Source organism: Mauremys mutica, chromosome 17 (assembly GCF_020497125.1).
Source record: "Mauremys mutica isolate MM-2020 ecotype Southern chromosome 17, ASM2049712v1, whole genome shotgun sequence".
Lineage (NCBI taxonomy): Eukaryota > Metazoa > Chordata > Testudines > Geoemydidae > Mauremys > Mauremys mutica.
Genome location: NC_059088.1, coordinates 13,502,838 through 13,609,535, shown reverse-complemented (window position 1 = coordinate 13,609,535; position 106,698 = coordinate 13,502,838). Strand labels below are relative to the sequence as shown.

General features: G+C 55.8%; 5 protein-coding genes and 1 long non-coding RNA gene across 12 annotated transcripts; 4 read left to right on the top strand and 2 right to left on the bottom strand.

Annotated features, from left to right (window-relative positions):
• Positions 1–9,579: 9,579 nt before the first annotated feature.
• LOC123351761 lies at positions 9,580–11,401 on the top strand. The gene is made up of 3 exons (XR_006574061.1): positions 9,580–9,680; positions 10,061–10,100; positions 11,368–11,401. It is a non-coding gene; the product is annotated as an uncharacterized LOC123351761 (long non-coding RNA).
• A 10,152-nt stretch (positions 11,402–21,553) lies between these two features.
• On the top strand, positions 21,554–25,806 carry LOC123351759 (sialoadhesin-like). Its single transcript, XM_044991362.1, has 3 exons — positions 21,554–21,650; positions 23,146–23,214; positions 24,424–25,806. Exons 2-3 carry the CDS (start codon positions 23,175–23,177, stop codon positions 24,954–24,956), a joined length of 573 nt encoding a protein of 190 aa, XP_044847297.1. The 5' UTR covers positions 21,554–21,650; positions 23,146–23,174; the 3' UTR covers positions 24,957–25,806.
• On the top strand, positions 25,367–38,276 carry LOC123352001. The gene is made up of 8 exons (XM_044991685.1): positions 25,367–25,385; positions 25,963–26,226; positions 26,649–26,930; positions 34,508–34,595; positions 34,973–35,012; positions 35,301–35,407; positions 36,169–36,259; positions 37,115–38,276. The coding sequence occupies exons 1-8, from the start codon at positions 25,367–25,369 to the stop codon at positions 37,232–37,234; spliced, it is 1,011 nt and encodes a 336-aa protein (XP_044847620.1). The 3' UTR covers positions 37,235–38,276.
• MAG (myelin associated glycoprotein) lies at positions 38,102–58,390 on the bottom strand. 2 transcript variants are annotated; one of them, XM_044991359.1, is made up of 12 exons: positions 58,264–58,390; positions 57,898–57,965; positions 52,583–52,656; positions 49,678–50,046; positions 48,473–48,769; positions 47,871–48,128; positions 47,379–47,639; positions 46,581–46,868; positions 45,760–45,856; positions 44,088–44,187; positions 42,330–42,369; positions 41,118–41,247 (listed from the first exon to the last, which is right to left on the bottom strand). In XM_044991359.1, exons 3-11 carry the CDS (start codon positions 52,626–52,628, stop codon positions 42,337–42,339), a joined length of 1,749 nt encoding a protein of 582 aa, XP_044847294.1. In that variant the 5' UTR covers positions 52,629–52,656; positions 57,898–57,965; positions 58,264–58,390; the 3' UTR covers positions 41,118–41,247; positions 42,330–42,336. The 2 variants fall into 2 exon arrangements, with proteins under 2 accessions (XP_044847293.1, XP_044847294.1); XM_044991358.1 differs by lacking the exon at positions 42,330–42,369 and having other exon boundaries at positions 38,102–41,247.
• Positions 58,391–68,651: 10,261 nt separating this feature from the next.
• Positions 68,652–72,373, bottom strand: FAM187B (family with sequence similarity 187 member B). Its single transcript, XM_044990792.1, has 2 exons — positions 71,343–72,373; positions 68,652–69,041 (listed from the first exon to the last, which is right to left on the bottom strand). The coding sequence occupies exons 1-2, from the start codon at positions 72,218–72,220 to the stop codon at positions 68,702–68,704; spliced, it is 1,218 nt and encodes a 405-aa protein (XP_044846727.1). The 5' UTR covers positions 72,221–72,373; the 3' UTR covers positions 68,652–68,701.
• Positions 72,374–74,833: 2,460 nt separating this feature from the next.
• LSR (lipolysis stimulated lipoprotein receptor) lies at positions 74,834–92,353 on the top strand. 6 transcript variants are annotated; one of them, XM_044991365.1, is made up of 10 exons: positions 74,834–75,169; positions 77,382–77,723; positions 81,684–81,803; positions 84,952–85,008; positions 87,564–87,710; positions 87,974–88,159; positions 88,605–88,664; positions 89,395–89,523; positions 90,174–90,763; positions 91,658–92,353. In XM_044991365.1, the coding sequence occupies exons 1-10, from the start codon at positions 75,100–75,102 to the stop codon at positions 91,691–91,693; spliced, it is 1,737 nt and encodes a 578-aa protein (XP_044847300.1). In that variant the 5' UTR covers positions 74,834–75,099; the 3' UTR covers positions 91,694–92,353. The 6 variants fall into 6 exon arrangements, with proteins under 6 accessions (XP_044847300.1, XP_044847299.1, XP_044847302.1 ...); XM_044991364.1 differs by having other exon boundaries at positions 74,835–75,169; positions 89,392–89,523; XM_044991368.1 differs by lacking the exon at positions 74,834–75,169 and adding an exon at positions 75,829–76,182 and having other exon boundaries at positions 89,392–89,523.
• Positions 92,354–106,698: the final 14,345 nt, after the last annotated feature.

The following is a 106,698-nucleotide window of genomic DNA, read 5'->3' as shown; positions in this document are numbered from 1 at the left end:
TTTGAGTCAGAAGATTGAGGTCCCAGTTGTGCTGGTACGGCCTGAATGTGAGATTTGGACATTAGTTCATAGTTTATAGTCCATTTCTGAAAGAACTCAGTTTCCCCAGCCGTGCCTTGAGCTCAGCTGACGTAAAGCTCCCTGTCGTAGCTGGGCATTGTCATTATTCTTCTTCACCCTAGGGGGACCCGGATGAGGTCCAGTACTCGGCCATCCAGCTGCAGCCTCCCACCCGGAGAGCGGAGCCTGCTGACGACCTCACCTGCGAATACGCTGCTATTAAGCGCTAGCATCCAGCTGCGGCTCCCCTGGTGCCTCCCCCCATGGCCGCCAGCCAGCTGCTCACGCTTGCTGCTAGCGCCGGCTTCTCGGCCAGGGATCCCGCGAGGTAGCAGAGGGGCAAGGAGGAGACACGAGACAAACAGATTTCCACAGCCAGAAGGGGCCAGTTTGATCGGCTGGTCTGACCTGGGCCAGAGCCAGGGGCGGCTCTAGGCAGCAGCAAAGCAAGCACCTGCTTGGGGCAGCCCATTTGCAGGGGCGGCAAGGATCCAGCATGGGAGCTGAGAACCAACAGGGGGCCCTGGGAGCTGTAGATCCTTGGTTAGCTCCCTGCCTATAGAGCCAGCCCTGGAGCAGGGAAAGAACTACATTTCCCAGCATTCCCTTGGCCACTACCAACTGGAAAGGAAGGAGGGGGACATCATAACATTCAGAAAACAGGACACTCCACGGGGAGGGAGGGTAGCCCCTCCCTGCCACCATCCACTCTCTCCGACTGCCCCCCACAGAAACCCCAACCCATCCAATGCCCCCTCCGCTCCCTGTCCCCTGATCACCCTCTCCCAGGAACCCAGCCCTATCTAAGCACCACTGGTCCTTGTCCCCTGATTTCCCCCTCCCAGGACCCCTGCCCCTAACTGTCCGTTTTTTTATCTGGGGGGGGAGAAGAGGAAGAGCAGGGGTGGGGCCTTGGGGGAAGACGTGGGGCATAGGCGGGGCCTTGGGGGGGAAGAGACAGGACAGGGGTGGGGGGACCTTAGGCAGAAGAGGCAGAGCAGGGATGAGGCCTGGGGGCAGAGGCTGAGAAGGGGGCAGGGCTCTGAGGGAAGAGGCGGAGCAGGGGGTGGGGCTTTGGGGGTCAGTTACCAGCCATTACAAAGGTGGAAACCCTGTTCTCCACTGGTGGCAATTCTGCCATCGAGATGGGAGGTTTTGCTTAAGGGGCGACTCCAGTTCAGCCCGTGATGAATTCATCGCAGCCCCACGGCCTGGGCGACACACGAGGCCAGGCTGGGTGATCTCCCCGCCCCCGGCTGAGCTGAGAATCTGGGAATTAGGCTCCAAATTTAGGCTATTTTCATTGGGGGTGTTGACAATGGGTGTTTTAAGAGTTATAAAGTGTTCACTCTTGACACATGCAGTCATGAAATAAATATTGGCTGACACCCCCCCCCACAAGTTCCTGCAATTAGCACAATTTAAATTGATAAAATTAGATTAAGGCCATAATTTTGCACAATTGTGAAAATGTAAAATCAATCAAAATCTGAAACACGCTTAAGAATAAATATTGATATTATTGAAATTAGGGCTGTCGATTAATCACAGTTAACTCACACCATTAACGCAAAAAAGTTAATCACAGTTTTAATTGCACTGTTAAACAATAGAATACCAAGTGAAATGTGTTAAATATTTTGGATGTTTTTCTACATTTTCATATATATTGTATTCTGTGTTGTAATTGCAATCAAAGTGTGTGTTACTTTTATTTCAAATATCTGCACTGTAAAAATGATAAACAAAAGAAATAGTATTTTTCAATTCACCTCACACAAGTACTGTAGTGCAATCTCTGTCCTGAAAGTGCAATTTACAAATGTAGATTTTTTTTGTTACATAACTGCACTCAAAAACCCAACAATGTAAAACTTTAGAGCCTACAAGTCCACTCAATCCTACTTCTTGTTCAGCCAGTTGCTAAGAGAAACAAGTTTCTTTACATTGATGGTGTTAAGTCCTTGGGGCAGCCGGTGTAGGAAACAATCACTTGAGGCCAGAGAGCAGACAGCTAACCAAAACCTCCATTTTATTTACAGAGACAGAGAGCTCACTCAGCCGGTTGAAACCGGCTGAGCTATCCCTTAATAGTCTAACTCAGTTGCCATAGTAACAAAACCCATGACAACCAAATACACAACATATTCCTCCCCCCCCAATAAGAACATCCCCCAAATAAAACACACACCAAACTAGAGAAGGAGGGTAGACTGCCTCCATTCCCGGCTAAACCCTGGGGATTATTTTGCCCCATAACCGTGGGTTTGCCATAACTAAAGATCCAGCCGATGAGGAGGCCTTCTGTCTCTAGGTGGATTACGGCGAACTTCTGGTGTTGTTGCACCCGAAAGTACTAGGGGCTCAGGGTCCGCAGCACGAATAGGTGAGGAGGTGGTATCAGCTCGTGCTGGGCAAAGGGGTATCTCAGCTGCCGGCAGTAATGGAGGAGAACAGTCAGGAACAGGTGACTCATGATTCGGTGTCTCACCAGGAGGGGTGAAGTCAGACCCCTCAACTGCAGATGGGTCCTGAAGACTGGCATGACCTGGCAACAGCTGATCTACATGTCGCCGCCAGGTAAGATTCTCTGCAGTCCGGACTGTATAGGAAACAGGTCCTGTTTGAGTGATGACTGTGGCCGGGACCCATTTAGGTCTGGAAGTATAATTCCGAGCCAAAACTGGCTGTCCTGGGCTAAAGGTTCGGTCTTTTGCTCTGGGTGCCCGTCTGATTACTTGATATTGCTGCTGATGTTGCACAGTTTGTCTGGGTTCAGAAGGTTTCAGCAGATCAAAGCAAGTGCACAGCTGTCGTCCCATCATTAGAAAGGCTGGGGAAGCCTGGGTCGTAGCATGAGGTGTGTTTCTATAGGAAAGTAAGAAGGTATCCAGACGCTTTTGAATGGAGTGTTGTCCCTTTGCTGATTTCAAAGCGTTTTTCATTGTCTGCACAAATCTTTCAGCTAATCCGTTGGTGGACGGATGATATGGTGCTGACGTGATGTGGTGTATCCCATTTGCCTTCATAAAATTTTGAAACTCCTGAGAGACGAACTGCGGTCCGTTGTCGCTCACAAGTTGTTCTGGCAGACCAAAACGACTAAAGAGTCCTCGTAGTTTTTGGATAGTACTCTCTGCAGTAGTGGACTGCATTATAGAGACTTCTGGCCATTTAGAATGGGCATCTACTGCCACCAAGAACATGCTTCCTTCAAGGGGGCCAGCAAAGTCAATGTGAATACGTTGCCACGGGTTTTCAGGCCAGTCCCATGGGTGTAGGGGTGCCTACTGGGGTGCATTTCTTACACTCTGACATGACATACAAGCTTTTGCCTTCTCTTCAATAGCACTGTCCAATCTAGGCCACCAAAAATAGCTTCGTGCAATTTCCTTCATGCGCACTATTCCACAGTGACCGGAATGTAGCTGTTCTAACATCTGTGATCTCAGGGGTGGTGGAATAATGACACGCCTCCCCCACAACAAACAACCAGATTGGACCGATAACTCCGTCCGCCTGGACATGTAGGGAACAAGGTCGGGTGAGACCGGAGAGGTTTGTTGAAATTTTCCATGCATCACCAGGTCCATAACTTGGGATAATACTGGGTCAACGCGGGTTGCCTTCTTTATCTGAGTAGCAGTGATGGGTGTATTCTCTACCTGTTCAAAGTAGAAGATTTCCTTTTGGGCACTATCTTGATGTTTGACCGGTAAAGGCAACCTTGAGAGGCCATCTGCATTGCCGTGCAGAGTGGATTTCCGATATTTGATTTCATATGTGTGTGCAGAAAGTATCAATGCCCAACGTTGCATACGACTAGCAGCTAATGGGGGAATGCCTGTGTAGGGTCCAAAAATTGATGTCAGAGGTCGATGGTCTGTAAGAAGAGTAAACTTTCGCCCAAACAGGTACTGATGAAACTTCCTAATTCCAAAAACAATTCCTAATGCCTCACGTTCGATTTGGGCGTAGTTAGTTTCTGCTTTGCTTAGAGTGCGTGAAGCAAAAGCAATAGGTCTTTCTTCTCCCGAAGGCATAATGTGTGACACGACCGCTCCCACTCCATAAGGGGAAGCATCGCAGGCCAATTGCAGGGGTAAGGATGGATCAAAGTGCGTTAGAACTTCAGAATTTAACAATGCATCCTTAGCTTTGTTAAATGCAACATCACAGGCTTCAGTCCACTTCCAGGCCTTGTTCTGCCCAAGGAGCTCATGAAGTGGTTTTAGCAGTGTGGCTAACTGTGAGATGAACTTTCCATAATAGTTCAGTAGTCCTAGAAATGAGCGCAGCTGGCTTACATTTCGAGGTGGGGGAGCCTCCACAATAGCTTTAACTTTTGCAGGGGCCTTATGAAGACCTGCAGAATCGATGATGTGTCCCAAATATTCAACAGAGGGCTTGAAGAATTCACACTTGTCTTTGCGAACTCGTAGGCCATACTCTTCCAGTCTTTGTAGGGTAGCCTCTAAATTCCTTAAGTGATCCTCTTCATTTCTTCCAGTGACCAGGATATCATCCAGATAGCACTGAACTCCTGACAAGCCACACAAGATCTGGTCCATAGCCCTCTGGAACAGGGCAGGAGCCGATGTGATTCCGAAGGGTAGGCGACAGTATCGATAAAGCCCCTTATGAGTCACAATAGTCAACAGCTCTTGGGACTTTTCATCGACGTGCATCTGTAAATATGCTTGACTCAGATCAATCTTACTGAACTTTTGTCCCCCAGCCAGGCCTGCGAAGAAGTCATCGATGCGGGGAAGCGGGTATTGCTCTGCACACAACACTGGGTTGACAGTGACTTTAAAATCACCGCAAATCCGGAGAGAGCCATCTTTCTTCACTATTGGAACGATAGGAGTGGCCCATGAGCTATGGGTAACTGGTATTAGGACTCCATTGGTGACCAGGCGCTCCAGGTCTGCTTCAACTTTTGGCCTGATGGCATATGGCACAGTTCGGGCTTTCAGATATTTTGGTGGACTGCCAGGTTTAATGTTCAATGTCACAGTGATTCCCTTCATACTTCCCAAATCATCTCCAAAAACAGCAGCATGTTTCCTTAGTATAGGGGTTAGACTGGTTTCTTCTTTACTCATCCGGTGCACTTCTGCCCAGTTCAGCTGAATCTTCCCAAGCCAAGACCTACCCATTAAGGCTGGGTAGTTACCTCTCACCACAAACAGTGGCAATTTAGCCACCTTTCCATTGAGCTCCACCTTAACATCAATAGTGCCCAACATGGGCACAGCTTCACCTGTATACGTCTTTAGAACAGTTTTTGTTGCCTTAAGCGGAAGATGCTGTAGCTTTTCCTTATACACAGTCTCAGGAACCAGCGAGACAGCTGCACCGGTGTCTAGTTCCATGCGTATAGGTTTGCCCTCCAATAAGGGGGTTACCCAGTATTCATGTGAGCCCGCTGCCAAAGACAAAACATGCAGTGGCACTTCCTCTTGTGAGGAGGTGTCACCTTGATCATCCTGGGTCTGCTCTAGGGTATGCAAGGTTCCTCTTTTTGTCGGCCAGACCACAGGCCTCTTTTTCTTTTGTTTACAGGCACACTCAATGTGTCCCTTTTTGCCACAGTGTCGACACACCAGGTCCTTACACCAGCATTCTGATGCCTGGTGACCCAGCTTACCACAGCGGTAACATTCTTGACTCTGCACCGTTTTGTGGGTCAGTTCTTGTGACACTTTTTGCACCCTAGGGGATGCACCGATGTATTGTGCCTCCCTTGTAGCCAGTTCCATGGAGACAGCAATATCAACAGCCTTCTGTAATGTAAGCTGAGTCCTCTGTCAGTAGGCGCTTCCGTATAGCTTCACTGCAGAGGCCACACACTAACCTGTCACGCAGGGCATCATTTAACATCTCTTTAAATTCACAGTGTTCTGCTAGCTTTTTTAAAATGGCTACAAATTGTACAACTGTTTCATCTTCCTTTTGGTCTCTTTTGTGGAACCTATATCTTTCAGCAATTACCAGTGGTTTTGGGGAGAAATGAGACCCCAGGATTTCCACAATGTCACTGTAAGATTTAGTCTCAGGCTTAACAGGGTGTAGTAAGCTGCGTAGCAGAGAGTAGGTTTTAGCCCCTACAACAGTTAAGAATATTCGCTTCTGTAATGTCATTTGCAATACCAAAAAGCTCAAAACGCTCAGTATACACATGCCACTGCTCTGTATTCTCATCAAAAGGCTCCAGGGGCCTGGTCAGAGTAGCCATGATTTTTAGTTTCACTTTCACAGTCAGTGCAAACAAGCAGCTTTTTTTGTTTGTTTGTTCTTTACCTTAACTTCTACTTCCTTCTGTTACTGGAGCAGCACCGAGTCTCACCCTCGTCGCCAGTGTTATATCCTTGGGGCAGCCGGTGTAGGAAGCAATCACTTGAGGCCAGAGAGCAGGCAGCTAACCAAAACCTCCATTTTATTTACAGATATACAGAGAGCTCACTCAGCTGGTTGAAACCGGCTGAGCTAACCCATAATAATCTAACTCAGTTGCCATAGCAACAAAAACCATGACAACCAAATACACAACATTTACGTGTTCGCAAGGCAGCCGTCTCTGACGGAGGGAGCTACGCGTGCGGGGTCTGGGTCTCCGGCCCCGGCTGAGGGTATCTGAGCCTCTCTGCGAGGGAATCGGTCAAAGTTCAGCGTAAGCAGCGAGGGCTGGCGAGAGCCTCCTCCCTCGCAGCCCCGATACGCCCCACACGGCCTCCTGGAGCAGCCCCGCGTGCCCCCACCTCATCCCCCCTGCTTCGCTCCATCTAGTTCATTAGCCCCAGTGTCAAATTCCGCCCCAGCCTCCTAATCACCACGTTTGGTCAATCCAGAGCTGCTGGCTCCGGGCCGGGTCCCCCTGCTCCTCTGCATCTCTCCTGTGGCTGGGCCCAGCAGCGACAAATTCAGTTTGTGTCCCCACCACACCTGGCCCCAGCCTCCAACCCCCACCAGGCCAGGCCCTGCCCATCCCCCCACCTGACCCAGGGTCTCAATCCCCACTGGGCCAGGCCCTGCCCCTCCATCTACCTTGTGCCCCCAGACCATTGTGGGAGAGTCTCTGCCTCCTCCTCTGCCCCAGATCCCCAGTCCCGTAGGGTCCAGGACCTGTCACATCCTCACATGCCCCAGGCCCCCAGCTCTCTCTGGGCCAGGCCCTGTCTCGCACCACCCTGACCTGTCTTGAGCCCCCAGACCCTTCTGGGAGACCCCTGCCCCTTATCCCTATTCCACCTGCCTGTTCTCAGCCACTGGAGCCACATGGGCCGTTCCTGCCCCTCACCCCCTGCCGGGGATCCCTTCCCCGCCCTGAGTCAGGTCCCCCCCGACTTCTTCTCTCTCCGTTCACACCCCGTGTCTCCGTCTCGCCCCCCAGACGCCCCCACAGGTGTCCGTGTTACGGCAGCGCCGGGCACCAGCCCGCGGGTAGGGGAATCGGTGACACTAACGTGCAGCTACAACAGCAGCCTCCCTGCCCCGACCTCCTACGCCTGGTACCGGGGCGGCCGGCAGCTGGGGGGATCCCGGCAGGAAATGGTGATGAAGAACGTCACGGCGGAGCAGGCTGGGGAATATCACTGCCAGGCCGACAATGGGATCGGCCAGTCCCCGTCCCCCCCCCATCAACATCACTGTGGGGTGTAAGTGCCGGGGATGTGTGAAAAGAGACCTCCGGGGTGGGGGACGGGCTGGGGTTGTGCCTTTGTGCCGCAGGCCCAGCGCGGGAGGGTCGTCGTGACGATCACGGTGGATCACAAGCTCACCAGGAGCTCCCAGCGCCGCGGTGGCCAGGAGGGCTAGCGCGATCCCGGGATGCGTGAACAGGGCAATCTGGAATCGAGCAGAGGGGGGATTTCCCCCCTGGATCTGGCCCTGGTGCAACCACAGCCGGGGTCCTGTGCCCAGTTCTGGGGCCCGCCCTCCCAGGAGGTGCTGATCAGCTGGGGAGGGGTCAGAGACGAGCCAGGAGACGGAGTCGGGGGCCCTGGGGTGAGAGACTCCAGGACTCCGTCTGTTTAGCTGAACAAGGGGAAGGGGGGACGTGAGCCCTGTCTGGCAGATCCTACGCGGAGAAGAGAACGTTGATCATGGGCCCGGCGGCCGAACAGACAGAGACCCAGGGGCTGGAAGCTGAAGCTAGATAAATTCAGCCTGGCAATAAGGTACAAATGTTGAACAGGGAGGAGAATTTGACATTGAAACAACGATCTCGGGATGTGGTGGATTCTCCGCCCCGGGGGATGTTTAAATCACGCTGGGGTGTTTTGCTCTCGTTCAAGTGGGAATGAATTCCGGGGAGTCCTGTCACCCAGCTGGTCCTTCTGCCCTTAGATTCTATGGCTCATCCTTCCCTGTGCCCATCACTGCCTTTGCCAGAGGTCTCGGGGAGCCTGGCTGTGATTCCTCCAGCCCTTTAGTCAAACAGGCAGGGGCTGGACTACATCTCCCATGATGCACCACAGCCAGGGATTCCAATAGGGAGCAGGCGGTGGATTATAAGAGATGTAGTTCAGCCAGACAGCCCGGCCAACAGGGGAGACCGAGAACGAGAGTCACAGGAATTACAAGTCCCATGATGCACCACCCCGAAGGACTCCTGATGCACCTGGAATGATGGGATTTTGGGAGAGCTTGGTTTTCATTAAAAAAAACCCAAAGTTTCGCATAGAGCTGGCCAGGAAATGGGGTTTTTTTTCCAATGGGAAAGCTCCACTTTTCATAGAAATGTCAAAAACCAAAATATTTCAATTGAAAATGGCCTGATGGGAGTTGTAGTTTTGGTACTTTGTGCTCCCATTCTCTTCTGTGGGCCAGGCTCTCTAGCCTGACTATATCTCCTATGATGCACTGTGGTTTAGCATTCCCATGATGCACCCCCTTCCCTCACCCAGAGGGGAGCTCGTAGTGCATCATGGGAGATGTAGTCCAGACAGACACCTTGGCCTATAGTGGAGAATGAGGATACAAGGTTCTGGGACTACATCTCCCATGATGCACCCTGGCTATGGATTCCTATGAGGCACCCTCTCCATCACCAAGAGGGGAGATAGTGGTGCATCATGGGAGATGTAATCCAGCTGGGCAGCACAGCCTATAGAGGAGGTTGGGGGTTCTGAGAGGGGAGGGTTTTGCATTTGAGCATCAGGTCTGGTGTCTATAAAGCCACAGGCAGATCATTGGAACCAGCTGAGGTTGGTGCGGTGTGGGGAGGATACAATCCCATGCTACAGCTCCCAAGACTCAGCCTTTGCCCCAGTGATTTGCTCTCTGTTCCTTTCTGCCCACTGTTATTTTAGGTCCTAAATCCTTTCTCCACCCTAGAGGTGTCCGCACCTTACCACTGGGGGAGCTGCCCCACCCCAGAGGTGGCTGCATCTTAGCACCATGGGTCATGATCCATCCCCAGGCAGCCTCACTGTGTGGTTGTTACCCAGCTGCCACCCATCAGCAAAAGGGCTTCAAAACTCTTCTGCAGGGTTGATCCAATAACCCTCCTTTCCAGTCACTCGCCCTGATTGGGCTCCCAAGTACATCATAGGACCTACAGTTGCGCTTGTCCTATTGCTGCTGGTGGGGCTGGTCGGCGTCATAGCTTGGAGGTATTTGCGCTTTGGCAAACGGGTAATATCCACGTCTCTGATCTCTGGCAATCCCCATCCCCTCCCCCTGGCCTTTGCCGGAGAACCCCGCGCAATCCAGGACTGAGAATTGCTGAGCCAATTCAGATGCATCGAAACCCAGCTGGGGGGAGGTGATTGAATGGTGGTGGTCGGGTCCCACGCAGATACCTGACACCCGCAAGGGGCCTGGGAAGGGCTGGGTGGCCTCCTGGTGAAACGGCTGGGCTGGTCGTCAGGAGAGCAGGGGTCGAGCCCAGGCAGGAGGTTCTGTTTTGTGGGAGCCTTTGTCCTGTTCCTTCCCCCCTGAACCGAAGGAGATGATGTTTTGCCTCTGAGCTGTTGGTCTCCTTTCTTTGCAGTAAGATGCGGCGCAAACGCCAGGGAATGAGCAGCAATGCGGTAAGTGCGTCTATGGGGCCAGGAGCCAGGATTCCTGGGTTCAATGCCTGGCCCAGGAAGGGGAGTGGGGTTTAGTGGGTAAGAAAAGTGGGGATTGGGAGCCTGGACTCCTGGGTTCTATGCCCAGCTCTTCTGCTGACTTGCTACATGATTTTAGATGAGCTCTGTCCCTAAATTTACTCTTCCATAAAACAGGATTATGAAATCCCTCCCCCTCCCATTGGCAGGACAGAAGGTCTTTCCAATCCCCTGGGTAGTTTATCTGGGGGGCGGGAAGGAGGTTGGGGGGGCTCTGTGCATTTTCCTTTGTTATTAAATATCACGGAGCAGTCCCAGAGATGTGGCTTGCGGCCTCACTTCTGCCTGCCTTGAAGTACCAGCCCCCCAGATAAGAGTAGGGCCTGGCCCTGGGACAGGTAGCTCAGTGCTTTTAGCATTGGCCTACTAAATGCAGGGTTGTGAGTTCAATCCTTAAGGGGGCCATTTAGGGATTTGGGCTAAAAATCTGTCTGGGGATTGGTCCTGCTTTGAGCAGGGGGTTGGACTAGATACCCCCTGAGATCCCTTCCAAGCTGGATATTCTATGATATCCTACAGGGCTGGGCCTGGGTCAGTGCCTGCACATTAGGAGAATGTCACACAGGGTGACCTTGATACATGTGTGTGTGTGTCCCTGGTGCCCCCTGCTGGAGGGCATGAACCGTACTGTGTGTGTCCCCATTGGGGTGGGAAGCCCTGCTCAGGACAGGGCCTGGATGACACCAATACCCCTACAGGAGGGGGTCCCCAAACTTCTCCTGTCACACCCTCCCTTACCTATAATGGAATCTGTCCACCTCCCCGACCCCCCAGGAGCAAGGCCAGAGTTGCTGTTGGGGGCTGGGACTGGGGCCAGAGCTGGGGCTGGGGCAGAGGGAGACTGGGTGGCGCTCCTGCCCCACCCCCATGGGGGCTGGCTCTAGCCCTGTCATGCCACCCCGAAAGTCCCTCCATGCCCCCTGGGGTGCTGCGCCCCAGAACACTGCCCTAGAGGGGAAAGGCCCCATTCCCCAAATCCATGGTTCATGTCAGGTCTGGGGAGCTTTAGCCCAGGGGTCCCCCCCAGCCACTGACCCACAGGGGTTCTGCGCTGTCGACCGACGCAGCCTGTCCAATCCCCAGCCACGGCGCTGCAGCCGACCCAGCGCTAGCAACCAAATGCCTCACGCCATCCCCAGCCCCCTAACGTTCTCTCTTTCCGTGGCACCGGGCAATCCCACATCTACAGCCAGCCGATGAACATGGGAAAAGTACCGCAGGTGAGTGACTCATTCCTCCATTATACAAGGCCCAGGACTCCTGGGTTCTCTCCCCAGCTCTGGGAGTGGAGAGGGGTCTAGTGGTTAGAGCTGGGCTGGGCTGGGCTGTGAGTCTTCAGTCTGTTCCTACAAGGAAGCCCAGGATTTTCCCTCTTACCCATCACGTTCACACTGATCCTCATCATCCACTTCTCCTCCCACTTCTTCCTGGGGTTCGAGGTGATTTGTCTCAGACCGTAGGAGCAGTTCTCACGGGCCCGCAGGTCAGACAGCTGCAGGCTGGAATCTCTCTCCAGGTCCCCCAGGACCCTCACGTGCCCTGCGAAGGCCGGGCTGATGGCGGCGTTGTGTTTATACAGGACGGTGCCACTGAAATCTTTCTTCTCAGGGTCGTACCCAGGGTTCAGGTACCAGGCCAGGGAGCTGATGGTCGGGTTATTTGGCCTTCTGGGGTTCAGGACACAGGGTTGATACCGGCACGGGATGGACAGACAGGCCCCCGTCCAAGCGATCAGGGACTCGGGCACCTCAACGGGTTGGTTGCATTGACACAGGAAGCCTGGAAGCAGCAGAGTGACAGAGCTGGCAGCGAGGGGCAGGCTGGCCGGGCGCTTCGGTGCCGAACTGGGACTCAGGAGATCGGGGTTTGATTCCCAGCACTAAACTCCCTGTTCAGTTCGTGGTGTGGCTCTGGGCCTCGGTTTCCCCATCTGTACAATGAGGAGAACCTAGGAGTCCTGGCTGCCAGCCCCCTGCTCTAACTCACTAGCTGCCGGATGGGTTTGGCGCGATGCAAAGGGCGTCACATTTACACAGGGGAGGCAGCTAAATGCAGTGGTTAGTGCAGGCACCCCGCTGGGCAGGGGCGTTATTACAGGGCTTAGTGCCCAGAGCGGGGTAATTGAGCTCCCTATGGGAAAACTCCAGCGGGAACCATCCCTCTGCTGTCGATCGATCCACAGGAGACACAGCAGCCCCTGGCACTGCCTTTGAGGCTGCGAGTCCGTGTGTAGCTCTCGCTGGTGCATGGATCGCTCTAGGAGTTGGACACGCGGTGACAGTCATCACTCAGCTGGCGACTTTATACAATTGAGCAGAGACGGGACCTTGTTCCTGCCACTGTCTGTGTTACTGGCCTGGGTCTCCCTGTGTCCCGGTGACGCTGGATTTAAACCAGGCCGAGGTGACTCTGCTGAGCGGAGACGGCAGCCGCCAGCACCGGCCCCTCACCGCTGCAATGTCACCTCACTGGCATTCACTTTAGATAAAGGCTACAGAGGGTGGGTGGCCAGTGGTGTGGGGGGCTGGTGGAAAACAGCTGGAGGATAGAGGGGGCTGGTGATTTGGGGGGACCCAGATCTAATAGAAACCATTTTCCCTTTCCCACGAGGTGCTGAGTTTTCCCTAGGGCCAGAGATGGAGTCACCCTATGAGGTGAGTGCAGGGTCTGTTACCCTCCCCCCGGGCCCTGCTGCCCCCTGCTGGCAGGGGGGGTGTGTGCGGCTGCAGCCTCCCCATCCCCCGCAGTGCAAATCCCTGCCCCCTTCTGGGTGGAACCAGCGCTGCCCGAGTGTGTGTGTGAGACCCCGTCCTGCTGCCGGCTCAGGGGAGATTCCCCCAGCCACAGAGTGTCCGGTCCTGGCAGCACCCACCCCGCTGGCCCTGGGCCCGTCGAGCAGGGATCTCACTGGCTCTCTGTTTGGGCTACAGGAACTCCAAGGACGGACCCAGGATATTTACAACGAGTTGGTCTTACCCCAAGCCGTTTCCCACTGAGCTCTGCTGAAATCCCGACCAGCCGGGGACCCCTCTGCACGTCCGGGACCTTAAAGCCATCGCTCAAGGGGGCCAGATCCCAGCAGGGGTCCACAAGTGCCGACTTTCCATTGTGCCGGGGGGGGGCTTGACCCCTGGCTCATCCCCAGGCTCCACCCCTTCCCTCAAGGCCACACCCATTTTCCCCAGTGGGTGCTCCAGCCCCAGCACACCCATGGAGTCGGCATCTATGCTGGGGTCAAGCAGCCATAGCTCCATTGGAATGAATGAGGCCAGACCCGTAGTTGGGGGTGACATGGCCGTCACTTCACTGGAGAACTCAACTGGGAATAAATAGCTCCGAAATGCAGGGATTGGGTCATTTATTTTTCTGTATCATCTTTATAAAAAACAGTGGAAATACCTGTGACGTTCTGTAGCTCGTGGGAACACCCTGCACCCCCACGTTCTGTGCAATCAGGCAGGGCCGGCGCTTCCATTAGGCGACCCTAGGCGGTCACCTAGGGTGCCAGGATTCGGGGGGTGGCATTTTGTACGCTCCCCACGGGGCGCACGGGAGCTTCCGGTTCCGCTCCCGTCGCGCCGCCGAAGAAGGACCTTCTGCCGACATGCCACGGAAAACAGCAGCAGGCAATTGAGCAGCTCAATAACTGCCACTGTCGCCTGCGGCATTTCGGCGGAGGATTCTTCTTCAGCGGCATGATGGGAGTGGAACCGGAAGCTCCCGTGCGCCCTGTGGGGAGCGCACAAAATGCCGCCCCCCGAATTCTGCCTAGGGCGCCAGAAACCCTGGCGCCGCTCCTGCAATCATGCAAGCAGGTGTCTTCGGAAGGTTCATGATTAACTGTTGTCATAGTGATGTTATAGTAATTGTTGTTGTTGTTACAGTAATGTTATAGGCGTGTTATAGGTTATAATTTCATGTATATAGTTATGATGCTGAAAATGTGTCTTCATGGCTTAAGATAAGCCCAAGCAAAAACTCTCCAAGAGCAGAGGGGCAGTTCACACCTCATCAGGGCATGGATGGGACAAGCCCAGCCCAGCCTCACAGGAACAAAGGACGCTGGCCTAGGCAGCAACAAAAGAATCTGTTAGACTCTCGAAGGAGTCACCCCCCTTCCTTTGGGCAGTTTGGGACGGCGATGAGGTGATGCTCACCTGACTCTGAAGGGGGGAGGGGCAAAGCCAAGAGGGAAGAAAGGACATGATAAAAGGGGGAGACGTTTGCCAGGCTCTTCCTCTCTCTTCCGCCTACAGCTACAGACACCAGCACCAAGTGACTGAAGCGCTGATCAAAGGGGAGAGCCTGGCTGCAGAGCACCCAGCCAGCCTGTGGGCAGAAGCGTCTCAGTTTGTAAGGTCACTGGAAGTGTTAAGTATCAGAGGGGTGGTCGTGTTAGTCTGGATCTGTAAAAGCAGCAGAGAGTCCTGTGGCACCTTATAGACTAACAGACGTATTGGAGCATGAGCTTTCGTGGGTGAATCCCCACTCCGTCGGATGAAAGTGTTAAGATCAGCTTAGAATGGGGTTTTCCTTCTTTTCTATTTGACCGCCAAATCTGACTTGTTCTGCTTTGACTTATACTCACTTAAAATCTATTTTTATCGTTAATAAATCTGTTTGTTTGTTCTGCCTGAAGCCGTGTGTTTGGTTTGAAGCGTGTCAGAGACTCCCCTTGAGATAACAAGCCTGGTACATATCAATTTCTCAGAAATCTCACCCCCAGCCCGCCCGGTGCCACTTCCCCTTTTGCCCTTCAAAGCCGCCGGATTGATTGCTCAGCTCCCCCTGGCCAGATCGGCTGCCGGAGCCGCGGCTGCAGGACGCGCTATAAGGTAATTGCACCTTCTCGTGCCCATGGGAGTGGGGGCTAGTGGTTAGAGCAGGGGCTGGGAGCCAGGACTCCTGGGTTCTTTTCCTAGCTCTGTGCAGACCCATTGTGCTATGTGCTACCTAGACACACGGAGCCAAGGTCCCCACCCTCTTCTGCTCCCAGGCTAACCCAGCCCCATGGGGTGCACCGGGGCGGAGAACTGTAGGGCAACCTGAAACCTCTTTCCCCTTAGCAAGGGCTCTCTGTGCCCCCCCCCCATTTCTCCTCTGCACCAGGGTCCCCCAATCTACCCCCTAGGCCAGGGAGTCTATGGAGCCCCCACTTCCTCCTCCCCCCTACCAGCTCCCCCCATACCAGGGGCTCAGTCTGTGGTACACTGAGCAGAGATGAGCTGCGGGGGTGGGGCTGGAAGGCATCAGTGGTGTCCCCAGCCAGTCCTCAGATGTACCGTCAATTTCACTTTGGGGCGCTGTGCTGCAGGGGGTGGGGTGGGGGCACTAGGGGGCGCTGTGCTGCAGGGGGCGGGGTGGGGTGGGGGCTCTCCCCTGGCAGTCAGGGCTGGCCCCGCTGCCCCAGTGTGAATCAAACAGAGCAAGGGCTTGAATCTGGGTCTCCCACAGCGCCAGGGAGGGGGAAGGGCCTGACCCACCGGCTGCTTTGGCTCTGCCTCTCTCTGTGGCTTTTCCATTAAAAAAAAAAATCAGTCCCAGTTTCACCGCATCACAGAACAAAACCAAACACCGAACCCCCCACCCCCTCCTCCCCCAGCCCTGCACAGGGGATCCACACGAGGCCGCCCCATGGATCTGTAGATCTCAGCACAACCCCCATTCCAAGGCTTCCTCCCCATCCCGCACCCTGAGATCCTTCGCTCCTCGGACCCCCCAGCAGAGGGTGCGGTTGAGCTGCTGCCAGCCCCGGATTCTCACCTCCCCCCAGGGATCTGGGAACTGATTATTTTTGTGCTGCCCTGCGAGGCGCCACCTCCAGGCCTGATTTGGAGCAAACCCCCCAACCGCTGAAAACCGAGCCCCTGGGCAGCAGCTGAATTCAGCACCCGACAAATTAAACCACCCCCAGGATTGTGGACAATCCTGGGGCAATTTCTCCTGTCCAGACACCCCACGGCTCGCTTGGCGGGCAGGGAGTGGCCTGCCAGCAATGCCGAAAAATCGGAAACAAAATTCCTGTCCCGTCTGACTGATTTTCAATGGTTTTGATTTAAAAACAACACATTAAAAGGAATTTTTGAAACACAAAAAAAATCATTTTGGACTGAAGCCATATGAGGGTCTGGGGGTTTTAGCTTCTACTGAAACAGTTTGGCAAAACCCACCTGAAATCACGCGATGTTTTGGTGGCGCCAAACATGTGTTTTCTATCACAAAAAGTTGTGTGTGAACATGTTCACTTGTTTCTAGTCCCCATCTCCTGCTCCTAGAGCCGGGTCATTTCTGGTCCCTATCTTCTCGAACACCAATGCAGAGCGACATATATGTGGCTATATGGATATATAGGTGCAGCCTATACAGATTTGATAGATATACAGAGCACTCCAGTTTTAAGAATCACTGTTATAAGAATCAATTGCATATCAAAAGAAGTGAGCAAAACAACTGGGACAAAATCATACCTGTACTCTGCTTGCAAGAAGCGACCGCTTATAAGAATCAAATAATCCGGGGCAGATGTGATTGTTACAAAAGCAGGGCACAGTATGTAGAGAGACCTCGTTATAGAGAGTGTGAGATTTTTACTGGTTTATAATCTCAACTAGGGCTGGCAAGTGACTACAAAAATTAATCATGCAACTAATTGTAATCTTAAACAATAACAGAATACCATTTATTTAAACATTTTTGGATGTTTTTCCATTTCCAAATATATTGATTTCAATTACAACACAGAATACAACATGTACAGTGCTCAATTTATATTTATTTTTATTACAAGTATTTGCACTTTAAAAAAATACAAAAATAGTATTTTTCAATTCACCTCATACAAGTAGAGTAGTGTAATCTCTTTATCATGAAAGTTGAATTTACAAATGTAGATTTGTGTACATAAAAAACTGCATTCAAAAAGAAAACAGTGTCAAATTATAGAGCCTGCAAGTCCACTCAGTCCTACTTGTTGTTCAGCCAGTTGCTCAGACAAACAAGTTTGTTTACATTTGCAGGAGATAATGCTGCCCGCTTCTTGTTTACAATGTCACCTGAAAATGAGAACAGGTGTTTGCATGGCACTGTTGTAGCCGGCATCACAAGATATTTACGTGCCAGATGCGCTAAAGGCTCATATCTCCCTTCATGTTTCAACCACCATTCCAGGGGCCATGCGTCCATGCTGATGATGGGCTCTGCTCGATAACAATCCAAAGCACTGCAGACCGACGCATGTTCATTTTCATTATCTGAGTCAGATGCCACCAGCAGAACGTTGATTTTCTTTTCTGGTGGTTCGGGCTCTGTAGTTTCTGCATCCAAGTGTTGCTCTTTTAAGACTTCTGAAAGCGTGTTCCACACCTCGTTCCTCTCAGATTTTGGAAGGCACTTCAGATTCTTAAACCTTGGGTCGAGTGCTGTTGCTATCTTTAGAAATCTCACATTGGTACCTTCTTTGCGTTTTGTCAAATCTGCAGTGAAAGTGGTGGGTCATCATCCGAGACTGCTATAACATGAAATATATGGCAGAATGCAGGTAACACAGAGCAGGGGACATGCAATTCTCTCCCAAAGAGTTCAGCCACAAATTTAATTAATGCATTATTTTTTTAATGAGTGTCACGAGCATGGAAGCATGTCCTCTGGAATAGTGGCCGAAGCATGAAGGGGCATATGAATGTTTAGCGCATCTGCCACTTAAACACATTGCAATGCCGGCTACAAAAGTGCCTTGTGATCACCTCTTCTCACTTTCTGGTGATGTTGTAAAGAATCTGGCAGAGGTATCTCTCATCAATGTAAAGAAACTTGTTTCTCTTAGCAATCGGCTGAAGAAGTAGGATTGAGTGGACTTGTAGGCTCTAACGTTTTACATCGTTTGGTTTTTAAGTGCAGTTATGTAACAAAAAAAATCTACATTTGTAAGTTGCACTTTCAGGACAGAGATTGCACTACAGTACTTGTGTGTGGTGAACTGAAAAATACTATTTCTTTTGTTTATCATTTTTACAGTGCAGATATTTGTAATAAAAAGTAACACACACTTTGATTGCAATTACAACACAGAATACAATATATATGAAAATGTAGAAAAACATCCAAAATATTTAACACGTTTCACTTGGTATTCTACTGTTTAACAGTGCAATTAAAACTGTGATTAACTTTTTTGCGTTAATGGCGTGAGTTAACTGTGATTAATCGACAGCCCTAATTTCAATAATATCAATATTTATTCTTAAGCGTGTTTCAGATTTTGATTGATTTTACATTTTCACAATTGTGCAAAATTATGGCCTTAATCTAATTTTATCAATTTAAATTGTGCTAATTGCAGGAACTTGTGTGTGTGGGGCGGGTGTCAGCCAATATTTATTTCATGACTGCATGTGTCAAGAGTGAACACTTTATAACTCTTAAAACACGCATTGTCAGCATCCCCAATGAAAATAGCCTGAATTTGGAGCCTAATTCCCAGATTCTCAGCTCAGCCGGGGGCGGGGAGATCACCCAGCCCGGCCTCGTGTGTCGCCCAGGCCGTGGGGCTGCCCTGAATTCATCACGGGCTGAACTGGAGTCGCCTCTTAAGCAAAACATCCCATCTCGACGGCAGAATTGCCACCAGTGGAGAACAGGGTTTCCACTTTTGTAATGGCTGGTAACTGACCCCCAAAGCCCCACACCCTGCTCCGCCTCTTCCCTCAGAGCCCCGCCCCCTTCTCAGCCTCTGCCCCCAGGCCTCATCCCTGCTCTGCCTCTTCCCCCCCAGATTAAAAAAAATGGACCCCAGGGTTGTCACGTGGCCCCCGGACACACAAGCCGAAACCCAGCCTGTCCGGGTGAAAACCAGATGAGCGGCCTCCCTGACGGAGAACCTGCCCCAGCCCTGGGTAAATTGTTCCCAGGGTTAATTCCCCTCCCTGGTATAAATTCCCACCTTGTTTCCAGTCTGAATTTGTCGAGCTTCACCTTCCCGCCTGCTGGATCTTGGCCTGCTAGACGGAGCGGCCGCTCTCACCAGATCTCTGTCCCTGGGGGTATTTCTAGAGGGGACTGAGTCACCCCTCAGCCTTCTCCGTGTGACGCTGGATAGACTGAGCGCCTGGCGTCTGACTCAGGCCTGGCTTCCCATCCTGGAGTCGTTCTCCTGGCTCTTCTCTGGCCCCTCCCCAAGTGCAGGGGCGGCTCTAGGCAGCAGCAAAGCAAGCACCTGCTTGGGGCAGCCCATTTGCAGGGGCGGCAGGGATCCAGCCTGGGAGCTGAGAACCAACAGGGGGCTCTGGGAGCTGTAGTTCCTTGGTTAGCTCCCTGACTATAGAGCCAGCCCTGGAGCAGGGAACGAACTACATTTCCCAGCATTCCCTTGGCCACTATCAACTGGAAAGGAAGGAGGGGGACCTCATAACATTAAAAAAACAGGACTCTCCATGGGGAGGGAGGGCAGCATGTATGCAGCAGCGTGTCTGGCGCTGCACGGAGCCAGACACGCTGGTCTGAGTTGCATGGTAAGGGGGCTGCGGGGTTGGAGAAGGGGTAGAGGGTTCCGGGGGTGGGGAGAGGGCACTGGTGGGGGGGAAGGAGGAAGCCCAGCGCTGGGGTGGCAGGGGAGGTGTGAGGGGGAGCCCAGGGCTGGGACAGGGGGCAGCCAACATTTTTTTTGCTTGGGGCGGCAAAAAACCTAGAGCCAGCCCTGGCCAGAGCCGACCCCCCACATTCAGGGGCGACCTCCGGTGGAATCCTGCGTCCGGCTGCGCGGCCCCCCAGTTCCAGACACACAGAGATCACTTGGGCAGGGCTGGCTCTAGGTTTTTTGTCCCAGGAGAGGGTGATCCGGGAACAGGGAGCGGGGGCGGGGGTTGGATGGGTTCGGGTTTCTGTGGGGGGCAGTCGGAGGGAGTGGATGGTGCCGAGGGGGGGCTACCCTCCCTCCCCGTGGAGTGTCCTGTTTTTTTTAAGTTATGAGGTCCCCCTCCTTTGTTTACAGTTCGTAGTGGCCAAGGGAATGCTGGGAAATGTAGTTCGTTCCCTGCTCCAGGGCTGCCTCTATAGGCAGGGAGCTACCCAAGGAACTACAGCTCCCAGAGCCCCCTGTTGGTTCTCAGCTCCCCTGCCGCCCCTGCAAATGAGCTGCCCCAAGCAGGTGCTTGCTTTGCTGCTGCCTAGAGCCACCCCTGGCTCTGGCCCAGGTCAGACCAGCTGACCAAACTGGCCCCTTCTGGCCATGGAAATCTGTTTGTCTCGTGTCTCCTCCTTGCCCCTCTGCTGCCTCGCGGGATCCCTGGCCGAGAAGCCGGCGCTAGCAGCAAGCGTGTGCAGTTGGCTGGCGGCCATGGGGGGAGGCACCAGGTGAGCCGCAGCTGGACGCTAGCGCTTAATAGCAGCGTATTCGCAGGTGAGGTCAGCAGCAGGCTCTGCTCTCTGGGTGGGAGGCTGCAGCTGGATGGCCGAGTACTGGACCTCGTCCGGGTCCCCCTAGGGTGAAGAATAATAATGACAATGCCCAGCTCCGACGGGGAGCTTTACGTCAGCTGAGCTCAAGGCACAGCTGGGGAAACTGAGTTCTTTCAGAGCACTGTCCAGTGAGTACAAGCCTCACATGTTTTTTTACATGTGTTTTTTTTTTTAGACATCCCTGCTGAGAGTCCATCAAAACTGTTCGAATTGGGCCCCAAACTTCCTAAAGCCGGCCCTGGGGAGTGGGGTCCTGTGGGTTGGAGCAGTGGGGCTGGGAGTCAGGACTCCTGGATTCCAGTCTTGGTTCTGCCCCTTAACCCCTGCGGGATGGGGGCCCTCCTCTCGCTCCGAGGGCTGAGCGGCTCCTCAGATGCTTTGAGATCCCAGGTGGCCAGTGCTAGAACAGGACCAAGCCTCATCCCTTCCCCAGGGTCTCTCAGAGCACGGGGGTCGTGGTCCTTCGAACTCTGACCCAGCAGCCCCTTTGGCCTGTGGCTGGGGAGTCTCTGGGGCTGGATGGGGTTAAAAGGAACAGGCACCATCACACACACACCCCATGGAACCAGCGCTGGGGCTGAGCTTTTGCAATTTCCAGAGAAAGGGGAAGTTTCTCTGCCACAGCAAGACAACAAAGTGAAAGGCTCTCACGGGAAAAATGGTGCGTGGAGCCAGAACCCCCAAGTCCTCACACTCAGCCCCCCTGCTCTAACCACTAGACCCCACGCCCCTCCCCCAGCTAGGGATAAAAACCAGAAGTCCTGATTCTCAGTCACTGTAACCCCTAGACCTTATTGCTACCAAACCAGCAAGTATGTTGCTTTTAAAGGCCAGGAACACACTATCACGGTTCCCTTCCCTCCTCTGAGCCACCAGCCACTCACAGCGCCTGGGGCTATTGCCACAGATGTAGACAAATATGATTCTTCGATACCTGCCCCCAACCTCCCTGCTCTCCCGTTAGTGTTAGTGGTGGGATCAGACCGGAGTCCCAGCCGCTAACTCAGGCCCAGGGCCCAGGTAAAAGCTGCTGTTCCTTGTTTTGGGGCAAAAAGCCAGATTTGGGGAGAATGATTCTTCACATCTCTAAATCACTGAAAGGAGATTAAACGGTGAGAGATTCTTATGGGAGGGGCCCCGGCTGAGATCAAAGCCCCATTGTGCAAGTTGCTGCCCAGACACAGCCAGAGACAGTCCCTGCCCCATAGAAATGGCAATTGAAATAGACAATAGGTGGGAGAGGAAACTGAGGCACAGGGTGGAGCAGTGACTGACCCGCTATTGTATGCTGGGTCCATGACAGATCTAGGAGTAGAACCCAGGGCTCTTTGTCCCACTGCTCTGCTCTAGCCACTGGGCCACACTCTCACAGCGTCATTGGGGGTAGCATTGAAAATACACTGGGGGCTTCTAAACACGGCGTGAGAGCCAGACTCCGCCCGATGAGCTCACGGTGTAAGATATGGGGACTGAACACGGCAGGGCAACATTACCATGCACTGTTAAACAGCTGCCGTGCCCTACCCCAGAGCAGGCTGCACTTCGCTGCTGGTGAACAGATCAACAACTGGGCAGGCTGTGAAGGTGTCTGAGATCATATGGGGGAGACGACACTAGACTGATCAACTGTTCAGAGAGGGAGCCTGGTGTTTAGGGTAGAACTGGGGGCTGGGAGCCAGGACTCCTGGGTTCCGTCCCAGCTCTGCAAAGGGAAATTTATTTTCAGACACACCCAGGCCCTCAGACCCTCACTGGCCAGTTGCCCCATTACCCAGAGAGACGTTCTCAGACCGGTTGGATAACATCAGACACTGGCTCTGCCCAGGCTGTGGTCACAGATTCACACAGAGACGGGACCTGATAAACAATCCAGCTATCGGAGAGGAAGCAGCAGAGGAAGCACTAGGGGGTGCGGAGCTGCAGGATGGGCCGGGGGGCTCTGTAGGGGGCTCTCCCCTCGTAGTCAGGGCTGATCTCTGCTTCTGGGGCTTTGCTGTTCCCAGCTGAGACACTGAACCCCGACCCTGCCCCTTGGGCCTGTGATACCCTTCCCCACATGGCTCTATCCCAAGGGGTCAGAACGTCTTCCTGGGGTCCCTGCCACACCTCAAAGTGGTTTATTCTGTTCCACCTCCCTGACTCTCCCTGCACATGTCAGCTCCACATAGGAACCGTACTTCGGTCCTGCCCTGAACCTGCCCTCTGCTTTGCTGTGAGTTGACAAACGGCCACGCGCCCCGCCCCAGAGGTGGCTGCATTTCACACCTGGGGCTATGAGTCCTGCACACATGGCCTGCTAGGCACACAGGGATAGAAATGCAACCAGTCATTGCTCCATCTGGCCAATCTCTGGGCTTTACTCCCTTCTGGTTAGGAAATTCTTTTACGAAGGGCTCTAGGTGTAAAATACCTGATCACGCAGCCGATCCCACGGCCGGACGCCATCGCCCGGCGCAGACGAGCTGTCACCCAGAAATGCTGCAGGTGACTCATTCCCGGCCCCTGTCCCCCCCAGGCCGGCTGAGCGCTCTGTGCTGGACGGAGATGGCCTTGGTGCTGGTCGCTGCCTTTTGCCTTCTGAGCGGTGAGTAATTCACACAGACGCGCCGCGCTGCCACCCAGGGGGCCGGTGGGGACCGTTTCCCAGCCCTGGGAGTGCGTCTGCACTGCCAGGAGGGGGCTTAGAACCGGGTTCCAGCGCAGGGACGTCCCAGCCACTCGCGCCAGCGGCTCCAGTTCAAGCCCAGGGGGCGTCTGGCCTTGACCCTGACCCCGAGCGGCCGGGTCCTCGCTGCTGGTTTCACCCGGTGGAGAACACGCCTGGTTCTCAGGTCAGAGTCAGCCTGGTCTAGCCCCGGCCACCCTGGGCTGAGCAGCGAGGGCCTCAGCCGCTCTCGGCCCCCGGGCTGCCGTTTGCCCTGCGCCACGTCCTGCCTCCGGGCTTCTCGCTGCCCCCGCGAGTCGGGGCGTCTCCTGGGCTGGCCTGGAGAGCTCTGCTCCCTGCCCTGCCCGTCCGCCCAGCTCCGGCCTGGCTGGGCCCTGCCCGCGTCCGCACCCGGCACCTTGTGCATGGGAAGCACCTGACCTAGGGCTGCCAACCCTCCAGGATTTTCCTGAGTATCCAGGACTTAAAGATTAATCTTTAATTAAAGATTGTCATGTGATGAAACCTCCAGGAATTTGTCCAACCAAAGTTGGCAACTCTAACCTGACCCCTCGCCGGTGCAGCTCCTCCTGCCGTCAGGGCCTCTGGCCCAAGGGCCAAACACCCAGCTATGCGGGGGCTGAACTGAGAGGGGATGAGGGGTGCACTGAGGGGCGATACTGGGAGGTGAACTGAGGAGGGATTTAGGGGGACTGAGCTGGGGGGGTGAACTAATGGGATGCAGAGGACAGATTAGATTAGATGGGGGGGCTGCGCAGATGTGGGGGAGGAGGTCAGCCTGGGCTAATGGGAGAACTCGGGGGGACAGGAGTGATTTGGGGGCTGGGGTGATTAATTGCCGGGCACGGGATGGGCTGATGTGGGGGGAGGCATCTGAAATTCCCCTTCCCCAATTCACAGGGGGGCGCTGGCTGGGCTCACTGTCACCCCCACGCCAGGAGAGGGCGGGGGGCTCAGACAGCCCCACAACACAACATCCCCCATTGTGTGTTAAAGCCCCTGGTTTGGGGGCTGAGCTGATGGTGGCCTCTCCCGGCGGGATCTGTGCGGCAGCCCAGCCTGCGGGGCGGGTTCCCCAACTCACTGGGGCCGGGCGCCGGTCTGATCCCCGATTCCTGTCCCCGGCAGGTGCCTACGCCCAGGAGTGGGGTGTGACACTCGCACCAGGGCCCCTTGCTGGATGGGCCGGCTCCTGCGTGACCATCCCCTGCTCCTTCACCTACCCCGCAGGGTGGACGGTCAGTGCCGTGAACTGGACACGGAACGGGAATCAAACCGTGTATCACTCGGACGAGGCTCGTTTCCACGCTGCCTTCAAGGGGCGCGTCCGCTACCTGGGGAACAAGCAGCACAACTGCTCCCTGCGGGTGGCGGGGCTGCGCCCCAGCGATCAGGGCACCTACCGCTTCCGGTTCGAAGTAGTGGGCGATAGCAGCAGCCGTAACGCATGGACGGGTCAGCCAGGACAGTGGCTCAATGTCTCCGGTAACCAGGACCCACCACCCCCACCCCTCCAGGTCTCTCTCTCTCTCACATACACACACATGCTCCATTTCTGCCTTGCTCTGAAATCCAAGTGCTTAGAGCTGGGAGCCAGGAGTAAAGCTGGGGGAGTGGTTAGAGGAGCGACCAGGACTCCTGGGTTCTCTCCCCAGCTCTAGGGGAAGGGGGGGATAGTGGTTAGAGCAGGGGGGCTTGTGGGTCAGACTCCTGGGCTGTGTTGTCAGACCCACGTCCCCGTCACTCTGTCTAACCCTTGGCCTGTGCTGAAGAGCCGCTGAGACTGACCCTGCAGCCAGCGTAATGCAGCAGGCGTGAGGGGCTCTCGGGGGGAGCCCGATAGTGGGACTGGGACCCTGCAGGACCCCCCGGCAGAACAGCAGGAGCGGGTAAAATGTGCTTTGTTGAGGGGGGGGTTCAGGTGGGCAAAAAAACAGGCTGTGGGAATTGGCGGGAAAACACTAAATCTCACAAATGTACCAAGAGTCGCCTACTGGGGAAATTGCTAAATATTTCGTTTGAGCTTCTCTTTCCTCTCCATGTTTCTCTCCCTCGCTCCAAACCTGGGGAAATGCACCGGCCCAAGGCAGGTCAGAGACCCGTTCTGTGATAACAGGAGTTACAGTGTGTTTGTACCTGGCTCAAGCAAGATTTGTTTGATTCTTTTAGTGGTAAAAATTGGGTCTGAATTCCGTTGGTATCGATCCTGTCTTCACCCACCGGTTTCTGTCTGTCTGTCGGTCGGTTGGTTTTTAGCAGCGTGGGGGAATCTGTCTCTCTTGCGGGATTTGTGGGATCGAAGGTTTTTATAGCTGGGAGGGGGATGAAAATGCAAAAACCAAAGCCGGGCACTTGAATAACAGGAACAGGACAGAATTCAAAACAGTCCCGCTTAGGGCTCTAGTCTGAGGCCCGATGTGTGGTGCCCCCACTGGCGGCTGCCCCCCTCCGGGCAGACCCAACGCTCCCCGTGTCTCAGGCCAAATTTTGCTGCTCTCCCCCATTGCCAGGAGCCCTCATTGCCCCGGCCAGTCGAGCTCCCAGGCTGGGCCGCGCCCACCCCCTGGGGGCTGCTTCCCGCTCTGCAGCCAGGCCGTGGCCCCTGGGAGGTGCCAGCCCCAGGGCCCAGCAGGGTTCAGTGGCTCCTCACCCCTCCTCTCCTCACAGCCCATCCGTGCCAGCCCTCCCTGCGGCGCCGACTGGAACCGGGATCCTCCCTCACCTGCTCTGTGGGGGACACCTGCCCCCATCGCCCCTCCTGGTACGACCGAGATGGCGCGCGGCAGAGCCCAGGGCAAACCCCGGGTGGGGCTGGGGCGACCGAGCTGCGAATATCCCCGTCCCAGCTGGACCCTGGCGCGGCGCTGAGATGCCAGGTGGATGGATACAGGGATGAGTGTGACTCTGCCCAATCCCAGCCCCTGGGGACAGGTGAGCTCTGCTGTTAGACATGGCATGGGTAGAGCAGGGGGGCTGGGAGCCAGGATGCCTGGGTTCTATCCCTGACACAGGGAGGGGAGAAGAGGGAGGACTAGTGGTTAGAGCGGGGGAGCAGGGAGTCAGGATTCTTGGCTTGTATCCCCAGTTCTTCGATGGGGGTGGTCTAGGGGTTAAAGTGGGTGAGACTCAGTGTCAGGACTCCTGGGTTCTTTCCCCAGCTCTGGGAGGGGAGGGGATCTGTCGCTGAGAGCAGGGGGTGCTGAAAATCAGGACTCCCGGGTTCCATTCCCTCTAAAACTGTCATCGGGCTTCAGCAAATATTCCTGCCCCATGGGATTTGACAGGGAAGGACCTGCCCCTTCGCTCAGTCCCGGGACCTCTCTGACAAACTCTCACCTGACTCTTACCCTCAGTCGCCCCCAACGTGTCCAGGGTCGAGGTTTCGTGGCCGGCAGGGAAGGCAGCGCTGAGGGAAGGTGACAATTTTACCCTGCGCTGCCAGGCTGCTGCCCTGCGGCCCGTCGCCGGGTACGTCTGGTCCCGCGGGGACGTGTGGCTGCCAGGAACCAGGAAGGATTTACGTGTTCACAAGGCAGCCGTCTCTGACGGAGGGAGCTACGCGTGCGGGGTCTGGGTCTCCGGCCCCGGCTGGGGGTATCTGAGCCTCTCTGCGAGGGAATCGGTCGAAGTTCAGCGTAAGCAGCGAGGGCTGGCGAGAGCCTCCTCCCTCGCAGCCCCCGATCCTCCCCACACGGCCTCCTGGAGCAGCCCCGTGTGCCCCCACCTCATCCCCCTGCTTCACCCCACCCACCTCATGAGCCCCAGACTCACATTCCACCCCCACCTCCTAATAACTGGGTCCGGTCAACCCCTGTGCTGCTGACTCTAGGCTGGGCCCCCAACCTCCTCTGCATCACTCCCATGGCTGGGCCCATCAGCGACACATTCAGTTCGTGTCCCCCACACACACACCTGCCCTGGGCCCCCAGCCCCCTCCGGGACACTGCCCATCCCCCAACCTGCCCCGGGCCCCATTCCACACTGAGCTGGGCCCTGTCCCAATTGCCTTGAGCCCCCAGACCCTTCTGGGGGACCCCTCCCCCTTATCCCCCTGCCACCCTGCCTGTTCTCACCCCCAGGAGCCACATGGGCCAGGCCCTGCCCCTCACCCCCTGCCCTGGATCCCTTCCCCGCTCTGGGTCAGGTCCCCCCACTCTCTGTTCACTCCCCATGTCTCCATCTCGCCCCCCAGACGCCCCCACAGGTGTCCGTATTTCGGCATCACCGGGCACCAGCCTGCAGGAAGGGGAATCGGTGACGCTAACGTGCAGTTACACCAGCAGCCTCCCCTCCACCGACTCCTACGCCTGGTACCGGGGCGGCCAGCAGCTGGGGGGATCCCGGTGGGAAATGGGGTTTGTGACGCAGTAGGGAGCGGGGTGGACTGACCTGGGAATGCGTCTAGTTTTACTGGGACTGTCTGCATGGGGGATGGGAGAGCAGGGGGTGACTTTATTTGAGGGATGATACCTGAGCCTGTAACCTGAGCCGGGAGGGGGAGGGGGCCAGGTGACACCTTTGCCCGGGACACTGGACAAAGGCTGCAGGAGGAGCCGGGGGGAGGGTGGCAGGAGACGGCTGCAGGGGAGTTTCACTTTGAAACTGGCTGGGGAAACGAAGGGAAACCCCAGGGTTGGAGTCTAAGCTACCTGCCCCCCGCCGAAGTACCTGGCTGAGGGGTCCAGGTTGTACCTACAAGCTCTGCTTGGGACTGTGTTCCTGTCGTCTAATAAACCTTCTGTTTTACTGGCTGGCTGAGAGTCACGGTGAATCACCGGAAGAGGGGGGTGCAGGACCCTGACTTCCCCCCACTCCGTGACAACTGGTGTTAGCGGTGGGATCTACTGCACCCCATGGATGGCGCGTCCTGCAGTAAGTGACTGGGAAGCAGTGAAACAAAGGGGGATTGATGGGGACCAGGCGTGCTGAGGAGCGGGGGGCGGAGGAGCTACGCTTAACCCCTGAGAGGTGGGGACCTGAAGAAGGGCTGGAACACAAGGGGTCCCCCTGGAAAGCGTGGGGAGCAGCGAGCACCCAGGCCTGCGAGGGGCCAGCAAGCAGGTGTACAGCAAGCAGCTTAAGAGCGACCTGGTGGCGCTGTGCAGGCAGAGGGGGCTGCGCAGTGGGATGCTCACCAAAGAACAGCTGATTGCACAGCTGGAGGAGGAAGATCGCTCGAATGAACCGATCCCTGTCTCTGAGGGAAGCAGCCCGGCAGATGCAGCGCAGGCACCGGAGTCTGTTCCAGCTGGGAGTGGTCAGCCGGCTGCTGCGGGCTTCCCGAGACCCCTCCTACCTATCCTAGGGGAAGGGCTGCGAGGAGCCCAGTAAATACCACGGGCACCGTGACCCCCCTGGCCAGCAGGGGATCCTCCCGGCAGAGCTCCCCATCGCTGGAGCTGAGGTGGCTGAAATGGGAAATAAGGGTAAAAGAGCTGGAGTTGAGGCAGCAGGAACTGATGAAGGAGCGAGCAGAACGGGAGAAACAAAGACAGCATGAAAAAAAACGGAGGCAGCATAAAGAGCGACAGAGACAGCATGAGCTGGAGCTGGCCAAGCTGAGGAGCAGCGACCCCCCGGCTGCGGTGAGTGAGGGGGACCCAGGACTGCATGGAGATTTGATAAGTGCGTCCTGGCCCGGCGAAAGGAAGGGGAGGACATAGATGACTTCCTGAATGCCTGTGAGACGGCCTGCGAGCTGCACAGGGTTGACCCGGCAGAGGCTCCAGTTTCTCACCCCCTTACTGGACCCCAAAGCCGTGGCGATGTACAGCCGAATGAAAGGGGCGCAGGCAGGGAACTATGAACTGTTGAAAAAGGCCCTGCTCCGTGAGTTTGGGCTGACTCCCTAGATGTACCGGAGTGAGCGTAAAACCCCTGAGGTCACATATCTAGAACTGGCCCTCCGGATGCAGGGATACGCCCACAAGTGGGCAGATGGGGCCCCAGCTAGGGAGGACGTGCTTAACCTAATGGTACTGGAGCAATTGTATGAACAGTGTCCATCCAACCTGAAGCTGTGGTTGGTGGTCAAAAAGCCAGAGGACCTGCGACGCGCAGGGCGGCTGGCTGACGAGTCTGTGAACAGCTGGTCAGGGGGTGGCAGGGAGAAGTCCCATCGGGTCAGATCCACCATGATGCAGAGAGAAAGTCACCCTGGGACCTCCCAAAGGGGAACCATGGAGAACCCCCTCCCAAGGGGAACATCCAGCGTCAGGACCAACCGACCGGCTCGAGGGGACCCACGGGACATGAGCTGCTATTACTGTGGCCAGAGAGGACACATACGGACCCAGTGCCCCAAGCTCAGGGACAGACTGAGCAGACTGAACCCACACAGGGTTAACTGGGTAGGAACCCATCCAGACGAGGGGCCGGCTTCCCAGGCAAGGGGGGCTGACAGCTTCCCACCTGCTCAGGAGGGAGGAGTGTCCCAGACCAGCGTCTCTGGGGGGCTGGATGCTCCAGACACAAGGTTATCGTTTTACAAGGTGGGCGCGGGTCTGTCCCTGCAGAGCAAGTGCCTTGTTCCCCTGAAGGTGGAATGGAGGAAGGTCAATGGATACTGGGACACGGGCGCTGAGGTGATGCTGGCCTGGTCTGAGGAGTTAGCTCCAGATCGGGTGATGTCCAACACCTATCTGACCCTGACGGGGGTGGGGTGGGACATGGCACCCATTCAAGATGCCCGTGGTGAAGGTACATCTGAAATGGGATGCCAAGAAGTGCCTCAAGGACATGGGGGTACACCACCATTTGCCCACTGAGGTGTTAATGGGGGGCTACCTAGAGAACTGGCCAAGCAACCCCCAGGGTGCCCTGGTTGTGACCCATAGCCAGAGCCGGCAAGAGGCACGACACCCTGACCTCGGGATGCACACCGGATGCACAGAACCCTACCCTGGTGGGGAGGAGGTGACCAGGAACAAGGCTCAGAGGGGCTGCAGCTTCTGACCCAGCCAGCGAGAGGGAGCCGATCCCCATCCCTTCCCCAGCCGCTGAGTTCCATGACGAGTTGCAGAAAAATCCCTCCTTGCGGAAGCTAAGGGACCTGGCTGACCTCAGTGCGGTACAAACCATGGGAAGAGGTTGCAAGGAGAGGTTCCTATACCGAGAGTAGGCTCCCCCAGGGGAGATGGAGTCATGGGGGATCAGGAGGCAGCTGTTGGACCCCAGAAATATTGCTGCAAGCTCGTGTACCTGGCCCATGACATCCCTCTCGCAGGGCACCAGGGGATCCAGTGCACCAGGCAGAGGCTGCTGCAGAACTTTTACTGGCCTGGGGTCTTTACTACTGTCCAACAGTATTGCAAATCCTGTGACCCTTGTCAGAGGGTGGGGAAGGCCCGGGACAAGGGGAAAGCGTCTTTGAAACCCTTGCCCATCAGAAAGGAGCCTTTCCAGAAGGTGGCTATGAACATAGTGGGACCTCTCAGCAAAACAACCCGGTCGGGTAAGAAATACATTCTGGTGGTGGTGGATTTCGCCACCCGCTAACCCAGGCAGTGCCCTTATCGTCCATTAAAGCAGACACCGTGGCAGATGCGCTGCTAATCATTTTCAGCCCAGTGGGGTGCCCCAAGGAAGTCTTGACAGACCAAGGGTCCAACTTCATGTGAGCCCTGCTCCGGTGCTTGTGGGAGAAATGTGGGATCCAGCACACCTGGGCCTCAGCGTATCAGCCCCAGTCCAATGGGCTGGTGGAGAGGTTCAATGGAACGCTAAAGATGATGCTAAAAAGATACATGAACCAGCACCCGCAGGATTGGAACACGTATTTACCTCACCTGCTGTTCGCGTACAGGGAAGTACCCAGGAGTCTACCGGGTTTTCGCCTTTCGAACTGTTATACGGCAGAAGGGTAAGGGGATCCCTAGACCTGATGAGAGACGAATGGGAGGGGAAGACCACTCCCGATGAAAAGTCAGTGGTGAAGTATGTCCTGACCTTCCATAAAAAATTGCTAAGTTCATGGGCCTGGTCAGGAAAAATCTGGCCAGAGCCCAGAGGAAGCAAAAGGTCAGGAATCAGGTGATGGTTCTCATCCCTGTGAGGAAAAACAAACTACAGGCCTCCTGGGAAGGGCCTTTCAGGTTGTCAAGCAACTAAAGAAGGTAAACTATGTGGTGGAGCTGTCTAACCGGGCACACCACCGCCGGGCGTACCATGTCAATATGATGAAGCCATATTATGACAGGGGGAATGTGGTGTTGGCCGTGTGTGGACATTGGGAGGAGCAGGGAGATGACCCTTTAGTAAATCTATTACCTGAAACAAGAGCTGGCTCCCCCCGTGGAAACAATTCCCCTCTCTGATCGACTAACCCCTGCCCAGCAAGCTGAGATCAGAGGGGTGCTGCATCTGTACCGACAGCTGTTTTCCAACCAGCCTGGACACACTAATCTGACTATCCACCGGGTGAAGACCGGATCGCACCCACCTATAAGATGCTCCCCATTCCGAGTCACAGGAAAAACTGTGCAGGAGCTAAAAAAAGACGTCAGGGACATACTGGCTTTGCGGGAGATCCAGCCCTTGGGCCTCGCCGGTAGTGCAGGTCCCCAAAAAGAATGGGTCGATCCAGTTTTGTGTGGACTATCGAAAGTTTAATGCCATCACTGTATCCGATGCCTACCCCATGCCCAGGCCTGACAAGCTCCTAGACAAGCTGGGAGGAGCTCGGTACCTCACTACCATGGATCTTACCAAGGGCTACTGGCAAGTGCCGCTGGATGGAGATACCAGGCTGAATTCGGCCTTCATCACCCCTCTGGGGCTCTATGAGTTCCTGGCCCTGCCTTTGGGCCTCAAGGAAGCGCCAGCCACCTTCCAGCGCCTGGTGGATCAGCTACTGAGAGGGGTGGAGAGTTTTGCTGTGGCATGTATTGACAACATCTGCGTCTTTAGCCGGACCTGGGAGGACCACGTGTCCCAGGTTAAACAAGTGCTAAACCGACTCCAGGAGGCTGGGCTGACCATAAAGGCTGAGAAGTGCAAGGTGGGGATGGCTGAAGTATCTTACCTGGGCCATCGGGAAGCCAGACAAGGTGGTCTGGACCAAGTAAGGCCAGAGAGCTCTCCGGGCGCTGAAGAAAGCTCTGGTCCGTGGCCCAGCTCTGGCAAACCCAGACTTTAACAAGCCCTTGATGGTGTTCGCTGATGCCTCAGACACAGGGCTGGGGGCGGTGCTAATGCAGGATAACAAAAAGGGGAAGAAACACCCCATCCTGTACCTAAGTGTAAGCAGAGACAGGATGAGCTCTACCCTGACATCTGGTGGTGATTTATGGTGAGCGTGGAAAAGAATTTCAGGGGCTGATCTTGTTTGCATAGGCACATCCACCCAGCCTAGCATAGCCCACGGCAGCCTAAAATGGTCACTTTGACAGCTGTGGGATCCTCGATTTCTCTGTTATTGGGGCAGAAGGAATAAAGTGTTGTCACCCTGATTATGTGAATGAGGGACTATGAACCTGTTTTATGACAGAGGGACTCACCATCAACTAAGTAGCACTCACTAGACGAGGGACATGGGTTCCAAACCCCAGTGAATTGAGAGAGGTTGGGGACTGGTATGTGTATGTATGAGTCTGGGTCCCTCTTTGAGGGCCAGGAACACCAATTGCACCTCTTCCTGTCTCCACTGTTGAAGAGCAGAGCTAATTTTGATTCCATTAGGAATCTAACTAGAGCTGAGCTGAATCCACTTTGGGCTAATAGTGCACCAGCACTGGGGCTCCCCTACACTAAGCTGAAATCACTAAAAGAGCTGAGTGCTGTGTTAACTAGTGGGGGTGCCAGAAGATCTATTGCTAAGCAGCTAGCAGAGCGGGACAGTTTGCAGCACAGTTGGAGCAGCCCGCAGAGCGGAGCTGAGTGGCTCACGGGTCGGCTGGAGGAGCGGTGCAGCTGGTGGTGCAGCTGGTGGAGTGGAGCCGGTTGTGGTGAAGCCTGCAGCAGAACTCCACGGAGAGGTGGGGCAGTCGGCCCAGACCCATGTAAGGTGCCCCTTAACTCCCCGTGTGCCCCCCACATTTCCACCCAGGCGGTGGGGGTAAAACTCTGCAGATAAACTTCTGAACTCTGGGACTGCACTGACCAGGAACAGAGACGTTTGGGTTGTTGGACTTAAGGGTGATTGGACTTAAGACCCTGAGGGGAAAAGGACAGTGCCAAACTTACTTGGTGGGTCTTTTGCTCATGGTTTGTGTTATAATCCTGTTTGTGGTGTTTCCCCAATGTAATGCCACATTGTTTCCCTCCTTTATTAAAAGGATTTTGTTACACTCAGACTCTGTGCTTGCGAGAGGGGAAGTGTTGCCTCCTAGAGGCGCCCGGCGGGAGGGGGTGGTATGTAATTGTCCCAGGTCACTGGGTGGGGGCTCGAGCCAGGTTTTCATTGTGTTATTGAAATGGAACCCCTGGATACTGAACCCGGCCCTTCATGCTGCCAACTCAGAGGGGCAGAAGGGTTACATAAGCAAAAAGTTCCTACCCTGGGAGCAAAACTATGCGGCCATCACAAAGAAATGCCTGGTCATGGTGTCACGGAGTGGGGGGAAGTCAGGGTCCTGCACCCCCCACTTCCTGCGATTCACCCTGACTCTCAGCCAGCCAGTAAAACAGAAGGTTTATTAGATGACAGGAACACAGTCCCAAGCAGGGCTTGTAGGTACAACCAGGACCCCTCAGCCAGGTCCCTCTGGGGGGCAGGGATCTTAGACCCCAGTCCTGGGGTTTCCCTTCGTTTCCCCAGCCAGTTTCAAACTGAAACTCCCCTGCAGCCGTCTCCTGCCACCCTCCCCGCAGCTCCTCCTGCAGCCTTTGTCCAGTGCCCTGGGCAAAGGTGTCACCTGGCCCCATCCCCCTCCCGGCTCAGGTTACTGGCTCAGGTATTGTCCCTCAAATAAAGTCACCCCCTGCTCTCCCATCCCCCATGAAGACAGTCCCAGTAAAACTAGACACATTCCCATGCCCGTGCGGCGTTGCTGTGCGGCTGTTACCCAGCTGCTCTGCCCCAGATATGGCTGCATCTAAGCACCAAGTTACCCATCCCTCTGCAGTGGCAGCGTGCGGCTGTTTCGCAGCTGCCCCACCCCAGAGGTGGCTGCATCTTAGCACCACGTGTCATGCTCCATCCTGAGGCAGCCTCACTGTGTGGTTGTTACCCAGCTGCAGAGTTGATCCAATAACCCTCCTTTCTCCTTTCCAGTCCCCGGGACACCCACATACATCATCGGACTTACTGTTGTGCTTGTCCTGTTACTGCTGATGGGGCTGGTCGGCGTCACAGCTTGGAGGTATTTGTGCTTTGCAAACCGGTAATATCCACGTCTCTGATCTCTGGCAATCCCCATCCCCTCCCCCTGGCCTTTGCCGGAGAACCCCGCGCAATCCAGGACTGAGAATTGCAGAGCCAGTGCAGATGCATCGAAACCCAGCTGGTGGGAGGTGATTGAATGGTGGTGGTTGGGTCCCACACAGACACCTGACACCCTCAGGGGCCTGGGAAGGGCTGGGTGGCCTCCTGGTGAAACGGCTGGGCTGGTCGTCAGGAGAGCAGGGGTCGAGCCCAGGCAGGAGGTTCTGTTTTGTGGGAGCCTTTGTCCTGTTCCTTCCCCCTGAACCGAAGCAGATGATGTTTTACCTCTGAGCTGTTGGTCTCCTTTCTTTGCAGTAAGATGCGGCGCAAACGCCAGGGAATGAGCAGCAATGCGGTAAGTGCGTCTATGGGGCTGGGAGCCAGGACTCCTGGGTTCTATCCCCAGCTCTGCTGTTGACTCGCTGCCTGACTTTAGATGAGCTCTGTCCCTCAGTTTACCCCCCCATAGAACAGGATCATAAAATCCCCCCACCCCCCCAAGCAGGACAGAAGGTCTTTCCGATCCCCTGGGTAGTTTATCGGGGGAGGGGGGGGGGATCTATGTACATTTCCCTTTGTTATTACACATCACCGAGCAGTCCCAGAGCAGTGGCTCGCGGCCTCACTTCTGCCTGTCTTGCAGCACCAGCCGGGCCCGGGGGAGACCCCGATGTCTGAACGCATCTACGAGAACGCCCAGCACTCTGGCATGGGGCAGCCAACCCACCTGGCCCCACCTGGGCCCCCCAGGTAACAGCAGGGCCTTGCTGGGAGCTACTGTGCAGGGGCTGGGTGTGGGGCGGTGCCCACGCGTTAGGAGAATGTCGCCAACAGGAGCTTAATATGCTTCCTGCTGGGGGGGCGCGGGGTGTGTGTGTGGTGCCCCCTGCTGGAGGGATGAGCCCTGTTCGGGGCGGGGGCTGGATCGGAGCCAGCACTGCCTAGACAGGGGTCCACAAACCTTTTCTGTCACGGCCTCCCTGACCCATAATGAAATCTGTTCGCACCCCACCCCCGTCCCCTGCCGGGAGCGGGGCCAGAGCCTCGGTTGGGAGCTGGGGCAGGAGCTGCGGCTGGGGCAGAGCAGGGCTGGCTGGGGCTCCCTCCCTGCCCCCCATGGGAGCTGGCCCTGCTGTGCCGCCCCGAGAGTTCCCCCAGGCCCTCCCAGAGTGCTGCGCCCCACAGTTTGGGGACCACTGCTCTACAAGGGAAAGGCCCTGTGCCCCCTTCCCTGTCCTGCCCCCGAGCCAGCCAGTCCCCCGCTCTGGGGCTGGATTGGAGCCAGTGCCCCCTGGAGGGGAAAGGCCCCATTCCCCAAATCCATGACTCATGTCTGCTCTGGGGAGCTTTAGCCCAGGGGGCCCCCCCAGCCACTGACCCACAGGGGTTCTGCGCTGTCGACCGACGCAGCCTGTCCAATCCCCAGCCACGGCGCTGCAGCCGACCCAGCGCTAGCAACCAAATGCCTCGCGCCATCCCCACCCCCCTAACGTTCTCTCCTTCTGTGGCAGCGCGACCACCGAGCTGTGCCTGGGGTCTCCGGATGGCACCGAGCAATCCCACATCTACAGCCAGCCGATGAACATGGGCAAAGTACCTCAGGTGAGCGACTCATTCCTCTGTGTACACGGGGCCCAGGACTCCTGGGTTCTATCCCAGCTCTGCCCCCTGTGAGATCAGCTCCGGTGGCGGCGAGATCAGGCTGGGCTGGGTGCTCTGGGTCAGGGGGAGCACAGCTGCTGGGCAGGGGAGGGGCATCACCCAGCAGCTGGAGGGCACAGAGGTGGGCGGGAGGCTGAGTTACAGGGCTGGGGGGTGACATGCAGAGGAGAGCGCCCTGGAGGGAGGGCTCTGTATCGCCTGGGGCAGCGGGACAAGCTCTGGGCAGCTGGTGTTTGCAGAAATATTTCATCCACTGGCTGGGACAGGGAATGGGGCCTGGGGCCTTTCCCCTGTAGGGGGCGCCAGCTCTGATCCAACTGCTGGTGACTCAGTAGCAGCATTGCCTTGAGCTGATGGAGTGGCTCCATTAGACGGCAGGAGTAACAGAGCTGTTATCCCCGGGGGGAGCTAAAGGAGTTGCTCCATTAGCCAGCAGCGGTGGTAGGGCTGTTATCCTCCCTGCGTATCTCCCACTACGGAGGTGATGCCCTTAGCCGGTGTGTTTCTGTCGACATAAGGGGTCTCCAGAATGCCAGGCGCTGTGATGATCATCAAGGCTAAAATTGTGGGGGTGGGGGTTGTTTTTAGGAGACAGTGTTGCCTAGTGGATAGACCACTGGCTTGAAACACAGGATACCTGGGTTCTCTTTCTGGCTCTTCCGCCTGCCTGCTGGGTGACCTTGGCTAAGTGACTTCCCTGCCTGGTGCCTCAGTTTCCCCAGCCATGCCTTGAGCTCTGCTGACGTCAAGTTCCCCATCAGAGCTGGGGGTTTTCATTATTATTCTTCACCCTAGGGTGACCCAGACGAGGTCCAGTACTCAGCCATCCAGCTGCAGCCTCCCACCCAGAGAGCAGAGCCTGCCGCCGACCTCACCTTCGACCTCACCTGCGAATACGCTGCTATTAAGCGCTAGCATCCAGTTGCGGCTCACCTGGCGCCTCCCCCCAAATGCAGGGCAGCCCCATGGCCTGGGCGACACACGAGGCCGGGCTGGGTGAACTCCCCGCCCCCGGCTGAGCTGAGAATCTGGGAATTAGGCTCCAAATTCAGAGGTTTGCTGGATCTGGATTCAGCGGTTGGGGGGTTTGCTCCAAATCAGGCCTGGAGGTGGCGCCTCGCAGGGCAGCACAAAAATAATCAGTTCCCAGATCACTGGGAGGAGGTGAGAATCCTGGGCTGGCAACAGCTCAATGGCGCCCTCTGCTGGGGGTCCGAGGAGCGAAGGATCTCAGGGTGCGCAAGGTGCGGGATGGGGAGTAAGTCAGGGAATGGGGTCGTGCTGAGATCTAGAGATCCATGGGGCAGCCGGCCTCATGTGGCTGGGGCTGGAGGTGGGGTTTGGTTTTGTTCTGTGACGAGGTAACCGAGACTGAATTTTTTTTATGAAGAACCACAGAGAGAGACAGACCCAGAACAGCCAATGGGCTGGTGGGGCCGGCGCTGTGGGAGACCCAGATTCAAGCCCTTGCTCTGTTTGATTCACACTGGGGCATCGGGGCCAGCCCTGACTGCCAGGGGAGAGCCCCCACTCTGCCCCTATGCAGCACAGCGCCCCCTACTGCTGCCCTGAGGCATCGGGGCCAGCCCTGCCAGGGAAGAGCACCTCCACCCTCCTTCCTGCAGCACAGCGCCCCCTAGTGCCGCTCTGGGGCATCGGGGCCAGCCCTGACTACCCAGGGGACAGTGCCCTCACCCTGCCCCCTGCAGCACAGCGCCCCCTAGCACCATGTTGTGGCATTGGGAAGACCCCCCAAAAGGGAACACAATGCGAGACACCGTGTGGATTTGTAAAATACATTTTATTTCCTTGGGAATACAAAGTCTGCTGGGTTAAAGTCATTAAACAGTTGGCACCTCACGGAACAACGATATACAACGAAACCGACATAGTCTTGGAATTAATCCAGCTCTCCTGATATGTCCGCGAGCCTAATTCTACCAGGGAGCAGGGCTGGCTAAGCCAGTGGCACAATTTTGTCCTGTAACACACGTACACACGCGCACACACGCGACTAAAAAGTTACTGCGCTAATCCTGGCTTCAATTATTTTTTACATTCTTCCCTATTTACATAGAAGCCAAGAACGGGAATTGTCCACACGACTTAGTGTAAATCGACGGAGGCGGCGTCCTGGGTTAGGCTGCGGCTCTTTTACAAAGCTCTGGGAACACAAAGCCAAATATCGGGAGATGGAAACGAAAGCTGGTTGAATTTAAATGTTGGTTGGTGGGGCGGGGGGGAGGGGGGAATTCTGTGTTTTCAAACCAAAGAAGGCTCCAAATTGGAACAAAATGGCAAAAATTCCTGCAAAATGAAAATTTGCAGCGAAAAAATTTCTTTTTTGGGTCAATGGAAACTTTCCATTGAGCTTTTTTATTTGCGAGTTGACGTCGTTCTGGGCTGTGGAAACAGGAGTGTCGGACGTGCGACACGGGCGGGAATTGGCCTGCTCTGGGGAGGCCGAAGCTGGAGACCCGTGTCCGGGTTGGGGCGCTGCCCGTTCGGTGGCCCGAAGGGAGAGTCCAGGGCAGAGCCAGGAGTGCCGCAACGGCCATGGCCCCAGCGCTTTCTACCGGACATAAGGGTCAGCGCCGGGTGGGGGGGAGGGGAGAGAGGCGCGAGCGAGAGGTGGGGTCTTGAGTGGAAGAGGTGGTGTGGGAGCAGGGCCTTGGGGGAAGGGATGGGGTGGAGGTGGGGGCGGGGAGAAGGAGAGAAGGGGCAGGACCTCAGAAAGGGGGGGGGGCATGGTTCAGGCACTGGTGGCCCCCCCACTTTTAGACAGCTTCCGCCGCTCCTGGGGAGAGCAGCAGAAAGGGTCAGAGGGTTAGAAAACTTGACCATTGAGGAAAGATGAAAAGAACTAGGCCTGTTTAGTCTAGAGACGAGGAGGCTGAGGGCGAACCTGAGAACAGTCTTCACACATGTCCTGGGCAGGGGAGATTGTGGTCAGGTATTAGGAGAAACTTCCTAACTCTCCGGGGAGTCCCAGGGAGGTTGTGGGATCCCGTCAGTGGAGGGGTTTAAGACCGGGTTCGAGAAACGCCTGACGGGGATGGTCTGGGGTTACCTGGTTCTGCGTCAGCGCGGGCGGCTGGCTGCCTCGCGAGGCCCCTGGATCCTTCCCACCCAGCCCTCATGTCAACGCCATGCACGTGGTTCCTTTGCCTGCCAGAGCTCTGCGAAGGGGCCTTATGGTTATCATACCAGGGCCGTGTTTTATTTAACGTCTAATCACGTCACATCCAGCTAATCAATAAATAGAGCCTAGATCCGGGTGCCTGGAAGGGTTAACAAGCTTAGGGGGCGGTTTCTGGGCAGAAGGAAGCGCTGGTTAGAGAGCTTTGACCTTGTTAGTTTGGGCTTTTTATTTATTTTGTTTTCTATCATCAGGCAAATATCTGTACAAAAATGGCACAAAAAATAAATGACGATTCGTTATAAATTCCCCCCCCGGATGGCTGGTGCCAGTGGAGCATAGAATTCCAGGGGGTCGGACCCAGACCGTGAGCACCTGTTTATCCCAGTGGGAAACACAGATTACAGCTGTGGGGGTTTTCGGGCTCCCGATTTACATCTGAGCCACCCAGAGATTTTCCCCCCAGAATAACTGTCAACTAGACGTGTGATTTTCTACTGATCTAGTTATACTAGTAGGACAGGGCTGATCTGCCTACACCAGTACAGCCGTGGGGGCCATTATCCCGGTAGGACGGGGCTGATCTGCCTACACCAGTACAGCCGTGGGGGCCGTTATCCCGGTAGGACGGGGCTGATCTGCCTACACCAGTACAGCCGTGGGGGCCGTTATCCCAGTAGGACGGGGCTGATCTGCCTACACCAGTACAGCCGTGCGGGCCGTTATCCCGGTAGGACGGGGCTGATCTGCCTACACCAGTACAGCCGTGGGGGCCATTATCCCGGTAGGACGGGGCTGATCTGCCTACACCAGTACAGCCGTGGGGGCCGTTATCCCGGTAGGACGGGGCTTATCCCAGTATAGTTATTCCCCTTCCTGGCTGGGGATGGCGGTGCTGGTCTAAGTAGCTTTGTACCATAGACACGTCTTTACGCAGCAGGAGACAGATGTTGTTCCCTCGGCACGTGCAAAGACAGACTGGGGGAATTAGAACAAGGACTGGATGGGTTTAGGGAGGATCTAGGCAGGTACTTGCGTGGCTCCTACAGAGACAGCTCAGCGGGGTCATTAACGGTTCATCAGGGCTTTGGTTGAACCTCCCAATCGGTTCCAAATTTAGCCTCACAAAAGCCCGGGGTGGGAGGGAATTATGAGCCACATTGTGCACAGGGGAAATTAAGAGATTGTGGGGAAACTGAGGCACGCAGCGAGGTTAGGACATACTTCAAGGTAGCACAAAATCTGTAGCGCAGGTGGGATTTAAACCGCAGGTCTCCTGGGTCCCAGTGCAGGGCCAGATCCACATAACCAGCCATAGGGCTGTCAAAGAAGGGGCATCAGGATATGGGGCACTGCCCAGACACACAGCAAGAGACCGTCCCTGTCCCAGCTGTATTCAGTCGGAGGTCCTGATGGCAGTGGGTGGGGTTTCCATGGCAGGGGGCGTGTCCTGCCAGTAGTGGGCGGGGCAGGACCTGCACTCTGCATGGGGTTGATCCCGGTAGATGGGGTTTCCATGGCAGGGACGTGCCTGGTGATTTGGGGGCACAGACAGGTCCTGATTCTAGCGGGTGTGGTTTCCGTGGCAGAGGGCGTGTCACTGGGGGGGGGGGGCCGGGGGCGCTCACTTGACCCGGATCTCTGCATACTCCGCCAGCTCCTCCGTCAGGGTGTAGCTGTCCTTGGTGGCCAGTTTGGTGAAGTCGATGTTGGCGTAGTCCACGTTCAGGTCCAGGGAGCCCTCGGGCTTGTTCAGGAGGCGTTTGTCGGAGACTGGGCGCCGCTCGTACTGCGGGGGAAGCAGAGCAGTGTCAGCCTGGGTACGATTGGTGTGTTCACCTGTGGGACTCCCTGACACTGGAGAGTACAGTGTTAGCCTGTGGGACTCCCTGCCGCTGGATGTTACAAGGTTAACCTGTGGGATTCCTTGTCAATGGATATTATAGGATAAACCTGTGGGACTCCCTGCTGGTGAAAATTGTAGGCTTACCTGGGAGACTCCCTGAGCCTGGATATGATAGGATTACCTGTGGGACTCCCTGACACTGGATATTAACCCACAGGAGTCCCTCCTACTGGGTATTATATGGTTAACTCACAGGACTCCCTCCCCCTGGATATTATGGAATTAACACATATGACTCCCTGACACTGGATATTATAGGATTAACTCATGGGACACCCTGCCACTGGGTTTTAGTGGGATTAACCACTGGGACTCCCTGCCACTGGATACTAGGGGCTCAACCTATTGGATTTGCTTCAGGAGGATACCATTGGGGTTAGCCGGTCCAATAATACCATAGTTTACCTAGGAAACTCACTGCCACTTGATCTCACTGGGATTAGCCTGTGGGACCTTATTGGCGTTAACCTGGGGAACTAATAGCTGCAGGATCCTTTCCAAAGGATGCATTCCTAACCAGAGCTCTCCTGGGCAGGGGGTGCCAGGGGTGCAAGGATTGTCCCATGGGGGGGGTGTCTGTTAAGATTTTACGCCACAAAGAGACAAGACCAAGGAACGAGCAGAGGAGGAAGGGAAAACACCACAACACTGCAAGGGACCTTGCTGCCAGGACAAGGGACTGCCAGTATGCCAGGAAGACCCCCATGCCCTGCCCCACAGCTGACCTGTGAGAGCTACCCAAGCAACAGGATAGAAACCAGAACCGGCGCCCACCATGACCCCAACAGTCCCCGGCTCTCGGATCAGATCGTAACCAGCGCCCCCTAGGGGAAAGGCCCTGTGTCCCATTCCCTGCCCGGCCAGTCCGCTGCATGACTGTGGGGTGCAGAGGGGGTCCCCGTGTCCGAGCCAAGGTGTGACGCACACTGGTGGGGGGTGACACAGACTGGGGAATCCAGACTTACCCGGGGGTCAGTGGCTCTCCAGGGAGCAGATCTCCTTAGACTAGCGGAGAAGGAAGAGCTGTCACTGTGTACCTGGGGGGACGACCCCTTGCTGCCGCCCCACATGGAGGATGCCTCTGGGGAGCACCTCTGAAGCCACAGCTTTTGGACTGGGTCTGGGATGGAAAGGGATGGAAGAATCCCTTCCCCCACCCCCATGCGCCAGCCTGGGGCGGGGTCATAGGAACATAAGAGCGGCCAGACTGGGTCAGACCAAAGGTCCATCTAGCCCAGTGTCCTGTCTGCCGACAGCGGCCAGTGCCAGGCGCCCCAGAGGGAATGAGCAGAACAGGGAATCATCAAGTGATCCAGCCCTGTCGCCCATTCCCAGCTGCTGGCAAACAGAGGCTAGAGACACCTTCCCTGCCCAGCCATTAGTCGGGATTATCATTGAGAGACTGAACCGCCAGGAACGTAGCTAGTTCCCCCACATCCCATTCCCCACCCCCTGAGCCAGCCAGTCGGGGCTAGATTTCCTCTCCACTCATGGACACTAAATAGTGCCTGACAACAAGAGGGATCAACTTTATCTAAACTATCCATCCCCATCCACACCCCTCCACTTATCCACCCCTCCTTCCCTCCATCCATCCCCATCTACACCTCTCCACTTATCCACCCCTCCATCCATCCATCCATCCCCATCCACACCCCTCCACTTATCCACCCCTCCATCCACCCCTATACACACCCCTTCCTCCCTCCCTCCATCCATCCCCATCCACACCCTTCCACTTCTCCACTCCTTCATCCATCCATCCATCCACCCCTATACACACCCCTCCCTCCCTCCCTCCCTCCATCCCCATCCACACCCCTCCACTTATCCACCCCTCCTTCCCTCCATCCATCCCCATCCACACCCCTCCACTTATCCACCCCTCCTTCCCTCCATCCATCCCCATCTACACCCCTCCACTTATCCACCCCTCCTTCCCTCCATCCATCCCCATCTACACCTCTCCACTTATCCACCCCTCCATCCACCCCTATATACACACCCCTCCCTCCCTCCATCCATTCCCATCCACACCCCTCCACATATCCACCCCTATACACACCCCTCCCTCCCTCCCTCCATCCACCCATTTATCCCCATCACACCTCTCCACACCCCTCCATCCATCCATCCACCCCTATATACACACCCCTCCCTCCCTCCCTCCATCCCCATCCACACCCCTCCACTTATCCACCCCTCCATCCACCCCTATACACACCCCTCCCTCCATCCATCCCCATCCACACCCCTCCACTTATACACCCCTCTATCCCCCTCCACCCCACTCCACTTATCCACCCCTATATCCACCCCCCCTCCATCTATCCATCCCTATACACGCCTCTCCCTCCCTCCCCATCCACCCCACTCCACTTATCATCCCTCCATCCTCCTCCATCCCGCTCCACTTATCCACCCCATACACACCCCTGTCTCCATCCACCCACTCATCCCCATTCACACCTCTCCACTTATCCACCCCATACACACCCCTCCCTCCATCCACCCACTCATCCCCATTCACACCTCTCCACTTATCCCCCCATACACACCCCTCCCTCCATCCACCCACTCATCCCCATTCACACCTCTCCACTTATCCCCCCATACACACCCCTCCCTCCATCCATCCCCCCCACGCACACCCCTCCCTACCCACACACCCAGCACTCTCTGCACCTCCCTGCTCTCCCGCCATGCCAGTCCCATCGTCCCACCTCGGATTTGTCCAGGGCCCCCGGGGGCCGGTACTCGCCGCTGTACGCCACGGGCGGGTGCTCCAGCTGCACGAAACTGGAGTTTTCATTCACGTTTTTCCTGGGGAGAGAGAGACGACACAGACACCCCTGTCACTGGGCGACCCCCACAGCGGGGAAGGGCGGATTCTCTATCACTGGGCGACCCCCACAGCCGGGGAAGGGCGGATTCTCTGTCACTGGGCGACCCCCATAGCAGGGGAGTGGGGGATTCTCCGTCACTGGGTGACCCCCCACAGCGGGGGAAGGGGGGATTCTCCGTCACTGGGCGACCCCCCACAGCGGGGGAATGGGGGATTCTCCATCATTGGGCGACACCCCCCCAGCGGGGAAGGGGGGGATTCTCCGTCACTGGGTGACCCCCCCCCACAGCGGGGGAAGGGGGGATTCTCCGTCACTGGGCGACCCCCCACAGCGAGGGAAGGGGGGGATTCTCCGTCACTGGGCGACCCCCACAGCAGGGGAGGGGGGATTCTCCATCACTGGGCGACCCCCACAGCAGGGGAGGGGGGATTCTCCGTCACTGGGCGACCCCCCCCACAGCGGGGAAGGGGGGATTCTCCGTCACTGGGCGACCCCCCCCACAGCGGGGGAAGGGGGGATTCTGTCACTGGGCGACCCCCCCCACAGCGGGGGAGGGGGGGATTCTCTGTCACTGGGCGAACCTCCCCACAGCGGGGGAGGGGGGATTCTCTGTCACTGGGCGACCCCCCCCCACAGCGGGGGAGGGAGGATTCTCCGTCACTGGGCGACCCCCCCCCACAGCGGGGGAGGGGGGATTCTCCATCACTGGGCGACCCCCACAGCGGGGGAGGGGGGATTATCCGTCACTGGGTGACCTCACCCCCCCCCTTATGACATTACATATCTCATCCCTCAATTAACAATCTGCATCGGGTAACTGCATGTGCATTAACGACATAATTTAACAATGATCCTAATAACCAAAAGGTAGCAGTTTGCTCCTGATGTAACCGTAGCTGATAGTTGCTAATAAATTATCAATCATTAATTACCCACCAAACATCTTTGATTAGGATCAATTAATGGCTAATGCCCCGGCCTGGTCAATAGGTGACTGCTAATTACCGAACACGGGTTAACATTGGTGCTTCATTAATTAGTCATTAGAAATGCCATTTAACCAGCGATTGTGGGTTACCGATCTGGATATAAATGTTTATCCTTCTCCTCCAAAAACGCTCCTTAGTTTTAAGAGAAGAACCGTCATGTGTTAATTGTTATCCTGCCTTTATTTAGAGGTACCAAAAATGGAGTCCTCTCTCTGCCAAAATGGCCCTGTCTAAAATAAACCATGAAAACGCGTTTAAAACGATTGTGGCGACTGACACTTATTTCGGTGGGTGGCCATTTGCCGGCCGCCCCGGGAAAAGCGCCCCTCGTTTGAGAACCCGACTGGATCGGAAGATCCGCCTGGTGATGGCAGTTAGGCCTGGGGTTGGTCCAGGAAGGATTTCAGAACAGCGCTTTAAGGGCAGTTCTGCCTCGTACTGGCAAGAGGACGGGCTGCGATCCCATCTGGCTCCGGTCTGGATTCGGGCCCCGGCGTCACCCCGCTCCCGGGACGCCCCGTTTGTTAGTACAGCTGAGCCCCGGGGGGCTCCGCACTTACTTTTTCCGCGTCTGACTCACGTAACACACGGCGGCAATGAGAATCACAAAGGCCACCACGGCGCCCACCGGCCCCACCTTCGCCCACATCAGATTGTCTGAAAGCAGCATGCGGGCTGGGGTTAGTCCCGGCCTCTCCCAGCAGGGGGCACTGCGGGGAGCAGGGGGGAGGGGTGCTGGCTGTGGGGGAGCTCCCAATTACCCCAGCCCCAGCCTTTCCCAGCAGGGGGCGCTGTGGGGAGAGTGCCCAGTTAACCCAGCCCCAGCCTCTCCCAGCAGGGGGCGCTGTGGGGAGAGCGCCCGGTTAACCCAGCCCCTGCATCTCCCAGTGGGGGGCATTGTGGGGAGCTAGGGGGTGGAGGGTGCTGGCTGTGGGGGAGCTCCCAATTACCCCAGCCCCGGCCTCTCCCAGCAGGGGGTGCTGTGGAGAGAGCTCCCGGTTAACCCAGCCCCAGCCTCTCCCAGCAGAGGGCGCTGTGGGGAGTCGGGGAGGGGGGTGCTGGCTGTGGGCAGAGCTCCCAGTTACCCTAGACCCAGCCTCTCCCAGCAGGGGGTGCTGTACGGAGCGGGGCAGGAGCACTGGCCATGGGGGGAGCTCCTGACTACCCCAGCCCCGGCTGTTCCCAGCAGGGGGTGCTGTGGGAGCAAGGCAGGAGCACTGGCCTTGGAGTGGAGCTCTCAGCTACCCCAGCCCCGGCTGTTCCCAGCAGGAGGCGCTGTGGGGAGCGGGGCAGGAGCACTGGCCATGGGTGGAGCTCTCGGCTACCCCAGCTCAGTCTGTTCCCAGCAGGGGGCGCTGTACGGAGCAGGACAGACACTCACTGGAGTGGTGGAACTGGAGCTGCTGGTTCTTGGTGCCGTACAGGTTGCGGGCGGAGCAGACAACGAAGAGCTGCGAGTCCGGCTCCCCGCGCAGCGTCAGGATGCTGGTGACCGTGTAGCCCGTCTTCTGGGAATAGACGAACTCCTGGTCAGTCTCGTTGACCGTCACGTTCCGGGTGGGCAGCTCGAAGGAGATCACGGGCTCCGGATTGGCCAGCACGGCGCAGACGCACTGCACCGTGTCCCGAGCCGCTGTGCACTTTGACTCCATGAGGATTATGGGAGCAACTGCGGGGAGAGATGCAGCGTCAGCATCGTGGAGATGCAGCCAGCTCTGGGGTGGGGCAGCTGGGGAACAGCCACACATAATGCTGCACAGAAACAATTAGGCTGGTGCTGAAATGCAGACAGCTCTGGGGCAGGGCACAGCCACACATAACACTGCACAAGGATGGCCTGTGCCAGAGCTGCCTGAGATGCAGCCACCTCTGGGGCAGGGCAGCTGCGGAACAGCCACACTGCAACACCACACCGGGACAGCTCGCCGGGCCTGAGATGCAGCCAGCTCTGGGGCAGGGAAGCTTGGGAACAGCCACACAATACTGCACGGGGATAGCCTGCACCAGAGCTACCTGAAATGCAGCCAGCTCTGGGGCGGGGCAGCTGGGGAACAGCCACACATAACGCTGCCCAGGGACAGCTCGTCTGGTGCTGAGGTGCAGCCACCTCTGGGTGGGGGAGGGCAGGAAGTAGGGGAGAAGCCCTGACACACTCTCCCACCCAGCATGGGTGACTCACACTCCACGGTGAGGTTGAAGGCGGAGCCGCGCTGGCCGTACTGGTTCTCCGCCACACACCAGTACTCCCCGTCGTCCTCGTGGGTCACGGCGGGGATCTCCAGCAGCAGCTCGCTCTCGTAGACCACCGTGGCCACGATCTGCTTCTCCTTGAAGATGGTGATGATGGGCTCAGGGTTGCTCTCCGTGGTGCACAGGATAGTCACTGACTCCCCCTCCACCGCCACCACCGAGGAGTTCACCGACGGCTTCCGCGGGGCGTCTGCAAGGGGAGGGCAGGGGTTCACTGACCCACAGACCCAGAACTATAATCACTAGGCCCCACTCCCCTCCCAGAGCCAGAATAGAACCCAGGAGTCCTGGCTCCCAGCCCCATCCCACTCTAACCACTGCACCCCACTCCCCTCCCAGAGCCGGGATAGAACCCAGGCTCCCAGCCCCTCTCCTCTGCTCTGACCACTAGACCCCACTCCCCTCCCACCCAGGCACTCACACATGACGGTGAGGGCCAGGGAGCGGTTCACCCGCCCGTACACGTTCTCGGCCACGCAGGTGTAGATCCCGTCCTGCGCGTGGGTGACGTTGTCCAGCTCCAGCGTCAGGTTGGTGGACGGCTCCTCCCGCAGCACGGCCTCCTCCTTGAACCACGCCAGCAAGGCCATGGGGTTGCTGTCCGCCACGCACACCAGCACCACGGGCGAGCCCTCCGTGACCTCCACGGACGAGTTCACCTGCAGGATCCGGGGCACGTCTGCGGTGGGGGAGGCAGAGCTGAGCCTTAGCCTGTGGGACTCCCTGCCACTGGAGGTCAGCGGGGTTAATCCATGGGACTCCCTGCCACTGGGTGTTTGGGGGTCTAGGCCACACTACTGGGTATTAGTGGGGTTAATCCACGGGACTCCCTGCCACTGGGTGTTTGGGGGTCTAGGCCACACTACTGGGTATTAGTGGGGTTAATCCATGGGACTCCCTGCCACTGGGTGCCAGCAGGGTTAACCCGCAGGGCTCCTCTTGCACTAAGCACTAGCCCCCACTCCCCTCCCGGTGCCAGGGCCAGAACCCAGCAGGCTGAGGTGGGCGGTGCTGGCGACTCACACTTGACGTCCAGGGTGGCGAAGGCCTCGAAGAGGAAGGTGGTGTTGGGGTAGGTGACCTGGCAGCCCAGCTCGTGCCCGTCGTTCTCCCGCGAGGGCTGGAACTTCAGCAGGGACACCTGGCTCCAGGTGCCGCTCTCCTCCTCCAGCTGGCCGAAGACAGCCTGATCCTCCAGCGCCTCGTGGTTCAACCAGCTCACCACGGGCTTCATGGTGGGGCAGTTATCCGGCACCACGCACCGCAGCTCCGCCTCCGTCCCCACCACCACCGCAGCCGGGGGCACAATGGTGGGTTTGTCTGGTGAGGGAAGAGGCTGGGTGAAGCCAGGGACTCAGGCTCCGACCCACTGGACCCCACTCCCCTCCTGGAGTCAGGGATAGAACCCAGGAGTCCTGGCTCCCAATCCCCCCACCCCACCAGTTTAACCACTGGACCCCACCCCCCTCCTGGAGTCAGGGATAGAACCCAGGAGTCCTGGCTCCCAGTCCCCCCACCCCACCGGTTTAACCACTAGACCCCACTCCCCTCCTGGAGCTGGGGATAGAACCCAGGAGTCCTGGCTCCCAGTCCCCCCACCCCACCGCTTTAACCACTAGACCCCACTCTCTTCCCAGAGCCATAGAGAGAACCCAGGAGTCCGGGCTCCCAGCCTCCCTCTCCTCTAACCACTAGTCCCCACTCCCCTCCCAGAGCCATAGAGAGAACGCAGGAGTCCTGGCTCCCAGCCTCCCTCTCCTCTAACCACTAGACCCCACTCCCCTCCCAGAGCCAAGGGTAGAACCCAGGAGACCTGGCTCCAAGTCCCTCCACCCCCCCACTGTAACCACTAGACCCCACTCCCCTCCTGGAGCCAGGGATAGAACCCAGGAGTCCTTCTCCCAGTCCCCGCCTCCCTGGTTCTAACCATTAGACCCCACTCCCCTTCCAGAGATAAGAAGAGACCCAAATGCGCCCTGATACAGCAGTAGGGGGTGCTGAGCTCCATGGCACAGGGTGCATGATTCACTGGGGGAGCCTCTCTCATCACTGTTAATTCTGAGCCCCTAGAGAGACAAGGGCCCTGTGCACCGTTTCCCCCCCGCCCGAGCCAGCCAGTCCCGTGCCCTGAAGCTGGATGGCAGCCGGCGCCCCTAGAGGGAAAGGCCCCGTGTCTCAGTCCCCGATTCAGCCATCCAAGGGGCCTGGCCCCAGCGCCCCCCACTCACCGACGATCTCCAGGTTGCTGTGCTCCGAGTACGTGTACTGGTTGTAGCCGCCCAGGTCCCCGCGGAAGAAGTACTTGCCCGCCAGCTCGGGGCTGAGCCGGCTGAGCTGCAGGGTGCAGTTGCGGGCCTGGAGGTCGCCCAGCAGGCGGGAGCGGCCCTGGAAGCTCTCGTGAACGATGCCGGTGCGCGACTTGTACACCACGGGCGGGTAGTTCCGGGGGTAGGGGCTGTTGAAGTACCAGATGCCGTGCACGGCCGAGGGGCGCAGCTCGTCCGGGTAGTCGAAGCGGCACGGGATGGCCACGCACGTGCCCTCGAAGGCCATAATGGTCTGCGGCATCCACGCGCTCCACGGCCCACCCAGGGTGCCTGGCGGGCAGACGGGAGCGACAGGTGCTGGGCGGTGGGGACAGGAACCCGCACGCCCGTCTCCTTTGCCCCCAACCTCTCCTGCTACGGTCCGGTCTCCTTCCCGTCCGTTTCCCCACTGCCCTCTTCTCTGCCCAGCTGCCAAACCTGCCAGTCCCTGCTTTGTTACCCGTCTGCCCAGCCCTCTCTGTCCAGTCCTCCCTCTCTAACCATCCATCCATTTCCATCCCTCTCTGCACCTATCCATCCATCCTTCCCTATCCATCCCTCCCTCTCTAACCATCCATCCATTTCCATCCCTCTCTGCACCTATCCATCCATCCCTCCCTATCCATCCCTCCCTCTCTAACCATCCATCCATTTCCATCCATCCCTCCCTCCCTCACCTATCCATCCATCCCTCCCTATCCATCCCTCCCAATCCATCCCTCCCTCTCTAACCATCCATCCATTTCCATCCCTCTCTGCACCTATCCATCCACCGCTCCCTATCCATCCCTCCCTCTCTAACCATCCATCCATTTCCATCCATCCCTCCCTCCCTGCACCTATCTATCCATCGCTCCCTATCCATCCCTCCCTCTCTAACCATCCATCCATTTCCATCCCTCTCTCCCTCTCTGCACCTATCCATCCATCCCTCCCTATCCATCCCTCCCAATCCATCCCTCCCTCTCTAACCATCCATCCATTTCCATCCCTCTCTGCACCTATCCATCCATCCTTCCCTATCCATCCCTCCCTCTCTAACCATCCATCCATTTCCATCCCTCTCTGCACCTATCCATCCATCCTTCCCTATCCATCCCTCCCTCTCTAACCATCCATCCATTTCCATCCATCCCTCCCTCCCTCACCTATCCATCCACCCCTCTTTATCCATCTCTCCCTCTCTAACCATCCATCCATTTCCACCCATCCATCCCTCCCTGCACCTATCCATCCATCCCTCTTTATCCATCCATTCCTCCCGCCACCTATCCATCCATCCCTCCCTATCCATCCCTCCCTCTCTAACCATCCATCCATTTCCATCCCTCTCTCCCTCTCTGCACCTATCCATCCATCGCTCCCTATCCATCCCTCCGTCTCTAACCATCCATCCATTTCCATCCATTCCTCCCTCCCTCCACCTATCCATCCATCCATTTCCATCCATCCATCTCTCCCTCCACCTACCCAACCTTCCCTCCCTCCACCTATCCATCCATCCCTTTCTATCCACCCATCCATCTCTATCCATCCATCTCTCCCTCCACCTATCCATCCCTCTCTCCACCTATCCCTCCATCCATCCCTTCCTCCATCTATGCATCCATCCCTTTCTATCCATCCATGATCCATCCATCTCTATCCATCCATCTGTCCCTCTCTCCACTTATCCATCCATTCCTCCCTCCCACAAAACATTTATCCACACATCCATCCAATAAACTGTTTATCCACCCACCCATCCAACAGTCCATCCACCCAACCATTTAGCCATCCATCCATCCATCCATCCAAACAATCCACCATTTATCCATCCACCTACCACCCAATCATCTGAACAACCAACCATTTGTCCATTTAACCATCCACCCAACCAACCTACCCTCTATCCAGCCATCCATCCCCCCCCATCCAATCATCCATTCATCTATCCCACCATCCAGCCATCCCTGCCTTCATCTCTCTCTAGTTATTTCTCAGACACTTGGCAGCGCCGTATCTAAACACCACCCAAGCCACAGGTGCAATTCAACCTATATAAAATTACAGTTCTGACCCTCACGGCCTCCTCATTGACTCGTCCCAATGGATCCTGCTCCAGCGAGGACACCAAGCAAGGCTGCCTGTAGGGTCCCCCCAGCAGGATCCCCCGTCCTGTGAGTGCAGCCCAAACCGGAGGCCTTTGGGAACCCTCTTCCAGCAGAGCTAGTTCAGGGCTATTCCCGCACTGGGAACATGAGACCTGAATGAACACGCACCTGACCCTGGAACTCCTCCCGTGCCTCAGTTTCCCTGCTGACCCAACCACCAGCTTTCAGCACCCAGTTAGAACCCGGATCCTACTCCCCAAGCTCTCAACATGGAGAGCATCCCTCTGTTTCCCCCCAGTGTGGAGAGCTCCCCCAAACACCCACCCACAGCCCCCCACCTTGGAGGACACATCCCCCATCAGGGAGTGGGTAGCTTGTTCTCCCGGGACCAGCCAACCCTCAGTCCAGGGATACAATAGAGCTAGACAAGGTCCAGCAAACTCAGCTCACGCACCAGGAAAATTTGACCCGCCGACGGTGAGCTGATTGGCAGGGCTGGAAAACCAATCAGATGCACCATCCCGCCTGCTTGGCTAAGTCTGTGTGATGACGCAGGGCGAGTGGACAGTTCATGCATTGAGGGGTATGAGCCACCTACTGCCATTTGGCTCGGTGAGCAACAGCTTGGGATGTTAGCACCTGCGAGCCCTGGGTTCAAACCCACCCTCTGGAGCCAGGGCTGTAAAAGACAGGAAATGGGGCTGTGGCTTGCTTCCTCGGGGTCCCCTCAATACCTCCAAATAGGATCCCCAAGATGAGCAGAGCCCCAGCAGCCTTCATCTTCTCAGGGGCGGCGAGGTTGTGTGAACTGGGGAGAGAGAAAAGGGGCTTAGAGGAGGTGGGGTTGGTGTTTTCCCATCTCACCCCCAGGGCAAATGTGACCTGACCCATTAGAGAGCACTATGCGAACGGTGGGTCTGATCCCACCCAGCAGGGGGCAGCGTGCACCCAAACAGATCAGATTTATTCCTCCCAGCAGAAGGTGCTGGGGCCTTCAAACAAACAGTCGGGGAGAGACCAGGGCAAATGGGCACCAAAGCTAGAGGTCATTCGTTGTAAGCAGCAAGTGCTGTGATGCCCCCTAAGGGCCATGCTGGGGATAGAACCCAGGAGTCCTGGCTTCCCCTCCCACACCCCACCCTCTGCAATCAGAGCCTTCCCCTACAGAAGTAAGGATGAAATTAACTGGAGAGAAACTTTCCAGGGTGGATCTCAGGGGACAGTTCTCCCAATGCAGAGGTGTGAGGGGAGCCTCTGAGGATGGGGAATCACGTCCCAACAAGAGAAAGGAAGTGGGGTCTAGTGGTTAGAGTGGGGGGGCAGGGGGTTGGGAGCCAGTTCTGTCCCTGGCACTGGGAGGGTAGTGGGGTCTAGTGGTTAGAGTGGGAGAGGGGGCTTGGGAGCCAGGACTCCTGGGTTCTGGCACTGGAAGGGTAGTGGGATCTACTGGTCAGATGGGGGAGGCGGGCTTGGGAGCCAGGACTCCTGGAATCTCTCCCTGACACTCAGGAGATTTAACCCCAGGCCTGCGTAGGTGTTGCCCATCCCCGGTTGCCCCACGAGCTCTCAGCTGTGACTGCAACAGGGCAGGGAGATCCCTGCCCAGGGGTGGAGAAATGCAACCTCAGCCCAACTCAAGCAAACATGGGAACGGTCGCTGCTGTTCTCACAATGGCCACACGATGGCAGTGGGGCCTTGCAGAAAAGCAGCCACATTCACACACAGTAAAATAGTAGCAGAGCCACGGAGAGAACCCAGGAGTCCTGGCTCCCAGCCCCTCCTGCCCTAGTCCCCACTCCCCTCCCTCAGAGCTGGGGGGAGAACCCAGGAGTCCTGGCTCCCAGCCCCTCCTGCCCTAGTCCCCAGTCCCCCCCTCTCAGAGCTGGGGGGAGAACCCAGGAGTCCTGGTTCCCAGCCATCCCGCCTTAACCTCAAAGACAGTCCCCCAGGGACACAGACGCTCCCCTATTAGCCAGCACAACTCCCAGGCTGGCCGGTTCCGACTCCGAAGTTGTGGCGGCTGCTCCGGGCTCCGATGGGCCAGCAGAGCTGGGGGGGCACCGTGGGGAGCTAGCGATGGAGCACCCCTGAGAGACACAACGGCCTTGAGGGCCCAGATCACCATGACACAGGGCCTGGAGGGGGTGGCTAGGGCCGACTCTACCCAGAGCTCCATAGGCCTAGACCTTGTGTAGCCCCATGGCATGGGGGGAAGGAGAAAAGGGGTCTATGAGGCCAGCCCTACCCAACCCTAGACTCTGAGTAGCAACCAAGACCTGGGGGAGGGGGTAGAGAGGTCTGTGGGGCCAACCCTACTCAGGCCTAGGCCCCACGACATGGGGAGAAGGGGGTGAGAGGCCTATGGGGAGAGGCCAACCCCACTCAGGCCTGGACTATGAGTAGGGTGGCCAGGCATCCAGTTTTTGACCAGAACGCCCGGTCGAAAAGGGACCTGGTGGCTCTGGTCAGCCCGGCTGACTGGGCCGTTAAAAGTCCGGTCGGCGGCGCAGTGGGGCTAAGGGAGGCTCCCTGCTGCCCTGGCCCCGCGCCGCTCCCGGAAGCGTCTGGCAGGTCCCTACAGCCCCGAGGTGCAGGGGCGACCAGGGAGGTTCCCTGTGCTGCCCCTGCCCCCAGCCACGGCTCCGCAGCTCCCATTGGCCAGGAACCATGGCCAATGGGAGCTGCGGGGGCGGTGATTGCAGGCGTAGGCAGCTCGCAGAGCCCCCTGACCCCTCTGCCTAGGGGCCGCTGCTGCAGGGACGTGCCGGCCACTTCCGGCAGCAGCGCGGAGCCAGGGCAGCAGGGACCCTGCCTTAGCCCCGCTGCGCCGCCGACCGGGAGCTGCCTGAGGTAAGTGCCGCCCGCGCACCGATACCCCTCGCTGCCCCAGCCCTGAGCCCCCTCCTGCAGCCTGCACTCTGCACCCCCTTCCACACCCCAACCCCCTGCCCCAGCCCGGAGCCCCCTCCTGCACCCCAACCCCCTCATCCCCAATCCCACCCTAGAGTCCTCACCCCCTCCTGCACCCCAACCCCCTGCCCCAGCCCGGAGCCCCCTGCTGCACCCCAACCCCCTCATCCCCAATCCCACCCTAGAGTCCTCACCCCCTCCTACACCCCAAACCCCTCATCCCCAATCCCACCCTAGAGTGCTCACCCCCTTCCACACCCCAACCCCCTGCCCCAGCCCGGAGCCCCCTGCTGCACCCCAAACCCCTCATCCCCAATCCCACCCTAGAGTCCTCACCCCCTCCTGCACCCCAACTCCCTGCCCCAGCCCGGAGCCCCCTCCTGCACCCCAAACCCCTCATCCCCAATCCCACCCTAGAGTCCTCACCCCCTCCTGCACCCCAACCCCCTGCCCCAGCCCGGAGCCCCCTGCTGCACCCCAAACCCCTCATCCCCAATCCCACCCTAGAGTCCTCACCCCCTCCTGCACCCCAACTCCCTGCCCCAGCCCGGAGCCCCCTCCTGCACCCCAAACCCCGCATCCCCAATCCCAGCCTAGATTCCTCACCCCCTCCTGCACCCCAACCCCCTGCCCCAGCCCAGAGCCCCCTCCTGCACCCCAAACCCCTCATCCCCAATCCCACCCTAGAGTGCTCACCCCCTCCTGCACCCCAACCCCCTGCCCCAGCCCAGAGCCCCCTCCTGCATCCCAAACCCCTCATCCCCAATCCCACCCTAGAGTCCTCACCCCCTCCTGCACCCCAACTCCCTGCCCCAGCCCCGAGCCCCCTCCTGCATCCCAAACCCCGCATCCCCAATCCCACCCTAGATTCCTCACCCCCTCCTGTACCCCAACCCCCTGCCCCAGCCCAGAGCCCCCTCCTGCACCCCAAACCCCTCATCCCCAATCCCACCCTAGAGTCCTCACCCCCTCCTGCACCCCAAACCCCTGCCCCAGCCCGGAGCCCCCTCCTGCACCCCAAACCCCTCATCCCCAATCCCACCCTAGAGTCCTCACCCCCTCCTGCACCCCAACCCCCTGCCCCAGCCCTGAGCCCCCTCCTGCACCCCAAACCCCTCCTCCCCAATCCCACCCTAGACTCCTCACCCCCTCCTGCACCCCAGCCCCCTGCCCCAGCCCGGAGCCCCCTGCGGCACCCCCAACCCCTCATCCCCACTCCCACCCTAGAGTCCTCACCCCCACCGGCACCCCAACCCCCTGCCCCAGCCCCGAGCCCCCCTGCACCCCAAACCCCTCATCCCCAATCCCACCCTAGAGTCCTCACCCCCTCCTGCACCCCAACCCCCTGCCCCAGCCCGGAGCCTCCTCCTGAACCCCTCATTTCTGGCCCCACCCCAGAGCCTGCACCCCAAGCCGGAGCCCTCACCCCCTCGTGCATCCCAACCCCCTGCCCCAGCCCAGTGAAAGTGAGTGAGGGTGGGGGAGAGCGAGCGACAGTGGGAGGGTGGATGGAGTGAGTGGGGGATGGGGCCTCTTTGAAGGGGCGGGGCAGGGGCGGGGCCTCTTTGAAGGGGCGGGGCTTCAGAGAAGAGGCGGGGCAGGGTGTTCGGGTTTGTGTGATTAGAAAGTTGGCAACCTTAATGAGAGGCCTGGGGGGCCCACTCTACCGAGGCCTTTGCAGGCCAGAGGCAAGATGGCTGCCGGGCAACACGGCTCCAGCCCCTTGCCCGCATCAGGCCCCATTTCCAAGCCTCCGCCGCTCCCCAACCCCCGGCACAGGCTGGTTGTCAGGGCCCAGCCCTGGCGTGAGCCCCACGGGCGGTGGAGCCAGCCCCATCCCGATGCAGGGCGGCCCCATAACCCTTTGGGGGAGGCCTCGGCCCTCCTGATCCCTCCCCCACGACTCCGCCCCACCCCGCTCATTCCTGAACCTCGCCCCGGGTCCCCTCCCCAGAACAGCTCTGATCTGCCCCCCAACACCTCCAGCTGCCCACCCCCCAAAAAATCCTGACCCCCATTTCCCCTGAAGCCACCAGCCCCGCCCCCATTTCTCCCCCTGAATCGCCTCAACCCCTCATGTCCCCTGAAGCCCCATCTCCAAACCCTGCCCTCTGCCCCCCGCACAATCCATTGGCTCTCCATCTGCCCCCCTAAATTCCCTGAACCCCTCCGGTCCTCAGCCTCTGGCCCCCAAGCCCCAGACCAGCTCCAGCTCCCCACAAGCCCTCGCCTGGTTCTGTGCCCACCCAATGCCCCTCCCACCAATCCCATCCGCTGGGGCGTGGGGGTCTCCCATCCAAGCCGTGACACACACCCCCCCGCCACCCACGCTCAGCCGGGGAGAAAAGCCAGGGGCAGCAGGCCTAGGCCAGGGGGTAGCCAGGCGACGCGAGGCTCAGGGCGCAGCTGCTATCACGCAGCTTGGGTTACGCACTGTGTGGAATGAGTCGCGGGTCAGGACACCTGGGTTCCGGCTCTGGGAGGGGAGTGGGGTCTAGTGGTTAGAGCAGGGGGGCTGGGCACCAGGACTCCTGGTTCTATTCTGTTTTGATCAGTAGTGACTAGCACAACCCCACCCCGCTTGCCCCCACGGAGATAAACAGGCGACTTCTCCCCATCTGAGGGACAAAGGCCTTTGTGCCTCCCAAGGGAAAATGTCACCAGAGCAACAAGGCTCATTAACCATCGAGAGTCTGGACTCCCAGCCCCTTTGTTCTCACCACTAGATCCCACTCCCCTCCCAGAGCTGGGGATGGAACCCAGGAGTCCTGGCTCCCAGCCACCCTGCTCTAACCACTAGACCCCACTCCCCTCCCACAGCCAGGGACAGAACCCAGGAGTCCCGGCTCCCAGCCCCCCTGCTCTAACCACTAGACCCCACTCCCTTGCCAGAGCTGGGGATAGAACCCAGGCATCCTGGCTCCCACCCCCCCTGCTCTAACCACTAGACCTCACTCCCCTCCCAGAGCTGGGGATAGAACCCAGGCATCCTGGCTCCCACCCCCCCTGCTCTACCCACTAGGCACCACTCCCCTCCCAAAGCCAGGGACAGAAACCAGGCGTCCTGGCTCCCAGCCCTGCCTGCTCTAACCCACCCGAGCCCACTCTGGCACATGGCGCCGCGCCGCAATCTCATACCTATCAGTGTCCTCCTGGTTTTCTAACCCCTCGGCGACTCCGGCATGAAGGTGGCAAAATCCCAGCACCTGTAACCGAAGGGACCGGCGGGGTCAGAGCCGTGGACGGACCCCGGAGTGATCAGAATCCCTGGTGCGAGGCAGCGGCCAGAACAACGCCCCCCTCTGCACAGCTGGGACCGGCCCTTCCAGAGAGAAGCTCCGATCTGGGTCAGCGGGGGGGGGGAATACCAGGTTAGGGGGACTCCAGATCTGATCCCCGGCAGTGGGGAAGGAGGACACCGGGCTAGCAGGCCCAGGGATTGATCCGGGGTGGCAGGGAAGAGGGGAACCCCAGGCTAGCTGGTGACTGAGCAGCAGGTGATACCGGTGCAGAGAGCTCCCACGGTGTGGCGCCAGCCTCCCACTCACGGATCCCACCGCTGGCTCTCAGAGGGGCAGCGTCCCATCCCAGGCCAGCCGCTGGCACTGGCGTCCCCTCCCGCAGCCGGCGAGCCGGGGTGCCGGTAGCTCTGCGTTGCTGCGAGCGAGCGGAGCCCACACACAAATTCCTCCGGCTCAGCGTGTGCGTGGGGGGGACCTGCCACCGGGGGGGGGAGGGGGAGCCGGCTTCATGTGCTGGCTGCTACTCCTGGCACAGCTCTCTGCCTCTCGGGGCTGTGGGACTTGGGGTGGTGGCCCCAGCGGGTCTGCTCCCACTGAGCCGGAGGAAGGATAGTTCTGCTCTGAGTTTATTGATGCATCTTCCCCGGAGAGGAGATCAGAGACCGCAGGACTCCTGGGTTCTCTCCCAGCTGTGGGAGGAGAAGGGTCTCGTGCGTGAACGGGAGGGGGGGGCGTTGGGAGACAGGACTCCTGGGTTCTATCCCTGCCATGGGTGGGGTCTAGTTGTTAGAGCAGGGGGCCTGGAAGCCAGGACTCCTGGGTTCTATCCCTGCCCTGGGTGGGGTCTAGTGGTTAGAGCAGAGGGGCCGGGAGCCAGGGCTCCTGAGTTCTATCCCTGGCAGATACAAGTCCATGGCAGTTTGAACTGAAGACCTGGATTTCCCTGGCCATAGTCACGTGACATCCTCACCCCATGGATTCATTCCAGGGGCAGGAATTCCTGGCATGCCTGTTGTGTGCTGCCAACACATTCCCCCCCCCTACGCTTCCCCAGCTCCCCCCTCCCCGCCCAGGGGAGTCACAGCTGGGCACAAAGGAGCCTGTGTAATGCCCCCACGCTGGGCACACGCTGGGCACACCCAGAATCTCTCCAGCTGATGGGACCCGCACCAGTCCTGGGCTCTAATTCACAGCGTTCCTCTTCGCAAAAAGCACAAACACTTTGAAACGTAGGGACAGGGAGGGTTCGCCTGGTGCTGAGATGCGGCCAGTTCTGGGGAGGGGTAAATCTGGGAAACAGTCGCACAGCAACACTGCATGGCTTCAGCTTGCCTGGCACTGAGATCCCCATGTGGTGTCACTGTGCAGCTGGTCCCCAGCTGCCCCGCCCCAGAGGCGGCTGCATCCCAGCACTGGGGGTGGCCTGCCCCGTGCAGCGTTATGTGCGGCCGTTCCCCAGCTGTCCTGCATCTCAGCACCGGGCAAGCCATCCCCGTGCCTATGTGGCTGTTCCCCAGCTGCCCCGCCCCAGAGGCTGCTGCATCTCCCGTGTGGGCGGATTGAATTTTCAAGGCTCTTTGCAAAAATCACTGCTGATCTCTGAGTCATCGAGGCAAATTCTGCTCCCAGTTACACCCCCCTGGGCTCTGCCTGACTGAACCGACGCCGCGAGGAGCCAGGGCCTGCAGGATATGGCCCCTAATAATTATAAGGATGATGACGCTTCGCTCCACAGAGCAGATGGCAGCCGGCGCGGCTGACTTCAGCTAAGGAACAACTCTGTCTGCCTGTGCCCGTGTGACGGGGATTGCCAGGGCCAGTTCCCAGCTCCGGCTCAGAGCCAGCCTGATCGACCCATCCCTGGGCCAGCTTCCCCAGCAAACCCGACAGCCCCTAGGGTCAGGGGAATAGCAGGGGGGGGGGGAGTAATCCCACTCCTTGCCCCAGTGGGAGGAGATTAGAGAGAGAGAGATAGAAGGGATGGATGGATGGGAAAACAAAAGGAGGGAAGAAGGGACAGAGGGAGGGATGGATGGATGGAGGGAGGGCGTGTATATGGATAGATGGATGGATGGATGGAGAAGCAAAGGAGGAGAGGGATGGAAGGTTGGATGGGTAGATGGATGAAGGGGGGAGGGAGGGATGGAGGGAGGGCGTGTAGATGGATGGATGGATGGATGGATGGATGGATGGGGAAGCAAAGGAGGAGAGGGATGGAAGGTTGGATGGGTGGATGGATGAAGGGGGGAGGGAGGGATGGAGGGAGGGCGTGTAGATGGATGGATGAATGGGGAAGCAAAGGAGGAGAGGGAGGGAGGGCATGTGGATGGATGGATGGATGGATGGGGAAGCAAAGGAGGAGAGGGATGGAAGGTTGGATGGGTAGATGGATGGATGACCCTGGTATCTGTGGCAGCTGGGCTATTACCCCGGACGGTGACACCGACAGGCATCGGCTGATCCGTCGAACTGCCGACCTCCCCCAGGGCCGAGGGAGCTGCTGATGGACTGACGGGTGTGGGGGTTAGTGACACAAGACAGGGCAGAGCTGTTTAAATGCAACATGTCAGCTAAGTTCAAGTCCAAGCCCCCTCCAGTGGCCTGGCCCACACTGAGGACAAAAGCCTACTGCTGCTGCCAGCTAATGGAGCAACTCCTTTATGCCACCTAGAGGATAACAGCCCTGCTACAGCTGTCAGCTAATGGAGCGACTCCCTTTAGCACCATCTCTAGTGGATCACAGCCTGGCTGCTGCTTCCTTAGTAGGTGTCCGTGCGTTGCACAGGCAGATTCCTGGTTCAAAGCCAGCTCGGTCGCACAAGCACATGGGGCAACTTCACCCCCAGCCCGGGGTGCTGCATCGAGGCCAGGGGTGAATCTCGGGGAGCCGTCGTGGGCACTGGGATGCGGCTTTCAGTCAACAGCTGGTCTGTGCAGTGTGTGTGCGTGTGTCTCAGATCCCTGCCTCCAGCGTGTGTCTGTCTACGGGGCTCCCCAGCCCCTCACGTGTTCTCCCAGCTGCTCTGCACCGGCGGCGGGGGGACGGACTGACTCCCCTCTCAGCAGCAGCTGTGCTCCCGCCCCACAGCTTCGGGGCTGCCCGCTCGCGGCCTGGGGAAAGGATCTCAAGGCCTTCGCTGTGCCCCCTGCTGGCAGGGGCCGATACAGCCAGGACGGTGAGTGAATGTGAGGAGACACCCCCACCCCCCCAGGGGAGACAATGATACATGTGAATCATTCCTCTGCCTAACCCTCCACTGCTGCATCTGTCTCTCGAGCCCCCCACTCCCCTCCCAGAGCCTGGGACTGGACCCAGGAGTCCTGGCTCCCCCCGGTAGGTATAGGCACAGACTACATGGCAGGTATCTTTGGAAAATCACAGCAGTAGCACTGGGACTGACGGCTCTGGGAGAGGAGTGGGGTCTAGTGGTTAGAGCAGGGGGCACGGGGAGCCAGGACTCCTGGGTTCTATCCCCAGCTCTGGGAGGGGAGTGGTGTTTAGTGGTTAGAGCAGGGGCAGGGGGAGCTGGGAGCCAGAACTCCTGGGTTCTATCCCCAGCTCGGGGAGGGGAGTGGGGTTTAGTGGTTAGAGCACAGGGGTGCTGGAAGCCAGGACTCCTGGGTTCTAGCCCCAGCTCTGGGAGGGGAGTGGGGTCTAGTGGTTAAAGCAGGGGAGGCGCTGGGAGCCAGGACTCCTGGGTTCTAGCCCCAGCTCTGGGAGGGGAGTGGGGTCTAGTGGTTAAAGCAGGGGAGGCGCTGGGAGCCAGGACTCCTGGGTTCTATCCCCAGCTCTGGGAAGGGAGCAGGGTCCAGTGGTGGGAGCAACATGATCACGTTTCTCTCGGGGGCCGCGTTCCTTTTGCCCCTCAGTGGCTGGTTCTCGAGCACCAGGCTCCGTGTGGCTCTTCCTAGCAGGTGGTGGCAGCCCCCGAATGGCACAGCCTGGCAGCGCCAGTAACAAAGCTGTTTGTCTGGGGCTGGGCTGATACTGGGCTGTGCAATCTGCTGATGTCACATGGCAGGGGGAGGGGGCTGCGGGTCAGGAGTGAGGGGCACGGCGGGGTTGGGGGGAGCCCAGGGGCTGGGTTAGCAGGGGGCTGTGGGTCTGGAGTGAGGGGCACTGGCAGAGCTGGCATAGGGAGCCCAGGGCTGGGCTGGCAGAGGCTGCAGCTTGGAAGTGAGGGGCACCAGCAAGCGGGGGGTGAGAGCACTGCCCCCTGCTGGATGAGATCTATCTGTGTCACCTGCCAGGTGTGGGGGTACGACAGGGGTACCCAGCCTGGTGTCGTGTTGTGATTCTCTGTGATGTGTTAAGAGGAATCGTTCTCACTCGTCCCGTCCCCACTGGGGTCTCAGACGTACCCTTGCCAGCAGCCCTGGCTCTCCCTGTTACTACAGCACCAGGGACACATTCGACGATAACAAACCAGGTTCTGCTCTAAAGCAGAAACCCTACAACAACAAACCAAACTGCACCAACCTAGTGCACGGAGACTCTACAACAACAAACCAAACTGCACCAACCTAGTGCACGGAGACCCTACAACAACAAACCAAACTGCACCAACCTAGTGCACGGAGACCCTACAATAACAAACCAGGCTGCATAGCCCCAGCGCTCAGGAGAGACCCTACAATAACAAACCAAACCACGCAGCCCTCAAACTCACAAGTCTTTGCAGCCCCAGAGCTAATGCACAGCCCACGCTGTTTAAAATTCAGATTCTGGTGCAACCTTAACTGAGGCAGAGTCAGCACCCAACTGAGTTGTTAGACACAAAGTGATCCCTTGCCTGGCTCTGAGATGCAGTCACCTCTGGGCTGGCGCAGCTGGGGAACAGCCACACATAACACTGCACAGGGATGGCTTGCCTGGCACTAAGATGCAGCCACCTTTGGGCCATGGGAGCTGAGGCACAGAGCAACCAGGTGCCTAACTCCCAGTGGGGAGTCTGTGGGCAGCACTAGGAATTGAACAGGGCGTCAATGAAGTACTAGGCTGGAGCCCGGCTCCCTGCTACTGAGTCTGTCGTCTAAGATCCACGAGACTGATTTGCTCGGGAGAGAAGCCAGGACTTTGGGGTAACGTGGCCAGAACCTCATATCTGGCCATCTCTTGGCTAAAGGCGGCTGGGCTGAAACTCCAGAGTCCCTGGGTGGGAAGTCACTGCTGTTACACTGAAAGGGAAACTGAGGCTAACAGAACCCAAGACTCCCGGCTCCCAGCCTGCCCTCCCCCCAACCACCAGACCCCATTCCTCTCCCAGCACTGGGGATAGAACCCAGGAGTCCTGGCTCCCAGTGCAGCAACTGTCCACCGGCCTCATAAAAGGGAGGCATTAGCCCCTCCCTTATTTGTGCCAAATTACTTCCTGACCCTGCCAGCTGGGGTCCATCCATGCCCAGAAGCATAAGCGTGGCCACCCCCCCGGTTCTCCTGTCACCAGCTCCTAATGCTGCCCCGATGCCCCCTTGTCCCATGGGGACACCTACCTGGAATCCACAGGATGTCTCCTAGCGTCCGATCTCCGGGGTCCAGCCGAGATCTGAGAAGGGTTTATGTCCCCGGGGTGGGTACCAGCGTCTGTCAGCCTCGATGGCCAGCTCACTAGAGCCAGATGGGCACGACGAGGACGCGACAGAGCAGGCACCCAGCACAATGGCTCCCTTTGAAGGGGAGTTCGGGGCCAGATGTGGGGCAGGGCTTATGTACCGATGGGAGGAGCGGCGGGGATGGGGGGAGGAAGGAAAAGGGGGTTGGGGTGGGATCTGGGAGGCAAGGGAGCTGGGACCAGAATCTCGGGGGGGGGAAGACAGGCAGGAGAAGCTCCCTCCCCCCCACACATAGAGCCCCCCCTCGTCCTCCAGAGCCCCAATAGACACACACACTAAAATACAGCCCCCCCCAGCCCTCCCAAAAGAGCCACCACACCAATGTGCCTCAGTTCCCATCCAGCTCCAGGACACGGCTTGCAGGGAATGGGGCACGGGGCGGAGGGTCCCCTCTAGGGAGCTCTGGCTCTGTTTCAGCCCCGTGGCAAGGGACAGGCTGGCTCAGAGGGGCAGAAAAGGGGGCCTGGGGCCTTTCCATCTAGGGGGCACTGGCTCCCTGGGCTGGGAATGGGGAGCTCTGTGTCCACAACCATCAGCCCTTTCCCCAGGGGAGATGAGTCCTGCTGGGATCTGGGGCTGAGGCCGCAGGCAGTGTGTTACGTGGGGTGCTCTGAGCAGGGGCTGGATTCGACCCAGGGACCGGCGGCGAAAGGCCAGGGAGCAACCCACATCCAGCCAGCCCCCTGCGCGGATCATCGCTGCTCAAAGGCCAACCCTGCCGCGCTGCCGGGCGGACTCGGACGCTGCAGGTGCAGCTGGGCCCACGACGCCACTGGTGGGTTCCATAAAGACGGGCACAGCGGCACAAAACGTGGGCCCAGTGTAACTGCGGAGCCTGATCCTTTAGGAGCCACAGATTCTGGGGCCAGCCAGCGCGGGGTGCAAACTAGACCCAGCTGAGATGCATCAGGTGGGGAGGGCGGGGGGATGCAGGAAGGGGGGGTAAGTGACTGATTGATTGACTGATTGATTGGGCTAGCAGTGGAGCTGAGTGAACTGCCCCTGCAGCCTGCATGTTCTGTGCTACTTTGCCAGTGTTGTTTGTGTGAATAAAGCAACGCCCTGGAAAAGGGACCTGAAAGATTCAGGCAGACGTGCCGTGGCATAAGAAGCATACAAGGAATCATTGCATTCGGTTATACCCAGTGGGGCAGCATACACAGCTCTAAAACAGAGATCCCCCATGCAGGGTGTTTGAACCAGGTGCCCGGCTGGCCAAGGACAAGCATCTTTTGGAAGAAAGATTTCTATGAAGGAACAGGGTCCTTGGCCCATTTTACTCACCCCATTGCTACACTATTAGGGTGACCAGATGTCCCGATTTTATAGGGACAGTCCTAATTTTTGGGTCTTTTTCTTATATAGGCTCCTATTACCCCCCACCCGCGTCCCGATTTTTCATATTTGCTGACTGATCACCCTATACACTACATGTATATATATATATATATGCTTGCAAGGATTAGCTTTTTATCGGTAAATGTCGATTTCACCACACACACACAGTGGGGTTGCCAGTTTTGGTTGGACGTATTCCTGGAGTTTCATCACATGACATAATCTTTCATTAAAGGTTAATCTTTCATTCCTGGAGGCTCCAGGGAAATCCTGGAGGGTTGGTGACTCTGCACACAAACTGACGAAAAATTATTCCCATCGACAAAAATCCAAACTTATCGACAGGCAAAGTAAGAAAACAGCAGCTTGCGAAATTATCACCGGTTGATTTAGGGCGGTTTACTTTGTATATCTGGAGACGTGATGTTGACAATTTCTGTTCAAATGGCTCGAGAGCTTTGTCGTTTTGAATCTCCGCGTCCAGAAGGGACTGTCAGTGGCAGAAGATGCTTGTGGAAGGAGGAGGTGGTGTCCTGGATGGATCGAAAGGACTAGTCATCCCCGAAGAAGTTCACAGAGGATCATGCAGAGAGCTCCAGGGATGGAGCTGCCCCATAAGAGGGACATCGCTGCAGGACCATTATGTCGCTGTTATTGTGATTATTTGTACTGTCATCACGCCTGAAAGCACCAGTCCCGGACCACAACCCCACTGTGCTAGGAGCTGTACATTATCATTTATTAGGTGCATTACAGGAGCAGTAAACAGCCTTAGGCATGGCCCGTGGCTCCATTGTGCTAGGTGGGGTACATTATTAGTACTATTTATTAGGTGCATTACAGTAGCATGTAGGCGCCCCAGTCAGGGACCAAAATTCCCTGCTGTACATTAATCGTGCAATTTATTAGGTGTATTACGGTAGTGCCTAGGCCCTCCATTCATGGCCCTGGGCCGGTTGCGCTAGGCGCTGTACAAACAGAACAAAAAAAGACAGTCCGGAAGGGGGCCGGTCTCATCACACTGCAGTTTGCTGATCCACATCTGCGGCTGGCCCCGGAGCTGAAGTGGAAACTGAGGCACGAATCGCCTGATGCCAGATGGGGCGGGCGGCGAGGTGCACCCAGCCAGCCTGCACCAATGCAACACGTGCCCGACCCAGCGTGCCCTAGCACAGCACATGCCAGCGCCTCGGCTTGCCTGCGGTTTAAATCCGCCTGCACGCACCAGAGCCCAGAGCAAGTGCTACGTGGCAGCCAGCGGGGTAATGTGCGTACTAGTCCCTGTCATTGACCCATCTTTCGGAGCGGCAGTAGCTAGATGGACGGAAGAATTCCACCGCTGACCTAGCTGCATCTACACTGGGGCTTGACCTAACTCACTCGCGCTGGGTCGATCTGATTTCTAGATGTCAAGGCAACAGCTCTTCCCCGTTGCTGCTGTTCACCCTCGAAACATTTGGCAGGCTAAGCCAGCCAATCTCTTTCAGTCAGTCCCCTCTCCTAAGAGCGTCAGGGCCGACCACCTCCACGCCCGGGCCAGCGTGAAGCCAAGGATTTCGAGATGAACGTCACCCGTTTCTTGTGTGGCAGCCATCATGCCAGAGGCCTAGAAACCTTCCTTTGTGGTTTGTTTGACCCCAGAGGCCGGGTGGCTAAAGCAGGAGAGTCCGTCCCCGCTGCGTCCTGGCACGCGTCTCTCAAACGTTTGAGGTGCCCCGCCCTGCGGGTGCCCCGTGCAAAGCACCGGTCTTGATTCACGCACGCACGTTCCTGGGGCCCGCCCAGGGCTGGGTTCAGGCAGTCGGAGAAGTGGCCGTATCTGAAGACCCCTCAGTTGGCCGGCCCCGGCGCGGGGCGAGAAGGCTGGTGGCAGTCACGGAGTGTCCCGTCCCGCTGGACGGGCACACAAAGGCCATGCTTGTGAGCGCCCATGAGTCACGGCGATCCTGCGGAGCAGTGTGACTGATTCATCGCGCAGACAAAGGCAGCAAGGAACAGGATCACCGGCCACCAACCCCTCGCAGTTGGGAGCAGAGAATTGGCTAATTGTTCCGGGCAGTGGGGCGGGTAATTAACTCACCCCAGAGTGTGCTGGCCGGACCCATCTGGATACCTGCAGCCGTTCTCCTCCTTCTTCCCTTGTAAACACAAGGCAGCAGGACATGGGAGAGAGCGGGGGGAGGGGAGGAGTCAGGACTCCTGGGTTCTATTTCCAGCTCTGCGAGGAGAGGGCGGTCTAGTGGTTAGAGGACGTGGGGCTGGGACTCAGGACATCTGGGTTCTATTCCCAGCTCTGGGTGGGGAATCTAGTGGGTTAGATAAGGGGAGGGGGCTGGAAACCAGGACTTTTGGGTTCCGTCCGAAGCTCTGGGAGGGGAGTGGGGTCTAGTGGTGGGAGCCGGGAAGGCAGTGAGTCAGGACTCCTGGACTGTAGCCCCAGATCTGAGGGAAAAGTGGGGTTTAGTGGATAGAGCCGGGGGAGGGCGGCTGGGAACCAGGACTCCTGGGTTCTATCCCTAGTTCTGCTCCTTAACCAAGGCCTGGGCTAAATGGACCTCTTGCCTTGGGGCAGCGTGGCGAGGAGGGATGCCGGGGTAGATGGGCCCATTGCTTTGGGTTACAGAGTGGGTTACACAGCTGATAACTGGCCTACGGAGAGGAACAGAGGCAGGGAGCTGACTGCGGACAATCCCACACCATCCTGCTGTGCCCATGGAGCAAGGAGAGGCTGGTAAGTCTCTGGGAACAGTGACCTCTACTGGCCAGGTGGGTGCCTACCTCGCGATGGCACCTTTAAAGGTGGCTGGGGCAGCTGTATCTGAACACTGGCTTTTAGCGCCCTCTGCTGACGGGTAGGCACCTAGGCTTAGCCTGCAAATAAATTAGGGCTGCAAAACCCTGCCGCACAGCGCCCCCTAGTGTCACGTCAGGGCATCGGGGCCAGCCCTGACTGCCAGGGGAGAACCCCCCACCCTGCCCCCTCCCTGCAGCATAGCGCCCCCTAGGACATCGGGGCCAGCCCTGACTGCTAGGGCAGAGCCCCCATCCTGCAGCACAGCGCCCCCTAGTGTCACTCTGGGGCATCGGGGCCAGCCCTGACTGCCAGGGGAGAGTCTTCCACCCTGCCCCTCCCTGCAGCATAGCGCCCCCTAGGACATCGGGGCCAGCCCTGACTGCTAGGGCAGAGCCCCCATCCTGCAGCACAGCGCCCCCTAGCATCACTCTGGGGCATCGGGGCCAGCCCTGACTGCCGGGGAGAACCCCCCACCCTGCCCCCTCCCTGCAGCATAGCGCCCCCTAGGACATAGGGGCCAGCCCTGACTGCTAGGGCAGAGCCCCCATCCTGCAGCACAGTGCCCCCTAGCATCACTCTGGGGCATCGGGGCCAGACCTGACTGCCAGGGGAGAGCCTCCCACCCCGCCCCCTGCAGCACAGCGCCCCCTAGCATCACTCTGGGGCATCGGGGCCAGCCCTGACTGCCAGGGGAGAACCCCCCACCCTGCCCCCTCCCTGCAGCATACCGCCCCCTAGGACATCGGGGCCAGCCCTGACTGCTAGGGCAGAGCCCCCATCCTGCAGCACAGCGCCCCCTAGCATCACTCTGGGGCATCGGGGCCAGCCCTGATTGCGGGGGAGAACCCCCCACCCTACTCCTTGCAGCACAGCGCCCCCTAGTGCACACCTAGCCAAGCTGCTGGTCAATATGTTTATTCCCCAGCCCCTCGCGATGATGTCAGCTGCAGCCCCCTCAAGCCATGATGGTTCCTGGCTTCCTGCGGCAGGATTGCAGGATGCTGAGGAAGAGGAGGAAGATGAGGAAGATGGCCAGCCCCACCACCAGGGACTCGATGGCTGAGTAGGCGCGAGTCAGCTCTGGGGCGGGGGCCAGCACCCTAGGTGGGGTAACCAGGAACCGGCCCACCAGCCGCCCGCCCACGTAGCACTGGTAATAGCTGGCATCGGTGCCGTTCCAGGAGGAAAGCAGCAGGGTCCCGCCGCCGGTCGCCTTGTCCAGGCTGACGGAGCCGTTGCGTTGATGAAGGTCCAGCCAGGTCAGGGCGGTGGGGCCTTCCTGCCAGTACACGGGGCTGGGAGCAGACAGAGAGAGGTTAGCAGAGTCGGGAGTGGGCCTTGCACATGCTCACGGGACAAGACTCGGGTTCTCTCCCCAGCTCTGGGGGGGGGTGGAGTCTAGAGGTTAGAGCCGGGGGGGCTGAGAGTAAAGCATTACCCTTCGGAGGGGGGGGCACCAGCTCCGATCCAGCCCCAGGGCGGGGAACTGGCTGGCTGAAGGGGAGGGAATGGGACCCCTCTAAGGGGTGCTGGCTGGAATGAGTTCACCCGGTCTCTGCCCATTTCAACTGGCACTAACCAGCCCCCTTGCTCTCATCACCAGAGGCCGAAGGCTGGCTATCCATGGAGCCTGATCTCCCCTAGAGGGAGACCCTGGGGGTGGGGGTGTCTGGGGTGCTGGGATGGGGGGGCTAAATTGGTCCAGGTGGCCAGGACTAGAATGGCAGGAATCTCTCCCTCCCCCTGTGCTTATCTATGGAATTACCAGGCAGCAGAAATGTCAGAGTCAGCATCTTCCAATGAAACTACCTGAGATGTGTCTGGCCCACAAGATATTACCATCCCCACAACAGCAAATGCCAACCCTATCAGAGCCTTAAGCACAGGCTGGGGCTAGAGTGGGATCAGATTTGCCAGTGAGACGTCTGCAGCCGGTAGCTAAACTCATCTGCACAGCTCTCCACCCCACACACAGCTGGGCAGGGCTGGAGCGGGGATGCCACCAAAACAGGCCTCAGACAGGATTTTGTGCATGATTTGAACCCTAGACACTAGTGCTTGAGCTACAGGAGAAGAAGCATGGTTAGCTGGTAGCAGTAGTAGGTTATTCTCCAATGCATCAGCCACAAGAGGGCGACCTGGCATTCACTTTTAATGAGGTGTTCTGTGGAAAAATTGTGAGATTGCCTTAAAAATCGCAAGATCGGCTTCAAAAAACCTTTGTTTGGTTTAAAAAATGGTGAGATTGGCTTTAAAAAAAGTCTGAGGCTGGCTAAAAAAACCGTGAGAGCAGCTTCCAAAAATCATAAGGTTAAAGAAATGATCAGTGTCAGGCTGGTTTTAATTGGCCCTCTGATGCTGGAGGTGGGAGGATTCACATTTCCAAGGGTTTCTGTGTAGCCATGAAGACTAGTCATGTGTTTTCCGTGAAAGCAGAGGACCGAGCGCTAACATGATTCCAGCGGTCGAGGGCTTTAGGAAAATCGAGAGTCACAGTAAAATCATGAGGGCTGGCACCACTGGATGCTACCAGAAAATAGCACGTGGGGAATGAATTAATGGGGTGTGATTTTCCTGTCGGGATCTGGGATGAAGTTAGTGGATGGTGAAAGTTACGGGTCAGAAGCCCCCAGAGGTGGAGTCTGTATCCCCTGAGCAGGAGCTAGACTCATTTTGGAGCCAAGACGCCTGAGTTCATAGCCAGTATCTCTTGTATTAAAGTGCGCTGGGGTTTTAAAAGACCATACACGGGCAGGGACTTGCTGTTACACTTTGCTACGGATGGCATTGACATCAGCACTGATTATGAGGGGAGAGCGCCCCCACTGCACCCCCCGCAGCACTGCGCTCCCTAAGGCTATGCTGGGGCATTGGAGCAGCCCTGACTGCCAGGGGAGAGCCCCCACCCTTCCCCCTGCAACACAGACCCCCCCTGGCACTATGCTGGGGCATCGGGGCCAGCACTGACTGCCTGGGGGGGGCCTCACCCTGCTCCCTGCAGCACAGCGCCCCCTAGTGTCATGCTGGGGCATTGGGTGCCAGGGGAGAGTGCCCCTACCCTGCTCCCTGTGGCACAGCGCCCCCTAATGCTGGGCTGGGACCTTTTCATTCCAGGCACTGTCTCCTGATCCCACAGCCCAGTTTCGACCAGGGTGAAGGTTCACTGCGGTGGTAAATTATTAACCTGGCTCCTGTTCCCAACACCCACACAGGAACCAGCTCAGTGCAAACAAGCTGACTCCTTCCAATCTACCCCGTTCCCTCCCGGGGGCCCCCTCCAGTTTCACCCTACCAAGGAGCCTGGATTTATCCCCGTACATGAGGGCCGGATTCTGCAACAGGCCTGAGCTCCTGGCTAGGGGACAGATTTTTAGAGATGGGGGGGGGATATTGCTCTAGATAGGCCACCCATGGGTCTGATCTGGGGTGGGGTGGGAATACCAGCTGAGGTGGGACCATGGGTCTGATCTGGGGTAGCAGGGAGGGAGCCTGATACCAGGGTAGATGGGCCCATGGGTCTGATTTGGGGATGGAGGGTGGGGATACATGGCTGCATGGGCCCCTGGGTCTCCCCAGCATGGAAAGGCTCCTTGTACCTGTATATAGAGGCCGTTGGGCACCTCAGCCTGGCACTGGCGTAGGGCAGGGCTCGGTAGCGGGTGACGACAAGGAGGGGGGCCTTGCTCCATTCATCCCGGCTGAGGGTGTAGGCCCTGTCGCATGGCACCTCACAGCTCTCCACCCGCAGCTCCGGCCCCCGCTGGGGCAGCCCTCGCCCGGCCAGCCCGCATGGCAGGGGCCCCTGGGGGCGCGATGCCAGCTGAGCATAGCAGAACCCCACCCGCTTCCTCTCGCCGGGGCCGCCGCAGCGGTCGCAGGGCTGCCAGCGCGCCCAGGCGGTGAACAGCTGCCCCCGGGCTCCACCGGCCAGCTCCACGGTGGTGTTAGCCAGGGTGGCCTTTCCCAGGCTGGCGTGGCTGATGTGGAGGCGCCCGGCGTCCTGGAAATCCACCTCGTAGTAGGCCAGCATGGCGTCGCCGCGGCGGCAGGTGTAGACGCCTGAGTCCTCCACGCCGGGATCCAGAATCCGCAGGTCGCCCCGGAGCAGCCGGGTTTTCAAGCGCAGCTGCCACAGCTTGGCGCGAATGGGGATGAGCGCCAAGGGGTGCCCGGTGCGGATGAAGGTGGCCGGCCGCTCCCCGGGCCGGGAGGGATCCACATACTGCCAAGAGACCGGGCCCTGGTGGGGGGCGCCCGGGCACCTCAGGGTCACAGGGTTGTCTGAGATCAAGGCCAGGGTGCATGGGCGGCCCGGGAGGCAGGGCTCTGGCAGGGAGACGCCTAGGGATGGGTCGCCATTGGCCACGGCAGAGATCAAGGCAAAGAGGAAGCTGAGGGCCACTGCTCGGGGGCACATGGCTAGCTGGGGTGTGCCCAGAGGCTGGAGCAGGAGGCAACGGCTTGCTGACCTCATTGTGATGTCATCAGTCTGAGAGTGAGGTCATAATTGCCCTAGCTCAGCAGGGGCCAGCTGGGGAGCCCCAGGGAGAGCATGCTGGATTCTCAGCTCCCTGGGGTCAATCTGGAGTCACCTCTGACTGCAATGGGGGAAGGGCTCGGTTCTGATCTCAGCTCCCCCCAAGTCAATCCGGAGTCACCCCCCGACTGCAGTGAGGGCAGGGCTGGGTTCTGATCTCAGCTCCCCTGGGGTCGATCCGGAGTCACCCCCTGACTGCAGCGGGGGCAGGGCTGGGTTCTGATCTCAGCTCCCCCCAAGTCGATACAGAGTCACGCCCTGACTACAAAGAGGGCTGGGCTGGGTTCTGATCTCAGCTCCCCCCAAGTCGATCCAGAGTCATGCCCTGACTGCAGCGGGGGCAGGGCTGGGTTCTGATCTCAGCTCCCCAGGGTCGATCCAGAGTCATGCTCTGACGGTAATAATTCTGATCTCAAATACACATGTGTAAATTCAAAATGCATCCACACGCTCTGGGCATCCCTAGCTTTTGTTTGCCAGAATCTGGGAATGGGCCACAGGGGAGGAGGGTCTCAGGGCTTCAATCCTGCTCCTGTTAAGCATGTGCCTACTTTAAGGCTATGTCTACACTGCTGCTGTAGCCGCTCTTTGTGACAAAATAAAACCACCCCCAACGAGGGTTTGTTGGTGGCAGAGCGTCTCCAGCGCTGTTCACACCAGCACTTTACATTGGTAAAACTTTTGTCGGTCAGGGGGATGGTTTTTTCACACCCCGACTGACAAAAGTTTTATTGACAAAAAGGCAGCGTAGACATAGCCAAGTGAGTTTCCGGTGGGAGTGAAGTAATTCCGCTGCAAGCACATGCGTATGTGTTTGTAGGATTGGGACCTTAGTTTTCTCTATGAAAAGTTTTTGAAAACTTTTCTCCCCTCAATAAAATGGTTCCCAAAAATTTTCCCAAGGATTCTCAAAACCTTTCTCTGCCCTCCAAAAATAAATTTCACAAATGTTTTCATCCTTAAATTCGAGATCTTCCCCTCTCTCTATGAAAAGACTCAAATACTTTTTCAGCCCTCAACAAAAGTTTTGGAAAACATCTCCTCCACAAAGTTTGAAAACCTTTTTGTCCCAGATTTTCATAACTGAACCATTTCTCCTTTCAAAACCTTTTCCTTCCTCGTTTTGAAGAGTTTTCTTCCATTAAAAAGGAGTTTCTGAAGGTTCCCACCCCTCAAAGAAAGTTTCTATAACTTTTCTGCCTCTTGGGTAAAAAAGTTCTGGGGGAGATAAATATTTGGTGGGAGTTGGATATTATCTCACTGTTTCCTTGCACTCACCCGTGGGTCTGTCTGAATCCATGTTGTCTCTTCTCTTATACTTACATTGAAAGCTCTTTGCAACAGGGACTGTCTTTCTGTCCTGTGTTTGTACGTCACCTAGCACATTGGGATCTTGGTCCATGACTAGGGCACCTAGGTGTTACATCAATCTAAATAAAATTAGTAATAATTAATAAACATTTTAAAAAATTGGAAGGGAAGAAAGTATTGGAAACTTTTATTGTGCCGAGAGTAAAGTTTTAAAAACTTTTTTTTTTAATTAGGAAAAGTGTTTTAAATTCTTTTTGGGAGGTAGAAAAAATTTTGAAACATTTTTGGAGGGGGAAATGTTTTTGAAATTTTTGTGGAAGGAGAAAAAGTTTCGGAGACTCTTCTTGGAAGGGTAAAGGGTTTTCAAAACTCAGTAAAGTTTCTGAAACTTTTTTTTTAAATAGGAAAAGGTTTTGAAACTCTTTAGAGGCAAAAAGTGTTGGAAGCTTTCTTTTGGAGATGGAAAATTTTTTCAAAACTTGTGTTGAGCAGGGAGGAAAGTTTCAGACACTGTTTGCAAAACAAGTTTTCAAAATCATTTGCTGGCAGGGGAAAAAGTTTCAGAAACTTTTTTGGAAGAGGAAAAAGGTTTGAAAGTTTCCGCTTCCCCTTCCAAAAAAAGTTTCTAAAACTTTTCACTCCCAATTTTGTTTCCTTCCTTTTAAAGTCTTTAAAACTTGTTGGGCAGTGTATGTTAGATCAAGATGGCTTTAGGCCTGAGGCAAAACTCCCCTTTGATCCCAGTGCTACTGGCCCCGTAAGAAAGAGAAACAACACACACACACTTTGCCTGGCGGCACCTGAGACAGTCCATGTCCCAATTATGTGAGGGGTGCTATGAGAGTCACAACTTCCCTCCCCCCAATTCCTTTAAAAAGTTACTTTGGTTTCTCCCACCACTTTCTCTAGGGTGTGTGCCTGGGCCAGTCCATTTTCATAAAGGGGGGAATGTTACATTCATCCTTTTCCCTTTTTAAAGTTACTGTGGTTTCTCCCACAACTTAGTCTAGGGCTTGTCCCTGGGCCAATTCATTGGCATAGGGGGGGAGGGTAAACCAACCAAGTTATCTCCCAATTTCCAAACTACAAATTGGTTTGGCCCAAGTACCCGCCTATGGGTACCTGGGCCAGACCATTTTCAACCCCGGGGGGAGCAGGGAGACAGGTGAGGTGTTTGTTTATTTTAAACCCCAGCTTTAAAGGGGAAGGGGGGAGCCCCTGATTCAAAGACACGATGGAATCAGAATTGACAGCCCACGCCTGAGGGGCTGTTGAGCAAGAGGGAGGTATTTCTCTTCTCACCCCCCCAACTCCCGCGAGGACTTGGTACGTCCCGCGCCTTGGGCGAGGCTGCAGCACCTGAGCTGGAGACAGACGCGCGGAGCGAGCGGGCGAATCAATCGGGAGTCGGACGTGACCGAGTCAAGCGGGCAGTGTCCTTGCCCCCCTGGCGGGAGCCCGACGCGGGCGAATTAATCCGGCCGCGTTGCTTGGGGGAGGCGGGGATGGAGACCCGGGGACCCCAGCCGGCTCTGCGGACTCTGCTGTGGCTCCTGGTCGGCGCGTGGATCCCAGGTAACCGCCCTGCCCGGAGAGCGAGAGAGCGGCGGCGCCATACCCCCCTACCCTCGCCCCTCCACCCTCCTCTGAGGGGTCGTTGCGAGCTGCGGGGTCTTCTGCCCCGAGCTGCAGGGGGGGCGGGAAGGGAGAAACTCGACGGCTGATTGGAGGGGCGAGGTGTGAGGGGGGATTAGCCCCGCCCAGCTGTGGCTCCCTCAGGGTGGGGGCTGCTGTGCCCCCATAGGGGCAGGGGGGTTGGAATGGGTCTCTGAGCTGCCCCCCATCTGGGTGGGCTCTTAGCCCTACTAGTTGGAGTGGGGAAGTCTCTGGGCTGCCCCCCAGTGGGCATTGGGCAGGGTTAGTGTGGGTCCCTGGGCTGCCCTTTGCCTGAGACCCCACTAGTGGGCATGGGGGGGTTGGCATAGGGGTCCCCTAGAGCTACTGGGGCAGTTCAGGGCCTAGCTTGGAGGGTCCCAGATAATGGGGTGGGGGCAGCGCAGGGGTAGGATTGGGGGTCCCAGGTAGTGGGGGGGCAGTGTGGGGGTAGGATTGGGGGTCCCAGGTAGTGGGGGGGGCAGCGTGGGGGTAGGATTGGGGGGTCCCAGGTAGTGGGGTGGGGGTAGGATTGGGGGTCCCAGGTAGTGGGGTGGGGGTAGGATTGGGGGTCCCAGGTAGCGGGGTGGGGAAGTGGGATCAGAGACTGCAAGTGTCCTTTCACCTCTCCCAATTCTGTCTAACCAGCCTGCGCCTCTCTGCTCTGTGTGTGTGTGTGTGTGTGTGTGTTTAACTTTTCCCTCCAAGGTAGACAGGTAGCACAAGAAGCTGCCAAATATAGCTCCCTCCTCAGCCCTCACCTTTCCCACAACCCTGGGTTTCATGCCCGCTGGCCTGTTCAGCTTCCCACGCCAAGTGAGGTGACGGCGGGGTGTCCCGTGTCACCCACATACAGCTCTCCCTGGTGCTGGGCGCACCCCAATGCAGAGACGCAGGTGTGGCCTCCTTCCGGGAAGGGCAACCGCCCTGTCCTGGTGAGCTCACTTCTGCCGAAACTCCCCGCTGGGTGATGTGCCTCGAGGGAGGGGCTTTCTGTTACCCTTATCCCTGCTGGGTGGCGTGAACACAGGCTGCTGGGAAAGCACCATGATCTCTCAGCAAAAGATAGATATAGCTGAGATCTCTGGGTAGGATCCCTCCATTCCCCTGGGGCGTGGACCCTGGTCTCCTGGCCCTGTTCCCGGTGTAACTGGTGACCTGGCTTTCCTCCTGCCCTTTAATTGGAATGCATGCCCTACTATGCAGGGAGAACATTGTTGGTGTAGTGACCTGGAAAGTGTTGGGGCTGGTGGTGGTGTGGGTGGTTTTAAAATGGCTGCTGTGGGGTCACAGTAGAGGAAGCTGCATTTCCTCACTGCGGGCGGGAGATCTGTTAAATCTGAAGAGTGCCAACTCTGACTCCTGTGTTCTAGCCCTAGGTTTGGGAGGGGAATGGGGTCTAGTGGTTAGAGCAGGGCAGCTGGAGCTAGGACTCCTGGTGTGTATCCCCAAGTTCTGGGTGGGGAGTGGGGTCTGGCGGGTTAGAGAGAGGAGTTGGGGGCCAGAACTCCTGAGTTCTAGTCCCAGTTCTGCCACTCCAGAATATCCCGGCTGTTCTTAGACATGAAGCCGTGTGGGTTAGTAACTCGTGACTTTGAAAAGCACCAGGCGTTCCTCTTTTGAATACAGTGAGGTCAGGGATGATTGAGCATCATGGGGCTGGGTGTCTCACAGAATGGCTCATGGGCCAGTGGAAGTGATGGTGATCCAAGCGATGATGAGTTAGCCCTGAGATGGCTCTGTTCCTGATTTGTCCTGTAATAAGGTCACTTGAGACCTCTTACGCTTGACTCTTCAATGGCTGTTTACCCTCAAATGGGGGCGGACAGAGAAGTTAGTCTGGTCATGTCTCTGAGTCAACCACTGTAATGGCAATCTGACTTCTAGAGTGACAAGAATGTGGCTTAGTGATTAGAGCAGGGGGCTGGGAGTCAGGATGCCTGGGTTCTGTTCCCAGTCCTGGGAGGGCAGTGAGGTCTAGTGGTTAGAGCAGGAGTCTGGAAGGCAGGACTCCTGGGTTCTTTTCTGGCTCTGTCATTCACTTGCCTGGGGCCATAGCCCCTTCCCCATATGTGACCCTCTTTGGCCCATCTGACCTGACCGCCCAGCTGACCCTGCCCTTTCCCTGTTCTAGGCCCTGCCCACGGGATGCAAGTCACGGTGCTGAACCCTTTCAACGTGGTGATCCTCTTCCAGCCTGTTACCCTGCAGTGCAACTATCAGACCTCAGCCACTCAGCCAGCCATCGTCACCTGGAAGTATAAGTCCTACTGCCGGAGCCGCCTAGCCGATGCCTTCAACCCTAGCAGTCAGGAGAACCAGATCAACAACCAGCTGCAGCAGAACAATCCTGGCTACAACCCCTATGTGGAGTGCCAGGACAGCACTCGCACTGTGCGGGTGGTGGCTACCAAGCAGGGCAACGCCGTGACATTGGGGGACTTCTATCAGGGGCGTCGGATCACCATCACCAACAGTAAGTTCCAGGGAAGGATGGAGGTTTTTTTTACTGATCACTTATTAGCTAGATTATAGTAGCATGCCAGGGGGGCATTGTGCCTGGTGGAGGGCTTATGAGGTGTAGTATGGTAATACACTGGGTGCTGGGAACTACAGCACTGTGTACTCCTGGGGGAGTTCTGCACCACTGTGCATGTGCAGAATTTGTCCCCTGCATTTTTCTGTGGGGAAGCAAAGAAATCTGCCTTTCACCATGCTGGGGCATTTGGGCTAGCACTGACTACGAGGGGAGAGAGCCACCACCCAGCTCTTTGCAGCATAGCACTGCTGGGGCATTGGGTTAGAGTGTGGGTGCTGAGTCCCCGATCTGTGACTAGAACTCCTGGGTCCTGTTCCAGCCATAACCACTCATAGCCCTGCAGTGACCTACCCCTGGGTATCAGAACAGCAGTATCTGGTTAAGGTTAAGCTGAGTGCTCTGGTGTCAGATGCTCTGAGCTCCATTAGGAAGGGGAGAGGGACGCTATCCTGTGGTTAAGGCACAGACTAGGACTAGGATCCTGGGTTCAGTTCCCAGCTCTGCAGTGTCACTCATTATGTGACCTTGGAAAAGTTATTTCCCACCGGCCTCAGTTTCCCCATCTGGGGATAATAAACCTGCCTTTGTGTAGTTTTATTGGAAGCTTTTGGGGGCAGGGACTCTCTCTTGCTGTGTGTCTGAGCAGCGCCTGGCATGATGGGGGTTGTTTCTCAGCTGGGGCAGGGACTGCATCTCAGCAGTGCCTGGCATGATGGGGCCAGGATCTCGGTTGGCTCTACTCCAAGACAAATATTTTCAGGTTCTACTGCATTTGCTTTAGTTTCACAATGTAAATCATCCGCATTGTGTTATGGTGGGTCAAAAGTCCACAGCAAAACTTTGCCCTGCGATCATGTGTCTAAAACCAACTGGAGCTGTGCTTCAACTGTCTCCAGCCAAACTCTGTTAAATTAGCATGCCTTTTCTTTTTGTGTTGTCTTACCCGGAGGCGTTTCTGTGATAACAGCAGCTTTGTCGTAATCTGGCCCAACTGGTGCGTGATTCATGCAGCAAAAATCTTCAGTTTCTAATACTCATCTAGAGTCTTGCGCTTCATAAACTATGTGGTTCACTTCCCCCTACCAAAATGCAGCCAGCTCAGGGGTGGAACGCTGCAACTGGCTAACAGCACTACCCAACAGTTAAATCATAACCCTAATTACAGCTGATCACAGGTCTAATGATTCTCTTACATAACACTTTCCATCCTTGCAGTGCTTTGCAAAAGTTTAATTACTGTTTGGGGCAGGAAGTGTGAGAGTCTAACTGAAACTCTGGCTGAAGATGCAGGTCAGCAGAATTGAACCAATTCAGGACTCCAGTGATGTCCTAGTTAGGCTGCTAGGTGTTGTGGCTGGATTTTATGATGAGTGTTTGATGTCACAGATTCCAGATTTCAGCATCACTCCGTGAATTGGAGCAGCGGGGAACACTGCTTGTTTATGAAGTGTAAAAAGCTTGCTGGCATTGGGGAGAGCAATATTGGAAGGCTGCGTCCAGCAATCTGGGGTGTGCTTTTTATGAAGGATGTTGGAAAAACTGCAGAGGGTGTAGAGAAGAGCTGTGAAAATAATCCAAGGGCTGGAGAAAAGCTTGACAGTGAGAGTGTGTGAACGTTTGATCCGTTTAGTTTGTCCAAAAGAAGATAGCGGGTGATTTGATCTCTTCTTCATGGGGAGAAAATCGCAGGTACTAATGAGCTCTTCGGTCTAGTGGAGAATGGTAGAACAAGAACCAACATATGGAAGTTAAAGCCAGACACACTTCAACTAGAAAAAAGTGCTTTAACAGCCATGGTGATTAACCGTTATGACTTCCCCAGGGAAGTGGTGGATTGTCCATTCTTGGGGTCATTCAATCCAGACTGGAGGCTTTTCTGGAAGATGGTTTTGTCCAACACAATCCGTGGGTAACAGAGTGAAAGTCCCTGGCCTGTGTTATACAGGAGGCCAGATGAGAGGAGACGTCCAGCCAAAGTACAAGATGATCTAATGGGCATGCAGCAAAATCCTAGACCAAGTTTGTCAAAACCGACTCAAGGTTCAGGTCCTAAACCAACAATATACAAGATCTTGGGCATAGAGAGGTGTCTGAGGTCACAGCAGGTCATTGGCAAGAGCTGGGGATAGAACCTTGGTGTCCTGACCCCTGGTCAAGTGCACTATCCACTACACCACACAGCCAGGCTAAGTTCCCTCTAAGCCATGTGGCCATGCAGCAGGCTGTCAAGGGCTGCTCAGGGGCGAGAGGCGCCTCACCTCCAGCCCCGGGACTCCTGCGACCAGTGAGAGGCGCCTCTGCCTCTGCCCCGCTATGGCGAGAGAGAGCTGGGGGGAGTCCATGTTGTCTGTCCGTGTGTCTCTCAGAGCCCTGGGGCAGCCTGGACCCCAAACCCCTCATCCTTGACCCTACCCCAGAGCCTGCACCCCGACCCTCTGCCCTAGTCCTGAGCCCCCTTCTGCACCCCAATCTCTGACCCCACCACCTGCACCCCAAGCCAGAACCTCTCACCCCTGCACCCCAACCCTCTGCCCTAGCCCTGAGCCCCCTCCCACACACACACACTCTCCGAACCCCTCAGTTCCACCCCCACCACACACCACCTCCATATTGGTGCACATAACAAAATTAATTCCGCATGTAAAAAATTAGAGGGAATATTGTACATTGGGCTGAAATTTTCAGAAGCAACTAGTGATTTGTGTGGGACTCCTTACAGAGACCTGACTTCTTTCTTTTTGGGGGATTTGGGGCTCAGCACATTCTGAAAATCCAGGGCCAGAATCACTAGCCACTTCTAGTGGGATGTTAAATGGGTTGGGATCTGAGTTACTACAGAGAATTCTTTCCTGGGTGCTGGCGGGTGAGTCTTGCCCACATGCTCAGGGTTTAACTGATCACCACATTTGGGGTCGGGAAGGAATTTTCCTCCAGGGCAAATTGGCAGAGGCCTGGAGGTTTTTCGCCTTCCTCTCCAGCATGGGGCACGGGTCACTTGCTGGAGGATTCTCTGCAGCTTGAGGTCTTCAAACCACAATTTGAGGACTTCAGTAACTCAGACATAGGTTAGGGGGTTGTTATAGAAGTGGATGGGTGAGATTCTGTGGCCTGCGTTGTGCAGGAGGTCAGACTAGATGATCATAATGGTCCCTTCTGACCTTAAAGTCTGAGTCTAAAAAATCTTGTCCCAAAGCTGCCCAGGCCGGGATTCTGGACACCTGGATTCCAGTCTCAGCTCTGCCACTGGGTTGCAGAGATCAAAAGGGCTTGTTCTCTGGCTTCCTGCTACTCCAGCCTGTTCCCGATGGCAGGGCATGGTGGCTTGTGTGCATACTTGAGGGTTTAGTGTTCATTTCGGTTTTCAAAGCCCTCAATTGGTGGAAGTGCCATTGTTCGAGATCAGCAGGCGGGGGCTGCAGCCGTTGAACCCAGTGGGGAGTATTCTGCTTTTAATTTCTCTGCATAACTTTGTCCCACAAACCCTGGATAATTCATAGATTTCCCCTCCCTCCCCCCACACCACAGAGGCCAGCAGGGACTATGATGCCCATCCAGTCTGCCTTCCTGCACAGCCTGGGCCAGAGAGCCTCCCCCAGGGACCCCCTTAATTATTGTTGCTGTTTCTCTAAACACCGTGCAGTTGGCTGGTATCTTAACAATAATGTGAAGCCCTTACTCCCAGCCTCCCCAGTTCTAACTCAGTAGACCCCACTCCCCTCCCAGGAGGCCTGGCTCTGCTCTAACCACTGGACACCACTGCCTTTGCCTAGACTATGCTGAAAGGGCTCGTTGGTGCACTGGCTCACCTGCTTGGAGACCCCTCCTGCACGTTAGCCTGTGACCCCGATGCTCCCACCCTGGTGTCTCCAGCTTTGCCTTCCTCTGTCTCCCCCACAGATGCCGACCTCAGCATTGACCAGACAGCCTGGGGCGACAGTGGTGTGTACTACTGCACCGTCACCTCTTCACAAGACCTGCAGGGCAACAACGAGGCCTACGCGGAGCTCATCGTGCTAGGTAAGTGGCCAGGACTGGGACACAGGCAGGTGAGGAGCGGGATGTTCTAGTGGGGTTGAGAGGTGCTGTCGAGACGGGATGCCAGGCTAGATGGGGCCTGTGGGTCTGATCGGGGTGGCTGGTAAGGGGCAGGATGCCCGGCTAGATGGGCCCAGGGGACTGAATCTGTGTGGCAGGGAGGAGGCAGGATACGGGGCTAGATGGGCCCAGGGGACTGGTCTGGGGAGGAGGTGGGATACCAGGCTAGATGGGCTCACCACTGTGCTCCAGGGCAGTGGGGTTCGTAGATTGGCGCAGGGGCAGATATAGGGCTAGACAGGCAGCTACTTCCCTTTCCACACGTAGCTGGTAAATTGGTGCGTGCCATTCTCTGCCTGGTGCCCAACTTCCCCGAAGGTGCTTTTGGAGCAGAGTAACAGCAGCACCAGTCGGAGGCATCAACAGCCTTTTGGGCTAGGAAGAGGTTAACCAGAAAGGGGAAGCAGTGACTCCTGCAGCCCACTCAGGGCAGTGCTGTCCTGCTCGCACACAGCTCCTGCCTCCCTTCCTCATCCCCAGGGCCTTTCCGATTCTGCCCCACGGCAGCTTCCTCATGGGCCCTTTCCTCTCTGTGCTGCTTGCACTGCTTCACAAACAGGAATTTCAGCCTCCCAGTCAGGTAAATACCAGAGAGGACAGGAGTTAATACAAAGGGACTTAGGGAGCCGAAACTAAGGAGGTCTTCCAACAAAGTCCCTTTGTATTAACTTCTGTCCTCTGCTGTTTTCAGTGAACTCCTTCCCATTCAGTGTCGCCTGTGAGCTAGCGTGTGTGTCCAGCATGGCTGGCCTAGCTTCCTCAAGAGCAATCACTTCAGTATCAGTATTACAATAGTGCCAGCTGAGGTTGGGGCACTGCATGGACACTTAGCTAGAGACAGTCCCTGCCCCAGCTGAGATCGGGGCCCCGATGCATTGGGCACTGCACAGACAGAGACAGTCCCTGCCCCAGCTGAGATCGGGTCCCCGTTATGCCAGGCGCTGCCCACACAGCAAGAGACAGTCCCTGCCCCAGAGAGTTTGCCACTAGATAAAGGCTGGAAGGGGGTGCTGATGCATGCAGGCCAAGTGACTTGGCCATTTCGCGCAGTAGGTCATTGGCCGGGGTGGGAATAGTCCCCAGGTGTCCTGACTCCCAGTCACAGTGCTAACCATCATGCAGCACTACCTAGCAACACTCGCAGCTGGCATTAGATGTGACTTTCCACGCTCCCCTCCCCCCAAATCTCCTGAAATGTCTCTTCTTCCCTGCTGCCCGTCTCATAAATGTACTGTCTCCCTCCTGGCTTGGCTGCTAATAGGAGGCATGGGTGTTAGAATCTAGCTTCCCTGCTGGAGCTAAAAGGGCTTATGTATTCTGCAGTGGGTTTTATCCCAGGTTCTGAAAGGGATATGGACTCTAGTGCATTAAAGCAGGGGCTGGGAGCCAGGACTCCTGGGTTCTATCCCTGGGGGAGTGGGGTCTAGTGGGTTAGAGCAGGGGATTGGGAACCAGGACTCCTGGGTTCTGTCCCAGCTTTGTGAGGGGCGTGGGGTCTAATGGGTTAAAGGACGGGGGTGCCCGGGAAACAGGACTCCTTCGTTCGATTCCTGGCTGTTCCAGTTTGTTGACCATGGGAATCAGGAGCTTTTTGCTGCTGATCGTGCTCTTATCCTCAAATGTCCTGCCTGTTTCAGCGTTCAGAGAGCAGCCCTCTGGGCACTGGAACTCCATGACCTAATAGTAATTAGCCCTGTAATGATTTTGATCCTGTTGGGCTTCCCCACGGTTATGTCATTGATACCAATGTGTCACTCCTAGGAGCAGTGCCACAGCCCCCTGCCACTAGGGCACAGCAAAGGAGGCTGTGCTGTGGAGATCTGGTGGGCAGGGGCTGGGAGTCAGAACTCCTGGGTTGTACCTTATCAGGCATATCCATCCCCCTCTCTTGTAAAATGGAAGTGCAGCGATGCAAAAGAGCTCAGTTTGGGTGTAAAATTGCCATGTCTGGAGATGCTTTTCCAGCACCCTTACTGAGCAGCTGCCAACCTGGGGGCCTCCCACAGGACAGCTGTGCCTGGGGAGCCCTGATCCCAAAGGAGTGGTCTTCTATAATCTTCCATCACCCACTGCAGTGGTCTGACTGCGCCCAAATTCTCTTATCCTAGAGCCCACCTGCCCCTAGCACTCTTGTGCTCATGGGTTGTGCCATTGTGGGGATAAGAGGTGTCCTGGCTGGATGGCTGCTCAGGTGCAGGTACCATCATCCCACCCGGAAGGCGAAACCTTCGCCTAGCACCCCACCCAGAGCCGCCATGGCCCAACAGGAGGAGGTGGACTGCTTGGTAGGGAGAGGGGGTGCTGGCTAGATTGGAGACAGAGACCCTAGGAGCCACAGGGAGAGGGGAGCAGGAGAGAGACTAGTTGGGGCAAAGGGATTGGTGGTGTTGGGAGCCTGGAGGCTGAGGTCAGAGAGAGGCATTTGGAGGAGGAGGATGGAGTTGTCTGGTGCTCTGGATAATGTGCCATTGGTCCAAACTGTTATGGATCCTGTTATGGAGGTCCTGGAGAACACAGTGGATCTACAGCCAAATGCATTTTGGATTCAGCTGGAGGGTTCTGGAGATCAGGGCCATGTGGATCTGTGGCCAAACCCACCCTGGCTTTGGTTCTGCTGGAGTATGTAGCATCTGGCTCCACTTCCCCGCTGTAGGATACGCAAGACTGTCTGGATGGCTGCTCCAAATCTTGCTGCGGCAGGAGTCGGACGCCGCAGCCGTGAAGTTTGGAAGCCTGGCTTGAGGATTTGTTGCTAGATAAGTGGAAAAAGAGGAGTCCAGTCTCTCCTCCATTCTGGACACACAATGCCCACGTGGCAGGGCCCAATCCCCGATCTAGCTCGCTGGCAGGGTTACCCGGCTGTAGCTACACCCCAAATCTTTTTCTTTTCCTGTGTGAGTGAGATCTCTAAAGTGCCAAGCACTCGGGTGCCAGTTTGAATGCCCACCTGGGCCAGTGCGCTGCTTACTATCCCCACCTCCACCCTTATAGCACAGTTGGCTTCAAATCGCTTGCCTTTACGGCGTTCGCCTACATCTCTAGTAACTGTCTCTCTCTCTCTGTCCCGTAGGCAAATCATCCGAAGTCTCAGAGCTTTTGCCAGGCTTTCAGATAGGGCACATGGAAGGTACTTGCCTTGCTAGATTTTTTTTTAATATTGGGGGGTGGGGGATTATGCCACCACTTAGCTTTTATGCAGTGCACATTACTCTTAGCTCATGACTGAGGCAGAGCTAGAAGGACGTGAGCTGGTGAGAGGAGAGAAATGGCTAAAGGGCTTTTAATTCACTCTTTGGGAGAGTCTTTGTTCCATGTCTGCACAGCGCCTGGCACATTTGGGGTTCCTGACTTCTACCATAATAAACTGAATAGCGATAAAAATGTACAGTGCTCAGCATGGGGTGCTGGGCTGTTGTAATACTTAATTATTATGAGGTAATTACTAATCGATTTCTAGGTAATACCCAGTTCTGGTTCTGTCCCGCAGAAGGTGGCAGTGCTGTGATTGCCCTGTGAAGTTCTTAGATAGCGCTGGTGGAAACGCATTTCCTGCAGAACGGAAATGGCGATAGTCCGAATTCGGGGTGGGATCTTGACAGGCTCCAATCTCCAAGTTGGGGGTGGAATGCCAAAAAATACTGTATCAACAAGCTTTGTTTCAGCATTTATATTTCATTTGGTTGGGGGCGGGAGGCTTATAACACACTGAACAGCAGTACCCCACGCACAATCGGTATCTTCCTGCGAAACTCTTTGATTTCATCAACATGACATTTTTCTTATGGAAAACTGCTGCTGGAATATTTTCAACCTGGCTTTACTCCTTAGTGCAAGGATCAAAGGGGACAGTCCCTCCAGAGCCTGAACTCCGCATCTCCTGGTGCGTTCATGTTTGAGTATATAGCTTGCGCTCACCTTGTGATAGGGCACAGGGCTGAGGTGAGCACGTACCCTACTTCCCTCCCAGAGCCAGAGATAGAACCCAGGAGTCCTGGCTCCTAGCCCCTCCTGCTCGACCCCACTCCCCTTCCAGACTACAAGATATAGACCTGATGGACGGGGTCAGACAGACCATGGTGGTGATCTGCTTGTCTGGCCTCCATCACTGTCATATCTAAGCATCTCACAATCTTCAATGTATTTATTCTCATGCTATTTCAAAGATTCCCTCCCCTTCCCATGCCAGGGTCTCTGTGCCCCCCGTGACTGCACCGCACCCCCACACACACATGCCAGGAGCTAGGTGTGTACCCAACCAATCTATCTGGGAGACTAGTAATGCAGGGCGTCTGTATGTTAAACTGCATCTGGACGCTGAGCCGGGAACAGGGAAGTTACGCCTGAAGGTGTTAATGGCACCAGAAACTGGTTCCTTCATTTATAGACAATTGCAGAGCTGCTTGAAGCTGTATCTTTACTAATCAGATGCTGGGGCCTCTGGGGCCTCCATTTTCCCCGTTCTGGACTTCTGATTTCTCCCAAAAATCAATAGGGTTCCGCCCACGGATGTCTAGAACATTCCCTGGAGTTGGAGTGGATTGCATGCAGCAGTAACACTTTTCTGTGTTAGACGGATGCCATCAAGTTGAGTATAGGGCCTGGCCAAGGTTGTCCAATCATCCACTCCCTCTTTGGATCTTACTAAATTCTTGGTCTCAGCAGTATCTCATGGCAGTGAGTTCCACAGATTAATCACACACTGACTGGCTCTGTTTGGTATATGCCACCTCTCCCAATTTCATAGTCTCTTTGTGTTGGGAGATGGGGAGAGCGGATGTTGGGTAGGGGGTTTCAAAAAGAGCCACAAGGGCCATCAGTGCTCTGGTAGCAGGAGACTCTATCTGTGGAGTTTCTCCTAGAGAAGGTTCAGAGGTGACTTGATGTTAGTCTCTCAGCACCTCCCTGGGGTGCTCTTTAACCTAGCATACGAAGGCGAGTGAGATCTGATGGCTGGTGGATGAAGTGAGACAAATCCAGAGTGGAAATAAGGGGCAGATTTTTCCCCGGGGGGGGGCAGAATTAACCCTGGGGACGACTGCCCCCAGGACGGGGCAGATTCTCCAGCCCTTGGAGTCTCTCCACTGAGATCAGGCATCTCTCTAAGCTCCACTCTGCTGGATCAGGGCTTGAAGTTAAGGGCGCTCTTGTTGAACCCCAGATGTGGGCTGCAGGCAGAAATTGCTGGTGAAGATTCTCAGCCTGGGCTGTGCAGCAGGGCTGAATGGTCCTGTCTGGGCCTTGAAATCTGTGAAAGTTCCCCTAGTGATTTCTGTGCATCTAGCTCTAGATGCCTAATAATAATTCCTAGCTCCTTCAGAGCACTCTCCATGAGCAGATCTTTACAAAGGAGGTCAAGATCATAATCCCCTCCTTTAGAGAAGGGGAAACTGAGGCACGAAGCTGTGATGTGTCAAGTCACCCAGCAGGCCACTGGCAGAACCAGGAATAGAACTGGGTGTTTTCCACTAGGCCATGCTGCCTGCCAGCTGGGCTGCTTTGTTTCCCATGGGGCCTCGTGTAAATCAGCCCCTCTTAGGGTGTCTCAACCCCAAAACCCCAGGTCAAACCTTGGTCTTGGTGTGTGCCTCAGTTTCTCCAGGGCAGGGAGGCCCTGACACAGATCTGCTGGGTGGGTTCTGTTGGCGACTGGGTCCATAACGAGAAACCTTTTCCTCTTCGCAGACTGGCTCTTCGTCGTCCTGGTGGTGCTGGGATTCCTTCTCATCCTCCTCCTCTTCGGCATCTGCTGGTGCCAGTGCTGCCCCCACACCTGCTGCTGCTATGTCCGGTGCCCCTGCTGCCCTGAGAAGTGCTGCTGCCCAGAGGCTCGTGAGTTCTCTCCTCTGTCTCATGCTGCACGGGGAACTTCCAAAAAGGGGGGGGCGGGGCTGGGAGCCAGGACTCTTGGGTTCTGTCTGTAGGTCTGGGAGGGGAGTGGGGTCTAGTGGTTAGAGCAGGGGGGGTGGCGGGAGCCAAACTCCTGGGTTTTCTCCCTGGTGCTGCGAGGCAGTTTGGGGAAGTCCTCAATGGGAGCTATTTCTGCTGATCTGCATGTTCCGATCCCTCAAACTCCCCCTGCTTTCTCTTTTCAGTCTACGTTGCTGGAAAAGCTGCCACTGCCGGTGTCCCCAGTGTTTATGCTCCGAGCGTCGGTGCCCCCAGTATCTACTCCCACCCAAACCCTGTGAAGCTAGGTCCTCCCGCCACCACGATCCCCATGGGCCCCATGTCGCCCATGTACAACGGCTATGGGGCGGAGTACGACAGAGCCAGCTCCGGTAACTTTGCATTCTGTGTCAAGTCTGTGCTGCCACAATAGTAACTAACTGTGCTGGAGTCAGTGACCCCAGCTGGGGATCTGCCAGTTGGCTGCAGCTCCACTGGAGTCAATGCTGATTTACATCACCCGTGGCTACCCGGAGGGTGGGATGTAAGCTGGATAGCAGCACACTCAGTCCTAATTACACAGTTACGGTGCTCAGCTGACTCTCATTTGGGGGGCAGGGACTGTGTCTCTTTGTGTCTGTGCAGCACCTGGCACAATGGGTTCTACCGTATTATAAATACAGGTTTCCTAGTCACGTGGTAGAACTATGGGCCCTGATCCTGCAAACCTGGAGCGCTGGGACTTGCAGGACTGGGGCGCATAGATGGGGAAATCACGGCACTGAGCAGCAAGGCTGAAGCTGTTGATGTCTTTAATGTCTCTTGATTTCCTTGTAGTTGGAGGGAACAGCTCCCAGGTGCCCCTGCTCCGGGATACGGATAGTGGTGGGAACTCAGGTAAGGAGAAGCCAGGCTGTGAAGCAGAGACTTGGCAGATGACAGTACAGCAGTGGGAGTTGATAGGATACTGTTGCCCCCTGCTGGATGGCATTGGCACTGCTCCCCCGTGGCTCATAGTGTCCCCTTCAGCTCAGGCAGCCACAGTTATAGCCCTTTCATGGCCTGAGCCATGCTGCTAAGCAAGCTAAGCAGAGTCAGGCCTGGACAGTGCTAGGATGGGAGACCTGTGGTGTAGGGAGTTGTCCGAAGGGCGCCCTTGCCTTTTGGAGTCAGGGGCAGTGCTAGGGGGTGCTCTGCTGGGGAGAGGGGCACTCTTCCCTTGCAGTCAGTACCGGCCCCAGGGCCCCAGCGTGGTGGTAGGGGACGCTATGCAGAGAGAGGTGCTCGCCAATCATCATAGATTGCTTAGCGTGTTGATTCTTAAAGGTCTGTAAGTGCCCCATATGCCCAATGGCCAAATCCCACGTTGGGCAATTCCATACCACCTCCCTTCATTTGGATCTGAGATTCTCCTTCGCTTGCTGTTGTGCAGTGTTATGTGCAGCTGTTCCCCAGCTGCCCCTTCCCAGAGTTGGCTGCATCTCAGGCATTGCTATTAAGCTGTACCTAGCTGCCTTGCCTCAGAGGTGGCTGCATCTCACTGGTTGTGCCTGCCCCTTCCAGACAGGTTTGGCACTAAGGGGGTCTCTAACACACTTCCCTCTCTGGCTCCCTCTCTTCCCAGCAGTGCGGAGCGGATATCGGATTCAGGCTAACCAGCAGGACGACTCCATGCGGGTCCTTTATTACATGGAGAGGGAGCTGGCCAATTTTGACCCTACGCGGCCAGGCCAGGTCAATGGCAAGCTGGAGAAAGGTGAGTAGCCTCTTGGCTGTAGACACCTCTTCTCCTTCCACCCAGCAAGAAACCCAGGGGATGCCAAGAGCTCCCTGCAGCACAGCACCCCCTAGCACCATGCATGGGCATCGGGATCAGCCCTGTCAGGGGAGAGTGTCCTCATGCTGCTCCAAGCAGCACAGCGCCCCCTAGTGCTATGCATGGGCATTGGGACCAGCCCTTTCAGGGGAGAGGGCCCCCAGGCTGCTCCAAGCAGCACAGCGCCCCCTAGTGCTATGCATGGGCATTGGGACCAGCCCTGTCAGGGGAGAGGGCCCCCAGGCTGCTCCAAGCAGCACAGCGCCCCCTAGTGCTATGCATGGGCATCGGGACCAGCCCTTTCAGGGGAGAGTGCCCCCAGGCGGCTCCAAGCAGCACAGCACCCCCTAGCGCTGCCCTGGGGCATCGGGACCAGCCCTGTCAGAGGAGAGTGCCCCCAGGCTGCTCCAAGCAGCACAGCGCCCCCTAGCGCTGCCCTGGGGCATCGGGGCCAGCCCTGTCAGGGGAGAGGGCCCCCAGGCTGCTCCAAGCAGCACAGCGCCCCCTAGTGCTGCCCTGGGGCATCGGGGCCAGCCCTGACTGCTGGGGAGAGCACGGAGGCCTATTTAACCCTTTCTCTTCCCTCCCAGCCTCAGTGATGAGTGAGATCAGCTCCCTCCACGAAGACGACCGGCGCCAGGAGCTGCGCCAGGGGCTGGGGCGGCTGCGGAGCCGGCCCATGTCACCCATCAGCGACGTGGGGGAGGGGGACAGTGGGCGGGGCAGCGAGACCCGGCGCCTCGTCCCCCCGCCCCGGCGGGGCGAGCGCTATGAGGAGGAGCACTACGCCCGGCGGCCCCGCTCCCACTCTGTGGATGACCTGGACCGCGACTGGTCCCCGCAGCCTGAGGGACGGGGTAGGGGACGGGGCAGGCAGCATCGGGACAGCTCCCCCGACTGGCGGGGGGAGGAGGAGTACTACGGCCGGCAGCGCAGCCGCAGCAGGGACGACCTGCGGGAGCTGGATAGGGGCCACTATGACGGGCGGCTCCTGCAGGAGGCGCTGCGCAAGAAGGGGCGGGCTGGCAGCCGCGAGGACCTGGATGGAGGCAGCAGTTCCAGCGCGCGATCGGGGAACAGAAGGGACCGGGATGAAGACAGCTTCCCCCCACCGCCGCCACCCTACACAGAAACAGAGTCGGTCTCCTCCCGGGGCAAGAATGACCGCAAGCTCCGACGGGTAAGTGGATGGGATGCAGGGCCCCGCCTCTCTAGGGGGCACCAGCTGCCATCACACTCCACAGTGTGCCACTGGCTCAGGAGGGAGAGAGGGGCGTGGCAGTAAATGGGACATGGGGGGCCTTTCTCCTCTAGGGGGCACTAAGCTGCAAATCCATGTCTGGAATGGCAGCAGCACAGCTGTTGCTCACAGATCTAGCTGTGATCTAGGTTTATTGTTCCTCCACGTAAGGGTCTTCGGCAGGAAGCCTTTAACTGCCGGAGGATAAAGCTCTGCTCAGGGCATAGAGGGGCAGGCAGATGTACACGGGCCCACATAACTGAGAGCACAAGACTCAGTCTTCCAAGCCAACCTGCGGCTCAGGGCTCTGCTGGCCTGTTCCTCTTGGACTCTGCCTGCCCCAGAAAGCCCTGGTGGCTGGCTGGCTGGTAGGGTTTCGTCACAAGTCTCCTATTGTTTGGTGTGGGGATTTTTAAAAGCCATTTTCTTGTGCTCATGGCTGGGGAAAGAGGGTTGGGTAGGCACTTCCCCTCACCCCCCTCCAATCTTGGGGCATGTACTGATTTTCTCTCTCTCAAACACAACCCTTTTGAGACTCTGGAACTAAACGGCAAAATAAGCACCCAGCATGATTTTTTTTGAGCTCCCGGCCCATGGTGTCTGTGCACCTGTTGGTGAAGGAGGCAGCTTCCAAGATATTCCTCCCCCTTGTCTCGCTACAATGCTAGTGCTTTGGATTTTCCCCCAGTGAGTGGCCGTTAGACCCCCCCTGAGGAAACCTCTTGATCTTTATGATCAGCTCAACGGGTGGTGTGCTCTGAGTCTCACTGGAAGGCATTTCACCTCTGTGGGGGTCTCTCTTTGCTGATCCTGCCGCATCTGTTTCCCTTCCAGAACCATGACGTCAGCAGAGAGAGCTTGGTGGTTTAAATGCAGCCTGCTTTCCTTCCCGATCGCTTCCCAGAAGCACCACCAGTGCGGGAGATGGAGGCTGTGGATCTGAGATGGTCACGTCCTTTCCTTGGAGGGCACACAGGACACTGGCTGGCCCGTTGCCACAGGGTTTGGCAAAGCAGTTGGGGCCTTGTCTACCTGATGCTTTTATTATGAATTCGATCAATGTATAGCCTAAGATTTCTCAAGTCAGGCATGGGACAGGGGCTCCTGGTTGCCATGGAAAAACAGGGCATTACTGGGGGAATCTGGAGTCCTTGTGGGGGAGGAGGCTGTCTCTAAATTTTAGCCTTAATTTTAATATAATATTTGGACCAGCTCCTCAACTGGTATAAATTGATCTCAGTTGAGTGACATCTGCTTGACACCAGCTGGAGAACTGGCCTATTATTTTGGCTCCAATTCCCAGCTGGTCCATAGAACTGTAAATTTTGTTTCCCTGGATATTTTTAAATATTTTGATGCTTTTAAGACTAACTTTTTTTTTCAAAGCTGTCTTAAAATTACATGTTTTTTAGTGGAGTTGTGGAATCCCAGATGCTGTACATACTTTTGCAAATAGCTGGGCTGGTTTTTTATCAGTAGCTTTTTGAGATTTTTCTGATTGTTGTAGAAAATAAAAAATTCATCTAAAAAGTTTGTGTGGGGGGAATTTGTCCCGTTCCCCTTAGTGCCTTTTCCCCTCTAGGGGGTGTTGGCTCCAATCTGGTTTCAGGGCTCAGGGACCGGCTGGCTCGAGGGGTGGGGGGGGGGGAGAATGGGACTTGGGCTTTTTCCTCTAGGGGGCAACAGACCCAGCCACACCGAGGGGCTACAGACTCCAACATTGTGACTGCAGCTACCATGATCCAGTGGGCGGAGACAGAATCCCATCAGCTATTGGCACACGCAGCCCTGGGGCAGAGAGTTGGATTGGCCCCAGCCACGGAGCCCAGTCTACCCCCACCTCGGGATGCTCCAGGGTGATGCTGAGGCAACTGGGTGAGCTGAAGGGGACATGTGCAATTCTGCCCTCTACGGAATGGGGTCAGACCTGCTTGCTGGGGCTGGGGGCGGGGGGGGGGGGAGCTTCTGTGAGTGCAACTGATGCAGGACACTGCCTGAGTCTGCAGAGAGCCTGAGCCTCTTGCTGTGAAGTCATAGTCACTCATCCCCTGGATTCAGCCCTCCACGCTATGGCCCTGGGGGCAGTAGCTGGGCTCAGTTTGCACCCTCAGCTGGATGCCTGAAGGCTCTAGGGCTTAATTTTTACATCCTGGAGGAGGCCCCTGGTCTGGTTGGGAATAATGAGATCCAGGAGCTGCCCTGAAGTGGACTGAGCAGCAGAGACTGGTCAGCTGGCTCAAACCTTGTTGGAAAAACAAGGGCTCGGCTGGTGGCTGGGGGCAAATGGAGGCAGGACTGTGCCTGTTTAAAAAGTATTAAAGGGGAAAAATTGGGGAGCAAAAAGAGAAAAGTGGAGGCTGAAAGGCAGCAGTGGCAGGAGTTTGAGTTAGTGGCTCCACCTGTTGGTGGCTTTGGGAGCTGCAGGCGGTTGGTAAGGAAACTGAGCAGCCGTGGGGTGATGGGGAATGTCCTTTTGTGGGTCAGTAACTGGCCAAGACAGGAAGCAGAGGGTAGGAGTAAATCATCAATTTTTACAGTGGAGACAGGTAAAGAGTGGGGACCCCTTAGATCTGTGCTGTTCAACATAGTCATAATTTATCTGAAAAGGGGTGAACAGCGCAGTGGCAAAGTTTTCAGGTACAAAATTACTCAAGCTAGTGAAGTCCAAAGCTGATGCTGAAGAGGTAAGAAGCGATTTTACAAAACTGGGTAATAAAATGGCAGATGAAATTGAATGTTAAGTGCAAAGTAATGCATGTAGGGAAAACATAATCCCAACTATACATACAAAATAAGGGCATTTAAAAAAGCTGTTGTTGCTCAGGAAAGAGATCTTGGAGTCATCCTGGATTATTCTCTGAAAACATCAGCTCAATGGGGAGGGATAGCTCAGTGGTTTGAGCATTGGCCTGCTTAACCCAGGTTGTGAGTTCAATCCTTGAGGGGGCCACTTAGGGATCTGTGGCAAAAATCTGTCTGGGGATTGGTCCTGCTTTGAGCAGGGGGTTGGACTAGATACCTCCTGAGGTCCCTTCCAACCCTAATATTCTATTGTTCTAAAGTGCAGGCGCAATCAAAAAAGCTAACAATGTTAGGAGCCCTCAGGAAAAGTATAGACAAGACACAATATAATGCCCCTGTGTAAATCCATGGTACTCCCACACCTTGAATACTGCCTGGAGTTCTGGTTGCCCCATCTCAAAAAAGATATGTCAGAGTTGAAAAAGGGGCAATGAAAATTACTAGGGGTATGGAACAGCTTCTATAGGAGAAAATGTTAAAAAGACTGGGACTGTTCCACTCAGGAAAGAGATGACTCAAGGGGGATGTGATTGAGGTCTATAATCATGAATGGGGTGAATAAGGAAATATTTACTACTACACTTAACACAAGAACTAGAGTTCACATGATGAAATTAATAGGCAGCAGGTTTAAAAAAAATTACTTCACACAACACAGTCAGCTGTGAAGGCCAAAAGTGTAACAAGTTTCAAAAAAGAACTAGATAAGTTCTTGGAGGATAGGCCCATGACTGGCTTTTAGCCAAGATGGTCAGGGACGCAACCCCATGCTTTGGGTGTCCCTAAACCTCTGGGTGCCAGAAGCTGGGACTGGATGACAGGAAATGACTGCTCAGAGCTCTGCTACGAAACTGCAGAAAAACCTGAGAGTCTCTGGATTAAGTTTAGAAGTGTGAGCAACAAGGGTGATGTCGTGGTGGGAATCTGCTATAGACCACCAGACCAGGGGGATGAAGTGGACGGGGCTTTCTTCCAGCAACTAGCAGAAGTTACTAGATTGCAGGCTTTGGTTCTCATGGGAGACTTTAATCACCCTGATACCTGCTGGGAGAGCAGTACAGCGGTGCACAGACAATCCAGGAAGATTTTGGAAAGTGTAGGGGACTTCCTGGTGCAAGTGCTGGAGGAACCATCTAGGGGCAGAGCTCTTCTTGACCTGCTGCTCACAAACTGGGAAGAATTAGTAGGGGAAGCAAAAGTGGATGGGAGCCTGGGAGGCAGTGACCATGAAATGGTCGAGTTCAGGACCCTGACGCAAGGAAGAAAGGAGAGCAGCAGAATACAGACCCTGGACTTCAGAAAAGAAGACTTTGACTCCCTCAGGGAACTGATGGGCAGGATCCCCTGGGAGAATAACATGAGGGGAAAAGGAGTCCAGGAGAGCTGTCTGTATTTTAAAGAACCCTTATTGAGGTTGCAGGAAAAAAACATCCCGATGTGTAGAAAGAATAGTAAATACGGCAGGAGACCAGCTTGGCTTAACAGTGAAATCCTTGCTGATCTTAAATGCAAAAAAGCTCACAAGAAGTGGAAGAGTGGACAAATGACCATGGAGGAGTATAAAAATATTGCCCAGGCATGCAGGAGTGAAATCAAGAAGGCCAAATCACACTTGGAGTTGCAGCTAGCAAGAGATGTTAAGAGTAACAAGAAGGGTTTCTTCAGGTATGTTAGCAACAAGAAGAAAGTCAAGGAAAGTGTGGGCCCCTTGCTGAATGGGGGAGGCAACCTAGTGACAGGATGTGGAAAAAGCTCATGTATTCAGTGCTCTTTTTGCCTCTGTTTTCACGAACAAGGTCAGCTCACCGACTGCTGCACTGGGCAGCACACCATGGGGAGAAGGTGACCAGCCCTCTGTGGAGAAAGAAGTGGTTCGGGTCTATTTAGAAAAACTGGACGAGCACAAGTCCATGGGGCTGGATGCGCTGCATCCGAGGGTGCTAAAGGAGTTGGCTGTTGTGTATTTGGTTGTCATGGTTTTGTTGCTATGGCAACTGAGTTAGATTATTATGGGTTAGCTCAACCGGTTTCAACCGGCTGAGGAGCTCTCTGTATATATGTAAATAAAATGGAGGTTTTGGTTAGCTGCCTGCTCTCTGGCCTCAAGTGATTGTTTCCTACACCGGCTGCCCCAAGGATATAACACTGGCGACGAGGATGGGATTCCGGTGCTGCTCCAGTAACAGAAGGAAGTAGAAGTTAAGGTAAAGAACAAACAAACAAAAAAGCTGCTTGTTTGCACTGACTGTGAAAGTGAAACTAAAAATCATGGCTACTCTGACCAGGCCCCTGGAGCCTTTTGATGAGAATACAGAGCAGTGGCATGTGTATACTGAGCGTTTTGAGCTTTTTGGTATTGCAAATGACATTACAGAAGCGAAGAAGGTGCCAATATTCTTAACTGTTGTAGGGGCTAAAACTCTCTGCTACTCTCTGCTACGCAGCTTACTACACCCTGTTAAGCCTGAGACTAAATCTTACAGTGACATTGTGGAAATCCTGGGGTCTCATTTCTCCCCAAAACCACTGGTAATTGCTGAAAGATATAGGTTCCACAAAAGAGACCAAAAGGAAGATGAAACAGTTGTACAATTTGTAGCCATTTTAAAAAAGCTAGCTGAACACTGTGAATTTAAAGAAATGTTACATGATGCCCTGCGTGACAGGTTAGTGTGTGGCCTGTACAGTGAAGCTATACGGAAGCGCCTACTGACAGAGGCTCAGCTTACCTTACAGAAGGCTGTTGATATTGCTGTCTCCATGGAACTGGCTACAAGGGAGGCACAATACATCGGTGCACCCCCTAGGGTGCAAAAAGTGTCACAAGAACCGACCCACAAAACTGTGCAGAGTCAAGAATGTTACCGCTGTGGTAAGCTGGGTCACCAGGCATCAGAATGCTGGTGTAAGGACCTGGTGTGTCGACACTGTGGCAAAAAGGGACATATTGAGTGTGCCTGTAAACAAAAGAAAAAGAGGCCTGTGGTCTGGCCGACAAAAAGAGGAACCCTGCATACCCTAGAGCAGACCCAGGATGATCAAGGTGACACCTCATCGCAAGAGGAAGTGCCACTGCATGTTTTGTCTTTGGCAATGGGCTCACATGAATACTGGGTAACCCCGTTATTGGATGGCAAACGTATACGCATGGAACTGGACACCGGTGCAGCCGTCTCACTGATCTCCGAGACTGTGTATAAAGAAAAGCTACAGCATCTTCCGCTTAAGGGAACAAAAACTGTTCTGAAGACGTATACGGGAGAAGCTGTGCCTATGCTGGGCACTATTGATGTTAAGGTGGAGCTCAATGGACAGGTGGCTAAATTGCCACTGTTTGTGGTGAGAGGTAACTACCCAGCCTTAATGGGTAGGTCTTGGCTTGGGAAGATTCAGCTGAACTGGGCAGAAGTGCACCGGATGACTAAAGAAGAAACCAGTCTAACCCCTATACTAAGGAAACATGCTGCTGTTTTTGGAGATAATTTGGGAAGTATGAAGGGAATCACTGTGACATTGAACATTAAACCTGGCAGTCCACCAAAATATCTGAAAGCCCGAACTGTGCCATATGCCATCAGGCCAAAAGTTGAAGCAGACCTGGAGCGCCTGGTCACCAATGGAGTCCTAATACCAGTTACCCATAGCTTATGGGCCACTCCTATCGTTCCAATCGTGAAGAAAGATGGCTCTCTCCGGATTTGCGGTGATTTTAAAGTCACTGTCAACCCAGTGTTGTGTGCAGAGCAATACCCGCTTCCCCGCATCGATGACCTCTTCGCAGGCCTGGCTGGGGGACAAAAGTTCAGTAAGATTGATCTGAGTCAAGCATATTTACAGATGCACGAAGATGAAAAGTCCCAAGAGCTGTTGACTATTGTGACTCATAAGGGGCTTTATCGATACTGTCGTCTACCCTTCGGAATAACATCTGCTCCCGCCCTGTTCCAGAGGGCTATGGACCAGATCTTGTGTGGCTTGTCAGGAGTTCAGTGCTATCTGGATGATATCCTGGTCACTGGAAGAAATGAAGAGGATCACTTAAAGAATTTAGAGGCTACCCTACAAAGACTGGAAGAGTATGGCCTACGAGTTCGCAAAGACAAGTGTGAATTCTTCAAGCCCTCTGTTGAATATTTGGGACACATCATTGATTCTGCAGGTCTTCATAAGGCCCCTGCAAAAGTTAAAGCTATTGTGGAGGCTCCCCCACCTCGAAATGTAAGCCAGCTGCGCTCGTTTCTAGGACTCCTGAACTATTATGGAAAGTTCATCTCACAGTTAGCCACACTGCTAAAACCACTTCATGAGCTCCTTGGGCAGAACAAGGCCTGGAAGTGGACTGAAGCCTGTGATGTTGCGTTTAACAAAGCTAAGGATGCATTGCTAATTTCTGAAGTTCTAACGCACTTTGATCCATCCTTACCACTGCAATTGGCCTGCGATGCCTCCCCTTATGGAGTGGGAGCAGTCGTGTCACATATTATGCCTTCAGGAGAAGAGAGACCTATTGCTTTTGCTTCACGCACTCTAAGCAAAGCAGAAACTAACTACGCCCAAATCGAACGTGAGGCATTAGGAATTGTTTTTGGAATTCGGAAGTTTCATCAGTACCTGTTTGGGCGAAAATTTACTCTTCTCACAGACCATCGACCTCTGACATCAATTTTTGGACCTTACACAGGCATTCCCCCATTAGCTGCTAGTCGTATGCAACGTTGGGCATTGTTACTTTCAGCACACACATATGAAATCAAATATCGGAAATCCACTCTACACGGCAATGCAGATGGCCTCTCAAGGTTGCCTTTGCCGGTCAAACACCAAGATAGTGCCCACAAGGAAATCTTCTACTTTGAACAGGTAGAGAATACACCCATCACTGCTACTCAGATAAAGAAGGCAACTCACGTTGACCCAGTATTGTCCCACGTTATGGACCTGGTGATGCATGGAACATCTCGACAAACCTCTCCGGTCTCATCCGACCTTGTTCCCTACATGTCCAAGCGGACGGAGTTATCGGTCCAATCTGGTTGTTTGTTGTGGGGGAGACGTGTCATTATTCCACCACCACTGAGATCACAGATGTTAGAACAGCTACATTCCGGTCACTGTGGAATAGTGCGCATGAAGGAAATTGCACGAAGCTATTTTTGGTGGCCTGGACTGGACAGCGCTATTGAAGAGAAGGCAAAAGCTTGTATGTCATGTCAGGGTGTGAGGAATGCACCCCAGTGGGCACCCCTACACCCATGGGACTGGCCTGAAAACCCGTGGCAACGTATTCACGTTGACTTTGCTGGCCCCCTTGAAGGAAGCATGTTCTTGGTGGCAATAGATGCCCATTCTAAATGGCCAGAAGTCTCTATAATGCAGTCCACTTCTGCAGAGAGTACTATCCAAAAACTACGAGGACTCTTTAGTCGTTTTGGTCTGCCAGAACAACTTGTGAGCGACAACGGACCGCAGTTCGTTTCTCAGGAGTTTCAACATTTTATGAAAGCAAATGGGATACACCACATCACGTCAGCACCATATCATCCGTCCACCAACAGATTAGCTGAAAGATTTGTGCAGACAATGAAAAACGCTTTGAAATCAGCAAGGGGACAACACTCCATTCAAAAGCGTCTGGATACCTTTTTACTTTCCTACAGAAACACACCTCATGCTACGACCCACGCATCTCCGGCCTTTCTAATGATGGGACGACAGCTGTGCACTTCCTTTGATCTGCTGAAACCTTCTGAACCCCGACAAATTGTGCAACATCAGCAGCAATATCAAGTCATCAGACGGGCACCCAGAGCAAAAGACCGAACCTTTAGCCCGGGACAGCCAGTTTTGGCTCGGAATTATACTTCCAGAGCTAAATGGGTTCCGGCCACAGTCATCACTCAAACAGGACCTGTTTCCTACACAGTCCGGACTGCAGAGAATCTTACCTGGCGGCGACATGTAGATCAGCTGTTGCCAGGTCATGCCAGTCCTCAGGACCCATCTGCAGTTGAGGGGTCTGACTTCACCTCTTCTGGTGAGGGATCGAATCACGAGTCACCTGTTTCTGATTGTTCTCCTCCATTACTGCCGGCGGCTGAGATACCCCTTTGCCCAGCACGAGCTGATACCACCTCCTCACCTGTTCGTGCTGAGGACCCTGAGCCCATAGTGCTTTCGGGTGCAATAACACCAGTAGTTCGCCGTAATCCACCTAGAGACAGAAGGCCTCCTCATCGGCTGGATCTTTAGTTAGGGCGAACCCACGGTTATGGGGCAAAATAATCCCCAGGGTTTAGCCGGGAATGGAGGCAGTCTACCCTCCTTCTCTAGTCTAGTGTGTGTTTTATTTAGGGGATGTTCTTATTAGGGGGGGAGGAATATGTTGTGTATTTGGTTGTCATGGTTTTGTTGCTATGGCAACTGAGTTAGATTATTATGGGTTAGCTCAACCGGTTTCAACTGGCTGAGGAGCTCTCTGTATATATGTAAATAAAATGGAGGTTTTGGTTAGCTGCCTGCTCTCTGGCCTCAAGTGATTGTTTCCTACACCGGCTGCCCCAAGGATATAACATTGGCGGATGTGATTGCAGAGCCATTGGCCATTATCTTTGAAAACTCATGGCGATCGGGGGAGGTCCCGGATGACTGGAAAAAGGCTAATGTAGTGCCCATCTTTAAAAAAGGGAAGGAGGAGGATCCGGGGAACTACAGGCCAGTCAGCCTCACCTCAGTCCCTGGAAAAATCATGGAGCAGGTCCTCAAGGAATCAATTCTGAAGCACTTCAAGGAGAGGAAAGTGATCGGGAACAGTCAGCATGGATTCACCAAGGGCAAGTCATGCCTGACCAATCTGATTGCCTTCTATGAGGAGATAACTTGGGTCTGTGGATGAGGGGAAAGCAGTGGATGTGTTATTCCTTGACTTTAGCAAAGCTTTTGATACCGTCTCCCATAGTATCCTTGCCAGCAAGTTAAAGAAGTATGGGCTGGATGAATGGACTATAAGGTGGATAGAAAGCTGGCTAGATCGTCAGGCTCAATGGGTAGTGATCAATGGCTCCATGTCTAGTTGGCAGCTGGTATCAAGCAGAGTGCCCCAAAGGTCGGTCCTGGGGCCGGTTTTGTTCAATATCTTCATTAATGATCTGGAGGATGGCATGGACTGCACCCTCAGCAAGTTTGCAGATGACACTAAACTGGGAGGAGAGAGAGATACGCTGGAGGGTAGGGATAGGATACAGAGGGACCTAGACAAATTAGAGGATTGGGCCAAAAGAAACCTGAGGTTCAACAAGGACAAGTGCAGAGTCCTGCACTTAGGACAGGAGAATCCCATTCACTGTTAGACTAGGGACGGAATGGCCAGGAAGCAGTTCTGCAGAAAAGGACCTAGGGGTTACAGTGGACGAGAAGCTGGATATGAGTCAACAGTGTGCCCTTGTTGCCAAGAAGGCTAACGGCATTTTGGGCTGTATAAGTAGGGGCATTGCCAGCAGATCGAGAGACGTGATCATTCCCCTCTATTCGACATTGGGCCTCATCTAGAGTACTGTGTCCAGTTTTGGGCCCCACACTACAAGAAGGATGTGGAAAAATTGGAAAGAGTCCAGCGGAGGGCAACAAAAATTATTAGGGGGCTGGAGCACATGACTTATGAGGAGAGACTGAGGGAACAGGGATTGTTTAGTCTGCAGAAGAGAAGAATGAGGGGGGATTTGATAGCTGTTTTCAACTACCTGAAAGGGGGTTTCAAAGAGGATGGATCTAGACTGTTCTCAGTGGTACCAGATGACAGAACAAGGAGCAATGGTCTCAAGTTGCAGGGGAGGAGGTTTAGGTTGGATATTAGGAAAAACTTTTTCACCTGGAGGGTGGTGAAGCACTGGAATGGGTTACCTAGGGCGGTGGTGGAATCTCCTTCCTTAGGGGTTTTTAAGGTCAGACTTGGGATGATTTAGTTGGGGATTAGTCCTGCTTTGAGCAGGGGGTTGGACTAGATGACCTCCTGAGGTCCCTTCCAACCCTGATATTCTGTGAATGGATCACTTGATAATTGCACTGTGCTGTTCATTCCCTCTGAAGCATCTGGCATTGGCCGCAATTAGAGACAGGATCCTGGGCTAGCTGCACCATTGATCTGACCCAGTATGGCCATTCTTATGACTCCTGGATTCTGTCCCCAGCTCTGGAAGGGGAGTGGGGTCTGGGGGGTTCAAGCAGCGTGCGGGGCTGGGAGGCAGGACGCCTGGGTTCTGCTCCTCACTCTGGGGTGTAACTGTGGATGTTCATATTATGCATATAAAGATCCCAGTCTTTTTTTGAATCCTGCTGAGCTCTGTGCTCTCATGTGGCCATGAGCAACAGAGGCCAATAGGCCCCTTCCTAGCCCCTGGCGTTTAGAGTGTTCCCACCTGGTGGGGCAATCCCAGGAACTGCATCTTTTTATACATGTTCCAATTAGCCAGTGGAACTCTAACCCACAAGATATTACCCAGATGAAGAGCTCTGCAGGATCCAGGAGAGGATTTAAATTTACTTGGACAATGGGAGTCTCCATAAATAAAGATGAATGTGTGAAGGGTTGGATCACAGAAGCCCCCCTTGGGACTGCCACCTGATGTGCTGAGACTACCTCTGAGCCTGCTTTCCCTGCCAGCTTGGGACTTCAGTGCCCTGCCTGGTTTGAGCCAGACACGCTAGCCTGCTACAGACCCAGACCCAGGTCTGAACTACGTCCCTCAAAAGCTGCAGGCTTAACTGAAAACAGCTTAAGAAATGTGCCTGTCTCCAACACTCAGATGCCCAACTCCCAATGGGGCCCAAACCCCAAATAAATCCGTTTTACCCTGTATAAAGCTTATACAGGGTAACTCATAAATTGTTTGCCCTCTATAACACTGATGGAGAGAGATGCACAGCTCTTGACCCTCCAGGTATTAATACATACGCTGGGTTAATAAGTAAAAAGTGATTTTATTAAATACAGAAGGTAGGATTTAAGTGGTTCCAAGTAATAACAGACAGAACAAAGTGAATTACCAAGCAAAATAAAGTAAAACATGCAAGTCTAAACCTAATACAGTAAGAAAACTGAACACAGATAATATCTCACCCTCAGATGTTTCAATAAGCTTCTATCACAGACTGGACACCTTCCTAGTCTGGGCACAATCCTTTCCCCTGGTAGGGCCCTCGTTCCAGCTCAGGTGGTAGCGAGGGGATTTCTTGTGATTGCAGCCTCCTTTGTTCTGTTCCACCCCCTTATACATCTTTTGCACAGGCGGGAATCCTTTGTCCCTCTCTGAGTTCCCAGCCCTCCTCCTCAGTGGAAAAGCACCACATTAAAGATGGATTCCAGTTCCGGTGACATGACCACATCTCACTGTAAGACTCCAAGCCCACATTCCTCCCAGCCTGACTCACAGGAAGGCTGCCTGCAAACAGAGCCATGTACCGTCAATTGTCCTGGTTGGTGAAAGCCATCAAGATTCCAACCCACCATGAATGGCTCACACTTTGCATAATTACACTAGGCCCTGAGAGTCATATTTCATATTTCTAGTTTCAGATACAAGAGTGATATGTTTATACAAATAGGATGACCACACTCAGTAGATTATTAGCTTTGTAATGATACCTTCCTTACAAGAGACCTTTTGCATGAAGCATATTCCAGTTACATTATATGCACACTCATTTGCATATTTTCATGAAATCATATAGAGTGCAACGTCATGGCAGGTATAAAATGTAAGTAGTCTCACTTAGACAGGTGTTGGTAGGTAAACTCCTGCCATTCCAAAAGGCCCTGAGCTACTACAACAGTTAAAATCCCTGGTGTGAAGTAAAACAACAGCGTGCAAGTCTCAGGCTCCCTGGCAGAGGAGGGCCAGGGGCTATTACCGCTGTACAGGGAGATGGCACTGCAGTAATGCAACGGACATGCAGAAAAATGAAGGGAGACCCAGACACACTTGCATGGGAGCCCTGGGTTTGCAGCTAGAGTCTGGTGTTGCAATGAAAGTTGCATGCAGGGTGATCATCATTTACGTTCCAGCTGGGCTAGGACTTAGCCAAGGGAGCAGCTGTGACTGCAGAGGCCAAAGTAGCGGCTGCTCTGCTGGAGGTGGTGAACTGGGGCCCAGCTGAGGCCACCCCACTGCCAGCACCCTGCTGGACCGAGGGCTGCACAGGCAGAAAGTAACCACCCTCTCCCGCCACGTGGGCTTGCTGCCGTCTCAGTGATGGCACTGGGCGGCTGTTCCAGCTCTTTCCCCCATCCTGCCTGCTGCTTTGTGTTTGTGCAGCGCCTGGCGCAAGTTACCACGGTAATAAATGATTAATGATGGCAGTGATCCCTGGGGGAGGGCCTGTGACCTGGACTATGCCAAGGGGACAGCCTGCATGGGCAGGACCGTCTCGTCCACCCTGGGAACCAGCGGCTGCAAAGCGGAGGCTGGAACTCCAGGCCTGAGCCGTTCTGAAGCCACGTGCTGCAGTCAAGAGGAGAGAGAGAGACGCTTGGCACAGAACAAGGGACTGGATCCAAGCATCCATCACCTGCCGCACAGCACCTGGCACAGCGGGGGGCCTGATGAGCACCTGGACACTACCGTAATACACCTAATAAACAATAATGTACAGCACCTGGCACAGCGGTGGGCCTGGGGCCTGATGAGCACCTGGGCACTACCGTAATACACCTAATAAACAATAATGTACAGCACCTGGCACAGCAGGGGGCTTGGGGCCTGACTGGAGCACCTGGGCACTACGCTAAGATACCTAATAATAATGTACAGCACTTGGCACAGCGGGCGGCCAGGGTGCTACCGTACTATACCTACTAAACAGTAATATACAGCGCCTAGCACCATAGGGTCCTAAGCCATGATGGATGCCTTGGTGCTACTATAATACACCTAATAATAATGTACGGAGCCTGCACTGTGGTGTCCTGGTCCATGAATGGGGCTCCTAGGTGCTACCCTAATACACTTAATAAATAATAATGTGCAGCTTGTAGCACAATGGGGTCCTGGTAGGTGCTACCTTAATACATCTAATATATTACTACTACAGTAGAACCCCCCCTCACCCCCCATTTATCCAGCTCTCCGTATTAACCAAAAACCAGCGCGCACAGGTCCAGAAGCAGGCGATCTCTCCTGTGGCCGCTAGACAGCGCTGCAGCCTAACACTTTCCCATTCTCCACGTTACCCGAGTGTTTTATTATCCAATCTGGTCCCGGTCCCAATTTGATGGGATAAACAGGATTCTGCTGTACCAGTACTACTAATAAACATTTTCTCCTCCAGTGATCAAGACGAGACCTCGTCAAAAAGCGAGGGGGAGCCCGTGCCAGAACCGGGAAGCGATGCACATCGTCAGTCGCTGGCTGCGCAGCCGCCCGGCAGGCTGGGAGAGCAGGATTTCTGGAAAAGCTCTGCTCAGGTCAAACAGGAATTCGTTCAGGGCAGGTCTCTGGCCTGGGTGACACAGGACATCAGAGTAGATGATCACAATGGTCCCTCGTGGCCTTGGGACCTATGAATCCATGAGAGCCTGCGCTATGTAGCAACACGGCACCAGATCTGGATCGGCGGGAGGGCAACCGGGCACCACAGGAGATGGGACCCCAAGCGCAGGATATGACCCATCATCTCAGGTGCCTCCCTGCCTCTGGCAGATCCCGATGGGCTGTCTTTTCCCTGTGCTTTGGCAGCACTTTGCACAGCTTGGCCTGCCCATAAAACAGCGCACTGAATCCCCGAGGTGCGTCAGCTTGTGAATTCCCAGCCTGCCCAGCAGAGGGACGTATGTGCGCTCACATGCAGCACTGCGTGACCCATCACTGCACAAACAAGCCGGGACAAGGCAGCAGGACACACACACACAGCTTATGCCCTAGTTAATTTCGAGCTCCCCAGCCCCCTGCAGCCAGAGCCCCGGCCTGCAGGAGAGGCGGGACTCTCCACTGGCTTTTAGCAGTGCGGGGACATGGGCACACAGGAATAGTTGTGATTCTAGCCAAAAGAGGAGCAGGAAGGTGTATGTGCGTGCGTGTACACGCACACGCACACAGAATACCAAACACACAAAGACCACACGCACAGAGAGAGCAGGGTTCATCCGTTCCAGCAGGGGGCAGCAGGGATGCACACATTCATTACAGTGAATATATGTAATGCAAAACATTCTCAATCAAAACACCCCTCTACCTATTCATCAGTCCCCATACACACCCTTGTATCTATCTTCCATCTCCCCCTCTCTGTTATCACCTCCTTCTGTGTCTATTATCCATGGGACCATTTGATCTCCTCTGTCCATCTATCTTTCTAAAAGCAAAACTAGAACCCAGGAGTCCTGGCTGCCAACCCTCCCCCTGCTCTACCAGGGGTAGGCAACTTCTGGCACATGTCTGTGCTGAAGGCAGCACGCAAGCTGATTTTCAGTGGCTCTCACACTGCCTGAGTCCTGGCCACCAGTCTAGGGGGCTCTGTATTTTAATTTAATTTTAAATGAAGCTTCTTAAACATTTTAAAAACCTTATTTACTTTACATACAACACTAGTTTAGTTCTATATTATAGACTTATAGAGAGACCTTCTAAAAACATTAAAATGTATTACTGGCACGCGAAACCTTAAATTAGAGTGAATAAATGAAGACTCGGCACACCGCTTTTGAAAGGTTGCCGACCCCTGCACTAGACCCCACTTCTCTCCCAGAGCTGGAGACACAATCCAGGGAGTCCTGACTCCCAGCCCCCTCTGCTCTGACCCACTAGACCTCACTCCCCTCCCAGGGCCAGGGATAGAACCCAGGAGTCCTGACTCCTAGGGCTTCTGAGAAATCCTTTCCCAGCCAAAACAGCCCACCCCCAAAAGATCAGATGCAGAGCTAACAAACTGGGACATGGGCTTACAATGGTGGGTGATCCAAGCCACAGATAACCTCAGCCCGGGGAATTATAGACTGGTCAGTCTAACTTCGACACCTGCAAAGATATACCAGAAGCAATGATTAAACAATCAATTTGTAAGCTGCTAAAAGACAACGGGGTTAT

What these genes read in the sequence shown, in the direction of transcription:
- LSR (XM_044991364.1), top strand. Translation starts at nt 75,100, where the DNA reads ATGGAGACCCGGGGACCCCAGCCGGCTCTGCGGACTCTGCTGTGGCTC. An exon ending in GGTCGGCGCGTGGATCCCAG is followed by an intron (nt 75,170 to 77,381) that starts GTAACCGCCCTG and finishes TCCCTGTTCTAG; the next exon opens with GCCCTGCCCACGGGATGCAA. An exon ending in TCAGATAGGGCACATGGAAG is followed by an intron (nt 85,009 to 87,563) that starts GTACTTGCCTTG and finishes TCCTCTTCGCAG; the next exon opens with ACTGGCTCTTCGTCGTCCTG.
- LOC123351759 (XM_044991362.1), top strand. Translation starts at nt 23,175, where the DNA reads ATGGCCTTGGTGCTGGTCGCTGCCTTTTGCCTTCTGAGCG. An exon ending in TGCCTTTTGCCTTCTGAGCG is followed by an intron (nt 23,215 to 24,423) that starts GTGAGTAATTCA and finishes TGTCCCCGGCAG; the next exon opens with GTGCCTACGCCCAGGAGTGG.
- MAG (XM_044991358.1), bottom strand. Translation starts at nt 52,628, where the DNA reads ATGAAGGCTGCTGGGGCTCTGCTCATCTTGGGGATCCTATTTGGAG. An exon ending in CTTGGGGATCCTATTTGGAG is followed by an intron (nt 50,047 to 52,582) that starts GTATTGAGGGGA and finishes TCTGCCCGCCAG; the next exon opens with GCACCCTGGGTGGGCCGTGG. An exon ending in CTTCAACCTCACCGTGGAGT is followed by an intron (nt 46,869 to 47,378) that starts GTGAGTCACCCA and finishes CTCTCCCCGCAG; the next exon opens with TTGCTCCCATAATCCTCATG.
- LOC123352001 (XM_044991685.1), top strand. An exon ending in GTCGGCGTCACAGCTTGGAG is followed by an intron (nt 34,596 to 34,972) that starts GTATTTGTGCTT and finishes CTTTCTTTGCAG; the next exon opens with TAAGATGCGGCGCAAACGCC. An exon ending in AGGGAATGAGCAGCAATGCG is followed by an intron (nt 35,013 to 35,300) that starts GTAAGTGCGTCT and finishes CCTGTCTTGCAG; the next exon opens with CACCAGCCGGGCCCGGGGGA.
- FAM187B (XM_044990792.1), bottom strand. Translation starts at nt 72,220, where the DNA reads ATGAGGTCAGCAAGCCGTTGCCTCCTGCTCCAGCCTCTGGGCACACCC. An exon ending in CCAACGGCCTCTATATACAG is followed by an intron (nt 69,042 to 71,342) that starts GTACAAGGAGCC and finishes GTCTGCTCCCAG; the next exon opens with CCCCGTGTACTGGCAGGAAG.